Source organism: Rutidosis leptorrhynchoides, chromosome 9 (genome assembly GCF_046630445.1).
Source record: "Rutidosis leptorrhynchoides isolate AG116_Rl617_1_P2 chromosome 9, CSIRO_AGI_Rlap_v1, whole genome shotgun sequence".
In the NCBI taxonomy this organism is placed as follows: domain Eukaryota; kingdom Viridiplantae; phylum Streptophyta; class Magnoliopsida; order Asterales; family Asteraceae; genus Rutidosis; species Rutidosis leptorrhynchoides.
Window position 1 is genome coordinate 105,732,571 of NC_092341.1, and position 144,179 is coordinate 105,876,749.

Here is a 144,179-nt window from a genome sequence, read left to right on the forward strand (position 1 = left end):
CTCAAGTTTTAGCTACCTTTGATTAATATTAATACTTTGATCATTTATGCATAAGCACGTGATACTTTGAATTGCTCACACATACTACCTATGGTGGAGATTTACTGTTCATAGGGTAAACCATCATTTTTCCATTTTCCCCTTTTTTTCCTACGTCACGAACATCATCATGACGTCATCTCTGGTTTTTTCCCCTTTCCTATCTCTTTTTGGGTTTTCTTTTGCTTAACGAAGTGGGCCTTCCCTTACTCGTTAATCCTATGACAAACAAGGGTTACTGCAAGACTAGTTACTAGAAATATTCGATTACGATTTGTTAGGAGGTTGCCTATTTGACTCTTTCCCTCATCTTTATAAGTTTCATTAGAGCCACATTTTAGTTACTCATTTAGTATTTTCACCCCACCACTTTTCTTTAACTTTTCGCTTTTATCATTACAGGAATACATCCATTTCAATTTGAAGTACAACTTTATGAACTTGTTTTTAAATTGTTCATGATGATAGTTCATTGTAGGCAAATGTTATCAACAACGAAAGATTATGAATTCAATAATTGCAACTTCATCATGATATTTCATTGTAGGCTTATCTTATCAAACAACACTAGATTATGAATTCACTATTTGCAACTTAAAATGGATAAAAAGCACGAGACATTGCATTTGAAGTTGGAATAGTTCCAAACTAGTTAAGTTCCATTTCTTGTTTCTCAACTAGTTTGAGATTAAAGACTCATTATAAACTTCAACATTAACCAACATCATAAATTCGAATTTAAAGGACATTTGTGTCGTCATGTCAACAATGTAACATGATACTTTATCATAAAAAGCAGTATGTGATATATCAGATATATGCATTATTTTCAAATGTTATACTATCATTTGATATAATGTACAATAATGATCCAAGGTGAAAGTACATTTGTTTGTGGGCAACACCTTGACCAAGGTACTGTCACGGAATAATCCGATGAGACCTCGTAAAGTCGAATAAAAATACTACAAAATACTCTTCTCTTGAAGGAAAAAAAACTTTATCCATTTACCCATTTACCCGTTTTAACTAACCACAATACTTGAGTAACTTTGAGGCCATAACTTCAAAGTCATGCAAGTCACTAGTACCAGCCTCTTTGATGGCATTTTTTTTTTTTTTTTTTGATATATTAATGTAGAAGTAATCAGCTAACCCCATACAAGTTTATAAACATGATGAGTACTAACATGTAGGATTATTAGTATAATTAAGTTGTAGATCAGAATTGTCATTTTTTCAATTTTCTGTTGGAAATGGGAGTACAAAAAGGGCAACAATTACACCGATTAAATTTATTAGACTGTACAACAATCAAATAGATGTAAGTTGATTGCAGAAGGAGCCAGAAACAAACTTTGTACAATATTTATTAACATCTCTGCATATAATTATTCACTTCAGGGACAACTACAACAATAATATATTGATGCTCTTCAATAAACAGAATCTTTCTACTTCTTGCTGATCCAACAAACACTGCATATATCCAGATGAAGAAATGATTAGTTTTTTTTTTTTAGCTGTAAATTTTTAACTAATATGAAATTTTTTTGAAAGGTTTAACAAGTACGAATGACGTTAAATTATAAGTCAAACATCAAGCAAATGAAAGTTAATTAAAGAATCTTTATCTTTATCTAACAGCTAAACCACATGAGTTTAAGTTACTAACTTGTTAATACGGTCCACTACATTAATTCAAACGGGTAACGAAATTTTTTTTCCTGTTTATGCTACCGGAGGAGGGAAATTATCTTTACCCAAATATATGCAGCATAACTGGGTTATCCGGTGACCATTTCTGATCCTTTCTCTGGATCCATAAGATATGATTCCAGTGAGGTTTGAACCCGAGACGTCTTGTGAGGATATTAAGACCCCATCCACTAAGCTATATCTTGGGATGGTTTGCATTATTCGTAAAGATAGAAAAATTAAGAATTTGTTAATTAATCAAACAGCTAATTTCCTAACATCAAGATTATCTCTGTTATCTATTTTATACTAGTAACTTTTAGATCAATGAATATTAATACTTATTCTTACTTCTACGTCCATTTAAAAAAAAAAAAATTACAACAATCATCAAAGAGTGTTTGGTCTAGCGGTTATAAGTTCAAACCTCATTGGAGGCAATTATATAATGTGGGGTTGCCTTTAAAAATAAAAATTAGAATTCAGCAGTTTGTAGTTACAATAAACATATTACTTACAAATATATTTAACGGCGGATATCATGCTTACAGATGCTAGACGTCATGTCGTCATCCCATCTGCCACTGTACCCACGAAATAAATAATCACATCAATATTCCACAAAGAAAAAAGAGAGGGGGTCAAAAATTTGTAGACTAGAGCAACTCAAAAGACTCGAAACAGAGAATCAACAATAAAGATTATTAATTCAGTTAGATAAGACTTCATTGACTAACAACTTTTATAACTAAAAAAATCTAGGAAAAATTAGGAATTGAATATATGGGAAAATCGGTTATACCTTGAGAGCTGGTTCGCCTTTATTAGTGTTTGAGGCTTGTTTTGAAGCTGCTTTCATTTGAGCTTTTGCAGCTTTACCTGCAGCTGATTGTGCAAATTGTTCTTGCCTGCATATTCAGTTACAAACATATTGTGATTAATGACATCATTCCATATGTTTCACCATTTTTACAAAAAGAAGCATTTTGGACATTTGAAATCGAGCGAGCTAGATTTCAGCTCTTATACCCCATAATAATTATAATAATAAAAACTATTATAGGATGGCTAGTAATAACGCACTCAACGAATCAACGCAAATACAATTTTCAGTGTTAAACAATATCTACCATCATCAGCAAAAAATTATTTCCCTCTGTTTATAGCACAAAAGATAGCAAAAGATGAGTTGTACTGAATAAGTTAATAAGAAATATTAACTTGTTAATCCATCATCATCAAGCATAGGCACACAACCATTTTAGTGTACAATTTTTCTCGATGAAAAAAAAAAGGTTATTAGGGCACACATATGCAGTATAAGACCGCGTTTATCAACAAATTTCCCAATTAATTTAGTAAAAACAAAATCTCAATATGTTCCTTTCACATTGTGAAAGCGCAGAGAGTACTAAAGTAATTCAATGTTATTCGATGAACATTCAACGTGGCCTAAAGACTATTTGTTTTTTATGCCTGCAAAATAACTTAATCTTGTCTGCAACCGTAAGAGGCATATTGCTAAGTCTTCGAGTTTGCAGACAAAATAAGACAGTATTTTATCTTATGTCTTCAGAAAAACAAAAAGTCTGCAATACAAATGTCTGTGGGCGCACAGACATAAGACATAGTAAGATCTGCAGACTGAAAAACAAACAAAACCTAATATAAACATTTGTAGAATCAGGAATATATCAACCAAAAGTAGTAAACTGAAATTTTATCAATAGTAAACAGATAAAGTTTTATGTGTTCTATTAAAAATTTAATCAATAGAAAGGTTGCTTATGTGGGCCTTCGTGGTAGGTAAGGCGAGTATTTTTACTTAGATGTACACTGGTTAACCAGTAACCGTTTCCGACCATTTTCTCTGACGGTCTGAACCTCAGACCTTGTGAAAATTTATCACTAGTCTCTATACTTAAACACCCTAGATACCCCATGACTTAAAATTACAAAAATATAACTACTCATGAATAAATGAATTGAACGAATACTCAGAAATAATCAATTACTATAATTAACATGTGATCAAAAGAAATTAAAAATTCACTGGCCTAAAGAAGGATTATATTACCGATTCCTTAAACTCTGGTAATATCAATCAAGAATCAAATAATTCGGATAAAACCTAGAAGTACAAACGAGTAACCAATACTTACTGATTGGAAATTAAATAGTAACTAGTAATAATCAGATTGAAATGAAATTATTATTATTATTATGAATAAAAAAAGAAAAAATGAAAAACCTTTTTTCAGCGGCTTCAGCAGCTTTAGCTCTAGCTTCTTGAGAAGCCCTTTGTTCTTGTTCTAATCTTTCTTGTTTGGCAGCACCTCCACCAAAGCAATCCAAACACCCCATCTTTTTCTCTTTTCTTGTTTCTCGGTATCTAATCAATTTGGATCATCGCCCATACATTACAATTAAATGTTAAATAAATAAAATTTAAAATGTAAATTACCAAATGTAAACTAAAATTAATATTGAAAAATGGCCTAAATTTACCTTCATCATTTTGATAAGTACAATTTCAGTCCTTGTCGTTTGGTAATACTAGCAAATTAATGTTTGTGATATCAAATAAACACTTAAAAAATAAATATATGTAATTATAAAAAATAAACACTTAAACACTTACAGAAAAATTAAGTTCAAAATTAACTAAAAAACATCAGCACATGTTATGCATGTAGCCGTGAACTAGAAACAATGGTAAATCTTGTGTTAAATTGAATATTGATTTGTAGTTTTTGTTAATCAGACGATCAAAATTTTCTTTTCTTTTAGTTATAAGATATAATATATAATTTAATTTAATTTAACTTTAACGCTCCATTCTTGAGATTTTTTTTAATAGAAAGAAAAAGAAACAAATAGATTAAAAAATAGTAGTGATTCACGAGTTTTTATATTAAGCGGAAAGGAGATGAGAGTAGCGATTAGAAAAGATAATACATTAACATTTTGTTAACAATACTCTCCGCTCATATTTGGATGGATTAGGAAGGATAGTAAAACACTCTCATCCTCTTTCTTCTCCACTCCTTTTTGCTGAAAATAAAACTCGAGAATACAATAAGCAACGCTGTAAAAGTTGGTAGTCAAGGCTAGTCAGTCGGGATCTTGTGAGGATTAATTGGTCAAATCCGACATTAGTTGGGGACTAGTCAGACGTTAACTATCTTTGACTTTGATTGTATTTGACATACTTTAACATAAAAAATTTGACAATGACCAACTAATTTGAACTTTAACAATTTTGACTAACTATACATTCAGAGAGTAGCCCTAGACGCCTAGTTGGATGACTTACATATAAAAAACTCTATAATTTTATTTTATTTTTCATTATGTTTTTACTCCCTTCCTCCGTTCCATCCCTTATTGATAATACATAAATTTTTATTGGATTATTTCAAATTAATAATCAACTTCAACTTCATAAATAAATAAGAGCAATAAGGTAATAAAGTTTCTTCATATCCTTAACTCTTATATATATATATATATATATATATAAGACAAAAAGTAAAAAGTAAGGAATGCAATTGTAAAGTAAAGAAAAATTATATTGTAATGATAAGATTTTTTTAAACGGTGTATTTATATTTGGTTACTATTAATATGAGACAACAGAAAGAAAAGAATATCTAACTAGTTAATGATAAAACTTCCTAGAAGATTTGGTATATTGTTGATTAAACTTGGCATGAACCTTACACATTAAATTAAAGTACAAGTAACATAAAAAATTGCAAACAAGTCGTTTCTTCCAATTTGTACCATACATAATTTACAATTAAGAAATTTTCAAATGTGTATTAAACAATATGTGATCGAACTTCCAGTCCAACTCGACATGCCTAAATCTTGCAACAAGAAACCAAACTAAATAACAAGATCAAATTTACATAAAACAATAAATTGAACCAACAAAAACCCCTTAAAACAAACTAAAAAATGAAGTTGCTTGGGTTGTTATCAAAAGCAAAGAACATGAGTTACTTCTTCTTCAAGTACTCTTTCTTTACGATCTTCTTAGGCTGCTTTGAATTATACATTGCCTCGTCAATTATCGGAACAAAATACCATCCAATAGAAACGCATAATATCGCGAATGATCGTCCAGAAAACATCAATAACACCAGGATCAAGATCACAAACAATGAAACATAATATGAAGGTTTCCACCATTCACCTATATTTCTTATACATTGATCAAACTTAATCTTTATATAATCAACTAACTCATAATTGGCGCCAATAAGATCCCCATTAGCATTAGAAACATCCTTTTGATTTTCAATTGTTGAAGTATGATCTATATGATCTATTGAACTCGTGTTATTGTGTTTTCTATGATCTTGAAATTTGACTAGAATTGGTTTAACTTCATCAGGACTTGTATAAATGAACTTAACCATTGAAACATCCTCTGCCCCTTTTTGCGTGAAAATCTTTTGTCTTTTATGGTCAAGTTCCTCTAAAAGTGCCTCAAATTTGTCGAGCCCACGATCTGAATACGGGTTTTTGGTGGTCTTATTGCCTCTGATATGAAATATGTTCCGTTTTTGTCTTGTTTTTGTTGGTGAAGGGGCAGATAATGAACAAAAATCAAGGTCATCTTCTACTTGGTTACGAAGAGAGCCACAAATGAAGGCCATACTTTGTTGTTGTTGTTGCAAATTGTATGTTTGTAACGTGTGTGTGTTGTTGGGAGATATTTAATTTGTGTGAAATATCTTGCTAGTGTTTTAAGAATTATGAGTATCAAGGTGATAAGATTGGAATTTTACAGTATATAAAGGGTTTGTACACAAGACCAAATCCAATGGAAATTGGAAAGAAATGGTCAAGGGTGAAAGTTTTGACTTTTTGGGAAGTTTTGGAGAACCTTCTTAAACTTAAAAAAATAAAAATTAAATATGTTACTTTGGAACATTTCTTCTACTTATCCAATTTAATTCGTTCGTTTCACCTTATCCCCTTCAAACATTCGCAATCTTACTTGGTGATACAAAAGCGAAGTATCGACAATTTTTGACGTGGTTCGAAAGTTGAAACATAACACGTAATACGATAATCTTTTCATTTCTTGATATAAATAAATTTTCTTGTTAACGAATATGATTTGTTAAGAAAAAAAGAAGTTGAATTAGTAGTTTACTTAATAGTATACAAAATGTTTTAACCATTTATCTTAACTATTTTTTTTCTTTCTACCATTTAACACTAAATACAAATCGCCGTATAAATTTTGGATCAAATATTTTAATTACCCTTATTATGACGTTCATACATAAAACATACATATTTTTTTTCGAAAGACAAGTATTATATTATAAACGAAGGAAACAGTACACCTAGCAAGAAGCTAGCTAAGACATCGAGAACACGAAGCAAGCACAAACGAAAACAAAACGCGACTTAGCCCCTACCACAAGAAAAAAAAAACAAAAAAACAAAACACGACTGCACTCTAAGAAACTCGAAAGCCTCAACCGACCAAAACCTAGCGAAAAAACGACATTTGAAGCACGATAAAGGCTAAACCAAAACATTACAAAAAGACCCGAAACACCAAACAACCACGACCCAAATATACACTTGTACGAGTTCAAGTCCGAGTCCAACTCCAAATCTGAATCCGAATTCGATGAGGATGAAAAATCTTCATTAGATGCATCATCTCCCTCTAAGTCTTATATCATCAACGAGATAAGCTCTTTCGAATCATCTATGTTCATCCCGACATCTTCTGCGATTCAATTTTTTTCCCCTTGGTGGGATGGAGGAGACAATAATGACCAATGAATTACCGATTTCAAATAGGTTTCAGAAGAGATATGATCAAGTGAGGTGTGTATCGCGGCACTTAGGCGTTGTTCCCGAGTTTGTTCGAGAAGGAAAAGAAATGAAATGAATAGGAAGGAAGACGGTCATTTCAAATTGGAATGAAGCTTCGAAGAAAATTACATTGTGGAGAAAGATAATAAATGACATTCAAGTATAATCTCTCTTAATCTTAAACAATGTACAAGAACCTATATTTATAGATACAAAGAGACTAACCCAGAACCTTCTACTAAATACATAATTAATATACTTAAATGCATATTTAATAATTGTAACACTCTCCCTCAAGTTGGAGCATAAATAATGATCTGAATCGTCACAAAACCGAACACGAGCAACTAAATTTGTCTCATCGGGGACGAACAAACAACTAAAAACGCTTCAACAAGAGCATCCAAACTCGCCTCACAAGGGACGGCAAAAGAACTATACTTGACTCACCATGAGCAACCAAACTCATCTCGCCAGGGATGACCAACTAACCAAAGTTGCCTCATAATGGAAAACCTAACTCATTGTCACACCCTCTAAATGGGATCGGGGGTAACTGTGACCAACCAATACCAAAATACAAGTGTATAAGCGAGAATGACTCAAAATGCGACGTTTTTATTAAAACCATAAATAAGTTGCAGTGGAAATAAATAGTCGTGACAAATGAAAATCCAAAATGTAAATAGTAGTTGTTCAAATGCATAAATGTAAATGATAATGCGGACTCCAAGTAGCAGCATAGCACCAAGTAGCAAAGCTAATCATCACCTGAGACAAAATATGCTTAAAAGTGTCAATCAAAAAAGTTGGTGAAATTCATAGGTTTATTGGTAACAACCAAAATTTTTAGACCACGAGATTTAGTTATCAAGCTTTGGTATAGACATATCAGTTCGAAAGTGGTGCCGAAGTGTATGATATCGAAACTAAACAAATTTACCCCATAACTGAAATGTCCCGTTCATATTGATTATAAACGTTCCATATTAATTGATTTCGTCGCGAGGTTTTGACCTCTATATGAGACGTTTTTCAAAGACTGCATTCATTTTTAAAACAACCATAACCTTTATTTTATCTATAAAGGATTAAAAAGCATTACATAGATTATCAAATAATGATAATCTAAAATATACCGTTTACACACGACCATTACATAATGGTTTACAATAAGAATATATGTGATGCCCCGTACAAAACCATCGTGTACGAATCATCAACAACAGGATCATTACAAGGTTAAGTACTATATGCTGTAATTAAAGAAGTTGCATTCACGATAAAAAGGTGATGTCATAACCGACATCAAATGTTTTACATTTCAAAAGCATGCTTCACTAAGTAGAAGCAAATAATAAGTGTATGTGACCACAATGGTCGTTACAAGTCATAGTTCAAAAGTACTAAAGTTTGAATGCAAGGTAAAGTAGTTCATGCGATGACAACTCTAAGCAGCGGGTGTCTACAGCACGACTAGTACACAGTGGAAGCTAACCTCAAGCACCTGAGAAAAACATGCTTAAAAACGTCAACACAAAGGTTGGTGAGCTATAGTTTAAGTATAACAGTATGTAAGGTAGGCCACGAGATTTCAGTGCTACAAAGAGCGTTTCAAAACAGTATGATAAAGTATATGTTTAACCGTGGGCACTTGGTAACTAACTTAACGTTTATACCCCCTGAAAGTACACTTGGCAAGTGCGTATGTCTACGAAGTATTAAACACTCATTAAATGCTAGCGCGACTAGCCCGAGTGGGGATGTCAAACCCTATGGATCCATATCTAAGATTCGCGTTCACGGTTCAAAAACCAATGATTAAACATTACCGAGCTAAAGGGAATGTTTATGCCGTTGTATAACCCACACATATATAAGTTTAAGTACTCGTGCCTAGTATGTAAAACATAAAATCCGCATGTATTCTCAGTTCCCAAAATAAGTTAAAGTAAAAAGGGAATGCTATAACTCACAATGATAATGTAGTCGTAAAGTCGGTTCGGAAAAGGTGTGCAAGTAATTGGTCCGAAGGTCCTCAACCTAAGGCAAATAGTACTAAGTCAGTAAATCATCTTAATAGGTTTAAAAGTATGTAAATAAGGTCTTAAGGTTCATCATCATTCATCATTTAACAAAAGGTGTAAAGTAAGTTTCGTTTATGAAAGTAGTTTAAAACGAAGACTGACTTCAGTCAGTCACCACGGCCACTACCCTTACTGAATTAAGGTGAGACCAGTGGCCATGGCTCCGTATATGAGTCCTTTAAGTTTGGTAAAATTTACAGAAACAAACTCGTCTTCGTTTAACCGTGGTGACGGTCTAAGTGCGAGTAGGTCAGAAATTTCTGCACAACGTTAAAGGACATAGTGACGATCGGAGGGCCATAAATCCTAAACCGTAACTCGGATTAAGATGAGTCCTATATGAAAAGTTATCTAATCGAAAATTTCTATCTAAAAATCATGGTCTCAGTAGCCCAGGTCTACTGGTCTGTTACAGAAACAGCAGGTCAGTAGGGTTTGGACAGAAACAGTAAGTTTAAGTGAGTTCCGGTGGTCTTGGTGCTTGATGTTCATCATGGTTCTCATCCTTGATGCATATAGCTTCAAGTGTACAACTCATTGATGTATCTATATCATCTTAACCAAGTCTTGACCATCATAACCCTAGTGCAAGTCTAAGACATGAAGCACAACTCACTTAAGAGTTGCATGTAGTTTGATGAACCAAAGTTACATCAAAGTCTTAGGTTTGACACTTACATGAACTATAATAGAAATATTGAACTCTAAACTTGAAAATAAACTAACTAATCAAGATCTTAAGATGTAGAACATAGTTCTTAGTTAGATCTTGAAGATCCAAGACTCAAAAGTCTAGATCAAGCATAAGTATACAAAGTTATTTTTAAAGAAAACTTATTTGTGTGTTCTTGAACTTTCAAGTTAACTTTTAGTTCAAGATTAATGAGATCAAAGTTAACTAGTAACATTTGACCAATAATAACATAAATCATGAAATTAAAGTGCAAGTAAATGAAGTAAATAGCTAAGTAAACAAGTAATTAAGTTCATGGTTTGCATACTTTAAAGATTCAAGCCTAAGCTTGATCTTTAAGGAAAGTAAACTTTAAAGTTTATTTCATGAATCACAAGTATGCTTTCAACACATGAACTTACAAACTCTTGAAACAATATAAGTAGAACATAAACTAGTAAGTTTAGTTCTTGTGTTCTTGATAAATACAAGATATTATGAAGAATCAAACTAGTAAGTTTGATCTTGTAACTAGTAAAGAACAACTAACAATTATATGTAACAAACTAACAACAACAAGTAATCAAACTACAAGTAACAAAAGATGATGATGATTAAGTGATGTTTGGTTTCGGTTTTGGTTAAAGAAAAAGAAGAGAAATTAAAGCTTGTTACTTACAACAACTAGAGAGAAAAGAGAGAAAACTTGGAAGTATTTTTGTGTGTGTGTTTGAAGGAGAGAATGCAAGTGAAGAGATGATACAAAAATGAATCAAACACTCCCACCATGGCCTTCTAGGCCACGGTTCTGCAGCAAGAAAGGGAGGGGGGAGTAGTTCTTTGGTTACTAGCTTGTAAAGTTCATTAAAGTTGGATATTAGATGTATGTGCATGGGGATTAAGTGTTAACAAGATTCCAAGTATTCTAACTAACTAGTTGCATTCAAATATGATACTTACACATGAAAGAGTGGGCTAACTAAGTCCATGTATGGTGTAGGGTGGGCTCTTTAAGTCCATGTACAAATATAAAGCCCAAGTTCCAAGTTATTAACAAATAAATCCAATTAAAGCCCAAGTAACTAACTAATCACCATTGTTAATTAAAATGATTAATAAACTTAATCATGAATGCAAATAATATCTAAAAATATTATTCGTGAAAGTTCCGGGTGTCACAAAGATGTTTCGGGCAATTAAAGTCAAGTTCAGGCAATCATGGCAACATGTAAATGTAATAACGTACATTCGTTTAATCACACGTATTAATAATAACAATTATTAATAAATAAACGTTGGAAATTCCAGGGTCGTTACATTACCCACCTGTTAAAGAAAATTTCGTCCCGAAATTTAAGCTGAGGTAGATGGAGGAGTCGGGAAAAGGTGAGCATACTTCCGCATCATTTGATCCTCTCGCTCCCAAGTAAACTCAGGTCCTCGTTTGGCATTCCATCATACTCGTACAATCGGAATCTTGTTGTGTTTCAAAGTTTTGATCTCACGATCCATAATTTCAACAGGTTCTTCCACAAAGTGGAGTTTGTCATCAATTGTAAGTTCTTCCAGTGGTATGATAAGTTCTGGTGCAGCAAGGCACTTCTTCAAGTTTGACACGTGGAAGGTAGGATGAACTGAGCTCAATTGTGCTGGTAGATCCAAACGGTAAGTAACGGGTCCAACACGTTCCAAGATCTCAAAAGGACCAATGTATCGTGGGTTTAACTTTCCACGTTTTCCAAAACGGATCACACCTTTCCAAGGTGCAACCTTCAACATTACACGATCACCAATGTTGAATTCAAATTCTTTACGTTTAAGATCGGCATAACTCTTTTGACGGTCACGAGCAGTCTTAAGTCTCGCTTGAATCTGAGCAATCTTCTCCGTCGTTTCGTGGACTACCTCGGGTCCAGTGATTTACTTTTCGCCTACTTTGGCCCAACAAATAGGAGATCGGCACTTACGGCCATACAATGCTTCAAAAGGTGCAGCATTAATGCTAGAGTGATAACTGTTGTTGTACGAGAATTCGGCTAGTGGCAAATGCCTTTCCCAGGCCTTTCCAAAATCAATGACACATGCACGCAGCATGTCCTCCAAGGTCTGAATCGTTCGTTTACTTTGCATGTCAGTCTGAGGATGATAAGCAGTACTCATGTCAAGACGGGTTCCCATGGCTTCTTGCAAAGAACGCCAAAATCTAGAAGCAAAACGGGAATCGCGATCGGAGATGATCGATAAAGGTACACCATGACGAGATACAACCTCCTTGATGTAAAGTTAAGCAAGTCTCTCCATTGTATCAGTTTCCTTCATCGCTAGGAAGTGTGCAGATTTGATAAGGCGGTCAACAATAACCCAAATAGTATCGTATCCGCCCACCGTCTTTGGTAGCTTGGTGATGAAATCCATCATTATCCTTTCCCACTTCCATTGTGGGATTTCCGGTTGTTGAAGCAACCCAGAAGGTCTCTGATGCTCGGCTTTAACCTTCGAGCAAGTCAAACACTTACCAACATAAGTCGCAACGTCCTTCTTAAGATTCGGCCACCAATACTGTTCTTTAAGGTCGTGGTACATTTTGCCCGCTCCAGGGTGAATTGAATATCTCGATTTGTGTGCTTCATCAAGTATCAGGTTTCGTAGATCTACATAATAAGGTACCCAAATTCTTCCGGCATAGCATCGGAGTCCAGACTCCCTAACCTCGAATCGAGAGACAAGTATGTTCAAATGTTCGTGAGATATATTCTCCTCCTTGAGAGCCTCATCTTGGGCTACTCTGATCTGGCTGTTGAGGTTCGAATGGATGGTGATGTTCAGAGCCCTAACACGAAGAGGTGTCGTCCTCTCCTTTCGGCTTAAAGCGTCAGCTACAACATTGGCCTTGCCAGGGTGATAACGGAGTTCACAATCATAGTCGTTGAGCGTCTCGATCCATCGACGCTGCCTCATATTCAGTTGCTTCTGATCGAAGATGTGCTGGAGACTCTTGTGATCGGTGAAGATAGTGCTCTTAGTTCCATACAAATAATGTCTCCACAATTTGAGCGCAAAGACAACGACTCCAAGTTCAAGATCGTGAGTAGTGTAGTTCCATTCGTGAATCTTCAATTGTCGAGAAGCATAGGCAATAACCTTTGATCGTTGCATCAGTACACAACCAAAACCACTCTTCGATGCATCACAATAAACAACAAAGTCGTCACTGCCTTCGGGAAGTGATAGGATAGGTGCGGAGGTTAACTTTTTCTTCAAAGTTTGGAATGATGATTCGTGTGTGGGTTCCCAAATGAACTTCTTGCCCTTGTGAGTCAGCGCGGTCAAAGGACGCGCAATCAGAAAAAATCCTTCAATGAACCTTCGATAATAACCGGTGAGACTTAGGAATTGGCGAATATGCATCGGAGTAGTGGGGGTCTCCCACTTGCTGATGGCTTCAATCTTGGTGGGATCAACTTTGATACCCTGGTCGCTCACAACATGACCCAGAAATTGAACTTCCTTCAACCAAAATTCACACTTGGAGAATTTGGCGTAAAGTTGCTCTTGTCTCAGGAGCTCGAGCACTAGTCGGAGGTGTTGCTCATGTTCTTCTTCGCTCTTAGAGTAGATGAGGATATCATCTATGAAGACGATAACAAACTTATCCAAGTACGGCTTGCAGACACGATTCATGAGGTCCATGAACACGGCAGGTGCATTGGTCAATCCGAATGGCATCACGAGAAACTCATAATGACCATAACGAGTTCTAAATTCAGTCTTCATCACGTCACTTTCCTTCACCCTCAGCTGGTGATATCCGGATCGCAAATCGATCTTTGAGTAAACGCTCGATCCTTGTAGTTGATCAAAAAGATCATCAATTCGTGGAAGAGGATACCGATTCTTGATAGTCAATTTGTTGAGTTCACGGTAGTCGATACACATACGGAAGGATCCATCCTTCTTCTTCACAAACAACACAGGTGCGCCCCAAGGTGAGAAGCTTGGTTGGATAAATCCTCTATCAAGTAGTTCTTGTAGTTGACTTTGTAATTCTTGCATCTCGAAAGGTGCGAGTCTATAAGGTGCGCGAGCTACATGTGCAGCTCCTGGCACTAAATCAATCTGAAACTCTACTGCTCTTTGCGGTGGCAATCCAGGCAATTCCTCTGGGAAGACATCGGAAAATTCGTTCACAATTCGAACATCGTTCACGCTCTTCACCTCAGTTTCTACCGCTTTCACATGTGCTAGGACAGCAAAACGTCCTTTCTTCATAATCTTTTGCGCTTTCACGCAACTAATGAGGTTCAACTTCGAGGTACATCTCTCTCCATAGATAACCAGTGGTTCGCCATCTCCTTGTGGTATGCGAAGTGCTTTATCTCCACAGATAATATCGGCACTTATCTTGCTCAACCAATCCATGCCGACGATCACGTCAAAACTTCCCAGTTTGATAGGTATCAAATCAATTTCGAAATCTGCACCAGCTATGTTGATAATAGCTCCACGACTAATATGGTCAACTTTCTCAAGTTTTCCATTGGCGACCTCGACAAGCATACTCTCTTTTAACGGGACTAATGACCAATTAATCTTATCGCAAAAATGTCTACATAAATAACTTCTATCTGCACCAGTATCAAACAAGACAGAAGCTAAAAGATTGTTGATTATGAATATACCTGTTACCAAGTCGGGGTTATCGCGTGCATCCCTTGCATTAACATTAAACGCTCTACCACGGGGTGGCCTGCCATCTTTTCGCTTGTTTGGGCACGCATTTCTGAAATGGCCCGTCTGTCCGCATTCGTAGCACTTTTTCGGTCCATTGGTGTTCGGCTTCCCATTCAAAGTGGTGACCTTGCAGCCTTTCCCGATATGCCCAGCCCGTTGGCACTTCTCACAGACAACATTGCAATATCCAGTATGGTGCTTGTAGCACTACTTGCATTGTGGTAAGGTTCCTTTGTAGTTCGGGTTGGTGTTGTTGTTGGGATTAGGGTTTCCACCGTTGTTGTGCCTCTTGGCGGGGGTTTGATCGTAGTTTCTCCCCCCTGTTGTTGTGGTTGTTGTGGTTATTGTCCCATTTCCTCTTTTCGCTACTACCAGCCTCAAACTTAGCCTTCTCCGGCTCATCAATAAGAATCTGATTCATGAGGGTATGCGCCATGCGCATTGCTTCGGGAACATTCGGTGGTTTGGACGATGTGACATTTCCTTTGATGGACTTAGGAAGTCCCCAGAAGTATCTCTCCATACGCTTGAATTTCGGTGTAACCATTGTCGGACACATAAGAGCTAGTTCCAAGAATCTCCTGTTGTAACCGTCAAGGTCGTTCCCAACGGCCTTTAACTGCATGAATTCGATTTCCATCTTCTAGATTTTGGTTCTCGGACAATACTCATCAATCATAGCCGCTTTGAATTCCTCTCATGGCGTAGCATACGCCTCATCGATACCTTTCTCTTGAGCTAACGTGTTCCACCACGTTAGTGCGCCGTCAGATAGCGTGCAAGATGCAAACTTGGTTTTATTGTCCTCCGAACAGTTGCTAACTCGGAATACTGATTCAAGTTTCTCGAACCATCTGGTGAGACCAATCGGTCCCTCGGTTCCACTGAAGTTATGCGGTTTGCAGCTCTGGAATTCCTTGTAAGTACACCCATTTCGAACGGGTAGGATAACCGGTGGTGGTGGCGGTGGAGCTTGGAGGTTTCTTTCTGCTAGGGCTGCAGCTACCCGTTCTTGGATCATCTCTTCAATTTGAGCAGCAGTAGGTGTGGATCGACCGTTAGCCATGATGTTCTAAACAAAAATTTTGACTCAAGTCAAAATCCAGTATGCAAGTAGTAATAATACAGTATATAGTAACCAACATGGAATCAAAACATCACATGTTGTTAAAGAACGCATCTAGGTACAAATACCACAGAATCATCGTACAGTAATGTAAATAGGACATCGTGCAAAAATTAAATAACACAAAGTTCCATTCATTAATAATAATAAGTTTCATACATTCGCATAAGTTCTTACAATACATAAATAATACAAGAAGCTACTACTAGATTACATCATGAAATCTAATACAAAAGTCCTACGGTGAAGGTGGGTGTAGGATGTCTAAAACCTGAGCCAACTGCTCCTCGAGCTCAGTAACCCGAGCTCGGAGAATCTGTACCTCCCTTGTCAATTCCTCGACAGTGGGAGCTGGTGGGCAGGCGGTGCCGGCGGTGCAGGTGGTACCGGTGGTGCAGATGGTGCAGCCCTCACGAAACGAGGTTCAGATGTTCCGGCTCCAGAAATAGTCAGCACGTAACGAGGTGCCTTATGTATGAGTGGGTCGTCAGGGTACGGCACAAGTCGCTTACGGGCAGTAGCCCTCCGACGCCGACCAAAAGCGTCAGTGAAAGCACGACCTCCATTCACCCCTGGAATAACGGTGCCATCAGGACGGTACCGCTTCTTCGGCGGGTTGGAGGGTGCATGTATAGGTATATCAGCAGGGTCCTCGTCGTCACTGGAGTCATCCGAAGAGGTGTCGTCTGATGGAGCATCAGTGGAAGACCCGTCGTCTGAATCATGTGGTGGCGATACGGGTGGCTCAACTGGCAGTCCGAAGACGGCTAACATCTGTCTGTGTCTGCCTGGCAGAATCGGCACTAAACGTCCGTCGGAGTGCGTCGGCAAGGCGTGCGCATATGGTTACGAAATGGCCCTTCCCCGAACTCCGCGGGAATCTCAATCCCACCGATGCGGGGCTGTGACCCCGAGGGTCCGGGAGCAGACGGAGCTGGAATCTCCGTAGGGCCTACGTGTCCATTGGAAGCAGCCACTGGGGCAGGTGTACTACTACTGGCTCCGGAAGTAGAAGCTCCGGGATCACTAATGGGTAGCGGGACTGGTGTATCGGCAGCAGCAGCAGGTGGGGCGACAGGGTCTGAGTCTGAACTGCCCAAAACGCTAGCAGGTGGTACATTCGACATCTAAACAAGGAAAATAAATTTTCCATGTCAGTAAGTCATAAAGCAAGCACATATTAGGCCAACAGTTTAAATCATGTATAACAATAAGTAGCATGGCAATAATAACGAATCGTTCAGAAGTATCATGCAATCGAAAGCAAGTAATATCATCCAGTAGTGAAATCATGTAATAGCATACGGCATATAGCAGTAACAGTAAGCAGCAGCATGCAGTAAGTTCAGCGGAAACAAGTAAACTAGCAAGTTGTAGATTAGTCCTATTAGTGAATCCTACTCGGGTCGGTCTTAGACTCACTAATACAACCTAATTCCCTACAACCAATGCTCTGATACCAAATGTGATGCCCCGTACAAAACCATCGTGTACGAATCATCAACAACAGGATCATTACAAGGTTAAGTACTATATGCTGTAATTAAAGAAGTTGCATTCACGATAAAAAGGTGATGTCATAACCGACATCAAATGTTTTACATTTCAAAAGCATGCTTCACTAAGTAGAAGCAAATAATAAGTGTATGTGACCACAATGGTCGTTACAAGTCATAGTTCAAAAGTACTAAAGTTTGAATGCAAGGTAAAGTAGTTCATGCGATGACAACTCTAAGCAGCGGGTGTCTACAGCACGACTAGTACATAGCGGAAGCTAACCTCAAGCACCTGAGAAAAACATGCTTAAAAACGTCAACACAAAGGTTGGTGAGCTATAGTTTAAGTATAACAGTATGTAAGGTAGGCCACGAGATTTCAGTGCTACAAAGAGCGTTTCAAAATAGTATGATAAAGTATATGTTTAACCGTGGGCACTTGGTAACTAACTTAACGTTTATACCCCCTGAAAGTACACTTGGCAAGTGCGTATGTCTACGAAGTATTAAACACTCGTTAAATGCTAGCGCGACTAGCCTGAGTGGGGATGTCAAACCCTATGGATCCATATCTAAGATTCGCGTTCACGGTTCAAAAACCAATGATTAAACGTTACCGAGCTAAAGGGAATGTTTATGCCGTTGTATAACCCACACATATATAAGTTTAAGTACTCGTGCCTAGTATGTAAAACATAAAATCTGCATGTATTCTCAGTTCCCAAAATAAGTTAAAGTAAAAAGGGAATGCTATAACTCACAATGATAATGTAGTCGTAAAGTCGGTTCGGAAAAGGTGTGCAAGTAATTGGTCTGAAGGTCCTCAACCTAAGGCAAATAGTACTAAGTCAGTAAATCGTCTTAATAGGTTTAAAAGTATGTAAATAAGGTCTTAAGGGTCATCATCATTCATCATTTAACAAAAGGTGTAAAGTAAGTTTCGTTTATGAAAGTAGTTTAAAACGAAGACTGACTTCAGTCAGTCACCACGGCCTCTACCCTTACTGAATTAAGGTGAGACCAGTGGCCATGGCTCCGTATATGAGTCCTTTAAGTGTGGTAAAATTTACAGAAACAAACTCGTCTTCGTTTAACCGTGGTGACGGTCTAAGTGCGAGTAGGTCAGAAATTTCTGCACAACGTTAAAGGACATAGTGACGATCGGAGGGCCATAAATCCTAAACCGTAACTCGAATTAAGACGAGTCCTATATGAAAAGTTATCTACTCGAAAAGTTCTATCTAAAAATCATAGTCTCAGTAGCCCAGGTCTACTGGTATGTTACAGAAACAGCAGGTCAGTAGGGGTTGGACAGAAAAAGTAAGTTTAAGTGAGTTCCGGTGGTCTTGGTGCTTGATGTTCATCATGGTTCTCATCCTTGATGCATATAGCTTCAAGTGTACAACTCAATAATGTATCTACATCATCTTAACCAAGTCTTGACCATCATAACCCTAGTGCAAGTCTAAGACATGAAGCACAACTCACTTAAGAGTTGCATGTAGTTTGATGAACCAAAGTTACATCAAAGTCTTAGGTTTGACAATTACATGAACTATAATAGAAATATTGAACTCTAAACTTGAAAATAAACTAACTAATCAAGATCTTAAGATGTAGAACATAGTTCTTAGTTAGATCTTGAAGATCCAAGACTCAAAAGTCTAGATCAAGCATAAGTATACAAAGTTATTTTTAAAGAAAACTTATTTGTGTGTTCTTGAACTTTCAAGTTAACTTTTAGTTCAAGATTAATGAGATCAAAGTTAACTAGTAACATTTGACCAATAATAACATAAATCATGAAATTAAAGTGCAAGTAAATGAAGTAAATAGCTAAGTAAACAAGTAATTAAGTTCATGGTTTGCATACTTTAAAGATTCAAGCCTAAGCTTGATCTTTAAGGAAAGTAAACTTTAAAGTTTATTTCATGAATCACAAGTATGCTTTCAACACATGAACTTACAAACTCTTGAAACAATATAAGTAGAACATAAATTAGTAAGTTTAGTTCTTGTGTTCTTGATAAATACAAGATATTATGAAGAATCAAACTAGTAAGTTTGATCTTGTAACTAGTAAAGAACAACTAACAATTATATGTAACAAACTAACAACAACAAGTAATCAAACTACAAGTAACAAAAGATGATGATGATTAAGTGATGTTTGGTTTCGGTTTTGGTTAAAGAAAAAGAAGAGAAATTAAAGCTTGTTACTTACAACAACTAGAGAGAAAAGAGAGAAAACTTGGAAGTATTTTTGTGTGTGTGTTTGAAGGAGAGAATGCAAGTGAAGAGATGATACAAAAATGAATCAAACACTCCCACCATGGCCTTCTAGGCCACGGTTCTGCAGCAAGAAAGGGAGGGGGGAGTAGTTCTTTGGTTACTAGCTTGTAAAGTTCATTAAAGTTGGATATTAGATGTATGTGCATGGGAATTAAGTGTTAACAAGATTCCAAGTATTCTAACTAACTAGTTCCATTCAAATATGATACTTACACATGAAAGAGTGGGCTAACTAAGTCCATGTATGGTGTAGGGTGGGCTCTTTAAGTCCATGTACAAATATAAAGCCCAAGTTCCAAGTTATTAACAAATAAATCCAATTAAAGCCCAAGTAACTAACTAATCACCATTGTTAATTAAAATGATTAATAAACTTAATCATGAATGCAAATAATATCTAAAAATATTATTCGTGAAAGTTCCGGGTGTCACAAAGACGTTTCGGGCAATTAAAGTCAAGTTCGGGCAATCATGGCAACATGTAAATGTAATAACGTACATTCGTTTAATCACACGTATTAATAATAACAATTATTAATAAATAAACGTTGGAAATTCCAGGGTTGTTACAATATATTACATCAAAAATAAGTTTCTTGAATGCAGTTTTTACATAATATCATACAAGCATGGACTCCAAATCTTTTCCTTATTTTAGTATGCAACAGCGGAAGCTCTTAATAATCACCTGAGAATAGACATGCTTAAAACGTCAACAAAAATGTTGGTGAGTTATAGGTTTAACCTATATATTATCAAATCATAATAATAGACCACAAGATTTCATATTTCAATATACATCCCATACATAGAGATAAAAATCATTCATATGGTGAACACCTGGTAACCGATATTAACAAGATGCATATAAGAATATCCTCTATCATTCTGGGAAATTCTTTGGACATGATAAAAACGAATTCGAAGTACTAAAGCATCTGGTACTTTGGATGGGGTTCGTTAGGCCCAATAGATCTATCTTTAGGATTCGCGTCAATTAGTAGATCGGGTTACAAATTCTTAGGCTACCAAGCAAAAAGGGCATATTCGGCTTCGATCATTCACCCATATAATGTAGTTTCATTTACTTGTGTCTATATCGTAAAACATTTATAAACTGCATGTATTCTCATCCCAAAATATTAGATTTTAAAAGTGGGACTATAACTCACTTTCACAGATTTTTACTTCGTTGGGAGTAAGACTTGGCCACTGGTCGATTCACGAACCTATAACAAATATATACATATATATATATATATATCAAAGTATGTTCAAAATATATTTACAAACATTTTTAATACATTTTGATGTTTTAAGTTTATTAAGTCAGCGTCCTCGTTAGTAACCTACAACTAGTTGTCCATAGTTAGATGTACAGAAATAAATTGATATATATTATCTGGAATCAATCCACGACCCAGTGTATACACGTCTTAGGCTAGATCACAACTCAAAGTATATATATTTTTGGAATCAACCTCAACCCTGTATAGCTAACTCAAACATTACTGCATATAGAGTGTCTATGGTTGTTCCAAATAATATATATACATGGGTCGATATGATATGTCAAAACATTTGCATACGTGTCTATGGTATCCCAAAATTACATAATATATTAGAATACATGTATAATACAATATAAGTTAGCTAGGATATGATTTGTATAGAATTGTTACAATATTTCTCGTAGCTACAACAATAAAAAAAATATCCAATCTTGTTTTACCCATAACTTCTTCGTTTTAAATCCGTTTTGAGTGAATCAAATTGCTATGGTTTAATATTGAACTCTATTTTATGAATCTAAACAGAAAAAGTATAGGTTTATAGTCATAAATATAAGTTACAAGTCGTTTTTATAAGAGGTAGTCATTTCAGTCGAAAGAACGACGTCTTGATGACCATTTTGAAAAACATACTTCCACTTTGAGTTTAACCATGATTTTTGGATATAGTTTCATGTTCATAAGAAAAATCATTTTCCCAGAAGAACAACTTTTAAATCAAAGTATATCATAGTTTTTAATTATCAAACCCAAAACAGCCCGCGGTGTTACTACGACGGCGTATGTCCGGTTTTACGGTATTTTTCGTGTTTTCAGGTTTTAAATCATTAAGTTAGCATATCATATAGATATAGAACATGTGTTTAGTTGATTTTAAAATTCAAGTTAGAAGGATTAACTTTTGTTTGCGAACAAGTTTAGAATTAACTAAACTATGTTCTAGTGATTTCAAGTTTAAATCTTCGAATAAGGTAGTTATATATATATGAATCGAATGATGTTATAAACATCATTACTACCTCAGGTTTTGTGGATAAACCTACTGGAAATGAGAAAAATAGATCTAGCTTTAAAGGATCCTTGGATGGCTTGAAAGTTCTTGAAGCAGAATCATGACACGAAAACAAGTTCAAGTAAGATTTCCACTCGAAATAAGATTGTTATAGTTATAGAAATTGAATCAAAGTTTGAATATGAGTATTACCTTGTATTAGAAAGATATCTTACTGTAAATAAGAAAGATTTCTTGAGGTTGGATGATCACTTTACAAGATTGGAAGTAAGCTAGCAAACTTGGAAGTATTCTTGATTTTATGAAACTAGAACTTATAGAATTTATGAAGAACACTTAGAACTTGAAGATATAAGATTAATTAGATGAAGAAAATTAAAGAATGAAAGTGTTTGTAGGTGTTTTTGGTCGTTGTTATATTGATTAGATATAAAGGATGTGTAATTTTGTTTACATGTAAATAAGTCATGAATGATTACTAATATTTTTGTAATTTTATGAGATATTTCATGCTAGTTGCCAAATGATGGTTCCCACATGTGTTAGGTGACTCACATGGGCTGCTAAGAGCTGATTATTGAAGTGTATATAATAATATTACATACATCTAAAAGCTGTGTATTGTACGAGTACCAATACGGGTGCATACGAGTAGAATTGTTGATGAAACTGAACGAGGATGTAATTGTAAGCATTTTTGTTAAGTAGAAGTATTTTGATAAGTGTATTGAAGTCTTTCAAAAGTGTATGAATACATATTAAAACACTACATGTATATACATTTTAACTGAGTCGTTAAGTCATCGTTAGTCGTTACATGTAAATGTTGTTTTGAAACCTTTAGGTTAACGATCTTGTTAAATGTTTTTAACCCATTGTTTATTATATATAAAGAGATGTTAAATTATTACATTATCATGATATTATGATATATTAATATATCTTAGTATGATATATATACAATTAAATGTTGTTACAACGATAATCGTTACATATATGTCTCGTTTCGAAATCATTAAGTTAGTAGTCTTGTTTTTACATATGTAGTTCATTGTTAATACACTTAATGAAATGTTTACTTATAATTTATCATGATTAAACATAGTGTATCAATATCTTAATATGATTCATATGTATTTAGTAAGACGTTGTTATAACGATAATCGTTATATATATCGTTTCGAGTTTCTTAATTCAATAAACTCATTTTTATGTATATCACTCATTGTTAAAATACCTAATGAGATACTTACTTATCATAATATCATGTTAATTATATATATAATCATATATATGTCATCATATAGTTCTTACAAGTTTTAACGTTCGTGAATCGCTGGTCAACTTGGGTGGTCAATTGTCTATATGAAACCTATTTCAATTAATCAAGTCTTAACAAGTTTGATTGTTTAACATGTTGGAAACACTTAATCATGTAAATAACAATTTCATTTAATATATATAAACATGGAAAAGTTCGGGTCACTACAGTACCTACCCGTTAAATAAATTTCGTCCTGAAATTTTAAGCAGTTAAAGGTGTTGACGTATCTTCTGGAAATAAGTGCGGGTATTTCTTCTTCATCTAATCTTCTCATTCCCAGGTGAACTCGGATCCTCTACGAGCATTCCATCGAACTTTAACAATTGGTATCTTGTTTTGCTTAATTCTTTTAACCTCACGATCCATTATTTCGACGGGTTCTTCGACTAATTGAAATTTTTCGTTGATTTGGATTTCGTCTAATGGAATAGTGAGATCTTCTTTAGCAAAACATTTCTTCAAATTTGAGACGTGGAAAGTGTTATGTATAGTCGCGAGTTGTTGTGGTAATTCAAGTCGGTAAGCTACTGGTCCGACACGATCAATAATCTTGAATGGTCCTATATACCTTGGATTTAATTTCCCTCATTTACCAAATCTAACAACGCCTTTCTAAGGTGCAACCTTAAGCATGACCATCTCTCCAATTTCAAATTCTATATCTTTTCTTTTAATGTCGGCGTAGCTCTTTTGTCGACTTTGGGCGGTTTTCAACCGTTGTTGAATTTGGATGATCTTCTTGGTAGTTTCTTGTATTATCGCCGGACCTGTAATCTATCTATCCCCCCTTCACTCCAACAAATCGGAGACCTGCACTTTCTACCATAAATTGCTTCAAACGGCGTCATCTCAATGCTTGAATGGTAGCTGTTGTTGTAGAAAAATTCTGCTAACGGTAGATGTCGATCCCAACTGTTTCCAAAATCAATAACACATGCTCGTAGCATGTCTTCAAGCGTTTGTATCATCCTTTTGCTCTGCCCATCAGTTTGTGGATGATAGGCAGTACTCATGTCTAGATGAGTTCCTAATGCTTGCTGTAATGTCTGCCAGAATCTTAAAATAAATCTGACATCCCTATCAGAGATAATAGAGATTGGTATTCCATGTCTAGAGACAACTTCCTTCAAATACAGTCGTGCTAACTTATCCATCTTGTCATCTTCTCTTATTGGCAGGAAGTGTGCTGATTTGGTGAGACGATCAACTATTACCCAAATAGTATCAAAACCACTTGCAGTCCTTGGCAATTTAGTGATGAAATCTATGGTAATGTTTTCCCATTTCCATTCCGGTATTTCAGGTTGTTGAAGTAGACCTGATGGTTTTTGATGCTCAGCTTTGACCTTAGAACACGTTAAACATTCTCCTACGTATTTAGCAACATTGGCTTTCATACCCGGCCACCAAAAATGTTTCTTGAGATCCTTGTACATCTTCCACGTTCCAGGATGTATTGAGTATCTGGTTTTATAAGCTTCTCTAAGTACCATTTCTCTCATATCTCCAAATTTTGGTACCAAATTCTTTCAGCCCTATACCGGGTTCCGTCTTTCCGAATATTAAGATGCTTCTCCGATCCTTTGGGTATTTCATACTTTAAATTTCCCTCTTTTAAAACTCCTTGTTGCGCCTCCTTTATTTGAGTAGTAAGGTTAGTATGAATCATTATATTCATAGATTTTACTCGAATGGGTTCTCTGTCCTTTCTGCTCAAGGCGTCGGCTATCACATTTGCCTTCCCCGGGTGGTAACGAATCTCAAAGTCGTAATCATTCAACAATTCAATCCACCTACGCTGCCTTATATTCAGTTGTTTTTGATTAAATATGTGTTGAAGACTTTTGTGGTCGGTATATATAATACTTTTGACCCCATATAAGTAGTGCCTCTAAGTCTTTAATACAAAAACAACCGCGCCTAATTCCAAATCATGCGTCGTATAATTCTGTTCGTGAATCTCCAATTGTCTAGATGCATAAGCAATTACTTTCGTTCGTTGCATTAATACACAACCGAGACCTTGCTTTGAGGCATCAAAATATATCACAAAATCATCATTCCCTTCAGGTAATGACAATATAGGTGCCGTAGTTAACTTTTTCTTTAACAATTGAAACGCTTTCTCTTGTTCATATTTCCATTCAAAATTCTTCCCTTTATGCGTTAATGCAGTCAAGGATTTTGCTATTCTGGAAAAGTCTTGGATGAACCTTCTGTAGTAACCAACTAGTCCTAAAAACTGGCGTATGTGTTTCGAAGTTTTCGGGGTTTCCCACTTTTCAACGGTTTCAATCTTTGCTGGATCCACCTGAATACCTTCTTTGTTCACTATGTGACCGAGGAATTGAACTTCTTCCAACCAAAATGCACACTTTGAAAACTTAGCGTACAGTTTTTCTTTTCTCAGCAATTCTAGCACTTTTCTCAAATGTTCTTCGTGCTCTTGATCATTCTTCGAGTAAATAAGTATGTCATCGATGAAAATAATGACAAACTTGTCAAGATATGGCCCACACACTCGGTTCATGAGGTCCATGAACACAGCTGGTGCGTTAGTCAATCCAAACGGCATAACCATAAACTCGTAATGACCGTAACACATCCTAAAAGCAGTCTTCGGAATGTCATCCTCTTTCACCCGCATTTGGTGATATCCAGAACGTAAATCAATCTTCGAATAAACTGACGAGCCTTGTAGTTGATCAAATAAGTCGTCGATTCTCGGTAATGGGTAACGGTTCTTGATGGTAAGTTTGTTCAACTCTCGGTAGTCGATATACAACCTGAATGTACCATCTTTCTTCTTGACAAACAGAACAGGAGCTCCCCATGGTGATATACTTGGTCGAATAAAACCACGCTCTAAAAATTCCTGTAACTGACTTTGTAATTCTTTCATTTCGCTGGGTGCGAGTCTGTATGGAGCACAAGCTATTGGTGCAGCTCCTGGTACAAGCTCTATTTGAAATTCAGCGGATCGATGTGGGGGTAATCCCGGTAATTCTTTCAGAAATACATCGGAAAATTCTTTTGCGACGGGAACATCACTGATGTTCTGTTCTTCAGGTTTAACTTCCTCGATGTGTGCTATAATGACGTAACAACCTTTTCTTATTAGTTTTTGCGCCTTCAAACTACTAATAAGATTTAACTTCACGTTGTTCTTTTCTCCGTACACCATTAAAGGTTTTCTTTTTTCACGCATAATGTGAATCGAATTTTTGTAACAAACGACCTCTGCTCTTACCTTCTTCAACCAGTCCATGCCAATTATTACATCAAAACTCCCTAACTCGACTGGTATTAAATCAATTTTAAACGTTTCATCACCCAGTTTAATTTCTCTATCCCGACATATATTATCTGCTGAAATTAATTTACCATTTGCTAATTCGAGTAAAAATTTACTATCCAAAGGCGTCAATGGGAAACTTAATTTAGCACAAAATTCTCTACTCATATAGTTTCTATCTGCACCCCAATCAAATAAAACATAAACAGATTTATCGTCAATAAGAAACGTACCCGTAACAAGCTCCGGGTCTTCCTGTGCTTCTGCCGCATTAATATTGAAAACTCTTCCACGGCCCTGCCCATTAGTATTCCCCTGATTCAGGAAATTTCTAATAATGTGGCCGGGTTTTCTACATTTATAACAAACAGCGTTGGTATTACTTGCTCCGACACTATTCGTTTCGGCGTTACTTGTTCCGACATTATTTGTTCCCTTAGTTCTGTTAAACTTTGGTCCGTAGACCTCACACTTTGTCGCGCTATGACCATTTCTTTTACACCTATTGCAAAATGTCGTGCAAAACCCCTGATGATTTTCTTCACACCTATGACATGACTGTTTTTGGTTTTTGTTGCCGTTGTTGTTATTGAGGTTGTTGTTGGGATTATTATTGTTGTTGAAACGGTTGTTGTAGTTGTTGTTGTTGTTGTTGGGATGTTTGTTGTAGTTATTGTTAGAATTGAGATTATTTTTGCGATTGTTGTTGCGGTTGTTGGGATAGTTGTTGCGATTGTGGTTGTAATTGCTGTTATTGTTGTACTGGTGACTCTTGTCACCGTTTTCCTCCCACTTCCTCCTGAGTTGTTTCGTGTTGGCTTCTTCGGCCGCCTGCTCTTTAATTCTTCCCTCAATCTGATTTATGAGTTTATGAGCCATTCGACTTGCCTTCTGTATAGAAGCGGGCTCGTGTGAACTCACATCTTCTTGAATCCTTACTGGTAACCCTTTTACAAACGCGTCGATCTTCTCTTCTTCATCTTTGAATGCTCCCGGACACAATAGGAATAACTCTGTGAATCGTCGTTCATATGTGGTAATGTCAAACCTTGTGTTCGTAACTCTCTAAGTTCTGCCTTGAGTTTATTGACTTCGTTTCTAGGACGGTACTGCTCGTTCATCAATTACTTGAATGCCAAACACGGTAGTGCGTAAGCAGCATTTTGTCCTACCTGTTCAAGATAGATGTTCCACCACGTTAATGCATTACCTGTGAAGGTATGCGTAGTGTACTTAACTTCGTCCTCTTCAGTACACTTACTTATGGTAAACACTGATTCGACTTTCTCGGTCCACCGTTTCAATCCAATTGGTCCTTCGGTTCCATCAAATTCCAAAGGTTTGCAGGCAGTGAATTCTTTGTAGGAGCATCCTACACGATTTCTTGCGCCATTAGATGCATTGCTAGATTCGGAGTTATTGTTGGTATGTAGCGCAGCCTGTACTGCGGCTATGTTTGCAGCAAGAAAGGTACGAAATTCCTCTTCGCTCATATTCATGGTGTGTCGAGTAGTCGGTGCCATTTCCTTCAAAATAGCCAACTGAATCGAGTTAATCATACAGAATATTAAGAGTAGTCAATAGTATTTCGTAGCATAATATGAACTCATTTATAAAAGCTTTTTCTTCATATTAGCGTTTTATAAGTTTAAATTCGGGTACTACCTACCCGTTAAGTTCATACTTAGTAGCTAATATACAATTCAACTACTACAATTCCATATGAAAAACTGATTATAATAATATATCACATACAAATATTCTTCAAACTTACAACTTCGCTATATTACATATAACATGAAATATAGTACACTTTGATACAGGACAGTTTTGAAGATAAATCTAGTTAATACGCAAGTTGTTCAGCAAAGGAAATAAAGACACGCAATTCATAAGTCCAGAAACAAGTCATGCATTCTGGTTTTACTAAGACGACTTCCCATCCTTGGTCTTGTGGAAAATAACCGTTATGATCATTGGCTAGGCAGCATGTTGTAATGTCGTCAAAAGGACGAGGGTTTTATAATGTCCAGCAGCCCCGTAATAATCTAAAAACCTTGTTTCTCACCCCAACTACTGAATCCGTCACTTGTGGAAAGGTTTTATTTAAAAGTTGCAATCCGATGTTCTTTTTCTCACTTTGGTAAGAAGCGAACATCACTAACCCGTAAGCATAACATGCTTCTTTATGTTGCATATTAGAAGCTCTTTCTAATTCATGAAATCCTATGTTGGGATATGTTGAGTCAAAATAGGTTCTTAACCCGTAGCGTAAAATTGCATTTGGGTTCCCCGCATTTAACGCTTTAAAGAAAACACGACGTAACTTACGGTCTCCCCAATCTGATATACCTCACCTATCAAAGGAAAGCCTTTTATAAACTAAGGCATTTCTGGAAAGTCTTTCAAATGTTTGACAAGTTAATTTTACCATAAATAATTGTGCTGATGAATTCTGATCGACTCTAGACAAGATTTCCTCAATCATATCCTCTGGTAGATCTTCTAAAATATTCGGTTGTCTACCCTTAACGTCCATTTTGTTTTTATACTGTAAAATAGACAAGAATTAGATTCGTAAAAGATAATTAACAAACAATACAAGCAATTTTTTACATAGAACATAAAAGTATAAGCACACTACAATACATATAATACACAACATGATTACAACCCTCTAATCTGAATCACTGGTTTCTTCTTCTTCGGACTTGATTCGTTTTCCTAATTTTCTAGGAATATATGGTGTTCCTCTAATATGAGCCGTCGTTTTCAATAATAGTTTACAAAAACCTGGTGGTTTAGAGGTTCCCGGGTCATTGTTACATTTTAGGAAATACGGATGTTGCCGATACATATAAAGTTCATCGGGGTTGGAATCGGGTTTCTCTATTTTTATACCTTTTCCCTTATTATTTTCTTTCGCTTTATTAAATTGGGTCGAGGTAATTTCTATAACATCATCGGAATCCTCATCGGGATCCGATTCATAGGAAAATTGGTAATCTTCCCAATATTTTGCTTCCTCGGCGGAAACACCATTGACCATTATTAACTTTGGTCCGTTGGTTGAGGATTTTGTTTTATTTAATCGATCTACTATAGGTATCAATATTTCTTCCTCCAAAACCTCTTCTTCTTCCGGTTCATCCTCTTTCGGTTCCTCCTCTTCTGGTTCCTCTTCTTCCGGTTCCTCCTCTTCCGGTTCCTCCTCTTCCGGTTCTTCTTCGGGAATTTGTGAATCTTCCCAAAATATATTCAACTCTTCATTATTATTAGGTGAATCGATGGGATTTGTACTAGTGGTAGACATCTATCACACAATATCAAACACATTAAGAGGTTAATATATCACATAATATTTACATGTTAATAATATATAGTTTCCAACAAAAGTGTTAAGCAATCATTTTTAAAGAAAACACAGTTGAAGTCCAGACTCACTAATGTATCCTAACAAACTCGATAAGACATACTGTAGTGACCCGAACTTTTCCATGTTTATATATATTAATTGAGATTGATATTTACATGATTAAATGTTTCCAACATGTTAAGCAATCAAACTTTTTAAGACTTGATTAATTGAAATATGTTTCATATAGACAATTGACCACCCAAGTTGATCGGTGATTCACGAACGTTAAAACTTGTAAAAACTATATGATGACATATATATGGATATATATATATATAGTTAACATGATACTATGATAAGAAAACATATCATAAAGTATATTAACAATGAACTACATATGTAAAAACAAGACTACTAACTTAATGATTTTTAAACGAGACATATATGTAACGATTATCGTTGTAAAGACATTTAATGTATATATATCATATTAAGAGATATTCATACATGATAATATCATGATAATATAATAATTTAAAATCTCATTTGATATTATAAACATTGGGTTAACAACATTTAACAAGATCGTTAACCTAAAGGTTTCAAAACAACACTTACATGTAACGACTAACGATGACTTAACGACTCAGTTAAAATGTATATACATGTAGTGTTTTAATATGTATTTATACACTTTTTAAAGACTTCAATACACTTATCAAAATACTTCTACTTAACAAAAATGCTTACAATTACATCCTCGTTCAGTTTCATCAACAATTCTACTCGTATGCACCCGTATTCGTACTCGTACAATACACAGCTTTTAGATGTATGTACTATTGGTATATACACTCCAATGATCAGCTCTTAGCAGCCCATGTGAGTCACCTAACACATGTGGGAACCATCATTTGGCAACTAGCATGAAATATCTCATAAAATTACAAAAATATGAGTAATCATTCATGACTTATTTACATGAAAACAAAATTACATATCCTTTATATCTAATCCATACACCAACGACCAAAAACACCTACAAACACTTTCATTCTTCAATTTTCTTCATCTAATTGATCTCTCTCAAGTTCTATCTTCAAGTTCTAAGTGTTCTTCATAAATTCCAAAAGTTCTAGTTTCATAAAATCAAGAATACTTTCAAGTTTGCTAGCTCACTTCCAATCTTGTAAGGTGATCATCCAACCTCAAGAAATCTTTGTTTCTTACAGTAGGTTATCATTCTAATACAAGGTAATAATCATATTCAAACTTTGGTTCAATTTCTATAACTATAACAATCTTATTTCAAGTGATGATCTTACTTGAACTTGTTTTCGTGTCATGATTCTGCTTCAAGAACTTCGAGCCATCCAAGGATCCATTGAAGCTAGATCCATTTTTCTCTTTTCCAGTAGGTTTATCCAAGGAAATTAAGGTAGTAATGATGTTCATAACATCATTCGATTCATACATATAAAGCTATCTTATTCGAAGGTTTAAACTTGTAATCACTAGAACATAGTTTAGTTAATTCTAAACTTGTTCGCAAACAAAAGTTAATCCTTCTAACTTGACTTTTAAAATCAACTAAACACATGTTCTATATCTATATGATATGCTAACTTAATGATTTAAAACCTGGAAACACGAAAAACACCGTAAAACCGGATTTACGCCGTCGTAGTAACACCGCGGGCTGTTTTGGGTTAGTTAATTAAAAACTATGATAAACTTTGATTTAAAAGTTGTTATTCTGAGAAAATAATTTTTATTATGAACATGAAACTATATCCATAAATTATGGTTAAACTCAAAGTGGAAGTATGTTTTCTAAAATGGTCATCTAGACGTCGTTCTTTCGACTGAAATGACTACCTTTACAAAAACGACTTGTAACTTATTTTTCCGACTATAAACCTATACTTTTTCTGTTTAGATTCATAAAATAGAGTTCAATATGAAACCATAGCAATTTGATTCACTCAAAACGGATTTAAAATGAAGAAGTTATGGGTAAAACAAGATTGGATAATTTTTCTCATTTTAGCTACGTGAAAATTGGTAACAAATCTATTCCAACCATAACTTAATCAACTTGTATTGTATATTATGTAATCTTGAGATACCATAGACACGTATACAATGTTTCGACCTATCATGTCGACACATCTATATATATTTCGGAACAACCATAGACACTCTATATGTGAATGTTGGAGTTAGCTATACAGGGTTGAGGTTGATTCCAAAATATATATAGTTTGAGTTGTGATCAATACTGAGATACGTATACACTGGGTCGTGGATTGATTCAAGATAATATTTATCGATTTATTTCTGTACATCTAACTGTGGACAACTAGTTATAGGTTACTAACGAGGACAGCTGACTTAATAAACTTAAAACATCAAAATATATTAAAAGTGTTGTAAATATATTTTGAACATACTTTAATATATATGTATATATTGTTATAGGTTCGTGAATCAACAGTGGCCAAGTCTTACTTCCCGACGAAGTAAAAATCTGTGAAAGTGAGTTATAGTCCCACTTTTAAAATCTAATATTTTTGGGATGAGAATACATGCAGGTTTTATAAATGATTTACAAAATAGACACAAGTACGTGAAACTACATTCTATGGTTGAATTATCGAAATCGAATATGCCCCTTTTTATTAAGTCTGGTAATCTAAGAATTAGGGAACAGACACCCTAATTGACGCGAATCCTAAAGATAGATCTATTGGGCCTAACAAACCCCATCCAAAGTACCGGATGCTTTAGTACTTCGAAATTTATATCATATCCGAAGGGTGTCCCGGAATGATGGGGATATTCTTATATATGCATCTTGTTATTGTCGGTTACCAGGTGTTCACCATATGAATGATTTTTATCTCTATGTATGGGATGTGTATTGAAATATGAAATCTTGTGGTCTATTGTTACGATTTGATATATATAGGTTAAACCTATAACTCACCAACATTTTTGTTGACGTTTAAAGCATGTTTATTCTCAGGTGAATATTAAGAGCTTCCGCTGTTGCATACTAAAATAAGGACAAGATTTGGAGTCCATGTTTGTATGATATTGTGTAAAAACTGCATTCAAGAAACTGATTTCGATGTAACATATTTGTATTGTAAACCATTATGTAATGGTCGTGTGTAAACAGGATACTTTAGATTATCATTATTTGATAATCTACGTAAAGCTTTTTAAACCTTTATTTATGAAATAAAGGTTATGGTTTGTTTTAAAAATGAATGCAGTCTTTGAAAAATGTCTCATATAGAGGTCAAAACCTCGCAACGAAATCAATTAATATGGAACGTTTTTAATCAATAAGAACGGGACATTTCAGTTGGTATCCGAGCGTTGGTCTTAGAGAACCAGAAAATTTGCATTAGTGTGTCTTATCGAGTTTGTTAGGATGCATTAGTGAGTCTGGACTTCGACCGTGTTTTCTTTAAAAATGATTGCTTAACATTTTTTGTTGGAAACTATATATTTTTAACATATGAATATTATGTGATATATTAATCTCTTAACGTGTTTGATATTATGTGATAGATGTCTACCTCTAGAACAAGTCCCATTGACTCACCTAATAATAATGAAGAGTCAAATGTAAATTGGAATGATTTGTGGACTGATTCACAAGTTCCCGAAGAGGAACCGGAAGAAGAGTCGGAACCGGAAGAAGAATCGGAACCGGAAGAAGAATCGGAACCGGATGAAGAAATAGAACCGGTGGGGGAAATAATAAAACGGTTAAGTAAAAGAAAATCCTCAACCAACCGACCAAAGTTAATTATGGTCAATGGTGTTTCCGCCAAGGAAGCAAAATATTGGGAGGATTACCAATTCTCCGATGAATCGGATTCCGACGAGAATTCCGATGATGTTATAGAAATTACCCCAACTGAATTTAAAAAGGCAAAAGAAAATAATAAGGGAAAGGGCATAAAAATAGAGAAATCTAATTCCAACCCCGATGAACTTTATATGTATCGTCAACCCCCGAAGTCCTTAAGTTGTAACAATGACCCGGGAACCTCTAAACCACCAGGTTTTTCTAAACCAATGTGGACAACGACGGCTCGTATTAGGGGAACATCATATATCCCTAGAAACTTGGCAAAACGAACCAAAACTGAAGAAGAAGAAGAAACGAGCGAGTCGGAATAAGATAGTTGTATTCGTGTGGTGTAATATATGTAATATAGTGTTCTTATGCTTTATGATATATGTAAAAATTACTTGTATTAATAAGTATTTTTTTATGAATCTAACTCTTGTCTATTTTACAGTTTAAAAACACAAAATGGATAGACAACCCAATATTTTAAGAGACCTACCCGGAGACATGATTGATGAAATCTTGTCTAGAGTCGGCCAGAATTCTTCGGCACAACTATTTAAGGCGAGATCAGTTTGTAAGACATTCGAAGAACGTTCCAAGAATGTCTTGGTTTATAAGAGACTTTCGTTTGAAAGATGGGGGATATCACATTGGGAAACCCATAAGTTACGATGTGTTTACTTTGACGCATATATTGCGGGGAACCCAAATGCTATTTTACGCAACGGGTTAAGAAATTATTTTGACTCAATATATTCGAATATTGGACTTCGTGATTTAGAAAAAGCGGCTAACATGCAACATAAAGAAGCATGTTATGCTTACGGATTAGTAATGTTCGCTTCTCACCAAAGTGAGAACAAGAACATCGGGCTACAACTATTAAACAAAACGTTTCCACAAGTGACGGAGTCGGTAATTGGGGTAAGAAATGAGGTTTTTAGATTATTACGGGACTGTTGGACATTACGTAACCCTCGTCCCTTTGATGACGTTACAACACGCTGTCTTATCAACGGCCATAACGGTTATGTTGCACAAGACCAAGGATGGGAAGTAGTCCTAGTAAAACCAGAATGCATGACTTGTTTCTGGACGTATGAATTACGTGTCTTTATTGCCTTTGCTGAACGACTTGTGTACTAGCTAGAATTGTCTTCACAACTATCTTGTATCAAAGTTATTGTGTGCTATATTTCATGCTTTATGTAAAATAAGCGGTATTGTAAGTTTGTAAAATATTGTATAAAAGTTTGAACGCGAAATATTATTATAATCAGTTTTTCATATAGAATTGTAGTAGTTGAATTGTATATTAGCTACTAAGTATGAACTTAACGGGTAGGTACTACCCGAATTTAAACTTATAAAACGCTAATATGAAGAAAAAGCTTTTATAAATGAGTTCATATTATGCTACGAAATACTATTAACTACTCTTAATATTCTGTATGATTAACTTGTTCCATTTAACTATTTTGAAGGAAATGGCACCGACTACTCGACACACCGTGAATATGAATGAAGAGGAATTCCGTACTTTTCTAGCTTCAAACATAGCCGCAGTACAGGCTGCGCTACATAACAACAATAACCTTGGATCTAGCAGTACAGGAAATTGTGTAGGATGCACCTACAAAGAATTCACTGCCTGCAAACCTTTGGAATTTGATGGAACCGAAGGACCGATCGGATTGAAACGGTGGACCGAGAAGGTTGAATCGGTGTTTGCCATAAGTAAGTGTACTGAAGAGGACAAAGTGAAGTACGCTACGCATACCTTCACAGGTTCTGCGTTAACATGGTGGAATACCTATCTAGAGCAAGTGGGACAAGATGATGCGTACGCACTACCGTGGTCAGCATTCAAGCACTTGATGAACGAGAAGTACCGTCCCAGAACCGAGGTCAATAAGCTCAAGACAGAACTTAGAGGGTTACGAACCCAAGGATTTGATATTACCACGTACGAAAGACGATTCACAGAATTGTTCCTATTGTGTCCGGGAGCATTCGAAGATGAGGAAGAGAAGATCGACGCGTTTGTGAAAGGATTACCGGAAAGAATCCAAGAATATATAAGTTCACACGAGCCCGCCTCCATACAACAGGCATGTAGAATGGCTCACAAACTAGTGAACCAGATTGAAGAAAGAATTAAAGAACAGACTGCTGAAGAGGCCAATGTGAAGCAAGTCAAAAGAAAGTGGGAGGAAAACGGTGATAAGAATCACCAATACAACAACAACAGCAATTACAACAATAATCGCAACAATTATCCCAACAATCGCAACATCAATCGCAACTACAACAAACGGCCCAACAACAACAACAACAACAACAACAACAACAACAACAACAGCAACTACAACAATCATCCCAACAACAATAATAACCGCAACAACAACAACAATCAGAAGCAGCTATGCCAAAGGTGTGAAAAGAATCACTCGGGGTTCTGCACCAAATTTTGCAACAAGTGTAAAAGAAATGGTCATAGCGCGGCGAAGTGTGAGGTCTACGGACCAGGGGTTAATAGAACGAAAGGAACAAATGGTGTCGGAACGAGTAATGGCGGAGCAAGTAGTGTCGGAGCAAGTTATGCCAATGTAGTTTGTTATAAATGTGGAAAACCAGGCCACATTATTAGAAATTGCCCGAACCAGGAGAACACGAATGGACAAGGCCGTGGAAGAGTTTTCAATATTAATGCGGTAGAGGCACAGGAAGACCCGGAGCTTGTTACGGGTACGTTTCTTATTGACAATAAATCTGCTTACGTTTTATTTGATTCGGGTGCGGATAGAAGTTATATGAGTAGAGATTTTTGTGCTAAATTAAGTTGTCCATTGACGCCTTTGGATAGTAAATTTTTACTCGAATTAGCAAATGGTAAATTAATTTCAGCAGATAATATATGTCGGAATCGAGAAATTAAACTGGTTAGCGAAACATTTAAGATTGATTTGATACCAGTAGAGTTAGGGAGTTTTGATGTGATAATCGGTATGGACTGGTTGAAAGAAGTGAAAGCGGAGATTGTTTGTTACAAAAATGCAATTCGCATTATACGAGAAAAAGGAAAACCCTTAATGGTGTACGGAGAAAAGGGCAACACGAAGCTACATCTTATTAGTAATTTGAAGGCACAAAAACTAATAAGAAAAGGTTGCTATGCTGTTCTAGCACACGTCGAGAAAGTACAAACTGAAGAAAAGAGCATCAATGATGTTCCCATTGCAAAAGAATTTCCCGATGTATTTCCGAAAGAATTACCGGGATTACCCCTACATCGATCCGTTGAATTTCAAATAGATCTTGTACCAGGAGCTGCACCAATAGCTCGTGCTCCTTACAGACTCGCACCCAGCGAGATGAAAGAACTGCAAAGCCAATTACAAGAACTTTTAGAGCGTGGTTTCATTCGACCAAGCACATCACCGTGGCGAGCTCCTGTTTTGTTTGTCAAGAAGAAAGATGGTACATTCAGGTTGTGTATCGACTACCGAGAGTTGAACAAACTTACCATCAAGAACCGCTACCCACTACCGAGAATCGACGACTTATTTGATCAACTACAAGGCTCGTCTGTTTATTCAAAGATTGACTTACGTTCCGGGTATCATCAAATGCGGGTGAAAGAAGATGATATTCCAAAGACTGCTTTCAGAACACGTTACGGTCATTACGAGTTTATGGTCATGCCGTTTGGTTTAACTAATGCACCAGCTGTGTTCATGGACCTTATGAACCGAGTGTGTGGACCATACCTTGACAAGTTTGTCATTGTTTTCATTGATGACATACTTATTTACTCAAAGAATGACCAAGAACACGGTGAACATTTGAGAAAGGTGTTAGAAGTATTGAGGAAGGAAGAATTGTACGCTAAGTTTTCAAAGTGTGCATTTTGGTTGGAAGAAGTTCAATTCCTCGGTCACATAGTGAACAAAGAAGGTATTAAGGTGGATCCGGCAAAGATAGAAACTGTTGAAAAGTGGGAAACCCCGAAAACTCCGAAACACATACGCCAGTTTTTAGGACTAGCTGGTTACTACAGAAGGTTCATCCAAGACTTTTCCAGAATAGCAAAACCCTTGACTGCATTAACGCATAAAGGGAAGAAATTTGAATGGAATGATGAACAAGAGAAAGCGTTTCAGTTATTGAAGAAAAAGCTAACTACGGCACCTATATTGTCATTTCCTGAAGGGAATGATGATTTTGTGATTTATTGTGATGCATCAAAGCAAGGTCTCGGTTGTGTATTAATGCAACGAACGAAGGTGATTGCTTATGCGTCTAGACAATTGAAGATTCACGAACAAAATTATACGACACATGATTTGGAATTAGGCGCGGTTGTTTTTGCATTAAAGACTTGGAGGCACTACTTATATGGGGTCAAAAGTATTATATATACCGACCACAAAAGTCTTCAACACATATTTAATCAGAAACAACTGAATATGAGGCAGCGTAGGTGGATTGAATTATTGAATGATTACGACTTTGAGCTTCGTTACCACCCGGGGAAGGCAAATGTGGTAGCCGATGCCTTGAGCAGGAAGGACAGAGAACCCATTCGAGTAAAATCTATGAATATAATGATTCATAATAACATTACTACTCAAATAAAGGAAGCGCAACAAGGAGTTTTAAAAGAGGGAAATTTAAAGGATGAAATACCCAAAGGATCGGAGAAGCATCTTAATATTCGGGAAGACGGAACCCGGTATAGGGCTGAAAGGATTTGGGTACCAAAATTTGGAGATATGAGAGAAATGGTACTTAGAGAAGCTCATAAAACCAGATACTCAATACATCCTGGAACGGGGAAGATGTACAAGGATCTCAAGAAACATTTTTGGTGGCCGGGTATGAAAGCCGATGTTGCTAAATACGTAGGAGAATGTTTGACGTGTTCTAAGGTTAAAGCTGAGCATCAGAAACCATCAGGTCTACTTCAACAACCCGAAATCCCGGAATGGAAATGGGAAAACATTACCATGGATTTCATCACTAAATTGCCAAGGACTGCAAGTGGTTTTGATACTATTTGGGTAATAGTTGATCGTCTCACCAAATCAACACACTTCCTACCAATAAGAGAAGATGACAAGATGGAGAAGTTAGCACGACTGTATTTGAAGGAAGTCGTCTCCAGACATGGAATACCAATCTCTATTATCTCTGATAGGGATGGCAGATTTATTTCAAGATTCTGGCAGACATTACAGCAAGCATTAGGAACTCGTCTAGACATGAGTACTGCCTATCATCCACAAACTGATGGGCAGAGCAAAAGGACGATACAAACGCTTGAAGACATGCTACGAGCATGTGTTATTGATTTCGGAAACAGTTGGGATCGACATCTACCGTTAGCAGAATTTTCCTACAACAACAGCTACCATTCAAGCATTGAGATGGCGCCGTTTGAAGCACTTTATGGTAGAAAGTGCAGGTCTCCGATTTGTTGGAGTGAAGTGGGGGATAGACAGATTACGGGTCCGGAGATTATACAAGAAACTACCGAGAAGATCATCCAAATTCAACAACGGTTGAAAACCGCCCAAAGTCGACAAAAGAGCTACGCTGACATTAAAAGAAAAGATATAGAATTTGAAATTGGAGAGATGGTCATGCTTAAAGTTGCACCTTGGAAAGGCGTTGTTCGATTTGGTAAACGAGGGAAATTAAATCCAAGGTATATTGGACCATTCAAGATTATTGATCGTGTCGGACCAGTAGCTTACCGACTAGAGTTACCTCAACAACTCGCGGCTGTACATAACACTTTCCACGTCTCGAATTTAAAGAAATGTTTTGCTAAAGAAGATCTCACTATTCCGTTAGATGAAATCCAAATCAACGAAAAACTTCAATTCATCGAAGAACCCGTCGAAATAATGGATCGTGAGGTTAAAAGACTTAAGCAAAACAAGATACCAATTGTTAAGGTTCGATGGAATGCTCGTAGAGGACCCGAGTTCACCTGGGAGCGTGAAGATCAGATGAAGAAGAAATACCCGCATCTATTTCCAGAAGATTCGTCAACACCTTCAACAGCTTAAAATTTTGGGACGAAATTTATTTAACGGGTAGGTACTGTAGTGACCCGAACTTTTCCATGTTTATATATATTAATTGAGATTGATATTTACATGATTAAATGTTTCCAACATGTTAAGCAATCAAACTTTTTAAGACTTGATTAATTGAAATATGTTTCATATAGACAATTGACCACCCAAGTTGATCGGTGATTCACGAACGTTAAAACTTGTAAAAACTATATGATGACATATATATGGATATATATATATATATAGTTAACATGATACTATGATAAGAAAACATATCATAAAGTATATTAACAATGAACTACATATGTAAAAACAAGACTACTAACTTAATGATTTTTAAACGAGACATATATGTAACGATTATCGTTGTAAAGACATTTAATGTATATATATCATATTAAGAGATATTCATACATGATAATATCATGATAATATAATAATTTAAAATCTCATTTGATATTATAAACATTGGGTTAACAACATTTAACAAGATCGTTAACCTAAAGGTTTCAAAACAACACTTACATGTAACGACTAACGATGACTTAACGACTCAGTTAAAATGTATATACATGTAGTGTTTTAATATGTATTTATACACTTTTGAAAGACTTCAATACACTTATCAAAATACTTCTACTTAACAAAAATGCTTACAATTACATCCTCGTTCAGTTTCATCAACAATTCTACTCGTATGCACCCGTATTCGTACTCGTACAATACACAGCTTTTAGATGTATGTACTATTGGTATATACACTCCAATGATCAGCTCTTAGCAGCCCATGTGAGTCACCTAACACATGTGGGAACCATCATTTGGCAACTAGCATGAAATATCTCATAAAATTACAAAAATATGAGTAATCATTCATGACTTATTTACATGAAAACAAAATTACATATCCTTTATATCTAATCCATACACCAACGACCAAAAACACCTACAAACACTTTCATTCTTCAATTTTCTTCATCTAATTGATCTCTCTCAAGTTCTATCTTCAAGTTCTAAGTGTTCTTCATAAATTCCAAAAGTTCTAGTTTCATAAAATCAAGAATACTTTCAAGTTTGCTAGCTCACTTCCAATCTTGTAAGGTGATCATCCAACCTCAAGAAATCTTTGTTTCTTACAGTAGGTTATCATTCTAATACAAGGTAATAATCATATTCAAACTTTGGTTCAATTTCTATAACTATAACAATCTTATTTCAAGTGATGATCTTACTTGAACTTGTTTTCGTGTCATGATTCTGGTTCAAGAACTTCGAGCCATCCAAGGATCCATTGAAGCTAGATCCATTTTTCTCTTTTCCAGTAGGTTTATCCAAGGAAATTAAGGTAGTAATGATGTTCATAACATCATTCGATTCATACATATAAAGCTATCTTATTCGAAGGTTTAAACTTGTAATCACTAGAACATAGTTTAGTTAATTCTAAACTTGTTCGCAAACAAAAGTTAATCCTTCTAACTTGACTTTTAAAATCAACTAAACACATGTTCTATATCTATATGATATGCTAACTTAATGATTTAAAACCTGGAAACACGAAAAACACCGTAAAACCGGATTTACGCCGTCGTAGTAACACCGCGGGCTGTTTTGGGTTAGTTAATTAAAAACTATGATAAACTTTGATTTAAAAGTTGTTATTCTGAGAAAATGATTTTTATTATGAACATGAAACTATATCCAAAAATTATGGTTAAACTCAAAGTGGAAGTATGTTTTCTAAAATGGTCATCTAGACGTCGTTCTTTCGACTGAAATGACTACCTTTACAAAAACGACTTGTAACTTATTTTTCTGACTATAAACCTATACTTTTTCTGTTTAGATTCATAAAATAGAGTTCAATATGAAACCATAGCAATTTGATTCACTCAAAACGGATTTAAAATGAAGAAGTTATGGGTAAAACAAGATTGGATAATTTTTCTCATTTTAGCTACGTGAAAATTGGTAACAAATCTATTCCAACCATAACTTAATCAACTTGTATTGTATATTATGTAATCTTGAGATACCATAGACACGTATACAATGTTTCGACCTATCATGTCGACACATCTATATATATTTCGGAACAACCATAGACACTCTATATGTGAATGTTGGAGTTAGCTATACAGGGTTGAGGTTGATTCCAAAATATATATAGTTTGAGTTGTGATCAATACTGAGATACGTATACACTGGGTCGTGGATTGATTCAAGATAATATTTATCGATTTATTTCTGTACATCTAACTGTGGACAACTAGTTATAGGTTACTAACGAGGACAGCTGACTTAATAAACTTAAAACATCAAAATATATTAAAAGTGTTGTAAATATATTTTGAACATACTTTAATATATATGTATATATTGTTATAGGTTCGTGAATCAACAGTGGCCAAGTCTTACTTCCCGACGAAGTAAAAATCTGTGAAAGTGAGTTATAGTCCCACTTTTAAAATCTAATATTTTTGGGATGAGAATACATGCAGGTTTTATAAATGATTTACAAAATAGACACAAGTACGTGAAACTACATTCTATGGTTGAATTATCGAAATCGAATATGCCCCTTTTTATTAAGTCTGGTAATCTAAGAATTAGGGAACAGACACCCTAATTGACGCGAATCCTAAAGATAGATCTATTGGGCCTAACAAACCCCATCCAAAGTACCGGATGCTTTAGTACTTTGAAATTTATATCATATCCGAAGGGTGTCCCGGAATGATGGGGATATTCTTATATATGCATCTTGTTATTGTCGGTTACCAGGTGTTCACCATATGAATGATTTTTATCTCTATGTATGGGATGTGTATTGAAATATGAAATCTTGTGGTCTATTGTTACGATTTGATATATATAGGTTAAACCTATAACTCACCAACATTTTTGTTGACGTTTAAAGCATGTTTATTCTCAGGTGAATATTAAGAGCTTCCGCTGTTGCATACTAAAATAAGGACAAGATTTGGAGTCCATGTTTGTATGATATTGTATAAAAACTGCATTCAAGAAACTGATTTCGATGTAACATATTTGTATTGTAAACCATTATGTAATGGTCGTGTGTAAACAGGATACTTTAGATTATCATTATTTGATAATCTACGTAAAGCTTTTTAAACCTTTATTTATGAAATAAAGGTTATGGTTTGTTTTAAAAATGAATGCAGTCTTTGAAAAACGTCTCATATAGAGGTCAAAACCTCGCAACGAAATCAATTAATATGGAACGTTTTTAATCAATAAGAACGGGACATTTCACATACTAATGCAAATTTCTGGTTCTCTAATACCAACTCTCGAATACCAACTAAAATGTCCCGTTCATATTGATTATAAACGTTCCATATTAATTGATTTCGTCGCGAGATTTTGACCTCTATATGAGATGTTTTTCAAAGACTGCATTCATTTTTAAAACAACCATAACCTTTATTTTATCTATAAAGGTTTAAAAAGTATTACGTAGATTATCAAATAATGATAATCTAAAATATACCGTTTACACACGACCATTACATAATGGTTTACAATAAGAATATATTACATCAAAAATAAGTTTCTTGAATGCAGTTTTTACATAATATCATACAAGCATGGACTCCAAATCTTTTCCTTATTTTAGTATGCAACAGCGGAAGCTCTTAATAATCACCTGAGAATAAACATGCTTAAAACGTCAACAAAAATGTTAGTGAGTTAAAGGTTTAACCTATATATTATCAAATCATAATAATAGACCACAAGATTTCATATTTCAATATACATCCCATACATAGAGATAAAAATCATTCATATGGTGAACACCTGGTAACCGACATTAACAAGATGCATGTAAGAATATCCCCTATCATTCCAGAAAATCCTTCGGACATGATAAAAACGAATTCGAAGTACTAAAGCATCTGGTACTTTGGATGGAGTTCGTTAGGCCCAATAGATCTATCTTTAGGATTCGCGTCAATTAGTAGATCGGTTTACTAATTCTTAGGCTACCAAGCAAAAGGGGCATATTTGACTTCGATCATTCACCCATATAATGTAGTTTTATTTACTTGTGTCTATTTCGTAAAACATTTATAAACTGCATGTATTCTCATCCCAAAATATTAGATTTTAAAAGTGGGACTATAACTTAATTTCACAGATTTTTACTTCGTCGGGAGTAAGACTTGGCCACTGGTCGATTCACGAACCTATAACAAATATACATACATATATATATATATATATATATATATATATATATATATATATATATATATATATATATATATATATATATCAAAGTATGTTCAAAATATATTTACAACATTTTTAATACATTTTGATGTTTTAAGTTTATTAAGTCAGCGTCCTCGTTAGTAACCTACAACTAGTTGTCCATAGTTAGATGTACAGAAATAAACTGATATATATTATCTTGAATCAATCCACGACCTAGTGTATACACGTCTCAGGCTAGATCACAACTCAAAGTATATATATTTTTGGAATCAACCTCAACCCTGTATAGCTAACTCAAACATTACTGCATATAGAGTGTCTATGGTTGTTCCGAATAATATATATACATGGGTCGATATGATATGTCAAAACATTTGCATACGTGTCTATGGTATTCCAAAATTACATAATATATTAGAATACATGTATAATACAATATAAGTTAGCTAGGATATGATTTGTATAGAATTGTTACAATATTTCCCGTAGCTACAACAATAAAAAAAATATCCAATCTTGTTTTACCCATAACTTCTTCGTTTTAAATCCGTTTTGAGTGAATCAAATTGTTATGGTTTCATATTGAACTCTATTTTATGAATCTAAACAGAAAAAGTATAGGTTTATAGTCAGAAATATAAGTTACAAGTCATTTTTGTAAGAGGTAGTCATTTCAGTCGAAAGAACGACGTCTTGATGACCATTTTGAAAAACATACTTCCACTTTGAGTTTAACCATGATTTTTGGATATAGTTTCATGTTCATAAGAAAATTAATTTTCGCAGAAGAATAACTTTTAAATCAAAGTTTATCATAGTTTTTAATTATCAAACCCAAAACAGCCCGCGGTGTTACTACGACGGCGTATGTCCGGTTTTACGGTGTTTTTCTTGTTTCCAGGTTTTAAATCATTAAGTTAGCATATCATATAGATATAGAACATGTGTTTAGTTGATTTTAAAAGTCAAGTTAGAAGGATTAACTTTTGTTTGCGAACAAGTTTAGAATTAACTAAACTATGTTCTAGTGATTTCAAGTTTAAACCTTCGAATAAGGTAGTTTTATATATATGAATCGAATGATGTTATTAACATCATTACTATCTCAAGTTTTGTGGATAAACCTACTGGAAATGAGAAAAATAGATCTAGCTTCAAAGGATCCTTGGATGGCTTGAAAGTTCTTGAAGCAGAATCATGACACGAAAACAAGTTCAAGTAAGATTTCCACTCGAAATAAGATTGTTATAGTTATAGAAATTGAATCAAAGTTTGAATATGAGTATTACCTTGTATTAGAAAGATATATTACTGTAAATAAGAAAGATTTCTTGAGGTTGGATGATCACTTTACAAGATTGGAAGTAAGCTAGCAAACTTGGAAGTATTCTTGATTTTATGAAACTAGAACTTATAGAATTTATGAAGAACACTTAGAATTTGAAGATAGAACTTGAGAGAGATCAATTAGATGAAGAAAATTGAAGAATGAAAGTGTTTTAGGTGTTTTTGGACGTTGGTATATGGATTAGATATAAAGGATGTGTAATTTTTTTTACATGTAAATAAGTCATGAATGATTACTAATATTTTTGTAATTTTATGAGATATTTCATGCTAGTTGCCAAATGATGGTTCCCACATGTGTTAGGTTTCACACCGCCCAAAATAGACCAGGGGTAATTGTGACCAATCATATCATAACACAGTTGTATAAACGAGAACGACTCTATATGAGACTTTTTAAATAAAACTTTTGTTAATAAAAAAGCGGAAGCAGTAATACATGTTTACATTATTATTAAAACGTAAAATAAATGTTTATGAACTAAAATATAATATGCGATGTGGACTCCATGCAAGCATCAAATCTATCATCACAAAGTTGTAAACAGCTAGCTCAATCATCACCTGAGACAAAACATGCTTAAAGTGTCAACCAAAAAGGTTGAGTGAAATTCACAGGTTTATAAATAATATCCAAAGTTTTAGACCACAAGATTTAGTTTAAAGTTGATTGATATAGAAATATCAATCTAAAAGTGTTGGTCCATTTTGTAATATCGCTACTAAACAAGTTTACCCTATGACACCTTGTACTGTCAGTGTCGTGGAATCATTATTATGCAACCAAAGACCAACGGTCGAATGGTTAGAGACGTTACTCTCAATAGGCCTACTCACAATAATTAAGTTTGCATTTAAACGTAGCAATTGACGATATTACGATAAGGATTTAGCATGAATCAAAGCATGACAACATAGTTAATAATTTAGTACTTGTGTCTAAGCGTAAAACAGTTATAAAGCAAGCATGTGTCTCACCCCAAAAGTTGTAAAAATAGTTATGAAACAGTAAAAAGTGGGGCTATGAAGTTCACCTTAGTAGCACAAAAGAGTATTCCACGAAAGAATTGAACGGAAGGACGTGACCGAGATCTCAACCTAGAGATAGAACGTATGATCAGACATTGCCTAACAGACAATAGTATATAGTACTATATTGATAGTAATGGTTCACTAAAGAATTTCCATTTTCGGAAGGTTACTATTTATGGAAAGTTTCCACTTATAGTAATTTTTCAATTTTAGAAAGTTCAGGTTAATCTTTAGCAAGACGTTGTATAACTTTACTCAAACTTCGTTGCTATCAAATAAGTCAGGAATGACCAGATGTAACCGGGGGCCCAGGACTCTTGACCAGAATCTAAGTCATGGCATTCGAGATCCACAAGCTTACCCATAAATGGCAACCTAGACATCATTCACTTACGACCGTGAGTAGCGATGAAGTTCACATGAATTGTACATTATCTTTGATTAACCTTCACTTTAGGTTTATATGTTATTATATTTGTTATATTATATTTATTAATGTATTAACAATTTGATTATCTTATATTATATACTATAAGTTATTATTATTAAATTAGTATAGTTATAAAATAAGTGTTTATTAATAATGTATTGTTATTAACTTACATTATCAGCATTATACTTTATTATATAGTATACTTAGTTATTAACCGTAAGTTATAATAATAATATTAATTTAGTATATGTAATATACTTATGTTAATCGAAAATCATACTAATATATGTTAATTCGAATATTAATTCATTAAATATTATATTTATAATTTTTATAAACTTAGTTAATTATACAATTCAGTAGGATATTTTATAAAAATAATTTTATCAAGTTTTTGTATTTATTTCCCACTTTTCTTTATATATATACTCGGTTTATATTAATCAAATTTAATTAGGTAATAAATATTAAATCAACCTAAATAAATAATTTTATATTTTTTTACAAATTCTATATTATGTAAAAATGTTATAAAAATTATTAAATCAAATTTTATATCAAAATATTATTTATTTAATGTTTTCTAATTATTTAACCATTGTAATCGGCCTATAATTAAATAAATAGGAAAAATAATTTAAAAATAATTTTTATATTTTTTTTAAAGTATCTAGTGATTCTACTAATCATATAAAAATTTTATAAAAATATTTAATACATGTTTGTATTTATTTTATATTTTCTTTATTATTTCTCTTGGTTTAGAATAATGCAAAAGTAAATTCTTTTTAAATACTAATCGTCCCATTTATTTAATTTTTATAATTTTTGCTTGTTTATAAAAGTATAATAATCTCAAAAAATATTTATAATTATTTTTATTACTGTTTAATATTTTATTACGAATTTTATATTGTTTTTATGTTTAAATACTACATAATTTGTATTTAATTATAAATAATATTCCATAAATTATCAAAATTATTTTTATACATCATAACACTTATAATACTAATTATAACATGTAAAAATAATTTATATATATTAAATTCAAATTTTTAAAGAATATACAAAAAAAATAAAAGCAATTCGATAAAAAAATATAGAAAATACCTCAAGTACTTTCTCAAGTTTGTGAGAGAGTTTTTCCAAAGATTTGATACAAGTTTTTATGAAATGGAAGTGGGTATTTATAGAAAAAAAATGGTTGGTGAAAAGAAAAAATATAAATAAAATAAAGGTGCCAATTTTGACAAAAAATAAAAACATGTTAAAAATGTTTTTAATAAGTTTTTGTTTTTGAAAATATTTAGTCAAAATTCATGGGCTCATTATTTAATTTATAAAAAAAATCTCTTTTTTTATAAGCTAATATATATATATATATATAATGATTAAAATAACTTATCATTTAATTAATAATTATGTTTCATATAGTTTTAAATATAATACGCATTAATATTAATATTCACTAAAGTTATTTTATATAATTAGTGTAAACTTTAGTTAACAAAAAGTGTCGACTAAAAATAAATATTTGATCAATGTCAAATTTAATTATATATTACGTATGGATAACAACCCTATAGTCAAATTAGTCAATTCAGGTATGGAAATATGAGGGTTGTTATAGTACCTACCCGTTAAAAGAAATTTCGTCCCGAAATTTAGTTGTTACCATTAATCGGTGTTGTTCGTACATAGACGAGGATATTTACGTTTTATTTGGTTTTCACGTTCCCAGGTATGCTCGGGGCCTTGCGTGAATTCCAACAGATAGATTATTGTTCTGTTTTAAGAATTAAAATAATACAGACCATAATTTCTATAAGTTCTTCTACGAAGTGCATTTTATTATTAATGCGGAGATCATTCAAAATGATGACGTTTTACAAGTCATTTCAGTAAATTAGATACATGAAATATGTTATGAATAATATTGTGCTCATTTAAAACCTTGAGCGTTTATGCCACAATATTGGGGCAGATAAGACAGAGAGGAGTTTGTGAAATCATATTCATGAAATTTGATAGAGATCATCATTGTTTACAACAAGAATATCTTAATGATGAATATGAGTTGAAAAATAAAGTTTTATCACTATTTAATAATATGGATAAAATGATTCGATTATAGGAAGCGTATAAATGAAGCTATCGTAAAAGAGTGAATGAGAAAATTAAATGTTCGCCTTAACTTTTGACGTAGTCACGATTGATTTCCGGAATTCAAGGGATTAAAGGAAATCGTCGTAATCTATATGATTTGATTCTCCGGTATTCACGGAATTTTGAGATTTCTTTGATTAAATGCGATGAATTGCCTTGATTGACGTGTTTGGAAATTTTGCTATAAATTAGCTTCTTCCGTTTCATTATCTTCACCACTTCTATACTTTCTTCCTAAATTCATACTTCCAAAAGATTTGTTAATATGCTCAATCCTGTATTGATACTTGTTATTATATTGACCATATATGCAGTCATTCTTCTTTTTCTTTTACCACCAGAGGAATCTGTTTACTTCTACTATGCTCTTGGGGTTATAGTGTTTTTAATTCTCCCGTGTCTTTATATTGCTATACGCATTGATATACACGGTTTGTAGTTTCGGAGTCGTTATCGGGCTTTATATTTTCCCTTATATGTCGGAGCTTTATGCTTTTGTTTCTTCTTCCTGACTTCAAGTCAAGCGAATAATGGTCCAGAACTCGTAGGTATGAAGTTTCGAATGATCATAATTTATAAAGTAGAAGAATATTCGGAAAAGACCGAATCATCAAGAAAAATATTTTCTTGATATGTTTAGAGGTTAAATAGAATGTAAGAGTCGTGTAACATGGCGAATGGTGATTTATACAGTCTATGAATCATCATCTTTCATTAAAAATTTAGCATGACTTACTGTAATATAATCACGTTGGCCTGAAGTCATTATATTATACTAACGCATGCTTTAATTCCCAACACTTCTTCAAATCATTCATAATTTAAACTTGAATTTTATAGAATATAGAAACTAATACAGTTTCCTTTATGATGTGATAAAGATATCGCAAAGAGATAATTAATTGCGGACAAGAATCGTTATGATGATATCATCAGAAATATAGAGGATATATATGATGATATTTTGGAATTTCTAAGTTCGAAAGTTGATGAAGAAAAATTTTCCGCAAGCTTTTAACATGACTTCGGAGCAAGATATTCTCTAAAGAATTCATCGGATCCAGAATTACCTGGATTCTTTGAATATAGGGTTTGGTCCTTGTATTTGTCCTTGGTCTCCTCCATGGTTAGCTCAATCCGTTTTTCAGTTCCAAATTTTCTTTTGAGCTTTTTCAACGTACCATTCTTTATTATAAAACTTTTGGCCATTGAGACCATCTACAATTTTGCTGTTTCCTCTGCATTTGATGCAGCTATATTTGAATCATTGGTTATCAATCCGAGATGGTTTCAAGAAATTTCGTTTTTAGATGATTAAACGCTGATTGTAATCGTCAACGGATCTAATGGTTGATGAATAGGCGTTGTTGATTTCAAAAGAAATGAACGATAATTTCGGTGGTTTGATGTGATAATTCATCATAGAATACGAATGAATATATATATGAATTAAGTAATCTTTAGGAAGATAACACCTGCTAAAGCTTTACTTGGATTCTGATATGTCAAAATTAGAATATGTAATTGAATTTGTACGAAAATTGTTGTTCTTTAGTGAATGGGTACATATATCTTGTGAACGTAAGTAGTATAGTACTGATTATTGAATCAGAATTGAAGAATGTACAATGCAACATATTAATGTGAGATATAAATATTTCTCGGGTATTACCTACCGGTTAAAATATTTTCACAATTAACAGTTTGTACAAAAGAACTTTAATTAAAATCTTTATGGAGATATACGTTCATATATGTATTCTTCAAATATAATATAGATTTAATGAGTTAATATAATATTAAAATCATTTGATTTGCGGTTGGAACAAGAATAAATAATCTTCAAAACTTGAGAGATTACATAATCGTCGCGGAATATTTCTTTAATGGAGTTATGAATCAATACTTCATCGTTCATTATTATTGATATACCTCGGTTTATGATGTTGGTGCTCGTGGAATTCTTGTGAAATTCACAAGACACGAATAATGTTTTCTAAAAAGTTTCGAGTACATCGAAAATGGAAGTGTAAAATCAGACATGTATTTGCATAATACACTTGATTTATTATGAAATGGAGTTTATTGTGCTGAAGCAGTGATTAACGATTATTAAGTCATTAACGAAGGATGTACATTATAGCATATTAGTGATATGAATTAACCAAGTAGTACATACTAGTTAAGATTTACACGTAATAGCTTAGTACGAAAAGATTTATTATTGTTTCAAACCATATATATATATATATATATATATATATATATATATATATATATATATATAAAGTATACATATATAATTCTTCAGGAAGAATGAGTCAATACATCTTAACTCATTATTACTAATATTCCTTGGTATCTATGGGGCGTATGATGTTGATATCCGAGGTACTGAGTGTGATGTTGAGGCGTGAAATGCAGATGTTGTTGTTGGTGATGCTGATGCTGTAGGTGGTGATGCTGATGGTACTAGTTATGATGCTGGTGCTGCCGCTGGTGTTCGTAGGTTTCGCACCATATTCTCCAGAGCCACCACTCGAGCGCGAAGCTCGTTGACTTCTTCTATTATTCCGGGATGATTGGCGGTTCGGACAAGTGGATGAATAAGATCTAGAATTTTAGATATTATATATTCGTGACTGGATATCCTGGAAATGAGGGTGAAAATAGTGTTCCGAACGGGTTCGCCGGTAAGTGCTTCAGGTTCTTCACCAAGAGGTGAATTCGGTTGGTGGAAGGGATTACCTTCTTCTTCTCTCCATTGATTAAGTTTACTACGAACCCATCTCCAATTCATCCAAAATAGATTATGGCTGATTGGTTCATTTGTTCCGGTTACGCTGCCATTGGAGCTCGAGGAATCGGTTGAGAAATCCATATTATGTGATTTGATTTAGGGTTTGATATGAGATTAGTGTTGAATACTGGATGATATATTCATCTCCTTGAATATGTATATGTAGCAAAAAGATTTCCGTAATTTACGGAGGAAATTTAGGAAAAGTGTTAGACAAAGATTATTGGGATAGATACGATAAGATATAATAAGATATGATGTGTCTGTACTCTAATAATGGTAGTATGACGTGTCTAGATGATAAGTATGTAATCTGATAATCTTTTGATTAAAGATTTTCAATTCGTAATGTCCTATTCAGGTCCAGGGGCTTGAGCTATAGGATCCTTTAAATCAGTAATCCAAACGCTTTCTATTCTATAGTTTCGTAGACGTCATCCGTCAGGAAAAATTCAATGATCAAAACAACAAGAAAGCAAAGAAAGTAATGAATATGAATAGTGATGACATTATAATTTCTTTGAGATTCTCGATAACTCAATAACATTTTCTGGTTCGCAAACCGATGCATAAAGGCATAAGGCATAAGACATATAGGTACGTGATATAACAGGGAGTTATATACGTTTGAGTATGAATAGTAACAATATAGGAGTTTCAAAATTCATGGATAATATTTCATGTAATACATATGTAATACACAAACCATGATAGATGACTTAGGAATGTCAAGAATTTCAGAAATCGTAGTGTCGCATTTAAACGCGGTGGCGTAATTGGATAGTACTTAGAAAAGTGAACAGAGTTCTAAGATTGACTTGGCATTCTAAGATAAGTAAAGTTTCTAAAGTATAGTGTAACATTTAACAATTAAAGGCAACAATTAAAGGCACTATAGTCAAGGAAAGTTGTAGTCCTACATTGCTAAAGTACCTAATTGTATAAGGCACACTTAAAATGCAATCTTGGTTCTCTACAACAGCACTGCTCTGATACCAATCTGTCACACCCCCCAAAATGGACCAGGGGTAATTGTGACCAATCATATCATAACACAGTTGTATAAACGAGAACGACTCTATATGAGACTTTTTAAATAAAACCTTTGTTAATAAAACAGCGGAAGCAGTAATACATGTTTACATTATTATTAAAATGTAAAATAAATGTTTATGAACTAAAATATAATATGCGATGTGGACTCCATGCAAGCATCAAATCTATCATCACAAAGTTGCAAACAGCTAGCTCAATCATCACCTGAGACAAAACATGCTTAAAGTGTCAACCAAAAAGGTTGAGTGAAATTCACAGGTTTATAAATAATATCCAAAGTTTTAGACCACAAGATTTAATTTAAAGTTGATTGATATAGAAATATCAATCTAAAAGTGTTGCTGCATTTTGTAATATCGCTACTAAATAAGTTTACCCTATGACACCTTGTACTGTCAGTGTCGTGGAATCATTATTATATAACCAAAGACCAACGGTCGAATGGTTAGAGACGTTACACTCAATAGGCCTACTCACAATGATTAAGTTTGCATTTAAACGTAGCAATTGACGATATTACAGTAGGGATTCAGCATGAATCAAATCATGACAACATAGTTAACAATTTAGTACTTGTGTCTAAGTGTAAAACAGTTATAAAGCAAGCATGTGTCTCACCCCAAAAGTTATAAATAGTTAAGTAAACAGTAAAAGTGGGGCTATGAAAATCACCTTAGTAGCACAAAGAGTATTCCACGAAAGAATTGAACGGAAGGACGTAACCGAGATCTCAACCTAGAGATAGAACGTATGATCAGACATTGCCTAACAGACAATAGTATATAGTACTATATTGATAGTAATGGTTCACTGAAGAATTTCCATTTTCGAAAGGTTACTATTTATGGAAAGTTTCCACTTATAGTAATTTTTTAATTTTAGAAAGTTCGGGTTAATCTTTAGCAAGACATTGTATAACTTTACTCAAACTTCGTTGCTATCAAATAAGTCAGGAATGACCAGATGTAACCAGGGGCCCAGGACTCTTGACCAGAATCTAAGTCATGGCATTCGAGATCCACAAGCTTACCCATAAATGGCAACCTAGACATCATTCACTTACGACCGTGAGTAGCGATGAAGTTCACATGAATAGTACATTATCTTTGATTAACCTTCACTTTAGGTTTATATGTTATTATATATGTTATATTATATTTATTAATGTATTAACAATTTGATTATCTTATATTATATACTATAAGTTATTATTATTAAATTAGTATAGTTATAAAATAAGTGTTTATTAATAATGTATTGTTATTAACTTACATTATCAGCATTATACTTTATTATATAATATACTTAGTTATTAACCGTAAGTTATAATAATAATATTAATTTAGTATATGTAATATACTTATGTTAATCAAAAATCATACTAATATATGTTAATTCGAATATTAATTCATTAAATATTATATTTATAATTTTTATAAACTTAGTTAATTATAAAATTCAGTTGGATATTTTATAAAAATAATTTTATCAAGTTTTTGTATTTATTTCCCACTTTTCTTTATATATATACTCGGTTTATATTAATCAAATTTAATTAGGTAATAAATATTAAATAGACCTAAATAAATAATTTTATATTTTTTACAGGTTCTATATTATGTAAAAATGTTATAAAATTTATTAAATCAAATTTTATATCAAAATATTATTTATTTAATGTTTTCTAATTATTTAACCATTGTAATCGGCCTATAATTAAATAAATAGGAAAAATAATTTAAAATTAATTTTTATATATTTTTTAAAGTATCTAGTAATGCTACTAATCATATAAAAATTTTATAAAAATATTTAATACATGTTTGTATTTATTTTATATTTTCTTTATTATTTCTCCCGGTTTAGAATATTGCAAAAGTAAATTCTTTTTAAATACTAATCGTCCCATTTATTTAATTTTTTATAATTTCAATTGTTTATAAAAGTATAATAATTTCAAAAAAATTTATAATTATTTTTATTACTGTTTAATATTTTATTACGAATTTTATATTGCTTTTATGTTTAAATACTACATAATTCGTATTTAATTATAAATAATATTCCATAAATTATCAAAATTATTTTTATACATCATAATACTTATAATAATAATTATAACATGTAAAAATAATTTATATATATTAAATTCGAATTTTTAAAGAATATATAAAAAAATAAAAGCAATTCGATAAAAAATATAGAAAATACCTCAAGTACTTTCCCAAGTTTGTGAGAGAGTTTTTCCAAAGATTTGATACAAGTTTTTATGAAATAGAAGTGAGTATTTATAGGAAAAAAATGGTTGATGAAAAGAAAAAATATAAATAAAATAAAGGTGCCAATTTTGACTAAAAATAAAAATATGTTAAAAATGTTTTTAATAAGTTTTTGTTTTTGAAAATATTTAGTCAAAATTCATGTGCTCATTATTTAATTTATAAAAAAAATCTCTTTTTTATAAGCTAAAAATATATATATATATATATAATGATTAAAATAACTTATCATTTAATTAATAATTATGTTTCATATAGTTTTAAATATAATACGCATTAATATTAATATTAACTAAAGTTATTTTATATAACTAATGTAAAATTTAGTTAACAAAAAGTGTCGACTAAAAATAAATATTTGATCAATGTCAAATTTAATTATATATTACGTATGAATAACAACCCTATAGTCAAATTAGTCAATTCAGGTATGAAAATATGAGGGTTGTTATAGTACCTACCCGTTAAAAGAAATTTCGTCCCGAAATTTAGTTGTTGGCATTAATCGGTGTTGTTCGTACATAGACGAGGATATTTACGTTTTATTTGGTTTTCACATTCCCAGGTATGCTCGGGGCCTTGCGTGAATTCCAACGGATATAATATTGTTCTGTTTCAAGAATTAAAATCATACAAACCATAATTTCTACAAGTTCTTCTACGAAGTGCATTTTATTATTAATGCGGAGATCATTCAAAATGATGATGTTATACAAGTCATTTCAGTAAATTGGATATATAAAATGTGTTATGAATAATATCGAGCTTATTTAAACCTTGAGCGTTTATGCCACCACGCTAGGGTAGACAAAATAGAGAGAAGTTCATGAAAATCATAGTCGTGAAATTTGATAGAGATTGTCATTCTTTACAACAAGAATGATGAATATGAGTTGAAAATATTGTTTTATCAACATTGGGTAATATGGATAAAACGATTCGATTATAGGAAGAGTATAAATGAAGTTATCTTAAAAGTTTGAAATAAGGAAATATCAGTTTGCCTTAACTTTTGACATAATTAAAGGTGATTTGAAATTCAAGGGATTTAAAGGAAATCTTTATAATCTGTATAAGATTTGATTCTCCGGTAATTAAGGAAATTAAAATTGCCTTGATTGTTGTGTCTAGAATTTTGCTATAAATTAGCTTCTTCTGTTTCATTATCTTCACCACTTCTATACTTTCTTTCTCGATTCATACTTCCAAAGATTGTGAAAATGCTCCATCCAGTTCTTATCCTGGATATTTTTTTTACTATCGTTTCTGTCATTCTTCTTTTTCATTTACCTCAGAGGAATCTGTTTACTTCTACAATTACCTTGGGTTTATAGTGTTTTTAATTCTCCCGTGTCTTTATGTTGCTATACGCATTGATATACACGGTTTGTAATTTCCGTGTTGTTATCGGGCTTTATATTTTCCCTTATATGTCGGAGCTCTATGCTCTTGTTTTTCCTTCCCGACTTCAAGTCAAGCGAATAATGGTCTAGAATTCGTAGGTATGGAGTTTCGAATGATCATAATATACAAAGCAGAAGGAAATATAATAGCACGATTTGATTTGTCAAATTACTAGAATTACTAAGGATAGAACTATCAAGAATATATATTCTTGATATGTTCAGAGGTTAAGTAGAATGTAAAAGTCATGTAACATGGCAAATGATGATTATAAAGTCTATGAATCATCATCTTCCATTAAAAATTTAGCATGACTTACTCTAATATAATCACGTTGGCCTGACGTCATTATATTATACTAACTCATGCTTCAATTCCCAACACTACTTCAAATCATTTATAATTTAAACTTGAATGTTACAGAAATATATAAACTAAAACAGTTTCCTTTATGATGTAATAAAGATGTCGCAAAGAGAAAATTAATTGCGGACAAGAATCGTTATGAAGATATCTTCAGAAATATAGAGGATATTTATGATGATATTTTGGAATTTCTAAGTTCGAAAGTTGATGAAGAAAATTTTTTCGCAAGCTTTTAACATGACTTCGGAGCAAGATATTCTCTAAAGATTTCATCGGATCCAGAATTACCTGGATTCTTTTAATATAGGGTTTGGTCCTTGTATTTATCCTTGGTCTCCTCCATGGTTAGCTCAATCCGTTTTTCAGTTCCAATTTTTCTTTTGAGCTTTTCCAACGTACCATTCTTTATTATCTAACTTTTGGCCATTGAGACCATCTTCAATTTTGCTGTTTCCTCTGCATTTAATGCAGCCATATTTGAATCATCGGTTATCAATTCGAGATGGTTTCAAGAAATTTCGTTTTTAGATGATTAAACGCTGATTGTAATCGCCAACGGATCTAATGGTTGATGAATAGGCGTTGTTGATTTTAAAAGTAATGAATGATAATTTCGGTGGTTTGATGTGATAATTCATCATAGAATACGAATGAATATAATTTATGAATGTAGTGATCTTTAGGAAGATAACACTTGCTAAAGCTTTACTTAAATTCCGATATGTCAAAATCAGAATATGTAAAAATGGTTGTTCTTTAGTGAACGGTTATATATGTGGATGTGAGTAGTATAATTACTGATTATTGAATCAGAATTGAAGAATGTACAATGTAACATATTAATGTGAGATATAAATATTTCTCGGGTATTACCTACCCGTTAAAAGATTTTCACAATTAACAGTTTGTACAAAAGAGAAGATATACGTTCATATATGTATTCTTCAGATATAATATAGATTTAATGAGTTAATATAATATTAAACACATTTGATTTGCGGGTGAAACGAGAATAAATAATCTCCAAAACTTTAGAGATTTCATAATTGTCGTGAAATATTTCGTAAATGAATTTATGATTCAATAGTTCATCGTTCATGGTTATAGATATACCTCGGTATATGATGTTGGTGCTCGTGGAGTCCTTGTGAAATTAACAAACACGAATAATGTTTTCTCGAAAGTTTTGAGTACATCGAAAATGGAAGTGTAAAATCAAACATGTATTTGAATAATACACTTGATTTATTATAAAAATTGAGTTTATTGTGCTGAAGCAGTGATTAACGATTGTTAAGTCATTAACGAAGGACGTACATCATAGCATATTAGTGATATAAATTAACCGAGTAGTATTTACTAGTTAAGATTCACACGTAATAGCTTAGTACGAAAAGATTTATTATTGTTTCAAACCATATATATATAAAGTATACATATATAATTCTTCAGGAAGAATGAGTCAATACATCTTAACTCATTATTACTAATATTCCTTGGTATCTATGAGGCGTATGATGTTAATGTTTGAGGTACTGAGTGTGATGTTGAGGCGTGGAATGCAGATGTTGTTGTTGGTGAAGCTGATGTTGTTGTTGGTGATACTGATGGTACTGGTGGTGCTGGTTATGCTGCTGGTGCTGCTGCTGGTGCTCGTAGGTTTTGCACCATATTTTCCAAAGCCACTACTCGAGCGCGAAGCTCGTTGACTTCTTCTATTATTCCAGGATGATTGGCGGTTCGGACAAGGGGATGAATAAGATCTGAAATTCTAGATATTATATATTCGTGACGGGATATCCTGGAAATGTGGGTGAAAATAGTGTTCCGAACAGGTTCGCCGGTAAGTGCTTCAGGTTCTTCGCCAATAGGGCAATGTGGTGGGTGAAAAGGATCACCTTCTTCAATTCTCCATTGATTAAGTAGACTACGAACCCACCCCCAATTCATCCAGAAAAGGTGATGACTAATTGGTTGGTTCATTCCGGTTACGCTGCCATTAGAGCTTGAGGAGTTCGAGGAATCAAGTGAGAAATCCATATTATCTTATCGGAATAAGGGTTTTTGTTATAAGATGAGTGTTGAATATTGAATGATATATTTATCTTCTTGATATACGTATATATAGCAAAAAGATTTCTTTAATTTACGGAGAAAATTTATGAAAAGTGTTAGACAAAGTCTATTAAGATAGATATGATAAGATATAATAAGATATGATGTGTCTATACTCCAATAATAGCAGTATGATGTGTCGAGATCATAAAATGATAAGTATGTAATCTGATAATCTTTCAATTAAAGACTTTCAATTCGTAATGGCCTATTCAGGTCTAGGGACTTGAGCTATAGGATCCTTTAAATCGGTAATCCAAACCCTTCCATTCTAGAGTTTCGTAGACGCCATCCGTCAAGAAAATTCAATGATAAAAAATAAAGAGAAATCAAAGATTTAAAAGTAATGAATATGAGTAGTGATGACATTATAATGTCTTTGAGATTCTCGATAACTCAATGACATTTTCCGGTTCGCAAACCGATGCATAAAGGCATAAAGCATATAGGTACGTGATATCACAAGGAGGTTATATACGTTTGAGTATGAATAGTACCAAATATAGGAGTTTCAAAAATCATGGATAACATTTCATGTAATACATATGTAATACACAAAACTATGATAGATGACATAGGAATGTCGAGAACGGTGTCGCATTTAAATGTGGTGGCAGAATTGAATAGTACTTAGGAAAGTGAGCAGAGTTCTTAGGTTGGCTCGGAATTCTAAGATAAGTAAAGTTTCTAAAGTATAGTGTAGCATTTAACAGTTAAAGGCAATAATTAAAGGCACTATAGTCAAGGAAAGTTGTAGTCCTACATTACTAAGGTACCTAATTGTATGAGGCACACTTAAAATGCAATCCTGATTCTCTACAATAGCCTGCTCTGATACTAATCTGTCACACCCCCCAAAATGGACCAGGGGTAATTGTGACCAATCATATCATAACACAGTTGTATAAACGAGAACGACTCTATATGAGACTTTTTAAATAAAACCTTTGTTAATAAAACAGCGAAAGCAGTAATAAATGTTTACATTATTATTAAAACATAAAATAAATGTTTATGAACTAAAATATAATATGCGATGTGGACTCCATGCAAGCATCAAATCTATCATCACAAAGTTGCAAATAGCTAGCTCAATCATCACCTGAGACAAAACATGCTTAAAGTGTCAACCAAAAAGGTTGAGTGAAATTCACAGGTTTATAAATAATATCCAAAGTTTAGATCACAAGATTTAGTTTAAAGTTGATTGATATAGAAATATCAATCTAAAAGTGTTGCTGCATTTTGTAATATCGCTACTAAACAAGTTTACCCTATGATACCTTGTACTGTCAGTGTCGTGGAATCATTATTATGTAACCAAAGACCAACGGTTGAATGGTTAGAGACATTACTCTTAATAGGCCTACTCACAATAATTAAGTTTGCATTTAAACGTAGCAATTAACGATATTACGGTAGGGATTTAGCATGAATCAAAGCATGACAACATAGTTAATAATTTAGTACTTGTGTCTAAGCGTAAAACAGTTATAAAGCAAGCATGTGTCTCACCCCAAAAGTTGTAAAAATAGTTATGAAACATTAAAAAGTGGGGCTATGAAGTTCACCTTAGTAGCACAAACGAGTATTCCACGAAAGAATTGAACGGAAGGACGTGACCGAGATCTCAACCTAGAGATAGAACGTATGATCAGACGTTGCCTAACAGACAATAGTATATAGTACTATATTGATAGTAATGGTTCACTAAAGAATTTCCATTTTCGGAAGGTTACTATTTATGAAAAGTTTCCACTTATAGTAATATTTCAATTTTAGAAAGTTCGGGTTAATCTTTAGCAAGACGTTGTATAACTTTACTCAAACTTCGTTGCTATCAAATAAGTCAGAAATGACCAGATGTAACCGGGGGCCCAGGACTGATGTTATGCGAGGTGTATATAAAATAGCTTATATTTTTACAGGAAAAAATATTAAATACGATACAATTTTACACAAGATATTTATTTATTTATAGAATGGATATACTTAAACCTTGCTACAACACTTATAGGCAGTGTACCTAATCGTACAGTAGTGTAGTTTTTAGTAAGTCCGGTTCGTTCCACAGGGAATCTTTTAACAAAGCTTAACGCTATATTAGTTTTATTTTATAAAAATACAAATATATATATATAAGTAATATTAGTATTATAAAGGGAGGTTTTTACCGTTTAATGACCGGTTTGTCGATTTTTAAAACTTTAGTCGCAGTTAAAACCTAATGTAAAATATTAAATAAATAAAAGACTTAATTTAAAGCGTAAAGTAAATAACTATAATGAAATTGCGATAAATAAAAGTGCGATGAAATAAAATACAATAAAATAAAGTGCGATAATTAGAAGTGCAATTAAATATAAAATAAAGGAAATTAAATATGAAATAAAAGAATTATGCTTATTTAAACTTTCGTAATCATGATGTTTGGCGTGTTGATTTTAGTTTTATGCCCATGGGTTAATTGTTCTTTATCCTGGATTATTTAATATGTCCATACGGATTTGTCCATAATAGTCCATCAGTCATAAATATAAAGAGCGAAAGCCTTCGTCAAATTATTCTTATTCCCGAAGTCAAATATTTCAACTAATTGGGGATTCGAATTGTAACAAGGTTTTAATACTTTGTTTAATGAATACACCAGGTTATCGACTGCGTGTAAACCAAGGTTTTACTACTTTGTTAACAATTACACCAATTACCCTTGAATGTAATTCACCCCTATTTCAACAAGTCTATTAACTATTAATCCAGTTCCGTGTCCGGTAAAATGAATAATTATTGGTATTTATAGATATCCCGCCCACCGTACCCAGTCAAGCGTATGTGGTTATATATAAATACGTCGAATTATAAGTTTGTATATTAAATTAACAAGGTATTGTTTAGTTAATATAAAACCCATTAATAGCCCATAGTCTAATTTCCACAAGTGTTGTTCTTTTATCCAAACCCCAATTATGGTACAAAGCCCAATTACCCAATTTTAATAATTAGCCCAACATCATGATTACTTCGGCTTAAATAAGCATAATAATAACTTAGCTACGAGACATTAATGAAAATAATATAAACATAACTTACAATGATTAAAAATAGCGTAGCGTTACACGGACAGAATTTCGACTTACACCCTTACAACATTCGCTAACATACCCTTATTATTAGAAATTAAAATTAAAATTAAAATTAAAATATAAATATAAATATTTACTTATACATATATATATAGAGAGATTTTAGGATATTAAAAACGATCAGAATGTGTTGGGTTTTATAGGGATTTTCGAATTTGGCTGCTCCGCAACTCGCGGCATTTTTGCTCTTTAAACTCCGCGAGTCGCGGAGTTTGAAATTCCAGCTCACTCCAATTTGGATCTTAGTCTGCCGACGGTTTATTATATAAATATAATATATATGTAATTTATATAATTAATTATATATTATATTATATTTATATACATAGTTAACTTGTAATTTTTAGTCCGTTGCGTCGAGCGTTGAGAGTTGACTCTAGTCCCGGTTCCGGATTTTCGAACGTCCTTGCGTACAATTTAATATCTTGTACTTTGCGTTTTGAATCTTGTACTCTTGTAATTTTGAGACGTTTCTCATCAATAATTGGAACCTTTTTGATTGTATTTTGTACTTTTGAGCTTTTTGGTCGTTTGCGTCTTCAATTCGTCGAATCCGTCTTTTGTCTTCACCTTTTATTATTTAAACGAATATCACTTGTAAATAGAACAATTGCAACTAAAAGCTTGTCTTTCTTGAGGAATAATGCTATGAAAAATATGTTCGTTTTTAACATTATCAAATATTCCCACACTTGAGCGTTGCTTGTCCTCAAGCAATATAGTCTTGAAATACTAGAATCACTTCTTTATTCTTCACACTTTGTACATCAGTGATTTCTTTACGGCGGTATTAACAATGGTAGTAACGATGTGGTTTACAGTCCCACATGACTATAAAATTTAGATCCTTTAAGGAAATTGGATCTTTATGAAAACATTTGATCTTTTGAAAATTAAATCTAGCTTTTACCCTAGATAAGTTTTCCGGAATAACCCTTCACCGGTGTTGCAAAATATTTTTGTGGGTTTTGTGAGTTTCAGATTTGAAAATTTTAGCTCAAAACTTATGGTTTTGTGTCACCCACTTGCTATCCTTGTATTAGGAAAGCAACACGTCCAGTTTACTTGCTCCAAATATTACATTTCGATAAACTACCATCCGGTTGTAAAGGAAAGCGTTGAACAAGCAACTGTTAAGGCAATGTCCCCGGACATGCTTTTAATTATGGTCTATAACGTGTCGGACGCAATTACTATCCTTTGTAGGAGCAATAGTAAAGCTCACCCTTATAATTTTCCGGTCTGGCACAAGGTCCTGTCTTTGACCATGCTATGCAACCACCGTTCTTACAGTTGACACTCGATTTGGTTCAGATGACCTAATGAATTCCAGGTGAATTCCTAGGATTTTACGTTCAATGGTAATGAATGCATTGAAAATAGGTTTTCAGAAAATAAATCGGTTTGAAATTTTGATCAAAATATTTTCTCGTTCAAGCTCGAGTTTAGATATCATTGAATTCTATGAGTTTGTAATTCTCAATCTTTAAGGTCAATCTCAAGGATTGATTAATATCAGACTTAAAAGCTGATTTTTAATCTTTAAGGAGATTATCCTTTCTGGGGATCTGATTCATTAGTCTTATCCAGCTAATTTGCACGGCGTCCTTCCCATTTTACAAGACAGATCCTCTCATGGTTAGGATAAGTCTGACCACTTGGTGACCCTGTTTGATGCTGAGGTTCGTGGATTTCCTGCTGATTTTAGAGATGACTTTTCTAGATTTTTCGTCAACCTACAGCTGGTCTGGACGACAACTTCATGACCTAAATCAAGAAGCGCGTTTCTTTTTCGGAAGACTTTACTTCCTTTTAAATGATGGAATTGATTCATCGTGTAGATCCATCTTTCTTACAGTAAATCGGGTAAAACTTTTTAGTTTAGTCCAAAACAAAAGTATTTTCAATTATTTGTTACAGAAATATGTGACATATGTTTAAAATAACTTGGCAATTTTCCCACATTTGGCTTTTATTTTCCTTTTTATTGTCCTCTATTCTATTTTAAATGAATTCTAACATTTTGGTTTGTTTCTCAATTTATGTCCTTTCCGAGGTAACAATAATTTCGGTGTTAATACCTAGTTTTATTGTTCATAAATATGTATAAACATGATTTGGAGTTCATTTAATTGAAAATTTTGAAAATTTTTACTAGAATTGGGTAGTCAGTATATAAGACTAGGGCTGTTCTTTGTTATCAGAGAGCACTAGATTCTAATACAACTACTGCTTTACTAGTATTTTTAATGGTAACCAAGTGTTTAAGATAAAAATTTTAAAAATCCGAAAGAATTTAACCCCTTCCCACACTTAAGATCTTGCAATGCCCTCATTTACAAGAAATCAGTAACAATTTAAATTATTGAGGGTGATTAGCGTAGAAAAATGATTAAATTTTACCAAAGTTTCCAAACATATCGTTGTTTGTGTTGAATGATAAGTGGTGCACATCATTTGTTCATTCCGTCTTGTCGTTATTTCACATATATTTTGCATCTTGTCGTCAAAATTAGTTGCTTTTGCTGAACTTAATGCCAGTCTTTGAAAATGTGTTGTTTTACCCTGTTGTGTACATAAGATAAACTGCAAACATAAAAACTATTACAATATCAACATAAGTGCTAAATGTAGTAAAATTACAAAAATAAAATAAATAAAACTAAATAAACTAGGGTTGTTATTGATACCAGTAGGGGTTCCATGCATAACCGTATGTGTTATAAAATGAATCAGCTGGGTTATAAGTAGGATACGGTGGTTGCATCTCTATAGACCAGGGAGGAAATATGGGCTTTGGAGTAGGAATATAGTTTCTACCTACATGTTGGCAATGAGCTATGATTCGGTTTTGATGAACTTGCCAATCTTCAAATGCTCGATGTCTAGCATTTTCATACTCTTGTGAAGCTATAAACCTTTGCATTTCTGTCATTTCATTTCCCCCTCCCACATTACCTGGCTGTTGATTTCTCTCAACCTGTGGATGTCTTCCATGGTATTGTACTACGGCGTTATTTCGCCTCTTCAAAACCTTAGCACCATGATATACATTTAAACCAATTGTATCGCGGGGTTCTGGTTCTTCGATTAATAATCCCCCCCGACTTATATCCATATTGAGATACTCAGCAATTAATGTAATAAATATACCACCTCCTATTATACTGTGCGGTCTCATCCCCTTAACCATAGCTGATAAATAATAACCCACACAATAAGATATACTTACAGCGCTTTGTGGGTCTCGAATACACATGTGGTAAAACAAATCCTGTTCATTTACCTTTTCCTTATTCTTACCTCGTTGTGTAATCGAATTGGCTAAAAACCTGTGAATTACTCTTAATTCAGCTCTATCTATATCCAAATAAGAGTAATTTCCTCCTTTAAATCGGTGATGGCTAGTCATTTGACTCCATACACCATGCGTATCAAAACTTTCGTCTATCCTCCTACCATTTAATATCAACCCTCGACAATCGGCAGATGCTAGCTCCTCAGGCGTATATATACGTAAGGCCTGAGTCATGTCTAGTAGAGACATATGGCGCATCGAACCTCCTAACAAAAATCTAATAAAACTTCGATCGGTTAAACTAGCGACCCGATCATTTATTTCTATACTACACAATAATTCTTCACACCATACTTTATATATAGGTCTACGCATGTTGAATAATCGTACCCAATCGTTAAAAGTAGAATTACCACACCTCTGTGTAAGTAATTCTCTAATTGGCTCGGCCAATTCTACAGCTTCTAATGGTCCCCATTCTATTACCCTAGGTACTTCAACAACTTTAGAATGAAGAGTATGCAAGCCCCTTTGGTATTTTGGATAATCTATCCAACGTCTGTCAAATCTCAAGTTCGGGTGCAAATCTTCCACGTGCATATCTGAAAATGTCATAACTGGATGAGGTATATCTTGTTTGTAATAGTTATCAACCTCCTATTGTTCCGCATTCTCAGGAGGAGCATTGCGAGCTTGGGATGAAGATTCACCCCTTTCAGTCTGCAAAACATATCAAACACAATTTTTGTGCATTCAAATATGCATTAGTGTCAGCAAAATCATCAATCAAAATAATTACAATGACATGTTCAATTTATATCAAACTTATGCTCATTTTCATATTTTTATCAAATCTACACTTTTTCAAATAAGCATATACAAAAATGATCACCAAGTTCATAAGCATTCAAATCAAATAACATTTCAAAATAATCATTATTAGCAGTTAAACAAGTTTCAAATGGCATTATCTCTCAAAAATCAAGTTCATGAATTTTAGACTTGAAAAAGTCCACTTTAATTCTCAAAAATCATGTTTAGGCTCAAAGTTTGGATCATTTAACTACCTAAACATGTTACACTACTTAATTTAGCAACAATTCATGACAAAAATCGGCCATAACCTGTTTATATCAAAAAGCCCCAAATTTGCTCAAGAACACAAACCCTAGATTACTCAAAATTTAAAGTTTAAGGCTTCTAATCATGTTAAATAGCATCAATCTAGGTTATACAAGCATAATACATAAACAATTTAAGCATAATTACACTAAAAAGCATCAAAATCGAATTGGGTATAAAATTGCTCAAGAACACTAATTTTCGGATTAAATGGTGTTTAGGTGTAGAAATTTACCGTTTTTCTTGAGTAATTCCTTGATAGCATCCTTCTCAACATGATTTTAGTAAAAAATGTGATGATTTTTGTTGACAAAATTCGATTTTGGGAGTGTTTTTTCGGTTTATTTCGCAGTTTTGTGGGTGTGGTGGTGTGCAACTGATCTGTTCGGCTGTTATATTTTTTTTTCTGGATTTTAGACCCTCCGCGAGTCGCGGTGACCTTTTTTTTCTTTCTTTTTTTTATAAACACCTTAACTTATAAAACAATTAATTAATTAATTTTAAAATTTTGTTTCCCTTGTTGTTTAGGACGAGGTCGTTTCGGAACGATGTCCTAGTCCGTCCCTCGAAAAAATTTTAAAATTTGTCTATTTAAAGCGCGGTTTTAAAAGCAAAGATTTTTTTGGGTTTTTTTTTTTTGTTTTTTGCATACTTTAATTCAATAAGATTAAAAATAATGATAATAAAAGTTCTCGTCCCTCCTTTGGGTAAAGCAATTTCGGTTCAACGACCTAGTCTTCAACTCACGACGAATTTTAAAAATCATATTTTTAATTTAGAGAAATAAAGTAAATTTTTGTTTTTATAATCACACCAAACTTAAATTAAAAAATGCATAAAATTAAAAATTCACACCAAACTTAATTAAAAATTCATATTATAAATTCACACCAAACTTAAATTTAAAATGCATAAAATTCAAAATTAATATTAAAAATTCACACCAAACTTAAATTAAATTTTGTTTTTATACATACAAACTTATATTAAAAATATTAATTTTTTCAAATATTTACAATTTTAAATATATATTAATTTTAAAAATATGGTAAAAATAAAATTAAAAATCTTTTTGGCTTTTATCCCACTTTAATCAATCAAATATTATCAAAAATATGCGCCCCTCTTTTCGGTAAAGTAGTTTCGGTTCCATGACCTAATTTAACTCATGACGAATTTTTGAAATGTTTTGGGTTGATTAATTAAAGATATTTATACCTTAAGAATAAACGTTAAATTTCGCAGTGATGTAATAAATTTTTGAATGATATCAATAATTTCGGTCGCAAGACCTAATTTTATCGAATACCAATTTAATACTTTATAGCGAACAAATTAGCGTTTATTATCAAAAGGTTAAAAATAAAAATAAAAATAAAAACTGTACAGACGCACCTGTGAAATATATTTCTTAGTGATATGCTCTAGCCCACTCATAAGATAGTCGGACTAATTGATTTTCCATGGCTACATAGGCGTAACCTCGAGCATTTAATGTTTTTTCTTCTAAACATATGAACGGTCCATCTCTGCATAAAGTAACAAATTCGGTGTTTGAATTGGTTTGATTATTTGAACATTTACCTTCGTGTGACCATTTTCCGCATTTATGACATTTTTCAAGGTGTCGTGCTCTTCTTTTCGCTGCGGATTTTGATTTTCCTTTACCAAATTGTGACTTATTATCTTCGCATCTGGATTCTTTTCTTACTCCGTCCAATTTACCTCTGATTAATGATACTATTTCACTTGGAAGTGTGTCATTATTAAGTTTAGTGATCAAAGCGTGTAGCATTAGACCATGGTTTAGTTCACAGGAAGTCTTCATTTCGTAAAAACCTAAAAAAAATAAAAATTCAGAATGGGGGGAGAAGACTAGTTCTTTAGGGTCTGCTAGGGAAAGACCATTCGGGTTCCATTTTTGAGAACTACACGAAAATAGAAAATCTAACTCTAACAGAAATACATATTATCCTTTAAAGACTTGATTCTCCCCACACTTAGTTAGCTGTGGTATCGAAATTGTGATTAACTTCATTGTCAACTTCCATCGGACCATGTATGTAATGTTTAACTCCGTGACCAATAACCTTAAATTCAATCCCATTTGAATTTATTAATTCTATCGTTCTGTATGGGAAAACTCTTTTGACTATGAATGGTCCAGACCATCTTGATTTCAATTTTCCAGGAAATAGCTTGAATCGTGAATTGAAAAGAAGAACTCTGTCTCCTTCTTTGAATTCTTTTGAACTTCTGATTCTTTTATCATGCCATTTCTTCGTTCTTTCCTTATAGATTAAGGAATTTTCATATGCTTCTTGTCTTAATTCTTCTAATTCGTTTAGTTGACTTAACCGTAGACGTCCAGCTTAATGTAAATCAAGATTACATGTCTTCAAAGCCCAAAATGCTTTGTGTTCAATTTCTACTGGAAGATGACATGCTTTTCTATAAACGAGTCTAAAAGGTGTGGTTCCAATTGGAGTTTTGTAGGTTGTTCTAAAAGCCCAGAGTGCATCCTCCAATTTTATGGACCATTCCTTCGGATTTGATCCTACGGTTTTCTCTTAAATACATTTTAAAGATCGGTTGGTATTTTCAACTTGTCCACTTGTTTGTGGATGATATACAGTGGAGATTTTATGAGTTACTCCATATCTTTTAAGAACTTTCTCAAGTTGATTATTACAGAAATGAGTACCCCGATCACTTATTAAAGCTTTCGGTGTTCCAAACTTTGCAAAACGACATTTTAAAAAATTGACTACAACTCGTGCATTGTTAGTTGGGAGAGCTTGTGCTTCCGCCCATTTAGATACATAATCAATGGCTACGAGAATGTATAGATTATTATGAGATTTTGGAAATGGACCCATAAAGTCAATACCCCAAATGTCAAATACTTCACATACTTGAATGACATTTTGTGGTATTTCATCACGTTGACTTATTTTTCCGGCCCTTTGACAAGCATCACAGGATTTGCAAAGAAGGTGTGCGTCTTTGAAAATTGTAGGCCAATAGAATCCAGCATCGTAAACTTTTCTTGCTGTTAGTTGAGGCCCATAATGCCCTCCTGTTGGTCCTGTATGACAATGGTTTAAGATTTTACTAGCTTCATCTCCGAATACACATCGGCGTATTATTCCATCTGGACAACTTTTAAACAGATGTGGATCTTCCCAGAAATAGTGTTTTATATCACTAAAGAATTTCTTTCGTTTTTGGTACGACAATCCTTTTTCAAGGAATCCACATACTAAGTAGTTTGCATAGTCTGCAAACCATGGAATTTCATTATAATCTATCTTCAATAGATATTCATCAGGAAAGTTGTCTTGTATGGCCGATTCATTTAGAACTTCTAAGTCGGGATTTTCAAGACGAGAAAGATGATCAGCGGCGAGATTTTCTGCTCCTCTTTTATATCGGATTTCAATATCGAACTCTTGTAAGAGTAAGATCCAACGAATTAATCTTGGTTTGGCATCTTGTTTCGAAAATAGGTATCTAAGAGCAGAATGGTCGGTATAGACCACCGTTTTTGCTAGAACGAGATATGAACGAAATTTGTCAAAAGCAAAGACAATAGCAAGGAGTTATTTTTCAGTAGTTTTGTAATTCGTTTGTGCTCCTTGTAACGTCTTACTAGCATAATATATAGGTTGAAATCGTTTTTCAATCCTTTGTCCTAAAACGGCTCCCATTGCAAAATCACTTGCATCGCACATAAGTTCAAACGTTAGATTCCAATTTGGTGTTATCATGATCGGTGCATTAGTGAGTTTCTCTTTAAGAATATTAAAAGATTTGATACATTCATCTGCAAAGATGAATGGAGCATCCTTTTCTAGGAGTTTATTCATAGGAGTGGCAATTTTAGAACAATCTTTTATGAAACGTCGGTAAAAACCGGCATGCCCTAGAAAACTCCTAACTCCTCTAACATTGGTGGGATGTGGAAGTTTAGCAATTACATCTACTTTAGCTCTATCCACTTCAATTCCTTCCTTTGAAATTTTATGACCAAGAACGATGCCTTCTTTAACCATGAAATGGCATTTCTCCCAATTAAGTACTAGATTTGATTGTTCGCATCTAATAAGCATTTGTTCCAGATTAACTAAACATGATTCAAATGTATCACCGAAGACTGAAAAGTCATCCATGAAAACTTCCATGCATTCTTCTATTATGTCGTGAAAAATCGCCATCATGCACCTTTGAAAGGTTGCAGGGGCGTTGCAAAGTCCAAATGGCATGCGTTTGTAAGAAAAAGTACCATAAGGGCACGTGAACGTGGTTTTCTCTTGATCTTCGGGTGCTATTGGAATTTGAAAGTATCCGGAAAAACCATCTAGAAAACAATAGTAACTATTTCCGGCTAATCTTTCCAACATTTGATCAATGAAAGGTAAGGGAAAGTGATCTTTTCTGGTGGCGTCATTTAATTTTCTATAATCAATACATACATGCCATCATGTTACTGTCCTAGTAGGAATAAGCTCATTTTTCTCATTTGTGATAACAGTCATGCCACCCTTCTTAGGCACGCATTGAACTGGGCTTACCCATAGACTATCAGAGATCGGATAAATTAAACCTGCATCTAGCAGTTTAATTATTTCTTTTTTAACAACATCTTGCATATTAGGATTTAGTCTTCGTTGGCGTTGCACATACGTTTTATGACCTTCTTCCATAAGGATTTTATGTGTGCAATACGAAGGACTTATTCCTTTAATATCATGAATCTTCCATGCAATGGCTAGTTTATGAGCTTTCAACACAGAAATGAGTTGTGATTTTTCATTTTCAGTAAGAGAAGACGATATTATTACAGGTAATTCAGATTCACCATGTAAATAAGCGTATTCCAAATGGTTTGGAAGTGGCTTTAACTCTAATGTCGGTGGTTCTTCTATCGATGATTTATATCGATATCTGTCTTCTTCTTTTAGCATTTGAATTTCTTCTGTTGTTGGTTCATATCCATTAGCTATTAGTGTAGCTAACATTTCAGCTTCATCAATTGGTTCAGTTCCTTCTCCTAAAGAACATTCTCATGTTCCTTGTAATTCTGGAAATTCTTCTAACAATTCTGCATGTGAATCTATAGTTTGAATATAATAGCATGTATCATCTGCAGATTGCGATTGTTGCATAGCTCTATCAACTTAAAAGGTAACACTCTCGTCATCTATACTTAGGGTCAGTTTTTTACCAAACACGTCTATCATTGCTTTAGCCGTGTTTAAGAATGGTCTTCCTAATATGAGAGGAACTTGAGAATCTTCTTCCATGTCCAGAACAACATAATCTACTAGAAATACTAAAGTACCAACTTTAACTAGCATGTTCTCCATTATCCCTCTAGGATATTTTATTGATCGATCGGCTAGTTGTATGCTTATTCTTGTTGGTTTCAATTCTCCAAGGTCTAGTTTAGCGTATAGTGAATACGGCATTAAATTTATACTAGCACCTAAATCTGCCAATGCTTCTATTGAACTAAGACTTCCCAGAAAACATGGAATTGTGAAACTTCCTGGATCAGATAGTTTTTCTGGTATCTTATTCAACAGCACTGCTGAACAATTAGCATTCATAGTAACAGCCGAGAGTTCTTCCATTTTCTTTCTATTCGTGATCAGATCTTTCAAGAATTTAGCATATCTAGGCATTCCTGAAATCACATCAATGAAAGGAAGATTGACATTTATTTGTTTAAACATATCCAAGAATTTGGATTGCTCGGCTTCAAGTTTCTCTTTTTTCATTTTACTCGGGTAAGGAAGTGGTGGTTGGTATGGTTTAACATAAGGTTTAGCCTTAACTGTGTTATCTTCATTAACCTTTTCAACTACCGGTTCTTTTTCCTTATCTTAATCAGGTTGTGGTTCTTGTGGAGTAGGAATAGTTTCATCAGAAGTTACAGGTATTTCAGGTGGTTTAAGTATTGTACCACTTCTTGTGGTAATGGCTTTAGCTGTTTCATTCCGGGGGTTAGCATTTGTATCACTAGGTAAACTTCCCGGTTTTCTTTCACCTATTAACCTTGCTAGGTTACTTACTTCTTGTTCCAGATTTTGAATAGAAGCTTGTTGATTTCTAAATGCTTGAGCATTTTGTTCATTAGTTTATTTCTGAGATGTGAAAAACTGTGTTTGAGTTTCAACTAGCTTCGTCATCATATCTTCTAAATTTGGCTTTTTATCATCGGTTTGTGGTGGTTTGTTTTGAAAATTAGGTCTTTGCTGGTTGTAAGTATTGTTGGATACTTGTTGATTACTATGACCTTGTTGGTTGTTGTATGGAATATTTCGGTTATAATTCTGGTTTTGATTGTAAATCGGTCTTGGCGGTTGATAATTATTCTGATAATTATTTCCAGGCCTTTGGTTTATGTATGAAATATTCTCTCTTTGTTCCATTGTTAATTCAATACTGAGACAATCTTTTGTCAAATGTGGTCCTCCACACTGCTCACAACTAATTCGTATTGAGTGGATATCTTTAGTCATCTTTTCCATTCGTCTCTCGACAGCATCTATCTTTGCAGAAATGGAATCTAAGTCATGACTAGAATCGACTCTAGCTGCTTTAGATGAACTAACAATATATTTTTCTTGGTGCCACTCATGTGAGTGGGAAGCAGTGTTATCAATAATTTTGTAAGCATCAGTTTCTGTTTTCTTCATAATAGAACCACCAGCTGCTATATCGATGTCTTTCCTTGTAGTGATGTCGCATCCTTGGTAGAATATTTGTACTATTTGACAGGTGTCTAAACCATGTTGCGGACATCTTCTCAATAACTTTCCAAATCTTGTCCACGCCTTATATAGAGTTTCATTTGGTTTCTGTGTGAACGTAACAATTTCTCCTTGAAGTCTTACGGCTTTAGATGCCGGAAAGAATTGTTTAAGAAATTTTTTAACTAAAACATCCCATGTATCAATCGCCCCTTCAGGTAACGATTCCAACCAATCTTTGGCTTCTCCCTTTAAAGTCCAGGGAAATAACATGAGATATATCTGTTCATCCTCCACTTCTCGGATTTTAAATAGTGTGCAGATCCTATTAAAGGTACGAAGATGTTCATTTGGATCTTCCTTCGGCGCACCATTAAATTGGCATTGATTAGTCACCCTGTGTAGAATTTGTCCTTTGATTTCATAATCTGACGCATTAATGTTTGGATGAGTAATTGCGTGACCTTGGCCAGTGCGTTTAGCTCGCATTCGGTCTTCCATACTTAAAGGTTCTGTTACTTCCATAATTGAATTTGTTGAATCTGAATCACTAGAGGATTCTGATTTAATGGTTCGTTCCTCAACAATCTCTGTTTGAATGATTGGTGGTTCCGGAGGAAAAATTAATGGTTCAGGATCTATGAATTGTCCCTGAATATTCTCCGGATTCTCAATTGTGAGGTCGGGTTCAAAAAATGGATTATCGGAAATTTGAATTGGAGTACTTGGTAGACTGGATGACGATTCTAAAGAAATATCAACGGCGGTAATATTAGCTAGATGTCTTGATCGAGTTACAGGTGGTGAACGTACAAAAGGTGGTGAACGTCTTGCTCGGTGCATTCACTGAATATCCTATTAGTTTTTAAAAGGAAAGAAAAATTATATAAGTTATCCAATTAATAGACTTTTCTGATTTTGCCCACGTTTCGAATAGCCAAAAGATGCAGCAGAGGGGCAGGATTCGTTTGGTCTCAATATAATTGAGTACTGTTTGGCTCCAATAACCCGGTCCACGTACAAATCCAACTATTACTACGAACCAGAAAATTTTGATGTCTATCAATTTAACAACTTAAAATAAATTTTCGTAATTTTAAGAAATTTAGATAAGAAGTAGAATAAAAATCTATGTCCTAAAACTAGAATGGCGAGAAATAAGAAAGAAAAAGAGCGCGTCGAAAAAGGTCGAAAAAGAAAAGGGTTGAAAAAAAAATAAAAGGCGTCGAAAATAAGAAATAAAAAAAAATGACTTAAGAAACTTTAAAACACTCGACTAACCCAACCTTATTACTATCACTAACTTAAAATTAAAATTACAAATTGAGATTACTAATTAGAGTGATAATTGATACATAGGTAAAAGGGCGTCGAAAAATGAAAGTAAGAAAGTAGCGCGTCTAAAATTAAAAAGGAACTAAAAACTAAAAATTAAAAGTTGCGTCTAAAAATATTAAAGCTTACAAGTAAAACTATATCCCAAATGGCAATAACTTAAAAAGGTACTAAAACTTAGATAGGCGTCGCAAAATTCTAAAGCACTTAGATCTTAGTCTAAAGAAAAAGCACTTAAGGAATTTTACGGCAAAGCCTAAAAATCTAGAAATAAAAATAACTATGGCAAAAACTATATTTAAAACTAAATATGAGCGAAAAATACAAATATTACGAATAAACAAATAAAAATATACAAAATATAAAAATATACTAAAATTTGTAAAAAGTACAATTTTTATAAAAATATTATTTTTATATTATTTATTTTATTAAAACTAGTAATTTTTCAATTTAATTAAACTAATTAAAACTAAATAAAACTAAATAATAAAATTAAAACTAAATATTATAATAAAAATACCCTAATTAGGGTTTAAGATTAATAATAATAATAATAATTATCCCGTAATTAATGCTGTTAGGGTTTCTGTGTGACCCGTGTCAGACGGCTCCGCGACTTGCGGTTGGCCCGGTTCAATATCTCCGCGAGTCGCGGAGGTTACAGGTTCACGTGCACCAGGTTTAAATTTCGACAGGTCAGTTTTTTATTTATATATATATATTTTTTATTTTTCTGTTTTTAGTATTTATATAAAATATTTATATTAATTAAATAAAATCTTAAAAAATAAAAATAGAAATACATAAAAATCTTAAAACTAGATTTATATGTATATTTTTTTTCGGTTTTTTAATTTTTATGTTTTAAATAAAAACAAAATATTTAAATAAAACTTATATTTTTATAAAATAAAAATAAAGAAACTTTATAAAACTTAAATATTTAACAAACTCTTAAAAATATTTATATTTTTGTTTTTCTTTTTATGTTTTCGAATATTTAAAACGTATTTTTACAAAAACGTATATTTTTTTATAAAAGTAAACTAAAAATAAAAATCTTTTTTTTTTATATTAGCGTTGCGCTTTCGGCGTTTAAGCTAGATTTTAAGTTCCCCGCCAGCGGCGCCAAAAATACTTGATGTTTTCGCTAAGGGGTATAAAATACTATTAAATTTTACAATGAAATACTATTAAATACGATACAATTTTACACAAGATATTTATTTATTTATAGAATGGATATACTTAAACCTTGCTACAACACTTATAGGCAGTGTACCTAATCGTACAGTAGTGTAGTTTTTAGTAAGTCCGGTTCGTTCCACAGGGAATCTTTTAACAAAGCTTAACGCTATATTAGTTTTATTTTATAAAAATACAAATATATATATAAGTAATATTAGTATTATAAAGGGGGGTTTTTACCGTTTAATGACCGGTTTGTCGATTTTTAAAACTTTAGTCGCAGTTAAAACCTAATGTAAAATATTAAATAAATAAAAGACTTAATTTAAAGCGTAAAGTAAATAACGATAATGAAATTGCAATAAATAAAAGTGCGATGAAATAAAATACAATAAAATAAAGTGCGATAATTAGAAGTGCAATTAAATATAAAATAAAGGAAATTAAATATGAAATAAAAGAATTATGCTTATTTAAACTTCCGTAATCATGATGTTTGACGTGTTGATTTTAGTTTTATGCCCATGGGTTAATTGTTCTTTGTCCTGGATTATTTAATATGTCCATACGGATTTGTCCATAATAGTCCATCAGTCATAAATATAAAGAGCGAAAGCCTTCGTCAAATTATTCTTATTCCCGAAGTCAAATATTCCAACTAATTGGGGATTCGAATTGTAACAAGGTTTTAATACTTTGTTTAATGAATACACCAGGTTATCGACTGCGTGTAAACCAAGGTTTTACTACCTTATTAACAATTACACCAATTACCCTTGAATGTAATTCACCCCTATTTCAACAAGTCTATTAACTATTAATCCAGTTCCGTGTCCGGTAAAATGAATAATTATTGGTATTTATAGATATCCCACCCACCGTACCCAGTCAAGCGTATGTGGTTATATATAAATACGTCGAATTATAAGTTTGTATATTAAATTAACAAGGAATTGTTTAGTTAATATAAAACCCATTAATAGCCCATAGTCTAATTTCCACAAGTGTCGTTCTTTTATCCAAACCCCAATTATGGTACAAAGCCCAATTACCCAATTTTAATAATTAGCCCAACATCATGATTACTTCGGCTTAAAAAAGCATAATAATAACTTAGCTACGAGACATTAATGAAAATAATATAGACATAACTTACAATGATTAAAAATAGCGTAGCGTTACACGGACAGAATTTCGACTTACACCCTTACAACATTCGCTAACATACCCTTATTATTAGAAATTAAAATTAAAATTAAAATTAAAATATAAATATAAATATTTACGTATACATATATATATAGAGAGATTTTAGGATATTAAAAACGATCAGAATGTGTTAGGTTTTATAGGGATTTTCGAATTTGGCTGCTCCGCAACTCGCGGCATTTTTGCTCTTCAAACTCCGCGAGTCGTGGAGTTTGAAATTCCAGCTCACTCCAATTTGGATCTTAGTCTGCCGACGGTTTGTTATATAAATATAATATATATATAATTTATATAATTAATTATATATTATATTATATTTATATACATAGTTAACTTGTAATTTTTAGTCCGTTGCGTCGAGCGTTGAGAGTTGACTCTAGTCCCGGTTCCGGATTTTTGAACGTCCTTGCGTACAATTTAATATCTTGTACTTTGCATTTTGAATCTTGTACTCTTGTAATTTTGAGACGTTTCTCATCAATAATTGGAACCTTTTTGATTGTATTTTGTACTTTTGAGCTTTTTGGTCGTTTGCGTCTTCAATTCATCGAATCTGTCTTTTGTCTTCACCTTTTATTATTTAAACGAATATCATTTGTAAATAGAACAATTGCAACTAAAAGCTTGTCTTTCTTGAGGAATAATGCTATGAAATATATGTTTGTTTTTAGCATTATCAAGGACTCTTGACCAGAATCTAAGTCATGGCATTCGAGATCCACAAGCTTACCCATAAATGGCAACCTAGACATCATTCACTTACGACCGTGAGTAGCGATGAAGTTCACATGAATTGTACATTATCTTTGATTAACCTTCACTTTAGGTTTATATGTTATTATATTTGTTATATTATATTTATTAATGTATTAACAATTTGATTATCTTATATTATATACTATAAGTTATTATTATTAAATTAGTATAGTTATAAAATAAGTGTTTATTAATAATGTATTGTTATTAACTTACATTATCAGCATTATACTTTATTATATAGTATAATCAGGTATTAACCGTAAGTTATAATAATAATAATATTAATTTAGTATATGTAATATACTTATGTTAATCGAAAATTATACTAATATATGTTAATTCGAATATTAATTCATTAAATATTATATTTATAATTTTTATAAACTTAGTTAATTATACAATTCAGTAGGATATTTTATAAAAATAATTTTATCAAGTTTTTGTATTTATTTCCCACTTTTCTTTATATATATACTCGGTTTATATTAATCAAATTTAATTAGGTAATAAATATTAAATCAACCTAAATAAATAATTTTATATTTTTTACAGGTTCTATATTATGTAAAAATGTTAAAAAAATTATTAAATCAAATTTTATATCAAAATATTATTTATTTAATGTTTTCTAATTATTTAACCATTGTAATCGGTCTATAATTAAATAAATAGGAAAAATAATTTAAAATTAATTTTTATATATATTTTTAAAGTATCTAGTGATGCTACTAATCATATAAAAAGTTTATAAAAATATTTAATACACGTTTGTATTTATTTTGTATTTTCTTTATTATTTCTCTCGGTTTAGAATAATGCAAAATTAAATTCTTTTTAAATATTAATCCTCCTATTTATTTAAGTTTTATAATTTTTGCTTGTTTATAAAAGTATAATAATCTCAAAAAATATTTATAATTATTTTTATTACTGTTTAATATTTTATTACGAATTTTATATTGTTTTAATGTATAAATACTACATAATTCGTATTTAATTATAAATAATATTCCATAAATTATCAAAATTATTTTTATACATCATAACACTCATAATACTAATTATAACATGCAAAAATAATTTATATATATTAAATTCAAATTTTTAAAGGATATACAAAAAAATAAAAGCAATTCGATAAAAAAATATAGAAAATACCTCAAGTACTTTCCCAAGTTTGTGAGAGAGTTTTTCCAAAGATTTGATACAAGTTTTTATGAAATTGAAGTGGGTATTTATAAGAAAAAAATGGTTGGTGAAAAGAAAAAATATAAATTAAATAAAGGTGCCAATTTTGACAAAAAAATAAAAACATGTTAAAAATATTTTTAATAAGTTTTTGTTTTTGAAAATTTTTTTAGTCAAAATTCATGGGCTCATTATTTAATTTATAAAAAAATCTCTTTTTTTTATAAGCTATATATATATATATATATATATATATATATATATATATATATATATATATATATATATATATATATATATATATATATATATAATGATTAAAATAACTTATCCTTTAATTAATAATTATGTTTCATATAGTTTTAAATATAATACGCATTAATATTAATATTAACTAAATTTATTTTATATAATTAGTGTAAACTTTAGTTAACAAAAAGTGTCGACTAAAAATAAATATTTGATCAATGTCAAATTTAATTATATATTACGTATGGATAACAACCCTATAGTCAAATTAGTCAATTCAGGTATGGAAATATGAGGGTTGTTATATTAGGTAACTCACATGGGCTGCTAAGAGCTGATCATTGGAGTGTATATACCAATAGTACATACATCTAAAAGCTGTGTATTGTATGAGTACGAATACGGGTGCATATAAGTAGAATTGTTGATGAAACTGAACGAGGATGTAATTGTAAGCATTTTTATTAAGTAGATGTATTTTGATAAGTGTATTGAAGTCTTTCAAAAGTGTATGAATACATATTAAAACACTACATGTATATACATTTTAACTGAGTCGTTAAGTCATCATTAGTCGTTACATGTAAATGTTATTTTGAAACCTTTAGGTTCACGATCTTGTTAAATGTTGTTAACCCATTGTTTATTATATCTAAAGAGATGTTAAATTATTACATTATCATTATATTATGATATATTAATATATGATAATGCTAAAAACGAACATATATTTCATAGCATTATCCTTCAAGAAAGACAAGCTTTTAGTTGCAATTGTTCTATTTACAAGTGATATTCGTTTAAATAATAAAAGGTGAAGACAAAAGACAGATTCGACGAATTGAAGACGCAAACGACCAAAAAGCTCAAAAGTACAAAATACAATCAAAGTGGTTCCAATTATTGATGAGAAACGTCTCAAAATTACAAGAGTACAAGAAGCGAAACGCAAAATACAAGATATTAAATTGTACGTAAGGACGTTCGAAAAACCGGAACCGGGACCAAAGTCAACTCTCAACGCTCGACGCAACGGACTAAAAATTACAAGTCTACTATACACATAAATATAATATAATATTTAAATAATTCTAATAATTATTTATATATTATATTTATTTATTAAATCCGTCGGCAAAATGCAAACAACAACATGTGAGCTTGAAAAAGGGGCCATGCGATCGAATGGCCTGGAAGGCAAAAATCCATGCGATCGCATAGCAGTAGGTGACAGGTCTGGTCCTATAAATTTCGCAGTTTTGAGCGATCTTTTACACATCTTTTATCCATCTCTCTATCTATCACGTATATATATATATATATATATATATATATATATATATATATATATATATATATATATATATATATATATATATATATATATATATATATATATATATATATATATATATATATATATATATATATATATATATATATATATATTATAATTTTAATTTTAATTTTAATTTTAAATTCTAATAATAAGGGTATGTTAGCGAATGTTGTAAGGGTGTAAGTTGAAATTCTGTCCGTTTAACGCTACGCTATTTTTAATCACTGTAAGTTATGGTTAATGTTATTTTTAATTTAATGTCTCGTAGCTAAGTTATTATTATTGTAACGACCCTGGAATTTCCAACGTTAATTTATTAATAATTATTATTATTAATACGTGTGATTAAACGAATGTATGTTATTACATATACACGTTGCCATGATTGCCCGTACTTGACTTTTAAGTGCCCGAAACGTCTTTGTGACACATGAAACTTCACGAATAATATTTTTAGATATTATTTGCATTCATGATTAAGTTTTATTAATCATTTTGATTAACTAAGGTTATTAGTTGATTACTTGGGCCTTTACTAGTATTAGTGGACTTTTACTTGAATTATCACTTATTTGGACTTGGGCTCACTTTGTTGGACTTGATTAGCCCACCCTACATTTTAAATGGACTTAGTTGGCCCAATAACTCATGTAAGTATCACATTATATCATAACTAGTTAGTTTTGTGCAATTAGAATCTAGTTACACCATGTTTCCATGCAAATGCCATCCATTAACCAACTTTAATACCTTTACCATGCAAGAACCTCTTGGATCAAACCCTTCCTCCCTCTTTTTGCTGCTGAATGTCGTGGCCCTTATGGCCATGTAGGGTGTTCAAAATTCTTTTTTTTTGTATTACAATTACTTGCATTTACTCTTTCATAAAACACACACAACTTACTACACTTTTCTCTCAAGCTTTTTCTCTCTTTTTCTATCAAATACTTGTAAGTAATATGAACTTTTCTCTCCTCTTTTTCCTTGCTAAAAACCGATTTCATAAGCATTCATCATCATCAATCTTTGTTTGTTGTTTGATTCTTGTTACAAGTTGTTGTTACTTACTTACTAACTTTCAAGAATCTAACTTTCTAGTTTTAATTCTTCTTTTATCTTGAACCTTCAAGAACATACAAGACATAAACTCTCTAGTTTATGATCTTCACTTAATACTTGTTCTAAGTTTATAAAGTTCCTGGTTGAAAGACATACTTGAAGTTCATGAAGTAAACTTTAAAGCTTACTTTCTAAAGATCAAACTTTGGTTTGAATCTTTAAAGTATGAACAACCATGAATAATTTACTTGTTTACTTAGTTTACTTCTTCTTGCACTTTACTTTCATGTAATTAGTTTAAATGGTCAAGTACTACAAGTTAGTCTTGATCTCATTAATCTTGAACTTAAAGTTAACTTAAAAGTTCAAGAACATGTAAATGAGTTTTCTTTAAAAATAACTTTGTATACTTATGCTTGATCTAGACTTTGAGTCTTGGATCTTCAAGATCTAACTAAGAACTATGTTCTACATCTTAAGATCTTGATTAGTTGGTTTACTTTCAAGTTTGTAACTTATTATTAGTCTTAAAGTTCATGTATGTGTTAGATCTAAGACTTTGATGTAACTTTGGTTCATCAAACTTCATACAACTCTTAAGTGAGTTGTGCTTCATGTCTTAGACTTGCTCTAGTGTTATGATGGTGAAGACTTGGTTAAGATGATGTAAACACACCCATGAGTTGTACACTTGAAGCTATATGCATCAAGGATGAGAACCATGATGAACATCAAGCACCAAGACCACCGGAACCCACTTAAACTTACTGTTTCTGTCCAAAACCTACTGACCTGCTGTTTCTGTAACAGACCAGCAGACCTGGGCTGTTCTAACCTTGATTTTTAGATAGAACTTTTTGAGTAGATAACTTTTCATATAGGACTCGTCTTAATCCGAGTTACGGTTTAGGATTTATGGCCCTCCGAGCGTCACTATGTCTTTTAACGTTGTGCAGAAATTTCAGACCTACTCGCACTTAAACCGTCACCACGGTTAAACGAAGACGAGTTTGCTTCTGTAAATTTTACCACACTTAAGGGACTCATATATGGAGTCATGGCCACTAGTCTCACCTTAATTCAGTAAGGGTAGAGGCCGTGGTGACTGATCGAAGTCAGCCTTTGTTTTAAACTACTTTCATAAATGAAACCTATTTTACGTCTTTTGTTTGATGATGAATGATGATGACCCTTAAGACCTTAATTACATACTTTTAAACCTATTAAGACGATTTACTGACTTAGTACTATTTGACTTAGGTTGAGAACTTCGGACCGTTTACTTGCACACCTTTCCCGACTACTACTTTACCGCTACATATCATTGTGAGTTATAGCATTTGGTATCAGAGCAATGGTTGTAAGGAATTAGGTTGCATTAGTGAGTCTAAGACCGACCCGAGTAGGATTCACTAATCGGACTAATCTACAACTTGCTAGTTTACTTGTTTCCGCTAAATTTACTGCATGCTAATGCTTACTTTTTCTGCTATATGCCGTATGCTACTACATGATTTCACTACTGCATGATGCTACTTGCTTTCGATTGCATGCTACTTTCATACGAATTACTGTTATTGCCATGCTAGTTACCGTTATACATGATTTAAACTGTTGGCCTATTATTTGCTTGCTTTATGACATACTGACATGAAAAATTTATTTTTCCTTGTTCAGATGTCGGATGTTTCACCTGCTGGCATTTCGGGCAGTACAGACTCAGACCCCGTCGCCCTACCTACTGCTACACCTGCTGCTGCTACTGCCGATACACCGGCCCCGACACCCACTAGTGATCTCGGCGCTTCTACTTTCGGAGCTGGTACTAGTGCTCCTGCCCTAGTGTCTGCTCCCGGACCCTCGAGGTCACAGCCCCGCATTGGTGGTATTGAGATCCCCGCGGAGTTCGGGGAAGGGCCATTTTGTAACCACATGCGCACGCCTTGCCGACGAACTCCCGACGGACGTTTAGTCGTGATTCCGCCAGGCAGACACAGACAGATGTTGGCCGCCTTCGGACGCTTCGGATTACCAGCTCAGCCACCAGTGTCACCACCACATGATTCGGATGACTCATCATCCGCCGATTCTTCATCATCAGACAACTCCAACGATGGTGAGGATCCTGCTGATAGACCTATTCAGGCACCCTCCACCCCGCCGAAGAAGCGGTACCGTTTCGACGGCACCGTCATTCCAGGGGTGAATGGAGGTCGTGCTTTTACTGACGCATTTGGCCATCGTCGTAGGGTTACTGCTCGTAAACGAGTTGTGCCATACCCTGTCGACCCACAGATACGTAAGGTTCCCCGTTACGTATTGACTATTCCTGGAACCGTACCACCTAGATTTAGATACGGACCACTTACATCTAGGGACGTACCGTCTACATCCGGAGCCGGACCATCTACATCAGCACCACCCGCACCACCCGCCCCACCTGCACCGCCTGCCCCACCAGCTCCCTCTAACGAGGAACTGATGAGGGAGATTGAGACTCTCCGAGCTCGAGTCACTGAGCTCGAGGAGCAGTTGGCTCGAGGAGCAGTTCACCCGCCTTCACCGTAGGACCTTGTATTTAGATTTCATGATGTAATCTAGTTGTAGATTCTTGTATTATTTATGTATTGTACGAACTTATTCAGATGTATGAAACTTATTATTATTAATGAATGGAACTTTGCGTTATTTAATTCTTGCACGATGTTCTATTTACATTGCTGTACGATGATTCTGTGGTATTTGTACCTAGATGCATTATTTAATAACATGTGATGTTTTGATTCCATGTTGGTTGCTATATACTATATTATTACTATATTGAATGCTGGATTTTGACTTGGGTCAAAATTTTTGTTTAGAATATCATGGCTAACGGAAGATCCACACCTACCGCCGCCCAGATTGAGGACATGATCAACGAACGGGTCGCTGCAGCCCTAGCAGAAAGAAATCTCGAAGCTCCACCGCCACCACCACCGGTTATTCCACCCATTCGAAATGGGTGTACATACAAGGAATTCCAGAGCTGCAAACCGCATAACTTCAGCAGCACCGAGGGACCGGTTGGTCTCACCAGATGGTTCGAGAAACTTGAATCAGTTTTCCGAGTTAGAAACTGTTCGGAGGATAATAAAACCAAGTTTGCTTCTTGCATGCTTTCTGATGGCGCGCTTACATGGTGGAATACCATGGCCCAAGCGCAAGGAATCGATGAGGCGTATGCTACGCCTTGGGAAGAGTTTAAATGTGCTATGATTGAGGAATACTGTCCGAGGACCGAAATTCAAAAGATGGAAATTGAATTCATGCAGTTGAAGGCCGTAGGGAACGACCTTAACAGTTACAATCGTAGGTTTTTAGAGTTAGCATTAATGTGTCCGACCATGGTCACCCCCGAATTCAAGCGCATGGAGAAATACTTCTCGGGACTTCCTAAGTCCATCAAGGGTAATGTCACCTCATCCAAGCCACCGAATGTCCCCGAAGCAATGCGCATGGCGCATACTCTCCTGAATCAAATCATCCTTGACGAGCCGGAGAAGGCTAAGTTTGAAGCCGGTAGTAGTGTAAAGAGGAAATGGGAAAACAACCACAACAACCCCCACAACCACAACAACAACAATAGGGGGAGAAACTATGATCAAACCCCCGCCAAGAGGCACAACAACGGTAGAAACCCTAATCCCAACAACAACACCAACACCAACCCGAACTACAAAGGAACCTTACCACAATGCAAACGGTGCTACAAACACCACACTAGGTATTGCAATGTTGTCTGCGAGAAGTGCCAACGGGCTGGGCATATCGGGAAAGACTGCAAGGTCACCACTTTGAATGGGAAGCCGAACACCAATGGACCTAAGAAGTGCTACGAATGTGGACAGACGGGCCATTTCAGAAACGCATGCCCCAACAAGCGAAAAGATGGCGGGCCACCCCGTGGTAGAGCTTTTAATGTTAATGCAAGGGATGCACGCGATAACCCCGACTTGGTAACAGGTATATTCACAATCAACAATCTTTTACCTTCTGTCTTGTTTGATACTGGCGCGGATAGAAGTTATGTATGTAGACATTTTTGCGATAAGATTAATTGGTCATTAGTCACGTTAAAAGAAAGTATGCTTGTCGAGGTCGCAAATGGAAAACTTAAAAAGGTTGACCATATTAGTCGTGGAGCTGTTATCAACATAGCTGGTGCAGATTTCAAAATTGACTTGATACCTATCAAACTGGGAAGTTTTGACGTGCTCGTCGGTATGGATTGGTTGAGCAAGATAAAGGCCGATATTATCTGCGGAGATAAAGCACTTCGCATACCACAAGGAGATGGTGAACCACTGGTTATCTATGGAGAGAGATGTACCTCAAAGTTGAACCTCATTAGTTGCGTGAAAGCGCAAAAGATTATGATGAAGGGACGCTTTGCTGTCCTAGCACATGTGAAAGCGGTAGAAACTGAGGAGAAGAGTGTGAACGACGTTCGAATTGTGAACGAATTTTCCGATGTCTTCCCAGAGGAATGGCCTGGATTGCCGCCGCAGAGAGCTGTAGAGTTTCAGATTGATTTAGTGCCAGGAGCTGCACCTGTAGCTCGCGCACCTTATAGACTCGCACCTTCGGAGATGGAGGAATTACAGAGTCAACTATAAGAGCTGTTAGACCGAGGATTTATTCAACCAAGCTTCTCGCCTTGGGGTGCACCTGTGTTGTTTGTGAAGAAGAAGGATGGATCCTTCCGTATGTGTATCGACTACCGTGAACTCAACAAATTGACTATCAAGAATCGGTATCCTCTTCCACGAATTGACGATCTTTTTGATCAACTACAAGGATCGAGCGTTTATTCAAAGATCGATTTGCGATCCGGATATCAGCAGCTGAGGGTGAAGGAAAGTGACGTGATGAAAACTGCATTCAGGACCTGTTATGGTCATTATGAGTTTCTCGTGATGCCATTCGGTTTGACAAATGCACCTGCCGTATTCATGGACCTCATGAATCGTGTCTGCAAGCCGTACTTGGATAAGTTTGTTATCGTCTTCATAGATAATATCCTCATCTACTCTAAGAGTGAAGAAGAGCATGAGCAACACCTCCGATTAGTGCTTGAACTCTTAAGACAAGAGCAACTTTACGCCAAATTCTTCAAGTGTGAATTTTGGTTGAAGGAAGTTCAATTTCTGGGTCATGTTGTGAGCGACCAGGGTATCAAAGTTGATCCCACCAAGATTGAAGCCATCAGCAAGTGGGAGACCCCCACTACTCCGACGCATATTCGCCAATTCCTAGGTCTCGCCGGTTATTACCGAAGATTCATCGAAGGATTTTCTCTGATTGCGCGTCCTTTGACCGCACTGACTCACAAGGGCAAGAAGTTCATTTGGGAACCCGCACACGAATCAGCATTTCAAACTTTGAAGAAGAAGTTAACCACCGCACCTATCCTATCACTTCCTGAAGGTAGTGATGACTTTGTTGTTTATTGTGATGCATCGAAGAGTGGTTTTGGTTGTGTACTGATGCAACGATCAAAGGTTATTGCCTATGCATCCCGCCAATTGAAGATTCACGAGCGAAACTACACTACACATGATCTTGAACTTGGAGCCGTTGTCTTTGCACTCAAATTGTGGAGACATTATTTGTATGGAACTAAGAGCACTATCTTCACCGATCACAAGAGTCTCCAGCACATCTTCGATCAGAAACAACTAAATATGAGACAGCGTCGATGGATCGAGACACTCAACGACTATGATTGTGAACTCCGTTATCACCCTGGCAAGGCTAATGTTGTAGCTGACGCTTTAAGCCGAAAGGAGAGGATGGCACCTCTTCGTGTTAGGGCTCTGAACATCACCATCCATTCGAACCTCAACAGCCAGATCAGAGTAGCCCAAGTTGAGGCTCTCAAGGAGGAGAATATATCTCATGAACATTTGAACATACTTGTCTCTCGATTCGAGGTTAGGGAGTCTGGACTCCGATGTTATGCCGGAAGAATTTGGGTACCTTATTATGGAGATGTACGGAACCTCATACTTGATGAAGCACACAAATCGAGATATTCGATTCACCCTGGAGCAGGCAAAATGTACCACGACCTTAAAGAACAGTATTGGTGGCCGAATCTTAAGAAGGACGTTGCGACTTATGTTGGTAAGTGTTTGACTTGCTCGAAGGTTAAAGCCGAGCATCAGAGACCTTCTGGTTTACTCCAACAGCTGGAGATCCCACAATGGAAGTGGGAAAGGATCACAATGGATTTCATTACTAAGCTGCCGAAGATGGTGGGCAGATACGATACTATTTGGGTTATTATTGACCGCCTTACCAAATCTGCACACTTTCTAGCGATGAAGGAAACTGATACAATGGAGAGACTTGCTCAGTTATACATCAAGGAAGTTGTATCTCATCACGGTGTACCCTTATCGATCATCTCAGATCACGATCCCCGTTTTGCTTCTAAATTTTGGCGTTCTTTGCAAGAAGCCATGGGAACTCGTCTCGACATGAGCACTGCTTATCATCCCCAGACTGATGGGCAAAGTGAACGAACGATCCATACATTGGAGGACATGTTGCGTGCATGTGTCATTAATTTCGGAAAGGCCTGGGAAAGGCATTTGCCACTCGCCGAATTCTCGTACAACAACAGTTATCACTCTAGCATTAATGCTGCACCTTTTGAAGCATTGTATGGCCGTAAGTGCCGATCCCCTATTTGTTGGGCCGAAGTAGGCGAAAAGCAAATCACCGGACCCGAGGTAGTCCACGAAACGACGGAGAAGATTGCTCAGATACAAGCGAGACTTAAGATTGCCCGCGATCGTCAAAAGAGTTATGCTGATCTTAAACGTAAAGACTTTGAATTCAACATCGGTGATCGTGTTATGTTGAAGGTTGCACCTTGGAAAGGTGTGATACGTTTTGGAAAACGTGGGAAGTTGAACCCACGATACATTGGTCCTTTTGAAATCTTGGAACGTGTTGGACCCGTTGCTTACCGTTTGGATCTACCAGCACAATTGAGCTCAGTTCATCCTACCTTCCATGTGTCAAACTTGAAGAAGTGTCTTGCTGCACCGGAACTTATCATACCACTTGAGGAACTTACGATTGACGACAAACTTCACTTTGTGGAAGAACCTGTTGAAATTATGGATCGTGAGATCAAAACTTTGAAACGCAACAAGATTCTGATCGTCCGAGTACGATGGAATGCCAAATGAGGACCTGAGTTTACTTGGGAGCGAGAGGATCAAATGATGCGGAAGTATCCTCACCTTTTCCCAACTCCTCCATCTACCTCAGCTTAAATTTCGGGACGAAATTTTCTTTAACAGGTGGGTAATGTAACGACCCTGGAATTTCCAACGTTTATTTATTAATAATTGTTATTATTAATACGTGTGATTAAACGAATGTATGTTATTACATTTACACGTTGCCATGATTGCCCGTACTTGACTTTTAAGTGCCCGAAACGTCTTTGTGACACACGAAACTTCACGAATAATATTTTTAGATATTATTTGCATTCATGATTAAGTTTTATTAATCATTTTGATTAACTAAGGTTATTAGTTGATTACTTGGGCCTTTACTAGTATTAGTGGACTTTTACTTGAATTATCACTTATTTGGACTTGGGCTCACTTTGTTGGACTTGATTAGCCCACCCTACATTTTAAATGGACTTAGTTGCCCCACTAACTCATGTAAGTATCACATTATATCATAACTAGTTAGTTTTGTGCAATTAGAATCTAGTTACACCATGTTTCCATGCAAATGCCATCCATTAACCAACTTTAATACCTTTACCATGCAAGAACCTCTTGGATCAAACCCTTCCTCCCTCTTTTTGCTGCTGAATGTCGTGGCCCTTATGGCCATGTAGGGTGTTCAAAATTCTTTTTTTTTTTGTATTACAATTACTTGCATTTACTCTTTCATAAAACATACACAACTTACTACACTTTTCTCTCAAGCTTTTTCTCTCTTTTTCTCTCAAATACTTGTAAGTAATATGAACTTTTCTCTCCTCTTTTTCCTTGCTAAAAACCGATTTCATAAGCATTCATCATCATCAATCTTTGTTTGTTGTTTGATTCTTGTTACAAGTTGTTGTTACTTACTTACTAACTTTCAAGAATCTAACTTTTTAGTTTTAATTCTTCTTTTATCTTGAACCTTCAAGAACATACAAGACATAAACTCTCTAGTTTATGATCTTCACTTAATACTTGTTCTAAGTTTATAAAGTTCATGGTTGAAAGACATACTTGAAGTTCATGAAGTAAACTTTAAAGCTTACTTTCTAAAGATCAAACTTTGGTTTGAATCTTTAAAGTATGAACAACCATGAATAATTTACTTGTTTACTTAGTTTACTTCTTCTTGCACTTTACTTTCATGTAATTAGTTTAAATGGTCAAGTACTACAAGTTAGTCTTGATCTCATTAATCTTGAACTTAAAGTTAACTTAAAAGTTCAAGAACATGTAAATGAGTTTTCTTTAAAAATAACTTTGTATACTTATGCTTGATCTAGACTTTGAGTCTTGGATCTTCAAGATCTAACTAAGAACAATATTCTACATCTTGAGATCTTGATTAGTTGGTTTACTTTCAAGTTTGTAACTTATTATTAGTCTTAAAGTTCATGTATGTGTTAGATCTAAGACTTTGATGTAACTTTGGTTCATCAAACTTCATACAACTCTTAAGTGAGTTGTGCTTCATGTCTTAGACTTGCACTAGTGTTATGATGGTCAAGACTTGGTTAAGATGATGTAAACACACCCATGAGTTGTACACTTGAAGCTATATGCATCAAGGATGAGAACCATGATGAACATCAAGCACCAAGACCACCGGAACCCACTTAAAATTACTGTTTCTGTCCAAAACCTACTGACCTGCTGTTTCTGTAACAGACCAGCAGACCTGGGCTGTTTTAACCTTAATTTTTATATAGAAATTTTTGAGTAGATAACTTTTCATATAGGACTCGTCTTAATCCGAGTTACGGTTTAGGATTTATGGCCCTCCGAGCGTCACTATGTCTTTTAACGTTGTGCAGAAATTTCAGACCTACTCGCACTTAAACCGTCACCAGGGTTAAACGAAGACGAGTTTGATTCTGTAAATTTTACCACACTTAAAGGACTCATATACGGAGCCATGGCCACTGGTATCACCTTAATTCAGTAAGGGTAGAGGCCGTGGTGACTGATCGAAATCAGCCTTTGTTTTAAACTACTTTCATAAACGAAACCTATTTTACGTCTTTTGTTTGATGATGAATGATGATGACTCTTAAGACCTTAATTACATACTTTTAAACCTATTAAGACGATTTACTGACTTAGTACTATTTGACTTAGGTTGAGGACTTCGGACCATTTACTTGCACACCTTTCCCGACTACTACTTTACCGCTACATATCATTGTGAGTTATATCATTCCCTTTTTACTTTAACTTATTTTGGGAACTGAGAATACATGCGGATTTTATGTTTTACATACTAGGCACGAGTACCTAAACTTATATATGTGTGGGTTATACAACGGCATAAACATTCCCTTTAGCTCGGTAACGTTTAATCATTGGTTTTTGAACCGTGAACGCGAATCTTAGATATGGATCCATAGGGTTTGACATCCCCACTCGGGCTAGTCGCGCTAGCATTTAACGAGTGTTTAATACTTCGTAGACATACACACTTGCCAAGTGTACTTTCAGGGGGTATAAACGTTAAGTTAGTTACCAAGTGCCCACGGTTAACATATACTTTATCATACTGTTTTGAAACGCTCTTTGTAGCACCGAAATCTCGTGGCCTACCTTACATACTATTATACTTAAACTATAGCTCACCAACCTTTGTGTTGACGTTTTTAAGCATGTTTTTCTCAGGTGCTTGAGGTTAGCTTCCGCTGTGTACTAGTCGTGCTGTAGAACCCGCTGTTTAGAGTTGTTATCGCATGACTACTTATCTTGCATTCAAACTTATTTACTTTTGAATTATGACTTGTAACGACCTTTGTGGTCACATACACTTATTATTTGCTTCTACTTAGTGAAGCATGCTTTTGAAATGTAAAACATTTGATGTCGGTTATGACATCACCTTTTTATCGTGAATGCAACTTCTTTAATTACAGCATATAGTACTTAACCTTGTAATGATCCTGTTGTTGATGATTCGTACACGATGGTTTTGTACGGGGCGTCACAATTATGCTTATATAAGATGAAGTAATCATGATGTTTGGCTAAAATATTAAAATTGGGTAATTAGGTTTTGGACCATAATTGGGGTTTGGATAAAAGAACGACACTTGTGGAAATTAGACTATGGGCTATTAATGGGCTTTATATTAACTAAATGATACCTCGTTAAATTAATATATAGACTTATAATTTGACGTATTTATATATAACCACATACGCTTGACTGGGTACGGTGGGCGGGATATCTATAAATACCAATAATTGTTCATTTTACCGGACACGGAACTGGATTAATAGTTAATAGACTTGTTGAAACAGGGGTGGATTACATTCAAGGGTAATTGGTGTAATTGTTAACAAAGTAGTAAAACCTTGGTTTACACGCAGTCGATAACCTGGTGTATTCATTAAACAAAGTATTAAAACCTTGTTACAATTCGAATCCTCAATTAATTGGAATATTTGACTTCGGGAATAAGAATAATTTGACGAAGACTTTCGCACTTTATATTTATGACTGATGGACTATTATGGACAAATCCGTATGGACATATCGAATAATCCAGGACAAAGGACAATTAACCCATGGGAATAAACTAAAAACAACACGTCAAACATCATGATTACGGAAGTTTAAATAAGCATAATTCCTTTATTTCATATTTAATTTCTTTTATTTTATATTTAATTGCACTTTTAATTATCGCACTTTTATTTATTGTCATTGTATTTAATTGCAGTTTTAATTATCGTACTCTTTAATTGTCATACTTTTTATTTATCGCAATTTCATTATCGTTATTTACTTTACGCTTTAAATTAAATTGTATTTATTTTTAGTATTTTACATTAGGTTTTAATTGCAACTAAAGTTTTAAAATCAACAAACCGGTCATTAAACGGTAAAAACCCCCTTTTATAATAATAATACTACTTATATATATTTTTGTATTTTTACAATTATAAGTTAAAAATATAGTGTTAAGCTTGTTTAATTTTTTCTGTGGAACGAACCGGACTTACTAAAAATTACACTACTGTACGATTATGTACACTGCCTATAAGTGTTGTAGCAAGGTTTAGGTATATCCATTCTATAAATAAATAAATATCTTGTGTAAAATTGTATCTTATTTAATAGTATTTCGTTATAAAAATTAATACTATTTCCTAGTACACCTCGCACATATCAAGTATTTTTGGCGCCGCTGCCGGGGAACACATAAACGCCGGAAGCGCAACGCTATAAAAAAAGATTTTTAGTAAGTTTTAGTTATTTTGTTGTAAAAATATGCGTTTTTAATTTTAAAAATACAAAAATATAAAAAGAAAAAACAAAATTTAAGTATTTTTAAGAGTTTGTTAAATATATAAGTTCTATAAAGTTTCTTTATCTTTATTTTGTAAAAATATAAGTTTTATTTAATTTATATAAATATATTATATAAATATCTAAATCAGAAAACAGAAAAAAAAAATATAAAAACCACGAGGCCCCGTACTGTAGCAGCCCAAAGCCTGGCCCGAAATCTTTATCCATGCGATCGCATGGATTTTTAACGTGAGGACCATGCGATCGCATGGCCCTATCTGACACGCCACAGTTTTACCCTAATTCAGAAAACATTACGTAATTATTATTATTATTATTATTTATTAAAACCCTAATTAGGGTTGTTTATTTAATTAATTAGTTTAGTTTTATTATTTATTTTGTATATTTAGTTTAATTAGTTTTAATAAATTATAAAATTAATAGTTTTATAAAATAAATTATATAAAAATAATATTTTTATAAAAATTGTACTTTTTACAACTTTAAGTTTATTTTTATATTTTGTATCTTTTTATTCGTTTTAGCGTAATTTTTGTATTTTTCGCTCGTATTTAGTTCTAAGATATAGTTTTTGCCATAGTTATTTTTATTTCTAGATTTTTAGGCTTTGCCGTAAAATCCCTTAAGTGCTTTTTCTTCAAACTAAGATTTAGGTGCTTTAGAATTTTGCGACGCCTTTTTAAGTTTTAGTACCTTTTTAAGTTATTGCCATTTGGGATATAGTTTTTCTTTTAAGCTTTAATATTTTTAGACGCAATTTTTAATTCTTAGTTTTTAGTTCCTTTTTAAGTATCGACGCGCTACTTTCTTATTTTTATTTTTCGACCTTCCATTTATTTTTCAACGTTTTCCGACGCGCTCTTTTTCTTTCTTATTTCTCGACATTCTAGTTTTTAGGACATAGAATTTTCTATTTCTTCTCTAAATTTCTTTAAAATTTCAATGAAAAATTATTTTAAGTGGTTAAATTGATAGACATCAAAATTTTTTGGTTTGTAGTAATAGTTAGATTTGTACGTGGACCGGGTTATTGGAGCCAAACAGTACTCAATTATATTGAGACCAAACGAATTTTCTATAACTTAAATAACTTTTATCTTTTATAACTAATAGGATATTCAGTGAATGCAACGAGCAAAACGTTCACCACCTTTTGTACGTTCTCCACCTGTAACTCGATCAAGACATCTCGCAAATATTGTCGCCGTTGATTTTTCTTTAGAATCGTCATCTAGTCGGCCAAGTACTCCAATTCAAATTTCCGATAATCCATTTTTTGAACCCGACCTCATAATTGAGAATTCGGAGAATATTCAGGGACAATTCAGAGATCCTGAACCATTAATTTTTCCTCTGGAACCACCAATCATTCAAACAGAGATTATAGAGGAACCAACCATTAAATCAGAATCCTCTAGTGATTCAGATTCAACAAATTTAATCATGGAGAATCTGGAACCTCTAAGTATGGAAGACTAAATGAGAGCTAAACGCACTGGCCAAGGTCACGCAATTACTCAACCAGACATTAATGCGCCAGATTATGAAATCAAAGGACAAATCCTACACATGGTAACTAATCAATGCCAATTTAGTGGTGCGCCGAAGGAAGATCCAAATGAACATCTTCGTACCTTTAATAGGATCTGTACTCTATTTAAAATAAGAGAAGTGGAGGATGAACAGATATATCTCATGTTATTTCCCTGGACTTTAAAGGGAGAAGCCAAAGATTGGTTAGAATCGTTACCTGAAGGGGCGATTGATACATGGGACGTTTTAGTTGAAAAATTTCTTAAACAATTCTTTCCGGCATCTAAAGCCGTAATACTTCAAGGAGAAATTGTTACGTTCACGCAAAAGCCAAATGAAACTTTATATGAGGCGTGGACAAGATTTGGAAAGTTATTAAGAGGATGTCCGCAACATGGTTTAGACACCTGTCAAATAGTACAAATATTCTACCAAGGATGCGACATCACTACAAGAAAAGACATCGATATAGCAGCTGGTGGTTCCATTATGAAGAAAACCGCAACTGATGCTTACAAAATTATTGATAACACTGCTTCCCACTCACATGAGTGGCACCAAGAAAAAGATATCGTTAGATCATCTAAAGCAGCTAGAGCCGATTCTAGCCATGACTTAGATTCCATTTCTGCAAAGATAGATGCTGTCGAGAGATGAATGGAAAATATGACTAAGGATATACACTCAATACGAATTAGTTGTGAGCAGTGTGGAGGACCACATTTGACAAAAGATTGTCTCAGTATTGAACTAACAATGGAACACAGAGAGAATGTTTCATACATAAACCAAAGGCCTGGAAATAATTATCAGAATAATTATCAACCGCCAAGACCAATCTACAATCAAAATTAGAATTATAACCGAAATGTTCCATACAACAACCAACAAGGTCCTAGCAATCAACAAGTATCCAACAATACTTACAACCAGCAAAGACCTATTTTTCAAAATAAACCACCACAAACCGATGATAAAAAGCCAAATTTAGAAGACATGATGTCGAAGCTAGTTGATTCTCAAACACAATTTTTCACATCTCAGAAACAAACCAATGAACAAAATGCTCAAGCATTTAGAAATCAACAAGCTTCTATTCAAAATCTGGAACAAGAAGTAAGCAACCTAGCAAGGTTGATAGGTGAAAGAAAACCGAGAAGTCTACCTAGTGATACAAATGCTAACCCCCGGAATGAAACTGCTAAAGCAATTACCACAAGAAGTGGTATTACACTTAAACCACCTGAAATACCTGTAATTTCTGATGACTCCATTCCTACTCCACAAGAACCACAGTCTGAGCAAGATAAGGAAAAAGAACTGGTAGTTGAAAAGGTTAATGAAGATAACACAGTTAAGGCTAAACCTTATGTTAAACCATACCAACCACCACTTCCTTACCCGAGTAAAATGAGAAAACAGAGACTTGAAGCCGAGCAATCTAAATTCTTGGATATGTTTAAACAAATAAATGTCAATCTTCCTTTCATTGATGTGATTTCAGGAATGCCTAGATATGCTAAATTTCTGAAAGATCTAATCACAAATAGAAAGAAAATGGAAGAACTCTCGGCTGTTACTATGAATGCAAACTGTTCAGCAGTGTTGTTGAATAAGATACCAGAAAAATTATCAGATCCAGGAAGTTTCACAATTCCATGTTTTCTGGGTAGTCTTAGTTCAATAGAAGCATTGGCAGACTTAGGTGCTAGTATAAATCTAATGTCGTATTCACTATACACTAAACTAGACCTTGGAGAATTGAAACTAACACGAATAAGCATACAACTAGTCGATCGATCAGTAAAATATCCTAGAGGGATAATGGAGAACATGCTAGTTAAAGTTGGTACGTTAGTATTTCCAGTAGATTTTGTTATTCTGGACATGGAAGAAGATTCTCGAGTACCTCTCATATTAGGAAGACCATTCTTAAACACGGCCAAAGCAATAATAGACGTGTTTGGTAAGAAACTGACCCTAAGTATAGAGGACGAGAGTGTTACCTTTTTAGTTGATAGAGCCATGCAACAACCGCAATCTGCAGATAATACATGTTATTATATTCAAACCATAGATTCACATGTAGAATTGTTAGAATAATTTCCAAAAATTACAAGGAACAGGAGAATGTTCTTTAGGAGAAGGAACTGAACCAATTGATGAAACTGAAATGTTAGCTACACTTATGGCTAATGGATATGAACCAACAACGGAAGAAATTCAAATGCTAAAAGAAGAAGACAGATATCGATATAAATCATCGATAGAAGAACCACTGACATTAGAGTTAAAGCCACTTCCAAACCATTTGGAATATGCTTATTTACATGGTGAATCTGAATTACCTGTAATAATATCGTCTTCTCTTACTTAAAATGAAAAATCTCAACTCATTTCTTTGCTAAAAGCTCATAAACCAGCCATTGCATGGAAAATTCATGACATTAAAGGAATAAGTCCTTCGTATTGCACACATAAAATCCTTATGGAAGAAGGTCATAAAATGTATGTGCAACGCCAACGAAGACTAAATCCTAATATGCAAGATGTTGTTAAGAAAGAAATTATTAAACTGCTTGAGGCAGGTTTAATTTATCCAATCTCTGATAGTCCATGGGTAAGCCCAGTTCAATGCGTACCTAAGAAGGGTGGCATGACTGTCATCACAAATGAGAAAAATGAGCTTATTCCTACTAGGACTGTAACAGGATGGCGTGTTTGTATTGATTATAGAAAATTAAATGACGCCACCAAAAAAGATCACTTTCCCTTACCTTTCATTGATCAAATGTTAGAAAGATTAGCCGAAAATAGTTACTATTGTTTTCTTGATGGTTTTTCCGAATATTTTCAAATTCCAATAGCACCCGAGGATCAAGAGAAAACCACATTCACGTGCCCTTATGGCACTTTTGCTTACAAACGCATGCCATTTGGACTTTGCAACGCCCCTGCAACCTTTCAAAGGTGCATGATGGCGATTTTTCATGACATGATAGAAGAATGCATGGAAGTTTTAATGGATGACTTTTCAGTCTTCGGTGATACTTTTAAAACATGTCTAGTTAATCTTGAACGAATGCTTATTAGATGCGAACAATCAAATCTAGTACTTAATTGGGAGAAATGTCATTTCATGGTTAAAGAAGGCATCGTTCTTGGACATAAAATCTCAAAGGAAGGAATTGAAGTGGATAGAGCTAAAGTAGATGTAATTGCTAAACTTCCACATCCCACCAATGTTAGAGGAGTTAGGAGTTTTCTAGGGCATGCCGGTTTTTACCGACGTTTCATAAAAGATTTTTCTAAAATTGCCACTCCTATGAATAAACTCCTAGAAAAGGATGCTCCATTCATCTTTTCAGATGAATGCATCAAATCTTTTAATATTCTTAAAGAAAAACTCACTAATGCGCCGATCATGATAACTCTAAATTGGAATCTACCATTTGAACTAATGTGCGATGCAAGTGATTTTGCAATGGGAGCCGTTTTAGGACAAAGGATTGAAAAACGATTTCAACCTATTTATTATGCTAGTAAGACGTTCCAAGGAGCACAAACGAATTATACAACTACTGAAAAAGAACTCCTTGCTGTTGTCTTTGCTTTTGACAAATTTCGTTCATATCTCGTTCTAGCAAAAACGGTGGTCTATACCGACCATTCTGCTCTTAGATACCTATTTTCGAAACAAGATGTCAAACCACGATTAATCCGTTGGATCTTACTCTTACAAGAGTTCGATATTGAAATTCGAGATAAAAAGGGAGCAGAAAATCTCGCCGCTGATCATCTTTCTCGTCTTGAAAATCTCGAATTAGAAGTTCTAAATGAATCGGCCATACAAGACAACTTTCCTGATGAATATCTATTGAAGATAGATTATAATGAAATTCCATGGTTGGCAGACTATGCAAACTACTTAGTATGTGGATTCCTTGAAAAAGGATTATAGTACCAAAAACGAAAGAAATTCTTTAGTGATATAAAACACTATTTCTGGGAAGATCCACATTTGTTTAAAAGTTGTCCCGATGGAATAATACGCCGATGTGTATTCGGAGATGAAGCCAGTCAAATTTTAAACCATTGTCACACAGGACCAACAGGAGGGCATTATGGGCCTCAACTCACAGCAAGAAAAGTTTATGATGCTAGATTCTATTGGCCTACAATTTTCAAAGATGCACACCTTCTTTGCAAATCATGTGATGCTTGTCAAAGGGCCGGAAAAATAAGTCAACGTGATGAAATGCCACAAAATGTCATTCAAGTATGTGAAGTATTTGACATTTGGGGTATTGACTTTATGGGTCCATTTCCAAAATCTCATAATAATCTCTACATTCTCGTTGCCATTGATTATGTATCCAAATGGGCGGAAGCACAAGCTCTCCCGACTAACGATGCACGAGTTGTAGTCAACTTTTTAAAACGTCTTTTTGCAAGGTTTGGAACACCGAAAGCCTTAATAAGTGATCGGGGTACTCATTTTTGTAATAATCAACTTAAAAAAGTTCTTAAAAGATATGGAGTAACTCATAAAATCTCCACTGCTTATCATCCTCAAACAAGTGGACAAGTTGAAAATACCAACTGAGCATTAAAACGTATTCTAGAGAAAACCGTAGGATCAAATCCGAAGGAATGGTCCATGAAATTGGAGGATGCACTCTGGGCTTTTAGAACAGCCTACAAAACTCCAATTGGAACCACACCTTTTAAACTCGTTTACGGAAAAGCATGTCTTCTTCCAGTAGAAATTGAACACAAAGCATTTTGGGCTTTGAAGACATGTAATCTTGATTTACATGAATCCGGACGTCTACGATTAAGTCAACTAAACGAATTAGAAGAATTAAGACATGAAGCATACGAAAATTCGTTAATCTATAAATAAAGAACGAAAAAATGGCATGATAAAAGAATCAGAAGTTCAAATGAATTTAAAGAAGGAGACAGAGTTCTTCTTTTCAATTCACGATTCAAGCTATTTCCTGGAAAATTGAAATCAAGATGGTCTGGACCATTTATAGTCAAAAGAGTTTTCCCATACGGAACTGTAGAATTAATAAATTCAAATGGGATTGCATTTAAGGTTAATGGTTACAGAGTTAAACATTACATAGATAGTCCAATGGAAGTTGACAACGAAGTTAATCACAATTTCGACACCACAGCTAACTAAGTGTGGGGAGAATCAAGTTTTTAAAGGATAATATGTATTTCTGTTAGAGTTAGATCTTCTGTTTTCGTGTAGTTTCCGAGAATGGAATCCGAATGGTCTTTCTCTAGCAGACCCTAAAGAACTAGTCTTCTCCCCCCATTCTGAATTTTTATTTTTTTTAGGTTTTACGAGATGAAGACTTCCTGTGAACTAAACCATGGTCTAATGCTACACGCTTTGATCACTAAACATAATAATGACACCCTTCCAAGTGAAATAGTATCATTAATTAGAGGTAAATTAGACGGAGTAAGAAAAGAATCCAGGAACGAAAATAATAAGCTACAGTTTGGTAAAGGAAAATCAAAATCCGCAGCAAAAAGAAGAGCACGACACCTTGAAAGATGTCATAAATGCAGAAAATGGTCACACGAAGGTAAATATTCCAATACCGAATTCGTTACTTTATGCAGAGATGGACCGTTCATATGTTTCGAAGAAAAAACATTGAATGCTCGAGGTTACGCCTATGTAGCTATGGAAAACCAATTAGTCCGACTATCTTATGAGTGGGCTAAAGTAGGTCACTAAGAATTCTATTTCACAGGTGAGTTTGTACAGTTTTCAGTTTATATTTTTATTTTTATTTTTAACCTTTTGATAATAAACGCTAAATTGTTCGCTATAAAGTATTAAATTGGTATTCAATAAAATTAGGTTTTGCGACCGAAATTATTGATATCATACAAAAATTTATTACATCACTACGAAATTTACCGTTTATTCTTAAGGTATAAATATCTTTAATCAATCAACCCAAAATATTTCAAAAATTCGTCATGAGTTAAACTAGGTAATATATCCGAAATTACTTTACCGAAAAGAGGGGCGTATATTTTTGATAATATTTGATTGATTAAAGTGGGATAAAAGACCAAAAAGATTTTTAATTTTATTTTTACTTTGTTTTTAAAATTAATATTAAAATATTATTGTAAACTTTTTAAAATCAATATATTTAAGTTTGTAAATATTTGAAAAATTAATATTTTTTTTAATATAAGTTTGTATGTATAAAAACAAAAGTATAATATAAATTTGGTGTGATTTTTTTAAAATTTTAATAATATGAATTTTTAATTATATGCATTTTAAATTTATGTTTTGTGTGAATTTAAAAACAAAAATTTACTTTATTTCGCTAAGTTAAAAATATGATTTTTAAAATTCGTCGTAAGTTGAAGACTAGGTCGTTGAACCGAAATTGCTTTACCCGAGGGAGGGACGAGAACTTTTATTATCATTATTTTTAATCTTATTGAACTAAAGTATTCCAAAAACATTTAAAAAACCCAAAAATCTTTACTTTTAAAACTGCGCTTAAAATTGACAAATTTTAAAATTTTGTCGAGGGACGGACTAGGACAACGATCCGAAACGCCCTCACTCCTAAAAAGAAACAAAATTTTAATTTTTAATTAATTATATGTTTTATTAGTGTAAGGTTTTTATTAAAAAAAAAGTAAAAAGTCACTGTACCCGGACTCCATGCGATCGCATGGAGTTTGGACTTTGGTACCATGCGATCGCAAGGGGATAAAATTCAGGCCAGATTGATAAAACCCAGTGAGCTGCTCTGCTCTCTCCACAATACACACACACACATACACGAAAATCTCTCAAATCCTCACCAAATTTCACCATTTTTTCACCGTAATTCGTCAAATTTCTTGCTCTAATCATGCCTAGGTTCGGATTCTTCAACAAAAAGGTAAAAATTACACCCCTAAACTCTAAAATTTCCTAGTTTTTGTGATAATTACCAATATTTTACCTAATGCAATTTTGTTAGTTTCTAGTGTAATTAGTGTTAAATTGTTAGTATTTTATGCATGTATAACCTAGATTGATGCTATTTAACATGATTTGAAGCCAAAAACTTAAAAAAATTTAGGAATCTAGGGTTTGTGTTCTTGAGCAATTTGGGGCTTTTTGATATAAACAGGTTATGGCCAATTTTTGTCATGAATTATTGCTAAATTAAGTAGTGTAACATGTTTAGGTAGCTAAATGATCTAAACATTGATCCTAAACATGATTTTTGGAGATTAAAGTAGACTTTTTAAGTCTAAAATTCATGAACTTGATTAATTTGATATAATTGCCATTAGAGACTTGTTTAATTGCTAGTAAAGGTTGTTTTGACATGTTATTTAAGTTAAATGCTTATGAACTTTGTATACATTTTCATATGAGCTTATTTGAAAAAGTGTAGAATTGTAAAAAAATGTGAAATTGTGTATAAGTTTAAATTTGATTGAACATGTTATTGTGGTTAATTTAAGTTGTTATTTTGCTAACACTAATGCATATTTAGATGCACAAATTTTGTGTTTGATGTGTTTTGCAGAAAACTGATACTGCTGGTGCTTCATCATCATCTAGACAATCACAACAAGAACCTGAACCAGAATATGAGTCGCAATACGAGCCAGAACCCGAACAAGAACCACAACAGGAAAAACAACATCAGCCTGATCAACATGTACCTTATTATGATCCGCTACAGTTTGCTAATGAATTCATATTAATTTCGATGCATCCGCCAGTAGAATACCCAACGATTCCTGAACATACATTGCATCCTAATCTGAGATTCGATAGAAGCTAGAGAGATTACCGAGCATATCAAAGTAATAAATTCAAATTAGTAACGAAAGATGTAGAGGTGCCTAGGGTAATTGATTGGAATCCTTTGGAAAGGGTCCAACTTGCTGACCGTGTTAGGGAGCATTTGATCTAAAGGTATGGCAGTTCTTCTTTTACTGATTGGGAACGCTTATTCACCATTCGTAGACCTGTATATAAGGAATGGTGTGTTGAGCTGATGAGTACTATAGTATTAAATGTAGATGTAGATAGATTAGATGATAGAAGTTTTCTTAGATTTATACTTGGCCGTAGGATGTACAGAATGTCCATGCTGGACATGGCCAGGGCTTTGCAGATATATACGCCCGCTGAATTACTACTACCCGATTGTATGAATTTGATTTATCGTGGTGAAAGGGTAGATAGGAATTTTGATGCGAACGCCGTCTGGAGGCGTATGTCCGATTATAATGTTTTTGGGCGGGGAGGAACACATACCTACTTACATATTAACAGAGCCGAGCTTCGTATAATTCATAGATTTTTGGCTAACTTGATTACACAGAGAGGTCACAACAAGGAAAAATTGACCTTACATGATTTATTTTACTTAAAGTGTATTCGAGGCCCAAGAGGCTTTGTTAATATCCCCTACTGTGTTAGTTTTTATTTATCTAAGATGGTTGAAGGAATACAAGAAGGGGGATAATTGGAGGAGGTATTTTTGTTACTCTCATTGGAGAGTATTTAGGTGTAGATAAGGACCAAGGGGGTCCACTTTTGGAATGTAGGGAACAGGTTGAGCTTTTAGGATTGGGGGTTTATGCGGGTGCTAAGGTATTAAAGAGTAGACGCAACCAGGCAATACCCTATGAAGGTAGTCATCCTCAAGTAGAGAGAGGCTCAGATGAGGAGATGGAGGAAGCGAATGACATTAGGGATGTCATTCAGGAGGCTATGACTGATGTCTACCAGCGTGTAGATGAGGTAGATATGACAAACGCGGAGAGATTTTGTCGGATGGAGCAGTGGCAAGCTGAATGATTACGAGCATTCCAGGCAATGACAGCATGATAGATGGGACTATCATCAGCGTCAGATTATGAGCCGATTGTCACCTCAGGATCACTACGTTCCGACCCGACCCGCTTACTATCCTCCACACCAGCCCGAGATGAGACCGCCATTTACTCTCTACGACCCTAACCAGGCATACTAGTACACCTATCACCAACCATGGAACCCAGATGACGACATGAACTGGAACCCCTATCTAGATTGATTTAGTTCCTGTTGGTAATTTTTATGATTTTTATTTTTATTATTTCTGTTTGTTTATGTTTAAACACATTATATTATGATACTTTTAATGTTTAATATTTTTATTTTGTACTATTATTTCATATTTGATTTGAAAGTGGGATTTTAAGTCCCATTTCAAATTACCATGCATGTTTATATTTGTATTGTATGTATTTTATTTCATGTACACAACAGGGTAAAACAGCGAAATTTTCAAAGACTGACATTAAGTTCAGCAAAAGCTAGTACTTTTGACGATAAAACAAAAAACAAATATGATGTAACAACAAGACGGAATGAACAAATGATGTGCACCATTTATCATTCAACAAACAAACGCCAATATGTTTGGAAACTTTGGTAAAATTTAATCATTTTTCTACGCTGATCACCCTCAATAATTTAAATTGTTACTGATTTCTTGCAAATGAGGGCATTGCAAGATCTTAAGTGTGGGAAGGGGTTAAATTCTTTAGGATTTTTAAAATTTTAAATTTAAACACTTGGTTACCATTAGAAATACTAGTAACGCAGTAGTTGTATTAGAATCTAGTGCTCTCTGATAATAAAGAACAGCCCCTAGTCTTATATACTGACTACCCAATTCTAGTAAAATTTTTCAAAATTTTCAATTAAATGAATTCAAAATCATGTTTATACATATTTATGAACGATAAAACTAGGTATTAATACCGAAATTATTGTTACCTCGGAAAGGACATAAATTGAGAAATAACCCAAAATGTTAGAATTCATTTAAAATGGAATAGAGGACAATAAAAAGGAAAATAAAATCCAAGTGTGGGAAAATTTACCAAGTTCTTTAAAACATATATCACATATTTTGTACAAAGATACTTTTGTTTTGGACAAAATTAACCATTTTACCCGGAAAATTGTAATATATTTGAAAGAAAGATGGATCTACACGATGAATCAATTCCATCATTAAAAGGAAGTAAAGTCTTCTGAAAAAGAAACGCGCTTCTTGATTTAGGTTAGGAAGTTGTCGTCCAGACCAGCTGTAGGTTGACAAAAAATCTAGAAAAGTTTTCTCGAAAATCAGCTGGAAATCCACGGACCTCAGCATCAAACAGGGTCGCCAAGTGGTCAGACTTATTCTAACCATGAGAGGATCTGTCTCGTAAAATGGGGAGGACGCCATGTAAATTAGCTTGATAAGACTAATGAATCAAATCTCCAGAAAGGATAATCTCCTTAAAGATTAAAAATCAGCTTTTAAGACTGATATTACTCAATCCTTGAGATTGACTTTAAAGATTGAGAATTACAAACTCATGGAATTCGATGATATCTAAACTCGAGCTTGAACGAGAAAATATTTTGATCAAAATTACAAACCGATTTGTTTTCTGAAAAACCCATTTTTAATGCGTTCATTACCATTGAACATAAAATCCTAGGAATTCACCTGGAGTTCATTAGGTCACCTGAACCAAATCGTTTGTCAACCGTAAGAACGGTGGTTGCATAGCATGGTCAAAGACAGGACCTTGTGCCAGACCGAAGAAAAATTATAAGGGTGAGCTTTACTATTGCTCCTACAAAGGATAGTAATTGCATCCGACATGTTATAGACCATAATTAAAAGCATGTCAGGGGACATTGCCTTAACAGTTGCTTGTTCAATGCTTTCATTTGCAACTGGACGGTAGTTTACCGAAAGGTAATATACGGAACAAGTATACTGGACGTGTTGCTTTCCCAATACAAGGTTAGCAAGTGGGTGACACAAAACCGTAAGTTTTGAGCTAAAATTTTCAAATCTGAAACCCACCAAACCCACAAAAACAATTTGCAAACACCAGTGAAGGGTTATTCCGGAAAACTTATCTAGGGTAAAAGCTAGATTAAATTTTCAAAAGATCAAATGTTTTCATAAAGATCCAATTTTCTTAAAGGATCTAAATATTTATAGTCATGTGGGAATGTAAACCACAACGTTACTACCATTGTTTATACCGCCGTATAAAAATCACTGATGTGCAAAGTGTGAAGAATAAAGAAGTGATTCTAGTATTTTTATTTCAAGACTGTATTGCTTGAGGACAAGCAACGCTCAAGTGTGGGAATATTTGATAATGCTAAAAACGAACATATATTTCATAGCATTATCCCTCAAGAAAGACAAGCTTTTAGTTACAATTGTTCTATTTACAAGTGATATTCGTTTAAATAATAAAAGGTGAAGATAAAAGACAGATTCGACGAATTGAAGACGCAAACGACCAAAAAGCTCAAAAGTACAAAATACAATCAAAGTGGTTCCAATTATTGATGAGAAACGTCTCAAAATTACAAGAGTACAAGAAGCGAAACGCAAAATACAAGATATTAAATTGTACGTAAGGACGTTCGAAAAACCAGAACCGGGACCAAAGTCAACTCTCAACGCTCGACGCAACGGACTAAAAATTACAAGTCAACTATGCACATAAATATAATATAATATTTAAATAATTCTAATAATTATTTATATATTATATTTATTTATTAAATCCGTCGGCAGAATGCAAACAACAACATGTGAGCTGGAAAAAGGGTCCATGCGATCGCATGGCCTGGAAGGCAAAAATCCATGCGATCGCATGGCAGTAGGTGACAGGTCTGGTCCTATAATTTTCGCAGTTTTGAGCAATCTTTTACACATCTTTTATCCATCTCTCTATCTATCACGTGTATATATATATATATATATATATATATATATATATATATATATATATATATATATATATATATATATATATATTTATATTTATATTATAATTTTAATTTTAAATTTAAATTCTAATAATAAGGGTATGTTAGCGAATTTTGTAAGGGTGTAAATCGAAATTCTGTCCGTGTAATGCTACGCTATTTTTAATCACTGTAAGTTATGGTTAATGTTATTTTTAATTTAATGTCTCGTAGATAAGTTATTATTATGCTTATTTAAGACGAAGTAATCATGATGTTGGGCTAAAATATTAAAATTGGGTAATTGGTTTTGGACCATAATTGGAGTTTGGATAAAAGAACGACACTTGTGGAAATTAGACTATGAGCTATTAATGGGCTTTATATTAACTAAATGATACCTCGTTAAATTAATATATAGACTTATAATTTGACCTATTTATATATAACCACATACGCTTGACTGGGTACGGTGGGCGGGATATCTATAAATACCAATAATTGTTCATTTTACTGGACACGAAACTGGATTAATAGTTAATAGACTTGTTGAAACAGGGGTGGATTACATTCAAGGGTAATTGGTGTAATTGTTAACAAAGTAGTAAAACCTTGGTTTACACGCAGTCGATAACCTGGTGTATTCATTAAACAAAGTATTAAAACCTTGTTACAATTTGAATCCCCAATTAGTTGGAATATTTGACTTCGGGAATAAGAATAATTTGACGAAGACTTTCGCACTTTATATTTATGACTGATGGACTATTATGGACAAATCCGTATGGACATATCGAATAATCCAGGACAAAGGACAATTAACCCATGAGAATAAACTAAAAACAACACGTCAAACATCATGATTACGGAAGTTTAAATAAGCATAATTCCTTTATTTCATATTTAATTTCCTTTATTTTATATTTAATTGCACTTTTAATTATCGCACTTTTATTTATTGTCATTGTATTTAATTGCACTTTTAATTATCGTACTCTTTAATTGTCATACTTTTTATTTATCGCATTTTTATTTATCGCAATTTCATTATCGTTATTTACTTTACGCTTTTAAAATCGACAAACCGGTCATTAAACGGTAAAAACCCCCTTTTATAATAATAATACTACTTATATATATTTTTGTATTTTTACAATTATAAGTTAAAAATATAGTGTTAAGCTTGTTTAATTTTCCCTGTGGAACGAACCGGACTTACTAAAAACTACACTACTGTACGATTAGGTACACTGCCTATAAGTGTTGTAGCAAGGTTTAGGTATATCCATTCTTTAAATAAATAAATATCTTGTGTAAAATTGTATCGTATTTAATAGTATTTTGTTATAAAAATTAATACTATTTCCTAGTACACCTCGCACACATCAATATATCTTAGTATGATATATATACAGTTAAATGTTGTTACAACGATAATCGTTACATATATGTCTCGTTTCGAAATCATTAAGTTAGTAGTCTTGTTTTTACATATGTAGTTCATTGTTAATACACTTAATGACATGTTTACTTATCATTTATCATGATTAAACATAGTGTATCAATATCTTAATATGATTCATATGTATTTAGTAAGACGTTGTTATAACGATAATTGTTATATATATCGTTTCGAGTTTCTTAATTCAATAAACTCATTTTTATGTATATCACTCATTGTTAAAATACCTAATGAGATACTTACTTATCATAATATCATGTTAATTATATATATAATCATATATATGTCATCATATAGTTCTTACAAGTTTTAACGTTCATGAATCGCTGGTCAACTTGGGTGGTCAATTATCTATATGAAACCTATTTCAATTAATCAAGCCTTAACAAGTTTGATTGCTTAACATGTTGGAAACACTTAATCATGTAAATAACAATTTCATTTAATATATATAAACATGGAAAATTTCGGGTCACTACAATAACACTTTATTCGTTCTTGTCGTTAAATCATTATTATGTATCCATTAACCAACGGTCACCTGGATAGAGACGTTGCTCACAATAGGCCTACTCACAATAATTAAGTTTGCATTTATACGTAGCAACTAACGATATCATGGTAGGGATTTAGCATGAAACATAGCTTGGCAGCACAGTTATAGTTTGAGTACTTGTGTCTAAAGCGTAAAACAGTTTAAAAGCAAGCATGTGTCTCACCCTAAAGTTATAAATAGTTATAAAATAGTAAAAAGTGGGTTTCGACTTTAATAACTTACATATGATTATTAGAGTCTTTAAAATTATTTTTACTATTTTTACTGATTATATCAATTTATATTGATTTTTCTATTCATATATACTATCCGATATATAAATAAATAATTAATAATTAATTAATTAATCAAATAAATATATAAAATTTACGAGGTTCAAAGCTCTAATACAATACCAACTTCCATCAGTTAAAATTTATAAAAATAAATTTACACAATTATTATGTAGTTTCTTATTTATCGATACACAATAACAATAATAATACTTAATAATTTGTATTTAGTATTTATAAAAATTATAAAAATTATTTTCGATTAGTATTATATAATATGAAGGTTAGGAAACTTTTAAATATATTTTTCTTAAATTTATAGTTAAACATGCTTTAACCGTATATGTATTCAAAATTTGATTTTAATAACAAATAAATATTAAACTCGTTTTTATAAAATATAAAAAAATTTCATATCTTAAATATATATTTAGTGATCTTTATAACATATTAAATGTATTTATTTTCGTTATATATCATTTATAAAATAATAAAAAAAAGGAAATCGGCTAGAAAAAGAAAAAGAAGCCGAAAAAAATAAAAGAGAAAGAAAAAGAAAAACTTACAAGTCTTTTAGGGTTAGAAAGGATGGGAGAAATTGACACAAAATAATGAGACCCTAACCCATTTATTTATACTAATTAAATTACTTGGAGGTTAAGTTAAATAATACATTTAAGTTTTTTATATATAAAAATTTGGCCGACTATAATGTTTCTTTTTTTTTCTATTATTTATTTATTTATTTATTTATTTATTTATTTATTAATCTTATCTAGGAATATTCTAGAATTCTTTTGTATTTTATTTAATGTATTTCTTTTTCTTTTGTTTAACCGATTTTTATTATTAATATTGATTTTTAATATAAATAAACTATTTCATTAATTATACTATACTTCTATAATTTATAAAAGTATCATACTTTATTTATATACTTATTTTGTTCAAATTAACTAAAGTACATTATCATTTTAATATACACTTTAATTAATTTATGTTATATATGTATTTTAAATTCATATAGTATTATTAACTAAAGTCACATTTAGTAATATGACTTTAATTAACATATGTGTGTTGTTGACTAAAAGTAGATATTAGGTCAACGTTGATTTATTTCGCATTGATTATGTTTCAAATAACAACCCTAGTATACTACACACAGAATGCAGAGAAACCCTTGGGGTAATTTAGTTAAATCAGAAGTGGAAAAGTAAGGGTTGTTATAGTACCTCCTCGTTAATAAAAACTTCGCCTCGAAGTTTTAGGTAGACTTCTCGGATGCATCAACGATTGAGAAGAGATGGGGATATTTTTATTTCATCTGGTCTTCATGTTTCCAGGTATACTCGGGGCCTCTTTGTGAATTTCAATGGATTTTAACAATAGGAATGTTGCTCTGTTTCAAGCATTTAACCTCACGATCCATAACTTCTACATGTTCTTCGATGAAGTGCATTTTATCATCAATGCGAAGATCATCCAAAGGAATAACAAGTGTGTCATCAGCAAGACACTTTTTCAGATTCGGGACGTGAAATACGTCGTGTACACCACTAAGCTCAGCAGGTAGTTCTAATCGATACGCCATGGGACCAATTCTTTCAGTAATCTTAAAAGGTCCAACAAAACGAGGACTTAGTTTACTTCGTTTACCAAAAAAACATCGCCTTTCCAAGGGGATACTTTTAACATAACTTTATCACCAACTTGGAATTCCAAAGGTTTTCGGAGATTATCAGTATAGCTTTTCTGTCGGCTTTGGGCGGTCTCTAATCCTTTCTTAATCTGAACGATCTTTCCGGTAGTTTCGTGTATGATTTCGAGACCAGTTAACTGTGTGTCCTCTAATTCATCACAGCATAGTAGGGATCTACATTGTCCGTATAAGGCCTAAAAAGGTGCAGCCTTAATACTTGCGTGGTAACTGTTGTTGTAAGAAAATTCAGCCAAAGGCAAATGTCTATCCCAACCATTGCCGAAGTCGATAACACAAGCACGAAGCATATCTTCCAACGTTTGAATGGTTTGTTCACTTTGACCATCGGTTTGCGGATGATAAGCAATACTCATGTCGAGTTGAGTTCCAAGAGCAGATTGTAAGGATTTCCAGAATCTAGAAGTGAATCGGTTGTCGCGATCAGAAATGATAGAGATAGGGACTCCATGACGTGAGACAATCTCTTTAATATAAAGTTGTAACAATTTCTCCATTTTGTCAGCTTCCTTGATCGGTAAGAAATGAGCAGATTTAGTAAGACGATCCACTATGACCCAAATATTATCATTGCCATTAGAAGTCTTGGGCAATTTAGTAATAAAGTCCATAGTGATACATTCCCACTTTCACTGCAGAATATTCGGTTATTGAATTAAACCAGACGGGGCTTTTGATGCCCGGCCTTAACTTTCATACAAGTAAGACACTTGCTCACATATTCAGCAATATCAGATTTCAGATTAGGCCCCAAATAAAACTCTTTCACATCGTGATACATTTTACTAGAGCCTGGGTGGATAGAATATCTAGTCTTATGTGCTTCATCCAAGACTAGTTCTTGAAGATTTCCGAAGATTGGGACCCAAATTCGATTATTGAAATACCGTGTTCCGTTTCCCTTGACTTCAAGTTGACTTTCGGGATCTTTCAGTCCGTCGAGTTAGACATTCTCTTCCTTTAATGCCTCAAGTTGTGCTTCGCGGATTTGAGACGTAAGATTCGTATGAATAACCATGTTTAAAGCTCGGACTCGAATCGGTTTGACACGATCCTTTCTACTAGGGCTCGCAGTCGTTGTCATTTAATAACTCGACCCAACTCCTTTGTCTCATGTTCAGTTGCTTCTGATCAAAGATATGTTGTAGACTTTTATGATCGGTAAACACCGTGAATTTAATTCTGTAGAGGTAATGTCTCCACATCTTCAATGTGAATCTACAGCTCCTAACTCCAGTTCATGTGTGGTATAATTCTTCACATGTTTCTTCAGTTGTCTAGATGCGTAAGTAATAACATTGTTACGTTGCATCAATACACATCCGAAACTTTGGTTCGAGGCATCACGATAGATTACAAAATTGTCAGTGCCATCAGGTAATGATGGAATCGGGGTTTTGGTCAATTTATCCTTTAGAACCTTAAATGCAGATTCCTATTCTTTGGACCACTCAAACTTCTTCCCCTTTTGAGTTAGCTTGGTGAAAGGTTTGGCAAGGATAAAAAGTCTTTAATAAACCTTTGGTAATAACCAGTAAGTCTCAAAAATTGGCGAATATGCTTCGCACTCTTAGGCACTTCCCAGTTCTGAGTAGCAGTGATTTTTGTCGGATCGACATGTATTCCTTCACTGTCAACTACTAGTTCGAGAAATTGTACAGTTCGCAGCCAAAATCCACACTTGGAGAACTTGGCATACAGTTGTTCCTTCTTTAAGAGCTCTAGAATCAATCGCATGTGTTGTTCATGCTCTTTTTCATTCTTGGAATAGATTAAGATATCATCGATGAAAATGATCATAAATTTGTCAAGATAAGGTTTGCATACACGGTTCATAAGATCCATGAATACAGCAGGAGCATTGGTTAAACCAAAAGGCATGACAAGAAACTCATAGTGTCCATAACGAGTTCGGAAAGCAGTCTTAGAAACATCAGTTTCCTTGACTCTCTGTTGATGATAACCCGACCTAAGATCAATCTTCGAATATATACTTGACCCTTGCAATTGTTTAAATAGGTCATAAATACGTGGTAGTGGATAATGGTTCTTGATAGTTATCTTGTTGAGTTCACGGTAATTGATACACATCCTCAATGTGCCATCTTTCTTCTTAATAAAGAGAACGGGTGCTCCCCATGGAGACGAGCTAGGACGAATGAAACCTTTTTCTAAAAGTTCCTGGAGTTGGTTGGAAATTTCCTTCATCTCAGACGGAGCTAATCGGTATGGTGCCTTTGCAATCGGTGCAGCATCGGGAGTTAAATCAATTTGGAACTCAACCTGTCTATGGGGAGGGAGACCAGGGATTTCTTCAAGAAAAACTTCAGGAAAGTCTCTAACCACTGGTACATCTTCAATGCATTTTTCTTCCGGTTCGACTTTCTTAACATGAGCCAAGATGGCTTGATATCCCTTCATCAGATATTTACGGGTTTTGATACAGGAAATGATGTTAAGTTTAGAACCACTCATCTCTCCTTGAACGATTAGGGTTTTACCATTCTCAAAAGGAATTTAATGGTTTTCTCATAGTACATAATTGCAGCTCTCAATGGACGTAACCAATCCATTCCTACAACTACATCAAAGCTTCATAACTCAACTGGCAGTAAGTCGATCTTAAAGTGTTTGTCGGCTAGAATCATATCACAATTTTTATAAACGTTGTCTACTTTAATAACCTTACCATTTGCTACTTCTAGAAGACGCTTAATTTCTAAGGCTTGTGGTTTTTCAGTGAATAAGGCACAAAATTCGGTTGACACATAACTTCTATCAGCACCAGAGTCAAATAAAACAGTAGCATAACAGTTGTTAACAAAAAACCAACCCGTTATAACTTCATCATCATCACGGGCCTCCTCGGCAGTCATCACAAAAGCACGGCTCTTGGCATTACCAGTGTTACCTTTATTATTCGGACACTACCACAACCATAGCAAGTAGGAGTGGTTGTGTTAGCCTTAGTTGCAGGATTTGTGGGGGTTTGAAATGTAGACCTACAATACTTAGCTATGTGACCCACCTTCTTGCACTTAGAGCACTCAGCCAAGAACTTTCCAAAGTGGTGCTTATCACAACAAGCACAGAGAGGTTTTGTTTCAGCATAGCCTCTTCTTGAACTATCAGTAACCTTCTTGTTTGAACCCTGATTTGAACCCTGAGCTGGCTCAAACTTTCTCTTACCCTCATTAGCCTTTACCTCAACTTGTTTGTTGGCAGCAGTCCTTCTCCTCTTTGCCATCATTAAATTCTGAGTCATTAGGATTACTCCATCAATAGTTTCCTTACCTGCAGCTATCACATTTCCCTGAATTTCTTCGGGAATACCTTCCATATACCTCTCTATCTTCTTTTGCTTGATAGATATCATATCCATGCATAAGGTAGCCAACTCTAGAAATCGGTTGGTGTAAGTTTCAATATCAGTGCCCTTAACCTTTAATTTCCAAAATTCTACTTCCATCTTGTGGATGTGGTTCCTTGGGTAGAACTTGTCTGTCATCATCCTCTTCAAGACATGCCATGGGATAGCATTGGCAGCATTAATTCCCACAGTTTGAGCATATGCATTCCACCAAGTCAAGGCAATACTAGCTAAAGTGTTAGTGGCATACTTGACCCGGTCAGCATCCCCACAGTTACAGATTCGGAAAATAGATTCGGGTTTCTCGAACCATCGGGATAGTTCAGCAGCTTATTCATTCCCCTTAAAAGTTGGTGGCTTACAGTTCATGAACTCTTTATAGGTGCATGAGTTAAGAGGATTTTGATTTCCCTGATTGTTGTTTTAATTGTTGTTGTTGCCTTGGGCAGCAGCGAGAAGTTGTTGAAACTGTGCAACAGTAAGAGTGACATTTGGAATGTTGTTTGCAGCACCACGGGCCATTTTTCTTCAATACATAGATAAAGTATTAGTTGAAGAGTTTATGGTGCTGATAAGTTATAAATTGCGATTAATTTGCACAAGATTCACACAACACACAATAAGATAGATAAGGTAATAACAAGATATAACAAAACACTTAAATTCATTAAATTTCACGAAGATATCTAATATCTTTTATTACACGAGGAAAAAGGAAGTACTATAGGCAAAAGCCTTTACAATGAATAAAACAAAAATGCATATACTAGAAGGACAAGATCATATTGTTGCTTTTCAATTAAGAGAGTCTATAAAGTATTCAAAATCTTTATTCTTCTTCTCTTGGAGTTCCTTCATATCTGCCATGATTTTTCTCAACTGGCCTTGACACTCCTCAACTTTAGCCAATCGGGCATTAACAGATATTTACTCCTTCTCCCAAAGTAGACCTTGGACGTACTTCATAAACTTTTCTACCACTCTATTCTTCTCGCCTTGGTCTTTAAGAATAACTAATAAAGCATCAAACATACTATTTTGATCACTTTCCAACTTGTCTTATCGTTCTGCTATCATAGCCAAGTTGGTTGTGTTAGGCTTCTTGGATAAGCTGGGGATATCAAAAGTAGGTATCTCATGTCCTTTCCTCTTAGGTGAATGGGTTATGACAACAGGAGGCTCAGACACCTCTTCGGGTTCAGATTCTTCCTCGGGTTCTACCTCGGAAGGTTCCTCTTCTTCCTCTTCGATTATTTCCTTCACAATTTCTTCTTCCTTATCATCCTCGTTCTCCACACCGTCATAGTCAGCATCAAGTTGGGGTTCTTCCGGAGGTGATGAATGTGGTGGAGTAGTGGACACATAGACTGGTGATGCATGCGGTGTAGCAAGAACATAAACTGGTGATGCAGGTGGAGTAGTAGTAGTATAGGTTGGTGAGATGACTGATCCTTCATAATCGGATCCTTCGGAGTCAGAGATGATGATCGGATTATGGCTAGACATCCTAAAAGAAAGAAAGAAAGATGATTAGAATGATTCTAAGGAAGACGTAAAGCACGAAGTAAGATGTAAAGGAAAATCACTTAAAACTAAGGCATGAAAGGTTATAGTCCTAAAGATCTCTAAGGCACCCTAACTAGCACATAAGATACACATAAAATACAATCCTGGTTCTCTATAACAACTTGGCTCTGATACCAATCTGTCACACCCCCTAAATGGGACCGTGGGTAACTGTGACCAACCAATTCCAAAATATAAGTGTATAAGCGAGAACGACTCTAAATGAGACGTTTTTATTAAAACCATAAGTAAAGTTGCAGCGAAAATAAATAGTCATTACAAATGAAAATCCAAAATGTAAATAGTAATTGTTCAAATGTATAAATGTAAATGATAATGTGGACTCCAAGTAGCAACATAACGCCAAGTAGCAAAGCTAATCATTACCTGAGACAAAACATGTTTAAAAGTGTCAATCAAAAAGGTTGGTGAAATTCATAGGTTTATTGGTAACAACCAAAGTTTTTAGACCACAAGATTTATTTATAAAGCTTTGATACAAACATATCAGTTCGAAAGTAGTGTTGAAGTATATGATATCGAAACTAAAAAAATTTACCCCATAACACTTTATTCGTTCGTGTCGTTAATTCATTATTATGTATCCATTGACCAACGGTGGATAGAGACGTTTCTCTCAATAGGCCTACTCACAATAATTAGTTTGCGTTTATACGTAGCAACTAACGATATCATGACAGGGATTTAACATGAAACATAGCATGGCAGCAGAGTTATAATTTGAGTACTTATGTCTAAAGCATAAAACAGTTTAAAAGCAAGCATGTGTCTCACCCCAAAGTTAAGAAATAGTTATAAAATAGTAAAAAGTGGGGCTATGAAGTTCACTGTAACACCAGATGAAGTTATTCCACAAAAGAAGAATGAACGAGAGTAAACGACCAAGATCTCAACCTAGAGATATAAGTTTGGTCATTAGTTTATTCAATCCTATAAGTAAAGGTTCAAAGAATCTTATGAGGTATTAATTTTATCAGTAAATTTTGTGTCCACTATAATCAAATTTAGATGTTGTACAACTTTGCCCAAACCTCGGTGCTACAAGTAAGTCAAGAGATGACCAGATGCGGGGGTCAGGAATTTTTGGCTAGACTTAGTCTGCAACCTCTCATTTAATCCAAAACCGCATTCCGATAAGCAGCTGAGACATCATCCCGTAACCGTAAGTAGCAGTGAAGTTCGTATAAGTCATACGTTATCGGTATGATTATAGTTTCCACTTATTATGTGTGTATAGGAATACAACACTTAAATAGATTACTTATATAATATAGTATTTGATAAATTATAATTATCTTCAATAATGTATTATTATTAATTTAAGTTATGTTATTAATATATTAAAGATATTATACTTTATATACTCATATAACCCTTTTAATTCACAAAATATTAAATAATTATTCAGATAATTATGAATTATGTTATAATATCATATTATCAGTATATAATATATATTAAATATAGTTATCATGTTTCCTTATTTATTTAATAATTTATTTTATATAAATTATTCCATTATATCCATATCTACCTTATTTATAAATAAAATACGAAATTAATTCCAATAATTTTAATTTTAATTTTCTCAGATCTTGATAGACATAATAATCACACTAAAATTTTATAAATAATTTTTATCTTGTTTTAGTATTTTATTTCGAATTTAAATCTTAATTAACATATATATCGTATAATAAATTAAATAAATACATTAAATATATCAAATATTTATATAATTTAGTAAATAGGTTCTAGAACATGTTTACGTATTTTATACATGATTTATACTGTATTTGATAATTTTAAACAATTTAATTCAATTTTTAGATATATATATATATATATATATATATATATATATATATATATATATATATATATATAACAGTTTCGAATATTAAATAAAGAATAAATAACATAAATAACATATAAATTATATTTTCGATCCTAATATTCATTATATGTTAATTGTATCTGTAAAAAAAAAAATTTCCTATTTTTAAGTATATATAGTAATTTCTATCTATTTTCTATATATATATATATATATATATATATATATATATATATATATATATATATATATATATATATATATATATATATATATATATCAGAATAATAATAATAATAATAATAAATATTTTGATCACAATTCTCTGTTAAAAATAATTTTATTTGAATTTTGTAGATTTATTTGTTTATTAAACAGTTTTTGAATACAATTTAATAGAGAATAAATATGTAGAGTAATATATAAATTAGGGTTTTGACTTTAATAACTTATATATGATTATTAGAGTATGTAAAAATTACTTTTCTATTTTTACTGATTTATATCAATTTATATTGATTTTTCCATTCATATATACTAGCCGATATATAAATAAATAATTAATCATTAATTAATTAATCAAATAAATATATAAAAATTATGAGGTTCTAAGATATAATATGTGACAACCCGGAAATTTCCAACCAAATTTAAACTTAATCTTTATATGATTTCGACACGATAAGCAAAGTCTGTTAAACTGAATCTCAAAATTTTTGAACTATTTTAATAAGATCATTTGACCTATGACTACTCTCGACGATTCACGAACAATTGTGTACAAATAAATATGTAAATATATATGTATAACTAAATTCTTTACACAGGTAATATTATATATACGTATATATAATTAATAAATATTAAAGATTCAATAAATTATATAATTGGTAAATATGATATTATAAATGGAAATATATTAAACATAATTACAAATTAAAATATAAATGTTATATTAATATTATTATATTTACTTTCATAATTAATTAGTATTAATATTAATATTAATATTAGAATATTATTATTTAATATATAGAATTAATACATCTAAATTGTTATATCATTATAATTAGTAGTAAAATTATAATCTTAAGTTATTATGAATAATTATTATTATTATTATTATCTTTATCAATGTTATTATTAATATCATTATTACTCTTATAGTTATTATTCATAGAAAATAATACAATATATTATTTTGCCATCTATAATATAATTATTATCACCTTGTTAATTACTAGTATCATTATTATTTATTTTAATAATGATATGATTATTATTATTAATGTAATTATTATTTATTAATATAAATTTTAATTATATAAATTATATAAAAATTGTTAAATTGTACAAATTTGTTACATACACCTATCAACTATATAATAATTAGGTTAATGCATCCAAATCTCATTACCAGAATCAGATTACATCGCAGATACAACCAAAATTGTTAGCAATCAACATTTTATTTATTTATTTATTTAATATTAAGATAATTAAAAATCAAAGGAAATCGTACTAAATAGATTCCAAATCCAATTTCAATTCACTTTCAACTGTTATGAGTTTTGTTTTGGTCTGTCAATTGTTGAAAATTGATATCAAAGTAGTACAATTCAGTTACCTATCGATTTCATCTTTATTTTATTTTTTTATTTTTTCCTGACTGCCTTTTATCCTGTCGACCATCATATTGCTATAAAACAAAGAATTATGCTGAGATGTTATCACATTCAATTAACCTTACATATTCGCTCTCAATTATCGATTTTTCCAACTTTAATTTGTCGAATTAAATGTAAATTGATAAAGAAATTAGATAGCTGCTCTGCTCTTCAATAATTCTTGTCAAAAATCGAATTCGAGTAAATCTTCAAAATGTATTAATGCAGTTTTGTTAGGATTCAGTTATGAAAACTTTCTGCAAAAGATCATATCTCAATTCTTTCTATCGAGTACGAATTTTGGAGTCAAAGTATAATTTCCAAAAGTCAAACATCGTGTTCATGTCAAAATTCGAATTCGTTTATGAATTTAAGAAGCAATTGATAATGGAGAAAGTTTTTAGGAAGAATCTGAAACACAATTCGTGTTGTAAACTTTGTCTAAAACGTTCTCAATATCAAAATCACTTATAAGTTCATAAACGAGTTTCAGCAAGTCTGATTCCTTTTAATTTTTTTTTGTGTTCTCTATTAATACAATCAAGTATCAATGGTTATATATATATATATATATATATATATATATATATATATATATATATATATATATATATATATATATATATATATATATATATATATATATATATATATATATATATATATATATATATATATTCCTGGTGAATAATTCAAATAAGTTTAATAAATGAATGGAAGTGGTTTTCTCCTCGGTTGATTTTCAGTTTAGAAAGGAAGAAGATGAACAAATCGAAATATGGGTTTTATATAATTAGTTCCTGTTTTAAATCGGATAAAAGAATACAGAAGATTGGTTAAGGCTTTGTTGAGTGAGCGGGAGGTCTTGGGTTCGAGCCCGGCTTGGGGCGTTTTTTTTTAAAGGGCTTTATAAGGTAGTTTTATAACTTTTATTATTATTATTATTATTATTATTATTATTATTATTATTATTATTATTATTATTATTATTATTATTGTTGTTGTTGTTGTTGTTGTCATTGATTATTATTATCATTGTTAATAATTATTACAATAATTATTGTTATGATGTAGATTATTATTACTAATATTAATTATACGACTATTATCATCGCTAATATAATTAATGTTATTAATATTATTGTTATTACTAAGTATTATCAATAAGTGTTACTAGTATCATTTTATGATTATCAGTATTATTTATTATCATCATTATTACTAAAAGTATTATTATTTTAAATCTATCACCTTTATTAAAATTAATATTATCATTATCATTATTAATATTACTAAGTATCATTATTATTAATATTAGTATTAGAATTATCTTCTAAACACCATTATTAATATTATTATTAACACGATTATTAAAATTACTATTAAAAATATACTTATTATTATTACTATTAAAATTATTATCATTAGTATTAAAATGATCGATAAAAGTATTGCTATTATTATTACTAACATTAGTATTGGAATTAATATTATTATTTTCATTAATACTAGTATTAATATCATTGTTATAGTTATTAAGATTATTATGATTATCATTAGCATAAGTATCATTATCAACAATATCATTATTATTATTATTATTATTATTATTATTATTATTATTATTATTATTATTATTATTATTATTATTATTATTATTATTATTATTAGTATTATCATTATTAATAAAGTTATTATTATTATTATTAGTAACTTATTATTATCAAAACTATCATTTTTAACAAATAAATATTAGTTTCATAAAAGATACTTATTACATTTACTATAATTAAAATAATATCTCATATAACTATATATCAAACAGGCTAACATTTAAAATACTTATACAATATCGATTTTTAAATATAATACTAAACATATGTGTATATAAATAAATATAGATATCTAGATAACTAAAAGTATAGATATTAATTATTGTAATGATATACATATAAAATAAGTATAAATAACATATAAGTTAAGATATGATTTACATAAATAAAGAATATGTTTTTAATGAAGTTTAGAATAAATCCTAAATAACTACAAAGATATATAAATATTATGTAACTAATAAATGAAAGTATGTGATTTCCAGTATACGTTTTAATATATAAATAACTTATTTAGGTTCGTGAATCCGAGGCCAACCCTGCATTGTTCAATGTCGTCATATGTATTTTTACTACAAAATACAGTATTGTGAGTTTCATTTGCTCCCTTTTTAAATGCTTTTGCAATATATATTTTTGGGCTGAGAATACATGCAGTGCTTTTATAAATGTTTGACGAAATAGACACAAGTACTTGAAACTACATTGTATGGTTGGATTATTATACCGAATATCGCCCCTTCAAGTCTGGTAACCTAAGAATTAGGAAAATGGCCCCTAATTGACGCGAATCCTAAAGATAGATCTATGGGCCTAACAAACCCCATTCTGGAATTTGGAATGCTTTAGTACTTTGATTTAAATGGTGATTACGATTGCCAATATTATGGCATACTTGCGAGTATGCGGGGAATATTCTATATGCATTATGTTAATGTCGGTTACCAGGTGTTCATCATACGAATGGATTTTATACACTTGCGAGTGTAATGATATTTATGAAAAATGAGAATCTTGTAGTCTATTAAAATGATAGAAATGAATGTTTATGATAAACTAATGAACTCACCAACCTTTTGGTTGACACTTGAAAGCATGTTTATTCTCGGGTATGAAAGAAATCTTCCGCTGTGCATTTGCACATTTTAGAGATATTACTTGGAGTCATTTATGACATATTTCAAAAGACGTTGCATTCGAGTTGTCAAGTTCATCAAGATTATTATTAAGTCAATTATAGTTGGATATATTATGAAATGGTATGCATGCCGTCAACTTTCGATGTAATGAAAGATTGTCTTTTCAAAAACGAATGCAATGTTTGTAAAGTGTATCATATAGAGGTCAAGTACCTCGCGATGTAACCAAATGTAATGTATTCGTCCAGATGGATTAGAACGGGTAATTAGATAATACAATACCAACTTCCATCAGTTAAAATTTATAAAAAGAAATTTTACATATTTATTATGTATTTTCTTATTTATCGATACACAATAAGAATAATAATACTTAATAATTCATATTTAGTATTTATAAAAAATTATAAAAATTATTTTCAGTTAGTATTATATAATATAAAGGTTAGGAAATCTGTAAAAATATTTTTCTTAAATTTTATTTAATTTTTACATATTTAAACACGCTTTAACCTTATATGTATTTAAAATTCAATTTTAATAACAAATAAATATTAAATTCATTTTTCTAAAATATAAATTTTTTTCCAGATCTTAAACATGTATTTTATGATCTTTATAACATATTACATGTATTTATTTTCATTGTATATAATTTATATAAAAAAAGAAATCGACTAGAAAAAGAAAATGAAGCCAAAAAAAAAACAGAAAGAAAAAGAAAAAATTACAAGTCTTTTAGGGTTAGAGAGAATGGGAGAAATTGACACAAAATAATGAGACCATAACCCATCTATTTATACTAATTAAATTACTTGGAGGTTAAGTTAAATAATACATTTAATTTTCTTTTTTTAAAAAAAAAATTCGGCCGACTATAATGTTTTTTTTCTTTTTTTATTTATTTATTAATCTTATCTAGGAATATTCTAGAATTCTTTTGTATTTTATTTAATTTATTTTTTTCTTTTGTTTAACCGTTTTTTATTATTAATAATATTATTAATATTTATTTTTAATATATATAAATTAATTCATTAATTATACTATACTTCTATAATTTATGAAAGTATCATACTTTATTTAAATACTTATTTTGTTCATATTAACTAAAGTACATTATCATTTTAATATACACTTTAATTCATTTATGTTATATATGTATTTTAAATTCATATAGTATTATTAACTAAAGTCACATTTAATAATATGACTTTAATTAACATATGTGTGTTGTTGACTAAAAGTAGATATTAGATCAACGTTGATTTATTTCGCATTGATTATGTTTCAAATAACAAATCTAGTATACTACACACAGAATGCAGTGAAACCATGGGGGTAATTTAGTCAAATCAAAAGTGGAAAAGTGAGGGTCGTTATACTCATTTCGCAATGATGAACAAATAACTAAATATACAACACCAATGACCACCAAACTCGTCTCACCAGGAATGACCAAAGAACCAAACTCTCTCTCTAGAACAAACTTGCCTTGTCTCAATAGGGAGAACACCCAAGGTTCACTATTATCTTGTATATACTCCATAGAACCCACCAAATCATACAAAAATGGATCAGCAACTAGTATCCCAACAAATTAATAAATATCCATCAAATCATAAATAGTAAAATAGCAGCCAATCAAAGCCCAATATCTCAAACATCGAAGCAGTGCATCAACGAAATAAAATGCAAACCCGATTCAAATTTTGACGTACCAGATCAGACCAATACTCACCTGCGATATGGTTGGAATCTTCAGAGGAGTATCCGAAAAAAATATGACAAAGAATAGCACACGAACCATCGCGCACCGGCGCATGGCGTTCCGTCAATAAAAGGTGGCGGCGCGTGGAGATGTTGTAGTGGCTTGAATGTCAATTAATTTTCAGGGGTTGCAACTCGCGACCGTATGAATTGATTGGTGGGGTGGTGAGATCTATAAAACACTCTCCGGGGTGATTTGTTGTAGCAGCGGCATGGGTGGTGGCTCTCACAGGGTACAGTACATAAACTTTCAAACACATTGACAATGGGTGAAAAAAATTCAACATCCGCAAATATTGGCACTCGTAATGGGTTGGTAAATTCAAAAATGTTCACCTGTGGTTACAAGACGAGTAAAATTTCGTACCCATTGACGAGTCCCGGTGGGGGGTGGGGTGGGGGGTGATGGATGCATTACATCTGTTATCGGTTAAATCTGACCCGAAAATCTGATATACCCGTGTGAAGAATTTGTGGTTATACTCGTCAAAAACTCCGTTAACTATTTATAATAATAATAATTGATTTAACAAAAAGTTCCCTAATCAATTTAAGCATTTACTTGACCTCGTTTTTTCAATACCATTAATATTAAACTTTTTTCACGGCTAAAATTTTTATAAAAAACTAACAAGGCGCTAGGACATTACAAAGATAAAATGGGGCTTTGCAATCAAATGTTCAAATTTACATTAGCTTTTTCATAACGAGACGAAAGCCAATCAAAAAAGGAGAGAACATTACAATCAATAATATGACATATGTTATTGACTTGAAATTTCTATTTATCGAACATCATAAGTTAAAACTGTGAACCAACATGTATATGGATGTAGTAATCCAGTGAACTATTTATACCATTAATAATTGATTTAACAAAAAGTCCCCTAATCAATTTAAAGCATTTACTTGACTTCTTTTTTCAATACCATTAATATTTTGTTGACTTAAAATATTCATTTTTTGGACATCAGTTTGGAATAATTCATGGGGGACTAAACCATCCACGCGTTTATCTCACGTACTTGCATAACTCGTCCCAAACTACTGCACTGGAGGAAACTCGGACCAATCCGAGGGCATGATCGGTAAAACCCCCTCCCCGCTGCCCCCACACTAAGCGAAAGGCGACATAGGTGGATACTTCAGGTCTGGGATAACATTAAGTACAATGTTGTAACCTAGCGGAGTCGAACTTCTAACCTCTTGCTAAAAGAGGCAAACCACTATCAGTTGACTTTAAATATTCTATTTACCAAACATCGAACATAAGAAGTTAATACTTATGACACCTACTATTGTAAAATATTATTTGGAAGAAACTCTTGTTTCAACTGTTCGATGGATGCATGTATTAATTTGGTTCATTAATGTTTTTTATGTCACATTTATCATTACGTAACGATGATATTTGTCTTTAATCATTTGCAAATATATCACGAACAAGATCCGTGGGTAAACTTATGACCAGTGAATATCCACGGACACGATCGTAGATCTAAAAACAAACTTGTCACTATAGATCTGCAAAAGAACGGATTGATAAAAAAACTTCGTGCATGAATGGCAGATCAAATGGATCCGCGCTCATGGTCTGCATGTGCCATCCTTATATGTGCACAATATATAAGTGGATCTCAGAGAAAATATGAAAGTTATTTTTAAAAAGCAATGTAAAAAGTTAGTCGATCTATCAAATTTGAATGTGAAAATATCATTTTGTAAGATAAATATTTAGAGGGTAAACCAAATGAATTAATGTTAAGGGTATAGAGTGTAGTGACCCGAACTTTTCCATGTTTATATATATTAAATGAAATTGGTATATTTACATGATTAAATATTTTCAACATGTAAAGCAATCAAACTTGTTAAGACTTGATTATTTGAAATGTACTTCATATAGACAATTGACCACCCAAGTTGACCGGCGATTCACGAACGTTAAAAATTTGTAAAAACTACATGATGATATATATATGGATATATATATATATATATATATATATATATATATATATATATATGGTTAACATGAGATTATGATAAGTAAGTATCTCACTAAGTATATTAACAATGAGTGATATACATAAAAATGAGTTTATTGAATTAAGAAACTCGAAACGATATATATAACGATTATCGTTATAACAACGTCTTACTAAATACATATGAATCATATTAAGATATTGATACACTATGTTTAGCATGATAAAATGATAATTAAGTATATCATTAAGTGTGTTAACAATGAACTACATATGTAAAACAAGACTACTAACTTAAGAATTTCGAAACGAGGCATATATGTAACGATTATCGTTGTAACAACATTTAACTGTATATATATCATACTAAGATATATTAATATATCATAATATCATGATAATGTAATAATTTAACATCTCTTTAGATAAAATAAACAATGGGTTAAAAACATTTAACAAGATCGTTAACCTAAAGGTTTCAAAACAACATTTACATGTAACGGCTAACGATGACTTAACGACTCAGTTAAAATGTATATACATGTAGTGTTTTAATATGTATTCATACACTTTTGGAAGACTTCAAGACACTTATCAAAATACTTCTACTTAACAAAATTGCTTACAATTACATCCTCGTTCAGTTTCATCAACAATTCTACTCGTATGCACCCGTATTCGTACTCGTACAATACACAGTTTTTAGATGTATGTGAAATGTCCCGTTCTTATTGATTAAAAACGTTCCATATTAATTGATTTCGTTGCGAGGTTTTGACCTCTATATGAGACGTTTTTCAAATACTGCATTCATTTTAAAACAAACCATAACCTTTATTTCATCAATAAAGGTTTAAAAAGCTTTACGTAGATTATCAAATAATGATAATCTAAAATATCCTGTTTACACACAACCATTACATAATGGTTTACAATACAAATATGTTACAACGAAATAAGTTTCTTGAATGCAGTTTTTACACAATATCATACAAGTATGGACTCCAAATCTCGTCCTTATTTAAGTATGCGACAGCGGAAGCTCTTAATAATCACCTGAGAATAAACACGCTTAAAACGTCAACAAAAATGTTAGTGAGTTATAGGTTTAACCTATATATTATCAAATCATAATAATAGACCACAAGATTTCATATTTCAATACACATCCCATACATAGAGATAAAAATCATTCATATGGTGAACACCTGGTAACCGACATTAACAAGATGCATATTTAAGAATATCCCCATCATTCCGGGACACCCTTCGGATATGGTATAAATTTCGAAGTACTAAAGCATCCAGTACTTTGGATGGGGTTTGTTAGGCCCAATAGATCTATCTTTAGGATTCGCGTCAATTAGGGTGTCTGTTCCCTAATTCTTAGATTACCAGACTTAATAAAAAGGGGCATATTCGATTTCGATAATTCAACCATAGAATGTAATTTCACGTACTTGTGCCTATTTTGTAAATCATTTATAAAACCTGCATGTATTCTCATCCCAAACATATTAGATTTTAAAAGTGGGACTATAACTCACTTTCACAGTTTTTTTACTTCGTCGGGAAGTAAGACTTGGCCACTGGTCGATTCACGAACCTATAACAAATATTTACATATATATCAAAGTATGTTCAAAATATATTTACAACACTTTTAATACATTTTGATGTTTTAAGTTTATTAAGTCAACTGTCCTCGTTAGTAACCTACAACTAGTTGTCCACAGTTAGATGTACAGAAAATAAATCGATATATATTATCTTGAATCAATCCACGACCCAGTGTATACATACCTCAGTATTGATCACAACTCAAACTATATATATTTTGGAATCAACCTCAACCCTGTATAGCTAACTCCAACATTCACATATAGAGTGTCTATAGTTGTTCCGAAATATATATAGATGTGTCGACATGATTGGTCGAAACATTGTATACGTGTCTATGGTATCTCAAGATTACATAATATACAATACAAGTTGATTAAGTTATGGTTGGAATAGATTTGTTACCAATTTTCACGTAGCTAAAATGAGTAGTTTTTACCAATTTTGTTTTGCTCGCCATTTCTTCATTTCTAATCCGTTTTGAGTGATTTAAGCAGCCACGGTTTCGTATTGAACTTGACTTTATGAAAATAAACAGAAAAGGTATAGGTTTATAGTCGGAAATACAAGTTACAAGTCATTTTTGAAAGAGGTAGTCATTTCCGTCGAAAGAACGACATCTTGATGACTGTTTTGAAAAACATACTTTCACTTTGAGTTTAACCATGATTTTTGGATATGGTTTCATGTTCATAAGAAAAATAATTTTCCCAGAAGTATATCTTTTAAATCAAAGTTTTTCATAGTTTTTAATTATCCAAACCAAAACAGCCCCCGGTTGTAACTACGACGGCGTAAATCCGGTTTTATGGTGTTTATCGTGTTTCTGGGTTTTAAATCATTAAGTTAGCATATCATATAGATATAGATCATGTGTATAGTTGATTTTAAAAGTGTAGTTAGAAGGATTAACTTTATTTGCGAACAAGTTTAGAATTAACTAAACTATGTTCTAGTGATTTCAAGTTTACCACTTCGAATATGATAGCTTTTTATGTATGAATCGAATGATGTTATGAACATCATTACTACCTGAAGTTCCTTGGATAAACCTACTGGAAAAGAGAAAAATGAATCTAGCTTCAACGGATCCTTGGATGGCTCGAAGTTCTTGAAGCAGAATCATGACACGAAAACAAGTTCAAGTAAGATCATCACTTGAAATAAGATTGTTATAGTTATAGAAATTGAACCAAAGTTTGAATATGATTATTACCTTGTATTAGAATGATAACCTACTGTAAGAAACAAAGATTTCTTGAAGTTGGATGATCACCTTACAAGATTGGAAGTAAGCTAGCAAACTTAGAAGTATTCTTGATTTTATGTAACTAGAACTTGTAGAATTTATGAAGAACACTTAGAACTTGAAGATAGAACTTGAGAGAGATCAATTAGATGAAGAAAATTGAAGAATGAAAGTGTTTGTAGGTGTTTTTGGTCGTTGGTATATGGATTAGATATAAAGGATATGTAATTTTGTTTTCATGTAAATAAGTCATGAATGATTACTCATATTTTTGTAATTTTATGAGATATTTCATGCTAGTTGCCAAATGATGGTTCCCACATGTGTTAGGTGACTCACATGTGCTGCTAAGAGCTGATCATTGGAGTGTATATACCAATATTATATACATCTAAAAGCTGTGTATTGTATGAGTACGAATACGGGTGCATACGAGTAGAATTGTTGATGAAACTGAACGAGGATATAATTGTAAGCATTTTTGTTAAGTAGAAGTATTTTGATAAGTGTCTTGAAGTCTTTCAAAAGTGTATGAATACATATTAAAACACTACATGTATATACATTTTAAGTGAGTCGTTAAGTCATCGTTAGTCGTTACATGTAAGTGTTGTTTTGAAACCTTTAGGTTAACGATCTTGTTAAATGTCGTTAACCCATCGTTTATTAAATCAAATGAGATGTTAAATTATTACATTATCATGATATCATGATCATGATGTATTAATATATCTTAATATGATATATATACATTAAATGTCGTTACAACGATAATCGTTACATATATGCCTCGTTTCAAAATCATTAAGTTAGTAGTCTTGTTTTTACATATGTAGTTCATTGTTAATATACTTAATGATATGTTTACTTATCATAATATCATGTTAACTATATATATATCCATATATATGTCATCATATAGTTTTTACAAGTTTTAACCTTCGTGAATCACCGGTCAACTTAGGTGGTCAATTGTCTATATGAAACCTATTTCAATTAATCAAGTCTTAACAAGTTTGATTACTTAACATGTTGGAAACACTTAATCATGTAAATAACAATTTCATTTAATATATATATATATATAAACATGGAAAAGTTCGGGTCACTACAGTACCTACCAGTTAAATAAATTTCGTCCCGAAATTTTAAGCAGTTGGAGGTGTTGACGTATCTTCTGGAAATAAATGCGGGTATTTCTTCTTCATCTGATCTTCTCATTCCCAGGTGAACTCGGGTCCTCTACGAGCATTCCATCGAACCTTGACAATTGGTATCTTGTTTTGCTTAAGTCTTTTAACCTCACGATCCATTATTTCGACGGGTTCTTCGATGAATTGAAGTTTTTCGTTGATTTGGATTTCATCTAACGGAATAGTGAGATCTTCTTTAGCAAAACATTTCTTCAAATTTGAGACGTGGAAAGTGTTATGTACAGCCGCGAGTTGTTGAGGTAACTCAAGTCGGTAAGCTATTGGTCCGACACGATCAATAATCTTGAATGGTCCGATATACCTTGGATTTAATTTCCCTCGTTTACCAAATCGAAAAACACCTTTCCAAGGTGCAACTTTAAGCATGAGCATCTCTCCAATTTCAAATTCTATATCTTTTCTTTTAATGTCAACGTAGCTCTTTTGTCGACTTTGGGCGGTTTTCAACCGTTGTTGAATTTGGATGATCTTCTCGGTAGTTTCTTGTATTATCTCCGGACCCGTAATCTGTCTATCCCCCACTTCACTCCAACAAATCGGAGACCTGCACTTTCTACCATAAAGTGCTTCAAACGGCGCCATCTCAATGCTTGAATGGTAGCTGTTGTTGTAGGAAAATTCTGCTAACGGTAGATGTCGATCCCAACTATTTTCGAAATCAATAACACATGCTCGTAGCATGTCTTTAAGCGTTTGTATCGTCCTTTTGCTCTGCCCATCAGTTTGTGGATGATAGGCAGTACTCATGTCTAGACGAGTTCCTAATGCTTGCTGTAATGTCTGCCAGAATCTTGAAATAAATCTGCCATCTCTATCAGAGATAATAGAGATTGGTATTCCATGTATGGAGACGACTTCCTTCAAATACAGTCGTGCTAACTTCTCCATCTTGTCATCTTCTCTTATTGTTAGAAAGTGTGCTGATTTGGTGAGACGATCAACTATTACCCAAATAGTATCAAAACCACTTGCAGTCCTTGGCAATTTAGTGATGAAATCCATGGTAATGTTTTCCCATTTCCATTCCGGGATTTCGGGTTGTTGAAGTAGACCTGATGGTTTCTGATGCTCAGCTTTGACCTTAGAACACATCAAACATTCTCCTACGTATTTAGCAACATCGGCTTTCATACCCGACCACCAAAAATGTTTCTTGAGATCCTTGTACATCTTCCCCGTTCTAGGATGTATTGAGTATCTGGTTTTATGAGCTTCTCTATGTACCATTTCTCTCATATCTCCAAATTTTTGTGATGACCCGGAAATTTCTGACCAAATTTAAACTTAATCTTTGTATGATTAACATTTCCGACACGATAAGCAAAGTCTGTAAAACTGAATCTCAAAATTTTTGAACAACTTTTATATAATTAAATACCCTTCGGTTGTTTTCGACGATTCGCGAACAATTATATGTAAATAGATACATATATACTATAACTTGAAAAGGTAACAATGTATTAATTATTTGATACCGTACATTAAACTTATTGGTTTAAATATCTATTTGAATATATATGATAAGTTGAAATATTTATTATTAAAATTTATTTATAAATAACTTCCAATGTGTATTTAAAAACTGATTTATGTATATTAAAAAAGATATATACATATATATAATTTCAAGTTATTTAGTAAACGATAGTAACATTTTCAAATTGCTACAGTACCCAAAATGCTACAGTGTTTTTGAAAATCACTATTTGCTACAGTGAATTGTTACAGTAAAAATTGTCTTTACTACAGTGAATTACTACAGTAAAAATTGACTTTGCTGCAGTAACTTTGCTACAGTGGTATAGTTTATGGATGATTTAAGACTATATTTTGACAAAGGTACGATTCACGAAACGTAAAGTACAAGTTTTCTCAGTATACGATAGGACATTCGAAAAACCGGAACCGAGACATAGGTCAAGTAATGACGTACGACTTATCGGAGCAAAAATTACAAGTCCACTAAACACGGGAATAAAATATAATATATAATTAATTAATTTAAATTATAATATATATTATTTTTAAAATATGTCGACAAGCTTGATGACAAACAATATGTGAGCTGGAAGGGGAGGCCATGCGATCGCATGGCCACAGGCCTTCAAACCCATGCGATCGCATGGCAGTGTTTGTCGGGCCACATCTATAAATTCCAGTGTTTTCGCTCGATTTAAATCACACACATACACAAATATATATATACTCCGTAATATTATTTATTATTTATTATTATTATTATTATTATTATTATTATTATTATTATTAAGATTATTATTAATCTTATTATTTTTTTATTATTAGTGTTATTATTTTTGCGATACAAAAATAATAATGTACATAAAATATTACGACGGAGTGCTGTCCAAGTAATTTTCAAAACGAGTTTCCGAACGAGCTAGAGCTAAGGAAAATATGGGTTATTGCCAAGGAAATTATGGGTAATGTTCGGGGGTATTTTTGTGAATCAAACCTCGTGTTTATCATCTTCGATGCGTCTACGTGCTTTCCTGCAATATTGTATATCAATATTAAACTGTGAGTTTCATAAGATCCCTTTTACTCTCTACATTTTTGGGCTGAGAATACATGCAAATGCTTTATTAACCGATATAAAATATTTATATGCGTGAGTTTCATTGTTCCCTTTTTAATTGCTTTTGCAATATATATTTTTAGGCTGAGAATACATGCACTTTATTTTAAACGCAATGGATACAAGTACATACTAAATTCTACACTGAGTTTGAACCGAAAATCCCTTAGCTTTGGTAACTAGTAACTGCCGGTTATAAGAACTGGTGGGCGCGAGTAGTTATATATGGATCCATAGGGCTTGATATCCCCGTCCGAGCTAGAGCACTAGCCTTTTAACGGACGTATGCTATTTGAGAAGCGTACACGTTGGCTTGACATCCCCGTCTGTTCCAAGTATAGAGACCATAGCCTGAACTATAAAACAGACGTATGCTATTTGAGTTTAGTACACCTTGGATTACGTGTATTGTACATGTTGGTTGCATGTATGTTAAAATAGGGGTACTTATTATATATACGTTAAGTTTAGTTACCAGGGTGCTCAATCTTGTAGAATATTTTGATAAACGTTTCTGGATGAAACAACTGAAATCTTGTGATCCACCTTTATGTACAGATTATACGAAACATTAAAACTATGAACTCACCAACCTTTGTGTTGACATTTGTTAGCATGTTTATTCTCAGGTTCCCTAGAAGTCTTCCGCTATTTGCTTATATGTTAGACAAGCTATGTGCATGGAGTCTTACATGACATGTTTATCAAGGAAACGTTGCATTCACCAAATCATCACCGTGTATCTTATTTTGACTGCATTGTCAATGGAAGTACTATTGTAAACTATTATTTACGGTGATTGTCCATATGTAGAAATCATCAAATGTTGAAAACCTTTGATTTAAATATTCATTTATGGTGTGCCTTTTCAAAAGAATGCAACGTTTACAAAACATATCATATAGAGGTCAAATACCTCGCAATGAAATCGATGAATGACGTGTTCGTCCATATGGATTTGGAGCGATCGTCACAGTTGGTATTAGAGCATTGGTCCTAGCGAACCAGGTCTTGCATGAATGTGTCTAACTGATAGTTGTTAAGATGCATTAGTAAGTCTGGACTTCGACCGTGTCTGCATGTTAAAAGATTTGCTTATTACTTCTTGTCGAAAATTACATGCTTATCATTCTTAAGTCTAGACACGTTTTACTGCATTGATTGCATAAATAGTGTATAGACAAAAATTCATATCTTAGCGTATCTGTTACTGTAAACTTTTCCTGACATCTTCCGAAAATTTCTCCGTGATTTATGGAATTTGGTATTATATATACATATGTAAATTATGTATTGAAGAATACCAAACTAAATTCTATAATCTATTTCATATCAAAAATCATCTATCTAATTATACAAGATGGATCCCGTATCTAGTTCAAATTCCTTAAATTCCGATAGCTATTCCGATATGGATATTCACCTGAATTCCGAAGACAGTGTAACCGGAATGGATCAACCAATCAGCCATCACCTATTCTGGATGAATTGGGGATGGGTTCGTAGCCTACTTAATTATTGGAGACAAGAAGAAGGCGATCCCTTCCATCCACCACATTGCCCTCTTGGCGAAGAACCTGAAGCACTTACCGGTCAAAACCTCGCAACGAAATCAATTAATATGGAACGTTTATAATCAATATGAACGGGATATTTCATAGAGGTCACTTTAGAATAAAAGATGTATTTGTATTAATTAGTGGTGTGTAAGATTACGTCTCTTCTGTTTATATGTCACACCCCCTAAATGGAACCGGGGGTAATATGTGACTAACCAATATCATAACACAAGTGTAAAGCGAGAACGACTCTATATGAGACGTTTTAATTAAAAACCAATGTATTAACGCAGCGGAAAGTATTAAGTCATAACAAATGAATCCTTAACAAAAGTAAATGTAATCTAAGTGTTTTAATGCAATAATGTAAATGATAAAATGCGGACTCCAAAAGCAGCAAAGTCCAAATAGCACACAATTCCTTAGCAATCTTCACCTGAGACAAAACATGCTTAAAGTGTCAACCAAAATGGTTGAGTAAACAACATAGGTTTATAATAGTGTTTAGACCACAAGATTTAATTATAAAATTTAATCAGTTCGGTAGTAGTGCTGAGGTGTATGATATCGAAACTAAACAAGTTACCCCGTGTGATCACTTTTTTCGTTCGTGCCGTTAAATCCTTATTATGTATCCATTGACCAACAGTCATCCAGATAGAGACGTCACTCTCAATAGCGCTACTCACAATAATTAAGTTTGCCAAAATTCCAGCAACTAACGATATCATGGCGGGGATTAAGCATGAATCAAAGCATCTCATAGCACAGTTTGAACTAATCAAAATAAAGTTTTCATGTACTTGTGTCTAAGCGTAAAATAGTTTGAAAGCAAGCATGTGTCTCACCCCAAAAGTTTGAAATAAGTAATAGAAACAGTTAAAAGTGGGGCTATGAAGTTCACCTTAATAGCAAGCAAGAAATTCCACGCAAGTTATATGATCGAAGTGTTGAACCGGAGATCTCAACCTAGAGATATAATGTTCAATTAGTTAATGTCTAATAGAAATAAAGTTTGTTTATTAATATAGCAACCTATATTAATAGTGACCATTTTCGATAAAAGTTATTATTTCTCAAAAGTTTCTATATTTGGAAACTTACTATTTATGGAAAGCTTCCACTCATAGTAAGCTTCTAATTTAAGAAGTTCGGGTTATAATCTTTAACAAAGATGTTGTACAATCTCGCCCAAACTCCGTTGCTAACTTGCAAGTCACTCGAATGATCTATTGTTACCGAGCGGCTCAGGACCTCTTGACCAGAATCTAAGTCATGGCATTCGAGATCCACAAGCGTCCCATAATGGTACCAAGGATCACCCTAGGCCACAAGTAGCGGTGAGGGTTGTAGTCTTTATACGCTATCTTTAATTATAACTTTCACGTTTAATAATGTATACACATAACCAATTTATTAAGATACTTATTAATTATATATATATATATATATATATATATATATATATATATATATATATATATATATATATATATATATATATATATGAGTGATATTATATTTAGTGTTATTAAGTATACCATATAGTTAAGTGTATAACTTATAATAATAGTATTATTAATTAATTTAATAATCAACTATGTATAAATATACCTATATGATACATACATATATATTCTTTCTTATTATTATACATGTATGTGTTCATAACTATATGATATATATATATATATATATATATATATATATATATATATAAGTGATATTATATTTAGTGTTATTAAGTGTACCATATAGTTAAGTGTATAAGTTATAATAATAGTATTATTAATTAATTTAATAATCAACTATGTATAAATATACCTATATGATACATACATATATATTCTTTATTATTATTATTATACATGTATGTGTTCATAACTATATATATATATATATATATATATATATATATATATATATATATATATATATATATATATATATATATATATATATATATATATATATATATATATTAGGTGTAGGTGTTACATATACATAAGTGTAAGATGATACATATATATATATACTTATTACTTTTCTTATTATATTTACTGACTTAATACACATTCAGACATACATACACATGTACATATACATACATATATACACATACATATACACGTATGTATATATTTACATATACACACACATATATACTACGCACGTATGCATGCATGCATGCACGTACACCATGATCATAATTACTTTACTAATCCATAATCATAACCTTTTATCATAAACTTAACCTAGCAACATTAATCATCACTACATAAAATCATATCCTTTTTATCATAACAACACATCATAATCATAATTCTTAATCTTACTAACCATATACTTTTAAATTTACAATCCCTATTAATCATCATCTTAACCTTCATTATATCTTTTAATCACATAAAATCATAACTTCATTATCTTTTACCCTTAATTTATCCTTAATTTATCCTAATAACTAATCAAGTTCATACTTCATAATCATACTTTACATTCATAATCTACTTTTAATCTTATTCATAAACCTTTAACATCTAACAACATGTTATTACTCAATGTATTACTTAAAACATAATTTTTACAATTCAATCATGCATTCTTAATTCATATTCATATTCATTAACAATACATAAACATAATACTTAATATAATACTTATAAGTAATTAGATAACGAACAAGATTAACTATGGTTTAGACTACCTTATGCAAGATTTGAGACCTAGGATGATGATGATGATGATGATGATGATGCGATGAACAGAAAACAGAAAACAGAAGCAGCATCAAAGACGACCCAACTGAGGTCTTTTTGGGTATGGATACCTCGACAGAAACAGCAAACTCACAGCAGCAACTATACAGCAACTTAGGGTTGATGATGGCTGTTTTGATCTCGCAAGTAACAGGAAAAAAGACAGCAAAACAAGCAGAAACAATGAGTGACTTTGAGTTGTAAAATGTGTCGAATAATACAGCAGAAACAGAAGTAACTTACTCAATCTTCCTGGGCTGTTTTGGATGAAACAGAAGGCTGAATAGGAGCTGAATAGCAGGCAGAAAACAGGCAAATGATGATGGTGATTGACGATTGTAGAGGGCTGCTGGAGGTGATAATGATTTACGATTGCAGATGGGGTTTGGTGAGGGTTTTTGTCGACAGAATGGGACTGGATGGTTTCTGTTTTAGTCGACACAATTAGAGGGAAAGCAGGAGATTTTGGTCGATAATGCAGCATACTATTTTGTGGTGAATCTTATGGTAAATCATGAGGGTTTTTATAGGTTAATTGGGTTTCCTAATTCCACTCAAATACTTGAAGAACAAGGATACTAATGAGAGTTAAACTAGGATTTGTGAAAGCCTAAAAAAAATATCAAGTTTCATCCCCTAAAAATACACAGCCGATTACATACTGCATATTTATTTATTTATTTATTTTTTACATTTTAATTATTTATTTATGTAATTTATATATTTTTATTATTATTATTATTATTATTAATATTACTAATATTATTAATATTAGGGTTACATTTATTTAAATACATTTTATTTATTTATTTGTCCCTAACTTTTATTAATTTTATTTAGTTCCAATTAGTTTATATTTATTTTTAAAGGTTATAAAATATCACTTTTAATAATACATATAGTTTATATAACAAAAATCACATAAAAACATAAACTTTATATAAACAGGAAATATCGATCAAAAATCACCTTTCAATCAAAATTTTGTTTAAACAAAGTTTACGAGTACAAGCAGTCTTAATAATTGAACAGTTGAAATAGAAATGAAAAATTGAGGGTCGTCATAGTACCTCCCCGTTAATAAAAACTTTGTCCTGAAGTTTTAAGTGGACTTCTCGGATGCATCTGCGGTTGAGAAGAGATGGGGATATTTCCGTCTCATTTGGTCTTCACGTTCCCAGGTATACTCGGGGCCTCATCGTGAATTCCAACGGATTCTAACAATAGGTATAGTGCTTTGTTTCAAGCATTTTTCAGTTTGATCAACGACCTCAATTGGTTCTTCAGTGAAGTGCATCTTATCATCAATGCGAATGTCATCCAAAGGAATAACGAGTGTGTCATTAGCATGACACTTTTTCAAATTTGAGACGTGAAACACGTCATGTACGTTACTAAGCTCGGCAGGTAGTTCTAATCGATAAGTCACGGGACCAATTCTTTTAATAATCTTGAAAGGTCCAACAAAACGCGGACTTAGTTTGCTTCGTTTACCAAAACGAACGACTCCTTTCCAAGGGGAAACTTTCAACATGACTTTATCACTAACTTGGAATTCTAAATCTTTCCAACGAATATCAGCATAGCTTTTTTGTCGGCTACGGGCAGTTTCTAATCGTTTCTTAATTTGAACGATCTTTTCGGTAGTTTCATGAATGATTTCCGGACCAGTTAATTGTCTATCCTCTAGTTCATCCCAGCACAGTGGAGATCTACATTTTCGTCCGTATAAGGCTTCAAAAGGTGCAGCCTTAATACTTGAGTGATAGCTGTTGTTGTAAGAGAATTCAACTAAAGGCAAGTGTCTATCCCAACCTTTGCCAAAATCGATAACACAAGCACGAAGCATATCTTCCAATGTTTGAATGGTTCGTTCACTTTGACCATCGGTTTTCGGATGATAAGCAGTCGAGTTGAGTTCCAAGAGCAGATTGTAAAGTTTTCCAAAACCTAGAGATATATCGACTGTCACGATCTGAAATGATTGAAATAGGAACTCCATGACGCGAGACAATCTCTTTGATATAAAGTTGTGACAATTTCTCCATCTTATCGGTTTCTTTGATTGGCAAGAAATGTGCAGATTTAGTAAGACGATCCACTATGACCCATATAGTATCATTGCCGTTTGAAGTCGTGGGCAACTTAGTGATGAAATTCATAGTGAGACATTCCCACTTCCACTGCGGAATATCCGGTTGTTGCAGTAAATCAGATGACTTTTGATGTTCGACCTTAACTTTCAAACAAGTAAGGCACTTGCTCACATAATCGGCAATATCGGATTTAAGATTAGGCCACCAATAAAACTCTTTCACATCGTGATACATTTTACTAGAGCCCGGGGGTAATATGTGACTAACCAATATCATAACACAAGTGTAAAGCGAGAACGACTCTATATGAGACGTTTTAATTAAAAACCAATGTATTAACGCAGCAGAAAGTATTAAGTCATAACAAATGAATCCTTAACAAAAGTAAATGTAATCTAAGTGTTTTAATGCAATAATGTAAATGATAAAATGCGGACTCCAAAAGCAGCAAAGTCCAAATTCTAATGACCCGTCTTAATCCATCCAGACGAAGTCCATATCGATTATAAACGATTCATAATAGTTGATTACATCGTGAGGTACTTGACCTCTATATGATACATCTTACAAACATTGCATTCGTTTTTAAAAGACAAACTTGCTTTACATCGAAAGTTGTCGGCATGCATATCATTTCATAATATATCTAACTATAATTGACTTAATAATAATCTTGATGAACTCAATGACTCGAATGCAACGTCTTTTGAAATATGTCATGAATGACTCCAAGTAATATCTCTAAAATGAGCAAATGCACAGCGAAAGATTTCTTTCGTACCTGAGAATAAACATGCTTTAAAGTGTCAACCAAAAGGTTGGTGAGTTCATTAGTTTATCATAAACATTCATTTCCATCATTTTAATAGACCACAAGATTTTCATTTTCTGTTCTCATAAATAAACGTCCCATACATAGAGACAAAAATATCATTCATATGGATTGAACACATGGTAACCGACATTAACAAGATGCATATAAGAATATCCCCTATCATTCCGAAAAATCCTTCGGACATGATAAAAACAACATCGAAGTACTAAAGCATCCGGTACTTTGGATGGGGTTCGTCGGGCCCATAGATCTATCTTTAGGATTCGCGTCAATTAATAGATCGGTTTACTAATTCTTAGGTTACCAAGCAAAAAGAGGCATATTCGGCTTCGATCATTCAACCATATAATGTAATTTTAATTACTTGTGTCTATTTCGTAAAACAGTTATAAAAATTGCGCTTGTATTCTCAGCCCAAAAATATAAAGGGTAAAAAGGCAAATGAAACTCACCTAATGTATTTTATAGTAAAAATACATATGACTATATTGAACAATGCAGGGTTGGCCTCGGATTCACGAACCTATATCATTCATATATATATTAAAACACATTTTAACAATTAAGAAGTTTATATTAATATTATTAATATACTTTTTATATTCATAATTTATATGTTATTTTGGTAAATAAATTAATAATTAATATTTATATATAACAGATTCCTATTACAGTATTTTAATTAGGATATAATATATGTTATTATATATAAATGCTTAAAATGTATTAGAATTAATATTTACATATATGATTTAACTTTAAAATATATTTATATATTATTTGTAATATAATGTAATAATATTTTATTAGAAAAAAATAGTACCTAATATTAATATAGATGTAAAAATATATTTTTATATATAAATGTCTTTTAGTTTGTAAAAATTATAATAATAATAATTATGATAATAATGTTAATAATAATACCAATACTTATTTTGATGATAATAATAACAATAATAATAATAATAATAATAATAATAATAATAATAATAATAATAATAATAATAATAATAATAATAATAATAATAATAATAATAATAATAATAATAATAATAATAATAATAATAATAATAATAATACCTTAAAAGGAATACCAATTATGTTATAGGCTCAAACATGTAGTTTTAGTCCAATTCAACACACCCAAACCCAACTAATCAGTCCACTAGCAAGTCCACTAACTTATCAAACCCATCAGGCCTAAGACAGCTTCTATAAAAATATTTTTATATAAACGCAGTCGCCTAGTTTTGAACCCACAACCTCCTGCTTCGCAAACACCCTCCAGACCATCTGATCTATCCTGATTTTCTGTTTTAATACGGAATTAAATCTATTTAACCCATATATGGCTACTTTCTTCTTCTTCAATCTAACATACCGAATCCATAACCGTTTTATTTTATTCCATCATCAAACATTTCATGGTTCCATTAACATTCAATCTTAATTATGTTCTATATTATCATCATCCTTAAATTCGAATACCATCATCATTCTTATCTAGACATCATCATGAATATATCATTCGATTTTTACGTATCATTATCCCAATCTTATTCATTATCTAATTATCATTGTTATCATATCATATTATCATCGTACCCATCATCAATCTGTTATTTTATGTATCGTATTCATAAGAATCAACATATTCATCGATTATAACATAGCAGTTGGGGTTACGGTTTTTAAACAACTCCATATTTAAAATCCAATTTGATTGATTAAATATATCCTCCCACTTGTCCACCAATCCTAATCTAAAAGGTGTTTGTTTTTAAAAAAAAATATATATCGCAAGTGGCATGACTGCAGCAGCCCTCATCCTATCCCGTTTCTTTACTAACCATTTTCATTTCTTTGTATTAACATAATTGTCATTAAAACTAACAGACAGGTTACCAGCGAGTAATTAGATATATAAAATGATACCGATTATTAGTTTAGGATTCGGGTCCAACCATACAAGTAAATACATGGTACGTATTAAGGAATATGATAGATCTTAGCCACAATATAATTTATTCGTAAGTGGGGTTTTAAAAAATGGAATCATATATATTAGATTAGTTGCAACATGACATAAAATAACTTCAATTGATTACCTAATTTGTCTGGCACTATGCCTTCCAATTGTTCCCCATAATATTATAATCTTTCATGACCACCTTTTAAAAAAATTGAATTGATAGGTGTGGTGGCTCATTGGCGTTTGAAACAGGAAGCATGCAATAGAAATTGGAGCAGCCTAGATTCGATGGTGATTAACTCAAGTTGGTGTTCATGGAGGTGGCGGTGTGTGTGGACTGCAGGTTCAGCAGAAAATGTTGTTTGTTTAACGAGTTGATGATTGAAGATGGTGGCTACATGTGTGGTTTTGAGCTTTTGATGATATGTGACGCGAACAGAGGAAGGAGTGTGGGTTTCTCTCAATTTCTGTTTTAAATCCCTCGATGATGGCTGTCACAATTGATAATTGTGATGGAAAGTTGAATGAGTTAATTAACATTTAAACTAATCAATTTGTGTAGCAGTGTGTGTGTGACAGCGTTTTCACCCAGACAAAGAGAAAGGACGGAAAAAAATATAAAATATAAAAAGTAGATTAAAATTCCTATTTGATGTGTAGATTGAATACAACTTGTAACAGATTTTGGTTTCTTTCAGGTGTTTGAGCCCTTGATTAGTACAATCTGTGATGTCGTAGAATCAATTCATAATAGTTGATAAGATATGAAACTGCATACCCTTTTCTGTGTTTATTATACGATGTATATATATGTTTGTCAGTATTTACGCCTATATATGTATCTGTATAAATATATATGATAATTGTGTATCCCTCATATATATATATTTATATTTTTAGGTTATAATTAACCATATTATTAAATATAATAATAATACTCTTACTATTATAATAATAGTAGTAAAAATATAATAGTATTAATAATAATATTATTGTAAATGATAATGATGATAATTATTAAAATTGTATAACAACAATATTATTAATAACAATAATACAAATTTTTAATAATAATATATCAATTTATATATATCAATGTTTATATCTATATATTATCTATTAATAAAGATACTATATCTAACACTGCTTTTAATAATAATGATAATAAAAATATTAATATCATTAATGGTACAATTAATATTATTAGTTATAATAATTTTTAGTTTTTGATAATAATAGTATAATATTACAAACTATAATATAACAACTTATACTTATCAAATTTCATATATATTTATATACTTGATATAATATTATTAATGATACAATTATTAATATTAATATTAGTAATAATATTAATGAGGGTAATGATAATAATATTAATATAGCAATTAAAGTTTTTACTTATTATTACATATAATATATTACCATTGATTATACCATATCTATATACACATAAATGTTTGTGAATCATCGAGCGCAGTCAAAGGGTACTTGATTGTATAAATATAGTTCCAAAGTTTTTAGACTCAATATTATAAACTTTGCTTATCATATCGAAATCATATAACGATTAAGTTTAAATTTAGTCAGAAATTCCCGGGTCGTCACAGTACCTACCCGTTAAAGAAATTTCGTCCCGAAATTTGAGTGAGGTGGTTATGGCTATCAATAAAAATGTTTTCATGAAGAATATGAGTTGATAAATAGAGTTTTATTATTATTGATTAATATAGATAAAACAATTCGATTTTTGTGAAGCGTACGAGGGAAGCTGTCACAAAAGAGTGAAATGAATAAATGCAGATTCGTCTTGTCTGGTGACGTAGTCATGGTTGATTTTATGAAATAAGGTGCGTCTTAACTTTTGACGTTGTCTTGGTTGAATTCCGAAATTCGAGGGATTTAAAGAAAATCTTAGAAATCTAAAAGATTTGATTCTTCGGCGGGCAAGGAAATTAAAATTTCTATAATTAAATATGGTGATCTGCCTCGATTACTCTATCTGATATTTCCATTATAAATTAAGCTCTTCCATTCCATTATTCTCACCATTCCTATACTTTCTTTCTTAGTTCATACATCCAAAAGATTGTGAAAATGTTTAATCCAGTTCTAATCCTTGATATTTTTCTAATTATCATTTCTCTCATCCTTCTTTTCAATCTTCCATCAGAAGATTCTCTTTACTTCTACTATTACCTTGGG

The 144,179-nt window shown here is 32.8% G+C and overlaps 4 protein-coding genes across 4 annotated transcripts in view; 1 reads left to right on the forward strand and 3 right to left on the reverse strand.

Annotated features, from left to right (window-relative positions):
- LOC139866721 (protein NPGR1) overlaps positions 1-7 on the forward strand; it is a 4,439-nt gene extending 4,432 nt beyond the window's left edge. The window contains exon 6 of the mRNA XM_071855011.1: positions 1-7. This exon is cut by the window's left edge and continues 468 nt beyond it. The gene's annotated coding sequence lies outside the window, so the exon portion shown is untranslated.
- A 1,309-nt stretch (positions 8-1,316) lies between these two features.
- LOC139869408 (uncharacterized) lies at positions 1,317-4,165 on the reverse strand. The gene is made up of 4 exons (XM_071857726.1): positions 3,989-4,165; positions 2,540-2,645; positions 2,256-2,321; positions 1,317-1,518 (listed from the first exon to the last, which is right to left on the reverse strand). The coding sequence occupies exons 1-3, from the start codon at positions 4,099-4,101 to the stop codon at positions 2,307-2,309; spliced, it is 234 nt and encodes a 77-aa protein (XP_071713827.1). The 5' UTR covers positions 4,102-4,165; the 3' UTR covers positions 1,317-1,518; positions 2,256-2,306.
- A 1,576-nt stretch (positions 4,166-5,741) lies between these two features.
- LOC139868294 (uncharacterized) lies at positions 5,742-6,404 on the reverse strand. Its single transcript, XM_071856621.1, has one exon. It carries the CDS (start codon positions 6,402-6,404, stop codon positions 5,742-5,744), a length of 663 nt encoding a protein of 220 aa, XP_071712722.1.
- Positions 6,405-7,118: 714 nt separating this feature from the next.
- On the reverse strand, positions 7,119-114,989 carry LOC139868295 (uncharacterized). The gene is made up of 6 exons (XM_071856623.1): positions 114,908-114,989; positions 114,126-114,796; positions 113,871-114,024; positions 113,599-113,672; positions 113,263-113,512; positions 7,119-7,174 (listed from the first exon to the last, which is right to left on the reverse strand). The coding sequence occupies exons 1-6, from the start codon at positions 114,987-114,989 to the stop codon at positions 7,119-7,121; spliced, it is 1,287 nt and encodes a 428-aa protein (XP_071712724.1).
- Positions 114,990-144,179: the final 29,190 nt, after the last annotated feature.

Excerpts from the sequence above, each read along its gene's own strand:
- LOC139868295 (XM_071856623.1), bottom strand. The coding sequence starts at position 114,989 with ATGGCCCGTGGTGCTGCAAACAACATTCCAAATGTCACTCTTACTGTT. Across the intron at positions 114,797-114,907 it reads ACTTCTCGCTGCTGCCCAAG|CTGCTGAACTATCCCGATGG; the intron begins GCAACAACAACA and ends GGAATGAATAAG. Across the intron at positions 114,025-114,125 it reads AGTGCTCTAAGTGCAAGAAG|TGTCCGAATAATAAAGGTAA; the intron begins GTGGGTCACATA and ends TGGTTGTGGTAG.
- LOC139868294 (XM_071856621.1), bottom strand. The coding sequence starts at position 6,404 with ATGGCCTTCATTTGTGGCTCTCTTCGTAACCAAGTAGAAGATGACCTT.
- LOC139869408 (XM_071857726.1), bottom strand. The coding sequence starts at position 4,101 with ATGGGGTGTTTGGATTGCTTTGGTGGAGGTGCTGCCAAACAAGAAAGA. Across the intron at positions 2,646-3,988 it reads GCTGAAGCCGCTGAAAAAAG|GCAAGAACAATTTGCACAAT; the intron begins GTTTTTCATTTT and ends CTGAATATGCAG.